Source organism: Tripterygium wilfordii, chromosome 21 (assembly GCF_013401445.1).
Source record: "Tripterygium wilfordii isolate XIE 37 chromosome 21, ASM1340144v1, whole genome shotgun sequence".
NCBI lineage: Eukaryota > Viridiplantae > Streptophyta > Magnoliopsida > Celastrales > Celastraceae > Tripterygium > Tripterygium wilfordii.
Genome location: NC_052252.1, coordinates 6,723,962 through 6,841,340, shown reverse-complemented (window position 1 = coordinate 6,841,340; position 117,379 = coordinate 6,723,962). Strand labels below are relative to the sequence as shown.

The window sequence follows — 117,379 nt, the reverse complement described above, 5'->3', positions numbered from 1 at the left end:
CTTGTGACATGGTGGACCAAAAAGTTAATTTTATGGTCGAGTGGCAACAATATTTTTTTTTACAATTGTACAAAGTGAGTGCACCATTATCATATCTTTAAATAAAATTAAATATTAATCCCCGATTACTTGTTTAAAAAAATAAGTCTCCAGTCCCTTCATAACCAATATTCCAATAGCGTGGAATATAAAAATCAAACTCGTTAATTATTTAGGTTGGACAATTTACAAATATGCTAAGCTCCATAATTTTACCTTTGAACTAACAATCTTAAACAATGATATCAATTTTTTTTCTTCTAAATTACAAATTTGATTAATATCACAAATACCGTTCACACGTGCATTATCGTAAGTATAATACGACAGGGAGCAATATTACAAACCGTTAAAAATTGTCTTCAATTTTAATCCCTAATCTATGTGGCATGTAGGATACTCATTGATTACAAATTTGGAAAAAATTTCACTCTTTTTAACCCTTAATTTATATGACATGTAGAATGTCGTTTTAAAAATGAAAAAACGGAAGAGAGATTCGAATCTTTGTCATTAAGGTAATGCATATTATCTTTGTCATTCCAATTATTGACTCAGGTGTATGTAGAATGGCTATTGATTACGAAGAAAGATAATCTTCTAACCCCCTAAATATGTGATACTACTTCGGATGGATATGGGATTAAAATGAGGATAAAAAGGAAATTATGGGTGTGTTTGGAAATGCAACCAAACAGGCCCTATGTATCTTATGCTTCTTCAAACTCCGTATTCCACTATTCCTCCAAAAAGAAAAAAGCCTTCCCATTCCTCCTTCAAAACCCTCGTTAAGTCGGTTCCTCCGTAGCCCGAACTGGTTATCGATCGAGACCGGCAAGCATGACAGCCGAGGTAGTTCCATATCAAAACGGCGTCCTATCAAATGGAGATCTAACCTCTAAAGCTGTGAAGAAGTCGCGGGAAAGTGAACGACGCCGTCGGAGACGGAAGCAGAAGAAGAACAATAAGGCGTCTCAAGTTTCAGAGGCGGCGGACTCTGCCAACGGCGACGGAAGCGACGCTGGTGAAGATGAGGCTAAAGAGAATGGTGATCCTCAACAACAGGTGGCGTCTATTTATACTTATTTCCTTTTCTTGCTGATTGGACATGTTTTTTGTTGTTAATTTGAATTTTGAAAATCATCAGTTCTTCCGCGGATGTAATTTGAGAGAGTAGACTGGTAGGTTGATGACATTAAGGTTTTGTGTTTCATTGTGTAAGCATGCGTAGTTTCTAGTTGTTTTCGATGCGTTCTTTGAATTTTGTTTAGATGCCTAGGAGGTGGAGTGGTTGGAAGGTGAAGACGAAATTTGAAGAGATCTGTAGTGTTTGGCTCGTTTCGGTGGAAGTATTTCTCAGAGTCTGGTGCATCATTGGGGAAGGAAAACCCCAAACTGGATACTTAAGGCAAGGCCTGGACGAAACTCTCACATATAAACAGTACTTTGAACTTTTAAGAAATTATATAGGGGAAATAGGAGGGAAGAGTATTAGTTGAAAGCTTGTGGTGTTTCTGCTCTCAATCTTAAGAGTATTTTTCAAATGTTTATTATATGGTTTTTACTTTTTATAGAAGCTTTTGTTCTCATAGTCTGAATGCACTTAGAGAGTACTTGACAACAGAAGCTGTTATTTAGACCTCAACATTTTGAGGCATGTCAAGCATCTTTAGAATGTGAGTGGCTTTTCTTCCGCTGTTTGGTTCTTTCTGGAAGGAAAGAATGAAAGAATATAAAGCAGAACAGAAAACCTAAGCTAGTAATTTTCATGCCTAAGCATTCTAATTTGTGGCAAAGTTGACACCCCATCAATGAAATGGTTGGATATTTCTGATAGTGTAGTCCAATGTCAAACTTATTATGCCAGTGAGTTTGATGTCCCTAAGATCCATTGCTTTTTCGGACAAACATCCTGGATAAGCAGGTGTTCTCCAATGACAATGTAGTGGATGAAAGATTGTTGATGGAGGATTGGGTGGTGATTAAGACTTTGTTGTTTTGTTTTCTTTCTCATAGCTTTAAAAGCATTCTTGTATTTTTCTTTTTGTCGTGGAATTATGTACTCTATGAATTTGTTCATTACTGCGGTAAGCTTAACTTTTAACAGTTTTTCTGATGTTGTGGTTGATATTATCTGTCTCATCATTTATGATTTTAATATTTTGATTTGTATGCAACACTTTTTTATTTTGTATCTAGTGTATATGTTTTTTTGTTTCTTACTTTCTTTATAGGAGTTTTATGAGGCAGTGTAACAAGGGGATTTTGTTTTTTTGTTTCTTTTTAAATTAAAAACCTATAGGTTGTGGAGAAAGTTGAAATTGAGTATGTACCAGAACATGCAGAGCTAGATGATGGTTTGGATGAAGAGTTTAGAAAGGTCTTTGAGAAATTCAGTTTCCGTGACACTGCTGGTGCTGAGGCAAGGAGTTTCTTTCCATTGACTTACTTGATACTGCTGTTTTTTTTTATTTATAATTATTATGTTATTATATTTCTTATTTTTGCTTACATTTTCCCGACTCTTATATGATGGTTACCAGGAGAATGATAAAAAGGATGAGTCTGCCCAAAATGCTGACACAAAGAAAAAGGCTGATTCAGACTCTGATGAGGAAGAAGAGGATAGTCAACAAAGAGAGAAAGGGTTCTCAAATAAGAAGAAAAAGGTTTACCTTTCTGTTAGCCATTAATTATTCTGCACTGTTATTGTTGTGGTTCTTCTCGTTGATAGTGTTTCATACTGATTGAAAATTGTATGATCTCTTTTTTCAGCTTCAACGACGGATGAAGATCGCTGAATTGAAACAAATATGCTCAAGGCCTGATGTTGTTGAGGTACTAATGACTGTTAATTCCTATTTTTTAATATCCTTATTTGAAATCCTTCTTTTTTGTATATAAGAATCCAAGAAGTGTCTTGCACATCTTATTTATCTGTGCACTTTTTTTTGGGGGTAAACATTAGGTGACTGTTGTAAAAAACTATAACCCAGTTGTGGTCTCACAAGTCGAAATTTGGTGGGGATACCATGATTACAATAGAAAACCTTGCTGCATGAAGCATCCTATATATGGGACTCAATTCTAGTGCTTGACGTAGACAACTTTCGTTAAGTTCAGATGCTACCAAATAGGTTTTTTATTCTTAATTTTGAATCCTTGTCTAGCCATGTTTGTTGTGAAAGCTGTCATAGAAACTGTTGTTGTTGTTATGATTATTGTAATATATTCATTGTTAGGATTTACGTTCTCTGAATATCTCGTGAAGAAAGGAAGTGGTAATACCTTAATAGTCCTAGTCTGGACATACTTTTTTATTGTGAATTCGATTGCTATTTTTCTTTTGTAATGCAAAATAGTTTTTATTCTGGGAGGTGAAACCCAGGTCCCAGAGGAGAAAGATACAGTAAAAAAAGCCTGATAAGAGAACATAGATTTAGTACCCACCAGGTCAATTGTGTCTAGAAAATTGTTGGAGACTTTAGAAAGCAAAAACTTGCTAATAGAGTGCAAGTTATCTATAAAGAGGTCTGCGCCAGTTTCCTTTCCCTTGAAGATTCTTTTGTTCCTTTCCAACCAAATTAGCCAACATGTGATCATTAGCAAACTTGAAGGACCTACCTTTTTGTTTTGCCTCTACAAACAATACTCCACGTGATAGAATTCTGAAGCTAAATCGTTTCTGACTGCCCATGTGATTATGACCATCTCTTGTGCTAGCATTATCTGTAGCTTATTGTCCTGGGTACTGTATATACCCAAGGTTGTCAAATCGAATTGTATGAATCGATTGATCTAATTGAATTGTGAAATGTAAGATTCACTTAATTTTTAATAATATATTGTAAAATATATGTATATTCATATAAAATAGATCTATGGTACTAAAAAAAATATATTTATAACAATGTGACATGAATTTCATGTTACTTGTCTTGATTTGATACAGTAAATTAGTCCTTGACAATGGATGCTGGATATGATGTGCTTGAATATGCCATGGTGAAACTCCAATACCGTAAAGAGGTATTTAAAATAAAAACTAAATAAACAACAACGGAGAATCAACTATTGTTTCACCTAGTATCCATTCTTAACAGAACTACGAAGTGGGGTATCATTATCTTACCAGATCATTCATAAACAAAAGCTGCCACCAGTTAAGAGTTGGAGATTGTGCTTCATATTCTTTTCAAGGGTTTTTTTTTTCCCTTGAACAGTGTAAGGGTTTTTCATGAGCAGTGGACTGAGAAAAAGGTTTTTATCTGTTTAGAAAAAAAAATTGTAATCAAAATGATGCCATTTTGATTTTTTTAATATAATCGTATATAATATACCTGCTTCAGATTTTTTTTAATTAGAAAAGGACTTATTGAAATGGTACCAAACATTTTGGTCTGTCTTCTTAGTTTGTTGTTGTTTATTAAAAGCTAGCCACTTATTTGTTTTTTGCGCATTATAGGTGTGGGATGCCACTTCTGCAGACCCAAAATTGCTGGTATTTCTGAAAGCATACCGGAACACAGTTCCTGTGCCGAGGCATTGGTGTCAGAAGAGGAAGTTCTTACAGGTTAGTGACTGTAACTAAAATGAAAACCATTTTTGAAAGAACTGCTTGCATGACTTGATGCCATGTCATCATGAGGGACTAGGGAGAAATGAGGGAAGATAACGTCGATGAGGTTTCTCTTATATGTATATATCTGGTTCTTGCAGGGGAGCGGCTGTGACAATCTTGGAGCCTGGACTTGTATGTGTTTGGCTATGGGGCCTACTATTTTTTTGTTCTTTTTAAATATGTTTGCTAGTGTGGGCGGGGATGCATAATGTATATAATTACGCTTTTATTTGGGGCAATTGTAGAGTTTATAATACCTTGTGACACTACATTTTAAGGATTTTTTCCATTGTTGGGATGCTAATTTATATACTTTGTTTCAGATGGCTTCACATTGTGCATAATGCCCGGGCTAGATTCATCTATGAAAGTTTACTTTTAAGTAGCATAAAGGGATGCAGACTTTTCCTAGTAATATATTTCAAAGTTACTGGTATCTCATCGAGCTTTGGATTTATTTTGCAGGGTAAGCGTGGTATTGAAAAGCAACCTTTTCAGCTCCCTGATTTTGTTGCTGCCACTGGAATTGAGAAAATTAGACAGGTAAATTTAATGTTATAGTCAGTTCATTTGACCGTCTTTTTTTCATTGACCTTTATGTAATATAGAAACCACCAACGCCTAGTCGAGCTTTTACCATTTGAAAACTAGATTCTTTAACAGTAGAATTTGTTCCCTGTAATGATTGAATGCCCTCTGGAGAATTTTCGTTCCACCTGTGTTGGCTGCGAATTATATAATGAATAAGCTGGTATTTTTAAATTTTGTGAACTGGAGATATACCATAATATTCTTAGCCTTGGAAATTATTTTTTTCAAGAGGTGAAATATAGGGAGCTCTGTAATCATCATGTTTTCCGTTGATTTTTTGTGTCGTGCATTAATTAACCAAAGATAAAATGTGAATACCCTTGAATGGTTCTCACTAAGGCCATGTCTAACGTGTTGCCTTCTTTGTTTTCAGGCGTATACAGAAAAGGAGGACGGTAAGAAGTTAAAACAGAAGCAGCGTGAGCGTATGCAGCCAAAGATGGGCAAAATGGATATTGACTATCAGGTTTTGTGCCTCTTTAATAAAATTCTGGCGGTTGGGGTGGGGAGGGATTTCTCCTGAGAATGCTTCAGCCGATCTGTCTTGATTTAGACATCTTACGTTTCTGATTCTTGTATCTGTTTATTAGGTCCTCCATGATGCCTTTTTTAAATACCAAACAAAGCCAAAGCTGACTACTCATGGTGATCTGTATCATGAAGGGAAAGAATTTGAGGTACTTTCTGTGCAGTTATATATGATTTTGCTTGTATTTTTATACCTTCTTTTTTGCAATGTGGTTCGATGATTCTATTACTGTTATCTTCCTTTCTATGGATTAATGCACCTCATCATGGCAGTGTGACTTAGTTGTTGTTTACTATTACGTGATAAAAGCACAGTATCTTTGGTATTAGACAGTGTAACATTCTCCTTTGTTTGGTGTAACAAAACACGAGAAGGGAAAATTTCTTGTTTTACCTAAATGAAGAGTATCTACTTTAAGAAAACTCTAAACGAAGAGCAATTATTTGTGCATTAAGCTAGTACCACACTACCACTTGGAAATGAAACAGCTTGCTTGTTGTGGGTTATGGATTTAGAAATTGTCCTGTTACTTATGTATTATGCTTAAGAGTTAAGGTATGCAACTTTTTTAAGAAGCTGCTGCAGTATATTATAATATTTTTTGCTATTTGTTTAAGACTCGAGCTATACATACACACACAAGTACATTTACTGGTTGAACATCTTTGTTGTAATTCCCTGAGCATATGATTGTCTTCTTTTTCCTATGACATTGCCTGCTTTTGACTAGCTGGTGGCTCAAATTTAATTCGCTGTGTTTTTTTTTTCCCTGCCAAATTAGAAAATTTTTACTGTATGACATGATTTCTTTGTTTTTTCCCCTCCCGATCTCAGAGTTTTTTTTTGCTGAAACCCAAGAAATTGCGCTAGTGAACATCTGATCTTGCTTAGGTCCCTTCATGGAAATCCAGTAAAATTGGAAAGATTTGCATTGCCCTGATCTTACATTTTGGGACTTAATGTGCATTGTTTTCTCGTGCTTGGCTTACAGGTAAAGCTTAGGGAGATGAAGCCAGGCACACTGTCGCAAGAACTAAAAGAAGCACTTGGTATGGCTGAGGGTGCTCCCCCACCATGGCTTATTAATATGCAGGTCAGATGGTGAACATGTTTTACTTTTTGTTGTTTTCCAGTGTATCTGTCAACTCTGTCTTTTCTGTCTTTTTCTCTGAAGATAATTATTTAACCCTGAGATCTAATCCAGAGATATGGGCCTCCACCATCTTACCCGCACCTGAAAATCCCTGGACTGAATGCTCCTATTCCTCTGGGGACTAGCTTTGGATATCATGCTGGTGGTTGGGGCAAGCCTCCTGTTGATGAAGTGAGTTATACAAGTATTTTCTGCGGTGTTCATCATAAGCTAGGAGTTTTAACAATTTTCTTTCGCTCACGTATTCTATACTCTTTCCTGTTAGATATATTTTTATTATACTCAGTGTATAACATTTCTTTTTGATTTTCCTTGAAATAGTTTGGACGTCCTCTGTATGGAGATGTCTTTGGTGTTCAGCAACAAGAACAGCCCAATTATGAGGTGCTTTATCTTATTAAATTTTCTGCATGATACTTGAATTATCAATTTCTATCCAGGCCACCCAGGCAAGGTACTAGAAATGATGGTAAAGCTTGAATATTTATGACCTTTTTAATCTGGGTGCGCCTGCTTGCATTGGAGCTTGTAATTCAATAATGTAGCTTCTCATATTTGTATCTATAAATACATTCAGGAAGAGCCAGTTGACAAGACCAAGCACTGGGGTGATTTGGAAGAGGAGGAAGAGGAAGAGGAGGAGGAGGAGGAAGAAGAAGAGATTGAAGAAGAGGAGCTTGAGGATGGCATTCAATCTGTAGATAGCCTTTCAAGGTATTCAATTGGATCTATTACTAATTATTTGGGTGTTTGTACATTGTTTCCTAGGTAAAGATTGCTGATAAGTTGCTTTTGTGCTGGCTGGTTGTATATTGCTTTACATGATGTCCGCAATAGAGTTTTCTGTTAGTGATGTACAGTTATGTGTGGCAATAATAGATGTCTGTTTCTTGTTATGCAGCACTCCGACTGGTGTTGAGACACCTGATGTTATTGATCTCCGCAAGCAACAAAGAAAGGAACCTGACAGGCCTCTTTACCAAGTGAGTTTTTGATGTCAAATTCTCTCTACGCTACCTTTGTTTTTCTTGTAAACTAGTACTATATTATATACTTATCTGTACTCTCTCTTTCTGCCTTCTGAAGGTACTTGAAGAGAAAGAAGAAAAGATTGCTCCAGGAACCTTACTTGGAACAACACACACGTATGCTATCTGCTATTAATTTCCATTTGGTTTCTCAATAAATTTTCCTGGTTAAATTTTCTGAAATATGTTTTGCTACTTGTTTATGCCTGTAGGTATGTGGTTGGCAGTGGCACCCAAGATAAGACATCTGCCAAGAGGGTAAGAAATAAATTTTTTCCCCATGTTGTCCACTTTCTGCATGGCTGATCATTCTACTTGTTTCTAAGATCTTGAACAAATTATAATTTGGAATCTTATCTACTTGTCTGAATTTATTGGGGGTCTTTTCAAGTCACATGGATAAGAGGGTATTGTCATATTGATTCATATTTAGACATATATAAATATACCATATTTTGACGTGGAGTTCTAGTTGCTTGAACTGAATTATAGAAATGGTAACTATGTATGGGGAGTGCTCTGGAACAATATCTCTTCAGATGTATTTCTTAACAAGCTGGACAATCAGGTTGATGACCATGAATTGAGAGATTTTTTAGGTGTCATGTATATAGGATATTTATTAAAGTACTGTAGAAGAGAATTCCCAGGCCTTGAAAAAAGGGTCATGGTGGCACTCCTAATAGATGGAAAAAAATTGCCTTGTTAAAGTGAAAATATGAAGAACCGGAAGACACCCGTGTTTGGGCAAAAGCATATATCTCTTTTGTTGATGATGGTGTTACACACTAACAGGTAAATTTTAAAATACTGCATATTTCCTTCACTTGTTGCTATGATGAAAAACGAATCATGTGAGTGATCTTTTGACATGGCAATACTTAGCAAGATATATGCTTTTGTGACTTGATGGGAAGCCTTTATTTAGGTGATCATGCTTTGCGCATACCTCTCTCCTGTGAAATATGATCTGTCACTTGCATTTGCTGTTTGGGGTTCTCATTCTTGTCAATCCGCTGCAGGTTGATTTGCTTAAAGGTCAAAAGTCGGATAGGGTGGATGTTACACTTGCACCTGAAGAACTGGAATCAATGGAAAACGTTTTGCCGGCTAAGTAAGATGAATTTTTTAAATATTGTTGGGTTGTTGCTTTTCTTGATGAGTTCGGCACCTCACTTGCATGAATTGCACAGGTACGAAGAAGCAAGGGAGGAGGAGAAGCTGCGTAGTCAGCGTGAGGATTTCAGTGACATGGTTGCTGAGGTGTGTATTTGTTATGTCTTTACTAATTAATGAAAGGGGATGGGCCTGCCTCTGCAGGCTCTTAGGTGCCTTCATTATTTTGCGATGAATTTCATGTCATCTTGAAACCTTAAAATATGATATGTTAATGGTGCAGAATGAGAAGAAAAGGAAACGGAAAATGCAAGAAAAAGAGGGGAAATCGAAGAAAAAGGATTTCAAATTCTAAGCTGGGTGAGAATTTGAAGCTGGTTTTTCCCATCTGGAAGTTCAATACCATGTTTGAGTTTGAGTTTGAGTTGGTGGAACTGGATTTCATATATAAATGAGCAGAATCAGGAGTTGGTTTACTTTTTGCTCGAAGAACTAACTATGGATTAGTTTCTAATCTCAGTTACGGACATTTGTAATATTGTATTAGTTATATTGAAACGCTTTAATATTATGGCTGTGGTTTCATGATTATCCGAGCCCGCAGTAACTGAACTTTTAACTTTTATTAGAAGTTCTATTTCAAGGAATGCGTAAGTTATATAAGTAATATTGTATTAGTTATATTGGACGTAGAGTGAGTTCTACATGTGTGTTTTTAATTAATAGTTATTTTAATGTCACATAGATATGAGGGTTTTTTGGAGTTATAAAATAAGGAATTTAACATTGTATTTAAATCAATTGAGAAATTGATGAAATTAATAATAATAATAACATCCGGAGTTTCCTGGACAAGATTTTCAATACAAATTGTGAAATCCAGTTTACTCTCTTCGGTGATATCCAACTATGATAAAGTTGGCAAATTTAATGTGTGGCCTTTTACAAAAGAAAAAGATTACGGTTATATTAGATGATTAATAATATTAATATAAAATTATTTAATATTTACGTTGTATATTAATCTAAAATAAAATAATTGAATTAATTTGATTACGTGGAACAATCATTATATATTATATATTGTGTCCGTTTGGGAGTGTTATGGGGTGTGGTGAGATGCTGTGAGGTAAAATACTGTGATGTTATGAAGTGAGATATATCTAAACGCAATGTAAACACACTATCAAACCAAACCGCACCATAAAGAAGGCTTTCAGGTGAAAAGAGGAGCCATCTTTGTGGACCTCACTTCAAAAAAGGCCGGATCCCAAGGCCCAATCAGCTGATTCGTTAGGATGACGTAAGAACGGGACTTTGTAGTTGCGAGCGGACTAAATACCACATCGCCTAGTTATGTTGAAACTAGAGGGTTTATATGAGAATACGTAGCCAGGAGCTATTGTCCCTTCGGGGACATCCGATAAAATTGGAACGATACAGAGAAGATTAGCATGGCCCCTGCGCAAGGATGACACGCACAAATCGAGAAATGGTCCAAATTTTTTTTCCTTCCCTTTTGTTTTTCAATCTCTCAGATTCATTCTGTGACACGCACAAATCGAGAAATGGTCCAAATTTTTTTTCCTTCCCTTTTGTTTTTCAATCTCTCAGATTCATTCTGTTACCTTTTAATGCTTTTGTTTTTCCATCTCTCAGCTTCATTCTGTTGCCTTTTAATGCAAATTTTTTTCCTTCCCTTTTGTTTTTCCATCTCTCAGCTTCATTCTGTTGCCTTTCAATGCAAATTTCATTGTTTGTGTGGTGGTTTTGTGTTTTCATCTCTCAGATTCATTCTGTTGCAGCCTGTGAGTTCTTTTTTCGCAAATTTCATTGATTCTGTGGTGGTTTTGTGTTTTCATTTCTCAGATTCATTCTGTTTTAGCCTCTGAGTTCTTTTATTGCAAATTTCATTGTTGTGTGGTGGTTCTGTATGATACTGAAGCTTGGTATTGCTGGGTATTTGAAAAGATTCCAACTTTATTTGCTGAATGAGCAATTGGGGATGCAAGAATCAAAACTGATTTGAATTTCGTGTTTGCAGTTTCGAGACCTGGACCCTTTTGGCTCTAATTGAAAATTCAGCAAACTGAGAGGAGTTGGCTTCGTATCTTTCTGGGTCGGAAATAGGGGAGTGAAGTAAGTTTCTTTAAAGCCGCTTGGTACATGGTTCAATGTCATTACTGGGTAATCACTGTTTATAAAATATATCCATGGCATGGAATTGGGTAGCAAAATTTTCTAATGTCTATCTTAATTAATGTTATTTCGTGTCATTGCATTTGCCCACGAAAGTGATTTAGCGATAGTAGGAATGTGCCATTCCAGTATTTTACAATGAAAAGCTCTTGAGAAACTAACATATTAGTGATAACTGCTTGATCCCGAAAGATAGTCTCATTGACAGTTTTCAATGGTGATAATTCATAATTCCATATTGGTGTGCAATTGATTACAGCCAACTTCATATTGCAATGTGTTACAAGGGTGAAAGCTCCCCTCATTAGAATGTTCCTTTCATGTTTTCATCGGTGACCTTGAATCTTTCTTCCGTTAGGTTTTTTTTTGTTTGTCTAAATGCCCCCCTTCCAACTTACCCTTGAGAGTGCGGTTCAAGCTACCCATTTGGCTTGATCTCTTCAATTTTGTAGTTGCCTTTTTTTGTAAGTAGAGAGTTCTTGCTGCATCCAATCAAGGAGGTCGTGGAGCAGCCCCATTTCCCATCAGCATGGGTGGTGGTGGTGGAGGAGCTGCCCCATTTCCAAGCGGCCTGGGGTGGGGGTGGTGGTGGTGGTGGTGGAGGAGCAACCCCATTTCTAAATGGCATTGGCAGTGGGCGAGGTGGAGGAGTAGCTCCATTTCCAAGTAGCAAGGCCGCAAGGGTGTTGGAGCATTTCCATTTCTGAGTGGCAGGGGAGGTGCAGGTGGTGGAGGAGCGGCTCCATTTCCAAGCAGCAAGGGTGTTGGTGACTTGGTAGTGGAGCATTTCCATTTCTGAATGGCAGGGGTGGTGTGCTCCCCAAGTGATATTGGTTGTGGACCTGGTGGGGGTTGCTTTGGAACTGTTGAAGGCGTCACTGGGGGTGGTGCAGCTGTTCCATTTGGCAGTGTGTTTGGTGGTGATGGTGGAGGAGGTGTTGGCACAACACCTTTAGACATCATAGGTGGTGATGGGGGTGGTGGTACTGCTGCTGTTACCATCATGCTTTGGGAAGATTTCGATGGCTGACTTGGGGACAAAAATGTAACCACATTTAAAGGTGGATGTGGTGGTGGCATCATCAACTCCTATGACTCCTGCTGAAGTCATAGGAGTTGTATCTTGGGGTTCACTTCTATTGCTTAATTCCTTTTTCACTAATTGCCGCAACCATTTCATCCAAATGAAACTGCAGAACCTCTGGTGAGTCTGCTTTTGCCACGTCGAAGTTGTTCTCCGCTTCAGTTTCAGTCATTGTTTCCTCGACTATATTCTTCTTTTGGCTCAAAGTTCTTGGTTCTTGTTCTCCTACATGCAGATCAATGGGACTCTGCTTCCCCAGTGCTTGAACTCAGAGACCATAGAAGAGGTGAAGTACTGTTTTTGGGAGAAGCCCAGAGTTCTGGCAGGACTGATGTTGGAGTGACTGATGAATGACAATTGGAGGAAAACTTACCAAAAAAAAGACAATAGGAGGAACCATTGTCCGAGATGGCGAGAAGGACTCCATTAATACTTTCCCAAATCTGAAGCCCATACTCTGTTTATCTTCATCCATGGTAATCAAACTTCTCCTTTGCTATTTTAATCATGCAATCGAGCGTTGCTAACACATATTGCACTACATAAAAATAAAATCATGATCAATTTCAATCAGAAACCGAAAGTATCAGTGAAGAATTTTTTTTTGGGAAGATATTAGACATCATGCTGTCTGTGCAATAGAATGGCTTGACGATATTTATTGGCAACTAATTCCGTACCCTGCATAAAGCATACCTAATTCCTCCATGTTGCCGTTCTCCTCCTAGCCTAGGCAGTAATTTTATATTTAGTTATTTTACATTTGTCCATTAACTCTTGATCCTTCAACCATGAGTATCTAATAGATTTCAAAATCTTGCAAAAGTAGGCCAGAATTTGCTTTTGAACATATCATTCACGTTATTAGCATTTCATTGCATATGATGAATGGTTTAAATTATCCTTGTTATAGCCAAATAGTTTATCTGGTCCACTGACGATGAATGGTTAAAATTATCCTTGTTCTAGCCAAATGGTTTACCTGGTCCACTGATGTTGCATTTATTTTCGATAACTGAGCACAGGATAAAGATTCAGTAATGCCTTCGTCCTCCCCATCATTAGCTGCAAAAGCAGGAAGTTCACTAAAACATGAAGAAAAGTGTTTCTGTTTATTCGATGAGTTGCAGATGCGTCACAAGGAGGCAGATCAATGATGTTTTTGAAGGTAAATATCTTCTTCCTGAGTTCCATTATCATGACCAAGTTACCTGAGCATCCATAACTACTCTCAATCCTAAAGTTTTTCCTTCTGATTCGTGATCTGCTGGGTGCCCTTCATTGTCTGCATAAATAGTTCATTTTCTTGCCATGATGGCAGGCAATACAGTGCAGTTAAGTTTTCTTGATTTGAAGTTGGATTTTGTGCTTGTGTTCACCTGTAATTTTTTGCAAACACGAATGATCCACAAAATGGTGAGGATGGTGATAACAATGGTAGTTTGAAGCAAGTGATCTAAAAACTTACATAATTTCTCATTTGTTGTAGTAAAATCAAAGTGAAAAATAGTATCATTGAATGTATAAAGACCATATATTTACAAGAAGTATAACCACCAACATTGAATCCATATTATGCATATGCAAAAAAATTTCATAAAGTATTAAACATAAAGTTTTATAATAAGGTTTAGTGCCGTGTTGCTTCTTTTCATAAACTCCATGTTTTCTAGGTTGGGAAAACAAATAGGAATCACATGACCAAACCACAAATAAAGATCAAACACATGATGATCATTGATTCAAGAAAACTTATTCTTAACAATTCTATCTTGTTACCCATTTCTAATCCTCCTAAATCAATGATTTAATATATTATACCTAAAAAAAATTAAAAAAATTCAGTGTGCCTCACATGGCTCCGCCCCTGGCTTCAAATGATCTCTCAACCTGTCAATTTGCAAGATTTCTCTTTCGAAACCGATAAACCTCTCGAGAGGGTTGGTGGAGAAATTTTGATGGAGTAACCACCCTTGTGAATTTGATCTCCGAGATATGGAGTAACCTAGAAATCGATTCTCTCATTATTCCCACCAAATAAAAGCGCACCAGATTACACCTTCACACAAAAATACACACTATCACTGTTGATACAGAGAAAAACAGGGCACTTAGAATTGAAAAGGACACATTGTCAGTTGAAACCGAGGTAGTCTAGGCGAGCTCTGTCAAGACTAAAAATCTCATATTAGTATGGTATAACTCAATTGAGTGGTTTATAAACAAAGTTCAACTCCTTTCATATGACGCATAAAAAAAACATTAAGGGTAAATCAATGTATCCACAAGGAACCAGAGGCCAAAGAGGTCAGTCATATTTTCATAAACCTAAGAACCAATGACGACGATCCATAGAAAACAAATCCGTACCAACTTGGTGCAGGCGAGCGCTTTAGTCCATTGACAATCATAGAGAATAATAATAAGAAGCGAGAGTCAAAATTGTGCGAGGTTTGGTGGATTCGCTTGCGCAATTGAAAGTGAAGGTTTTGGAGTGCGAGTGCGAGAGAGAGGGAGAGAGAGGGAGTCAATGTTGTCGAACGTGGCCATCGCATTCTCGCACTGCATAGGCTATAGTTCATGCAGAACCGTACGTGAATTAGTCGATCACTTCGCGCTTCAACAGTTGGGCCCCACCAATATAACGGTCACGATGAGGTTTCAATAAATGGGGCGAATAAAGCAAGGCCCGAAAGTTGAATCCGAAACCCCAAATCCAAGTCAGGGACAAAACAGTTTTTTATATATATGGTGATTAGCTGTAATCCTCCAATCCTGAATTTGGCACCTAGCCACTTTATTGTGGGGCAGAAACAGAAAAATTTGTCAAAGTATTGTTGTACAAGACCAGTCGGACCAATTCTTCAGTCAGTCATATGAAGTTATAAACATAAACATATATATATACACATACCGTTTTGTAAAAATCAATTGACCAGTCCAATATTAGTTATTTCATCATTCAAACACACACCTTATTATTATTATAATTTATCATAATTTTCTTCCAGCTAATTAACAATTGAGCTGTTAGCAGATCGAATCGGTGATATATTTTGCATGGAATTTAGGGTTTAATTTCTCCACTGTCTTCCCATGCAAAGTATAATTGAAATTCTTTTGATGAATTGAATTGGGGTATTTTATCGAAGATTAATTTGCTAAACCCATATCCTGGTTTAAAATGACCTTGAAAAAGTCCAATATTCAAGTTCAAAACAGATGACCACATGCTATATCTCTCTCTCTCTCTCTCTCAAGATCTTGAGAGAGAGAGAGAGAGAGACCTTTACATAGACTCTTAATAATGGCATGCACAAGTTTTAAATTTCGGTCGCAATTGAGCATGCTTGAACTTTTGGTCATACTCTTACCATTCTTTCTTGGACAAGAAACAAAGAACGATATATTTGTTATACGTTGCTCCTTTTTGTGGGGATCCTTTGGAGACAAAAAGTAGAAACGGCTGGGATGATGTTCCCTTTTGTCCCATGGATCACAGTGAAAATTTTGTCTTTATCAAACAATTTGATAGTGCATACAGTGATATGGGTAACTCCACTTGCACTTGTAGTCGGTCCCAAGCTCAGATAAAAGAGGAAGGTTGTTGTAGGTTGACAGCCAACATAAAATTTTGTCAAATATATGAATATGAGTCTAAATGAGAATATTGTTGGGGCATTCCCTACTTGCAACGAGTTGTATTGAAACTCGGGTGCATTGAAAAAATGAGCGAGGGCCGGCATGAGAGTGTCTCCATACTCCAGCTGCTCTATGATAGAAATGAGTGGAGAAAACGAATACACACGGTGAATTCCCATTGATATTCTCAAAAACTCACGTAACCGACCCTAAATTTTTGGGATAAAGACTTTGATGATGATGATACAGTATACATGGGTGTATGTCAAGGATTCCAACTGTCAAAAACATTAATCGGGTCGACAACCACGTTGTTAAATCCACGAGTCAGGGGATTCATACCAAGTGAGAAATTCTTTTGCTTTTCTTGGAAAGATGACATTGACACTTTGGCGATATTTTAGTGATGAATTTTTATGGACTAAATCTCATGGAATTAGGAAGATATTGAGTTCGATTCTAATCAAGAGTAATACCTTTGTAATCATATATAGAGTTTTGGGCCAACTTACAAGGACGAAGCTATGTATGCTAAAGGGGGCACGTTTCCCCGGATTTTTAAAAAAAGAAACCGTATATATGTGGCTCAAATAGAGCCTAAATGATATTTAGATGTCTAACTTGTTAGTTTTAGGTTCCATAGAATATCTCAAAAGAAAAAAAGGTTCTGTAGAATATTTCATACCAAAATGATATCAAAAAACTAAGTTTTGTTCAAAATTAGACAAAAAAGTAAAAAAGTTCGTCCACTGAGAGAGTTGAGCAATTTCGAATCATTAAAGGGAATCGTTATACTCTTTTTATTATTATTAAATGTCTAACTTGCTAGTTTGTACTCCGTAAAATGTTTTGTACAAAAATGTTACAAAAATACTAAATTTTGTTTAAAATTAGACAAGAAAGTAAAAAGTTCGAACATGAAGAGAGTTATATGAACAAAATCTATATATAAACAGCTTAAATAGAGCCTAAATTAAAGATTAAATGTATCCAATAGCCTTAACTAAATCCCCAATTTTATTTTTTTTTAACATTTGTTGAAAATTCAGTTCAAAGTTAAAGCCCCAAGCATTGGAGGGAGTCGAGGGACCATCTTTGCTTCATGGAGGACTGAGGAGCAATCCTAATAGCTAATCATGGAAGAACCTTATCTAATTGCAGCAAGATCAAGACGTGGAGGATAATACGTAACTAATTACATCGTTGTCATATTGAATTATTCTATATTGTGTTAGATAGAGAACTTAATTAAAGAGCTCAATTATCATTTCATTGGGACAACTAGTATCGAGTTGCTTATTTATGAAAACTACCCAATTATCTCAGTGGCTGACATGTCACTCTCTAGTTCAATCACCAGGTTTTGTGGGTCTTTACACTTACATCAATAAAGGGACAAGATAAATTACCTGGATGTCTGGGATCCCTAACATTTTTGTGTGTGTATATATATATATATATACTTACTTTAATTTAATTATACATCATATATATATATATACACATTTTTGTATATATATATATACACACACTTTAATTTAATTACACATCATATATATATATAATTGCAAATATTATCGTCTATCAAGACTATATCCCACATCAGATTGAAATAACTTAACTGAGTGATATATAAGTAAAGTCCTACCACCTCTGACATAATTGACTCGTTTTTTGGGCCTATGAATCAATGATGACGGACCGTGAAGAACAAATATGTGCGGCCCGGTGGCCTAAAGCAGACAATATTTTTAATGTGTTTGGTCGGGCTGTAAAAGTTTATCGACAAAACCGAACGATAAGTTTTCGATAATTTGTTTTTTTACATATTTCATTAAAGAACCGATTGAAAATCGAAGAAACCGACCAAATTCTTGGTCCATTTTGACGTGGTCTCTACAGTCTAATTATTGGGTCAGACATAACTCAGTTCACAAGTGAAGGCGAGTGTTAAGACTATATCTCACATTGGATTGACATAACCCAAACAAGTTGTATATAAGTAAAGTCATAGCGCCTTTCACACAAACAACACATTTTCTGGACCTAAGAACCAATGACGAGGATCCAAGAAAAACAAATTCGTGCGTACACGTGATTCAGAGCGAACAATATGTTTAATACGTTTGTGCTTGAATGTCAAACACAGTCAAAATACAGACGTGACAAAAATCCAAGAAAGTACTATCGAATAGGTCAGCATGAACCTTGATAGTGCCTCATCGAGTTAATTAAATGTCTGAAAATCAATATTGTATATATGTTTGATCGTGCATGTAACGATAATAAAGGTTCGTGTAGGGAGAGAGCATTGAAATGGTCTCTTAATTAGTGGTACGACCATTAAAAAAAACACATATACATACAACCGTGTTTGAAGGTTCATGTAGAGTTCGATATTCTACAGATCGAACCCCAGATCTGGTCTTGTTTTACTCTTTTTAGTTTCTTCTCTTCAAAACAAATACCACGTATTTTCTTCCAAGTCCAAAGTCATATTCAAACTCAAACTCAAACTCAAAACTCTTCCATTGATCATATCCCAGTCACCATATATATATATATATATAAATACCCCCATATGTCCCTATCTATCGTTCTCCTACACGCCAACGATAAAACAAAATAAAAATCAAAACCCCCCAAAAATTGTATTTACTCAGGCAGCTTTGATTTTGTGTTTTTGCCTTGAGCTTTTTCAAGGAGCCATGGAGCGATACATTTCATCGTCACCATCAGCAGCCAAGAAGTTATACAGCAAAATCCTGAAACCCCAACAGCAATTCATCGCAATCAGTCGACCACCACCGTGTGATGTCTTCATTAACCACCGCGGGATCGATACGAAGAGGACTATTTCTGGGTTGCTCTACGATCACTTGCGGCGGCTTAGGCTAAACCCCTTTTTGGACAGCAAGAATATGAAGCCAGGAGACAATATGCTCGGCAAAATCGAATCGGCTATCGGAAGATCTAAGGTTGGTGTTGCTGTGTTTTCGCCAAGATATTGTGACTCGTACTTTTGTCTCCATGAACTGGCCTTGATTATGGAGAGTAAGAAGAAAGTTATACCGATATTTTGTGATGTGAAGCCGTCGGAGTTGAGAGTTGTGGACAATGAAAGCTGCGAAGCTAAAGAGATTCAGAGATACAAACGGGCTCTTGAGGAGGCTAAGTACACGGTCGGACTCACATTTGACTCCCAAAGAGAGTATGTATATATTAAAAATCTATACATACATGTTTAATTTGCTTTTTGATTCTTTGATGAATTGACCTCAAGTTAATGTCATACAGTGACTGGTCGGAGTTCTTGACGAAGGCGACCGACGCAGTGATAAAGAACTTGTTGGAGGTGGAAGGACAAGGAGGAGGAAGAAGGAGGATTGGTAAATATGTTGTGGAAGGATTACTAAAATGAAAACCCAAAATCATGGTTTTTTTTTTCTCCATTACTAATTAACTCAATTCTTTTGGTATCTCTCATCAATTAATTTGTTAATTCGATTTTTGTTGTACAAAGAGGGATACTTAGCTAACACAAACAGTACTTTGTAATGGGATGATCAGGCTTCAAACTAAGTTGTTGATAGGGACCTGAGTTTAATTAGTTGTTGATTCAATAAGAATGCACAGATGGGATTGGGAATACATTTTGTAACTTCCATATTGAAAATTCAATGAAGTTTATAGTTTATTTCTTCTTAGTATTTAATATTTGTATCTTAGTCTCTCCATGCATATATGGTTTTTGTTTCGTGCGACGACCTTGCCCCTGAAAACATTTAAAAAAAAAACAAAATAGTTGTCGTCATCGTACATTGATATATATATATATATATATATTCTGATAGTTTCTTGGAAGTCAATGGAGGGCAAGAAATATATTTCGATGAAATGTTGGGGAAGCTGTTCTTTGACCCTAAATTTGCTGATCATCTTTCGGTCGATACACAGAGAAAAAAAAAATCCTTGCTATTATAGTTGCACCTTTTCGTCTGCACGTGTTGTTTCATTGGAAAGGGAAAGAAAATTTTATTGTGATGTTCAATATTTATCTGATCATCAACTTTTTAGAAAATTGATCTCACACTCTGAAATAATATTCTCCGTAGTGTGAAATAATATTCTCCGTTTTGGATCAAAGACCCGTACTGTTTTGTTTTTCTTGGACCGTCGTCATTGATTTTTAAGTCCAAAAGATGTTTTAGTTGTGTGTGAGAGGGACTGTACCTTTATTAATGATTGGGTTATCCCAATTCGATGTGAGATAAAATCTTAACACTTCCACGTACTTGTGGCATGAATTATGTCAGACTCAATAAGTGAACATATAGATGTCATGTTCAAATGGATCGAGTCTTTACTCTGATACCATGTTAGAAAATTCAGCTCAAACACTACAAAAATGTTGTCCGCTTTCACCCAAAAACTCGTACGATTTTGTTCTTTTTGGGCCGTCGTCATGGATTTTTAGGTTTAGAAAACGTGTTGGTTATGTAAGAGGGAATATAATTTTACTTATATGACACTCGATCGAGTTATGTCAATCCGATATATGATAAAGCGGTGACACAATTTTGTTTTTTTCTTTTTAGAACTTTATAGCCGCATAAATTTATTCACTTTCTTTTACATATGCATCTTCCATGCAAAAACTAAATATGGAGCTATCATGTACAAGAGCTTAGTTGGCGTGTTAAAAGTTTGAACCCAACAACTAAAATGTCAACGTAAAACCTATTCATATTCATCATTAGTACTCCACGACATTCGTGATGGTGATTGTGATGCATTGATAATAATTGGATAATTGACAGAAAACAAAACTTATTATTATTATTATTATTATTTTTTTCAAAGCGACTTATTATTATTATTATTTTTTTAAGTAATCGAGAAGACATTATTATTATTTTTTTTTATAAATCTGAATGAATTTCATTAAATAAGGAAGATAGTAAATCAAGAACACACTATATAACTTAACCCTTTAAATATTCAATATGCGCCTAACTCGAGACATTAGGCTCGCGTGCACAGAAGTTACACAGCCGACGACATGATAAGTTGAGTTAAAACCCAACGCGTGGTCACAAGGTTATTTCTACCTGTGAAAATTAAAATTTATGACCCAATAGCATATGCGGAAAAGAAAATTAGTGGAAGTATATATATGAATTAACTTGAGACTCACTCAACAATTTAACTAATTTAGCTATTGACCCACAGCATGAAAAAACTTTAAAAAAACTCGTAATTTGAAGAGAAAATTGTACAAGAACGAATTTGTGTGGATTGATTAATTTTTTTTTTAAAAAAAGAAATTTATGGACCCACCGTGACCGACAAGTTAAGCAGATGAAATTAGCGGCATCGAACACGTCATAAAAAGAAAAAAAGAAGTGATGAACGCGCATACAACTATACGATAGCGACTTGGGAGCAGCAATAAACTGCAAGGTGGGTTGACTTTATTTTGACTCTCCCATACACATCAATCTATGAAATCGAGATGTTTAACATTTTCTTCATGTTGGACTTTGTTAAGACCACATGTCCCACATTAGCTGGGTAAGTTTCAATCGATGGGTATATATGGGGAAAGTTCATTCTTTACAACTAACAAAGGCTTTTCCTCTTCTTAGTGAGCTGAGTTTTGACCCGTAATAGTTGAACTTACTCAGTGTATTGGGTTTTAGTCTGTAATAGTTAGGTTTAGGAGGAACAAAGTTGTGCGGGCCTGATGAATCCACAGAAACCAGATAACTTAAAATGAATAATATGGTTGCTGTCTATGAGAGTGAATTTCTGATAGAGAAATTAATTATTACGAAAACGTACGTGTGTTGACGTGGTTAGTAGCGTGATGTGTTGTTAACTTGTGAAAATGAGAATCTGTGGTTTGCTTGTACGTAATTACCATAGTTTGTTTCTTTTTGTTTATGTAGAGGGTAGAATCTACAATCAAATATTTATATCGTTGAGCCACCAACAACCTTTGATCTAGACAAAAGATACAGGGTAAGATTTGGGCACCGACTTGAGCTCATCTATAAGAAACAAAGAATCAGAAGACGAAACAATGATAATCTTGGTATGAGGGAAAGGCAATGTTGTCGTCGGCTTTGACATGGTCCTCGACGGTTGAAGACACGTGTCTTTGACAACGTTATTCAGACCGACTCTAACTTGAGCTCTTGCTGGGCTTTCGTTTCTGTTGGACCCATGCTATTTTTTGCCATTACAGTATATATCTATTTGTTTTGTCGGATCCTGTTGACCAGAAGCAACTAAGGTTTCTAAGTATATGGATTTGGCCTAAGTGGTAAGGGGCTCTGGTTGCTTAAGTAAGGTCTTGGGTTCGAGTCCTTGCGGATGCAGAAAACCTTCTTGGGAGAGATCCCCGCCTTTGGTGTCCGATCATACCTTGGAGGATTCGTCTTGGGCTTGTTGGGATACCTTGGGAAACAAAAAAAAAGTTAAGACTCTATACAGTGTGATGTAGTACGGGGTAGGCGATGGATTTATTTGGATCGACACTGAAACAAAGAGTCTTTGATCCATGCACACTAAAAAGGCCATAATTCGAGCTCAACACCGTGGTTTGACCGCTGTGCCATCACGAGCACGTTATGCAAATACTAGGAATTTTACTGTTTTTTTTGTCCTAATAATTCCAAATGTTTAGATGAACTCACATTATCCATATGAAATCATGTGCGTCCATATTGGTATTTGAGATAACTGGGAATAAAAACACTAAGATTCGTAAGGCCGTTGTTCCTCTTAAATGTTGCAGCAATGATAGAGATCCCAAAAATTAGTTTCGCAAATGTTCCAAATATGATTTGTCACACAATGAATGGTTTATTTTATTCAACTTAAATGTAAAGTGCCTACACAAATCCACTCATTATTTGACGTATTTGGGGGTTCTGTAATTTTTTAGAGTTTACAATTGCTTGACACATCATATTTGGGACATTTGAGACACCATAAACTTGAGATCCCTATCATTTTTGTTAATTTTCCTATTAAGAATAGTTTTTATTATTTCTATTTAAAGATTATAACATCGCAATTGTGAGAGTCTTAAAATTGATTATTGAGATAATTTTTGAGAAGAATATTCTAATTTTACCCTACTTGTTCGTCATTCTTTTTTTTTAAAATACCATAGAGAATTACGTTTGCGGTTGAAATCGAACTTTGGACACAAATGTGTCTAACCCAACCTATTGCCAACCAAGCCAACGAGTTAATTTGTGAGAAGAATATTCTAATTTTACACTGCTTTTTTGTCATTCTTAAAATCAAAGGCTATTGAATTTCGTGTTCGCCTATATCCAACCATCCACCACACTCGCTGCATCATTATTATAGGTTTACCATTAAATTTATGGGGTATATTATATATGTGAATATGGCCATATGGGTGTGTGATCCTATCAAGATAATATAATGTATATGTATATGTATATTTATTTTATTATTGTGAAATTCACCTATAAGTGACATGGCCCCTAGCACATCAGCCGTGGAGTATGTTTCAAGCATCATGACTCCTCTCTCATATTCAATCTCGGATGTGGACGATACCTTACAACCTCCTTCCCTTGACATGAATGGTCTCATTAAAATCAAGTTCTAACACCCAAACGATCACTCGCTCTCGAATTGGGGCTCACAAGCCAAACCCAAAAGTATGCTAATATTCACATTATTGTGACAAATATTCCAAGCGAACCGAAAATTGTCATTGTCATGAAGCAATGCATGATGAACTCCAGCCACTCAAAGAAAACCTTGTCCCATGAAAACCCGACATGAATGTTATCAGGTTGCAAGTGTGTTTCCAACACAAAAGTCGATGTTGATGGAACTCTTGAAAGACTATAAGTTCATCTTGTTTCCAAGGGGTTCAATTAACTTGATAGGGTTGATTACTATTGAAAATTGTTAAGATATTGTCCGCTTTGAATTTCATGTTATTATGAATACATCGGCATGCATGACTTTATTCTTCCTAAACCATCTCACTTAGAGCATTTGCAATGGTGCTATTTTGTTTGGGCCAACAAATATGTATGAGGTTTTGTGTTTTGCTGATGTGGTTGTATTGGGAGATATGTTTTGCTGGTGTGGTTGTATTGGAAAATTGTGTTTTGGTGTAGTTTTATTGTGGACAATATGGAGGGAATGAGAATTTGTTGGCCTCCATGTTGGGTGGGAAGGAAAAATGTATATGAATTTGTATTTTGCTGATGTGGCTATATTGAGAGATATGTTTTGTTGATGTGGTTGTATTGAGATACGTGTTTGACTTGACTTTTTATGTAATAGAGATGGGACCCAGTCTTGATTTTTGCTGGCCCAGCAAATTGTTCCCATTGCAATTGCTCTTAATGCTATTTAAGCCCAGGAAAAGACCTCTTAACAAGACAGAGTCACGGATTTTCTTATTGAAAATCGTATGGTTTTGAGCATCCCAAACCGATGTGGGATATTAACAATTACCATGAAACACTCTCACTAGTTATCAAGGCTATTGTCGTTTGAACAGTACATCATCTGTTTAAGCATAGATATTTCTACGGTTCAACAATTTATCGTGTGTTTAGAAAGTGCAGGTAAATCCTAAGTTACGGTTAGTTAACCACAGTAAAATATACACATCATCTACAATCAACACTATTATCTCTATGCTGCGTAAAACGCGCGTAAAGGTGGCTGCGATTTTGAAAACCGCACGTAGATATTAGTAATCAACTGGTTAATTATTTTGTACCCGTGATCACTAAAAGCGCAGGTATAGATCTTCCGACGCTTTCATAAGCAGCGGATTGGCAACCATGAGTAATGTCTTTATCCACGATTTTTTTTATACTTATTCCTGTGATTTCAACCGCGGATATAAGTGCATTCTATTGTAACGATTGCTCTCAATCGCTCTTTTAAAAAGTGGGATACTTGGCAACTTGATGACAAGAATAGTTATCTATATGGAGATCTTCAGGAATCCGTCTCTATCCTCACATGTATCATGAATGTAGATTTCACGAGTACGTTTAGTGATTTTCTTTATTTTCACTACTTGACAATATGTTAACGGTATAATGTTGTTTCTTTTAAGTTTTAAGAATATGTTAGATGCCAAAAATAAGTCTCGTCTCTTTATTTGACATAGACAATCTCTACTTGACCATTTATTACAAAACATACAAACATGTATATTGAATATGAATCCTACGTAGTTTGTACCTATTTCACAAGGTAGGCAAGACTCATGCTTGAATTTTCTAATTCAAACAATCAACATTAACATTAGAAATTTCTGCGTAGCAGTGTAGGGTACGAGCCACAAAAATGTTGAAATCAACTGGGAATGACTCTACAGGAAAAGGTCTTGCCTTTCTAACGTTTAATGGTTCAAACCATGTTGAAATCAACTGGGGATGACTCTACAGGAAAAGGTCTTGCCTTTCTAATGTTTAATGGTTCAAACCAATATATGTGTTGGTCTCTGCCTCAAAAAGTTGAGGACTCGCACATATTTCAGTTTGTTTCCAGAACATGAAATTCTGTTACCTTTTTACTAGGGAAACTGGGATTGTTTGGCTTATTCAACGTCCATTAACATTTGACGAAATAATAGTCATTATATGCATATAGGTGGATGACTATACATATAGGTGCAAGCATGACTTTTATATATGTTAGATTGTTAGTCCTCTGAATTTATACCAATTCAAATGGACTTCAAACCCTAGCTTTTCAGTCCAATCCTGTTCTTAAGGTCTAACTCTATTAACCTTCCTCCATATTTTCTTGCGAAACCCCATTAATTTTGTTAAAAAATGAAATTTTGAGTGACTATTATATCGTGGAAGTTGAATTATTGACCTAAAGCTGTATTTGTTTTACAATAATGGAATTACATTAACCCCGTTAAAAGAAGTGGGAGTTAAATGGATGTGGTACGATCCCACATCACTTACAGACAAACTATTGCTAGTGTGGAGGGACAGACTTATTCCTAGATGCTATACATGCTGACATGTAATATAACACGTTCCATAGAGAGACGTCATTGTAGTATTTATGGGCTGTGCAATTCTTAGAGTGTACAATTTTCATCTAATAGTTTAGGAGGTGTGTTATATCACACTACACTTTTGTATCAAATTTATTCTCCACCATTGGATGAAAATTGTACAAAGTTCCCTCATCGTTGTTAATTGTAAATCAAGCACGTATAATGAAAATCTAGCCTAAAGAATTTTACGATGGATGTAGGTCTCTCATGTGATTGAACCTATTTATCTCTTGTGATCTCTCAATCTTATTATTTATTATGGATTTATATCAATTATGTTTTCTATAATGGTATAAGAGTCTCAAGCCAACGCTAGGATCCTTTGTTGCTTCCGCCTTCAATATCAACATTCACCTTTTTTGTGAGATGGGTATGGAAACTTCTATCACCGATATAAAGTTTCTCCGATCAAACTTTTGTTCAAGCATTTACAATTCCAATAGTTGAAGAAAACCTCAGGCCAATTCCAAGATCCTTTGTCACTTCCGCCTTCAATATCAACTTTCACATTCTGTGAGATAGATACATAGGCGGTTGTGGGGTGGGGCGAGTTGGGCCGTCACCCAAGACCCCATGTTTTTCAAAAACTATTATTACTATATAGTAGTTAGCCAAGCAGCCCCATTTAGAAATTAGCCCAATAACAGTACAGCCCAGTCCATTTGAACTTAAAATCAATTAAGAAAAGAAAATTTAAAAATCAATAAAGAATTCATTTGTCTCTCCTCTCTTCTCAAATTTGAGGTTGATAAAATTATATCTTCGGTCTACCGGGTAATAAGAAATGTTATATGTTATCTTATTAGTTTATTAGAGATAGTATAACAATCAAACTTAAATTGTGTTTGATTCTCTTATCTCTAACATAAAAGACCATTTTTTTTTATTTCAAAAAAAAAAAGCATTGTTTTTTTAATTAATCTAAGGGGAAACTTAACGGTTCCCACTTAAATTTAGCAACGGAGAGAGAGTCCTGCAGTGAAACAGCCTCTCAAGTCTCATCTCTCTTGCATGACTTCTTAACATAGTGAAACTGTGTACCAGAATACGAAACTTTACAGCAATAACCAAACGTTGAGGGAAGCAATGGAAATTGAGGTGAAAATAATGGAAAACCAGAGTCACACAGAAGACCCAAAACCTCTAAACATCTTCAAGAGAGCAAGGGCACCTGTTACCTTGACGGTACATAACTTATCTTTCTGCTTGAATCTCTCTCCATTTTATCTCTTTACATTGATTTCAATGGTTAGTGAACTTATAATTGGTGCAGTTTGAGGATGTTAAGCACAGAATAAGCAAGAAGAGGAGAAGTTTCTTCTGTAATAGTACAAAATCTGAGGACAGATTGATCTTGAGCGGCGCGAGTGGTGCAGTATTACCAGGTGAAATGCTGGTTATATTAGGCCCGTCGGGCAGCGGAAAGACGACTCTGTTAACAGCTTTGGGAGGCAGACTTGGAGGAAAGACTAGTGGTAGAATAATCTACAATGGTAAACCCTTCTCTGCAGCTATAAAGCAGAACATGGGATTTGTAGCTCAAATAAATTATTTCTATCCCCATCTTACTGTCCACGAAACATTAGTCTTTGCGGCTCTTCTTCGATTGCCCGGTAATCTTGCTAAAGAAGAGAAACTCTTGCAAGTTGAAGCAATGATTAATCAGCTTGGCCTGAATCAATGCAAGAACACCATTGTAGGAGGGAAATTTGTTAGAGGCATTTCAGGTGGGGAGAGAAAGAGGCTTGGTATTGGAGAAGAAATGCTGAGAAACCCAAGTCTTTTGTTTCTTGATGAGCCAACATCTGGCCTTGACTCGACCATAGCTAGCCGGATTGTCTCGCTTTTATGGAGGCTAGCGAAAGGTGGGCGGACAATCGTGACGACTATCCATCAACCTTCGAGTAGGCTATTTTACATGTTTGATAAGATCTTGCTGTTATCAGACGGTAGAACTGTTTACCTTGGAAAGGGAGAACATGTCATGGATTATTTTGCCAGTATTGGTTATGCACCATCTGTAGTCATGAATCCCTCAGATTTCCTTCTAGACCTTGCAAATGGTAATTAAGTAAACTTTAGAGTTCATAACCATCTCAATTCAACTTTCGATTTCGAGCTCTAAGTAACTTAGAATTAAAAGTTAATTGTTCTGCAGGAGTTTTTTCTGGGGATTCAAAGGAGGACGTAAAATCCGCGAAACAAGCTTTAATATCAGCTTATGAGAGTAACCTTGTCAATAAGCTGAAAGTTGAGCTCCAGGGTATTGGCAATTTCAGTGATATTACTGCTTCAGAGGACGAGGAGATTGGTTTATGGAGCACAAGTTGGCAGCAGCAGTTCCTTGTGTTGCTTAAAAGAAGTCTGAAAGAAAGGAGACATCAGTCCTACAGTCGCCTCAAAATTGGTCAGGTGTTGGCTATTTCTTTCCTCACTGGCCTCCTATGGTGGCAATCAACTGACTTGCAAAACCAGGTAAGAACACATTAAACTTTCAATTTATGTTGTGAACGGTAAAATACTTGGTGTTTTAATGTATGACTAGTGAGAGTATTTACAATGAAAACCAACTAGTAGGATTGAAAAGTCGCATCGTCAGAATCACGTGAAATTTGCCTATCGACACGTTATTGACAAGACTAGTGACTTATCATCTTTAATCTTTAAATGGATCTTTTAATGTTTTAGGGACATTTCATAATTTTGTATTTTTGGCTCATCGTCTTTTATCGTTGAAGAAATATACCAAAACATGAGAGTGTTTTCTCTCTATTTAAAGGATTCCAGTGTTTGTTTTCTTCGTTAAACGTTGGTTTGATCGTATTCGGAGTTTCCATCTGCATCATGTTTGATAACCTTATGAAATGCAGGTTGGGCTTCTTTTCTTCTACATCAAATTTGGGGGATTCTTCTCACTCACTCGAAATGTCTTTACCTTTCCTCGAGAACGCCTTATGCTGACAAAGGAAAGGTCTTCTGGTATGTATAGGCTCTCATCCTACTTCATGGCAAGAATGGTTAGTGATTTACCTATGGATCTTGCTCTCCCAACACTATTCGTCTTCATTACTTATTGGATGGGAGGGCTCAAACACAATGCCACAAACTTCTTCCACACCTTAATTGTTCTTCTATACACTGTTCTGGTAGCACAAGGCCTTGGACTTGCTATTGGTGCAGTGGTGATGAAACAGAAGACGGCTATGACAGTTGCAGCTGTTGTTATACTCTCACTGCAATTGACTGGTGGATTTCTAGTCCAGAACGTGCCGGCTTTCATAGATTGGATTAAGTACTTGTCGCTCACCTATTACTCTTATAAGCTCCTATTGAGGTCACAATACAAGCCTGATGAAAGGTTTCAATGTGGGTCAAATGTGAGTTGCTTGGTGAAGGATTTTCATAGAATTAAGTCTGTCGGACTTGATGAGCAGGTTTTGTCTATTGTTGCATTGGCTTTGATGCTTGTAGGTTTTAGACTTGTTGCGTATGTTGCTCTCATGAAGGTGGGCGTGATACAACATAGAAAATACTAACCCAAGTGACTCAAATTGAACCGAATTGTATAAATCGATAGATCAAAATTTTGAATCGTGAATGTAAGATTTACTTAATTAGATCAAAATTTTGAATCGTGAATGTAAGATTTACTTAATTTTTAATAATATATTGTAAATTAGTTCTTGACAATGGATGTTGGATACAAACGTCGTTTTGATTTTTTTAAAATTCATAATTGAATTCTTCGTCTCCCTCAATCTCTGGAATCGTGCGTATCACTTGAATCGTTACGAAACGAATCACGAATCGATCGATTCATCAAACTTCATGATTCAAGCTACGATTCAAATCGTTTGACCTAAAAGTCTAAACAAATGGAATGGCAAATGGTACTATTCTAACAAGTATCAACCATGGATGAACCCAACTACAATGAGCTGAATTCAATTCATATTCAGAGGCCCAAAAAAGAAGGAGTAGAAGCCTTCTCCATTGATGGGCCAGACCAAGAAAACTTGAAAAACAGGAGTCATGTAGATGATAATGTTGTGTCCTTTGATTATGCATAACACAACATGTAATGTTCACGAGCATCCCAGCCTTCTTGTTTCTTACCAAAACGAAAGTGTTAAAAGTCCTCACTCTGATGTTGTTATAGCTACCTTCCCCTTCTCTTATTTTGGTTGATGTAGCCCATGATTATGGAAAGTTATGACATTATAAGATGAGACATATTAGGGTATGAATTACAGGCGGTCCAAAACATGTGCATGCCAGAGTCTAGACAAGCCTCAACTGTCAAGATTTGTTGAAGGAGACAGATTAGCCCAATTTCAAAGGGTTGGTTTGGACCAAGTACTGTATCTGTCCCTTAAAGTTGTGCTGTGTGTATTAGTTAGTTAGTCAAAAAGTTGAAGCCCAAACTAATTGGAGGCAGATCAATAAAGGAAAAGAAAACACAAATCACACCAAAGTTCGATGTAAAATAATACTAGAATCCACCAGGAGCTTGAGAAAAAACTCTCTAGGATTTTGATATTTTTGATATATAGAATGAAAAGATGAAGACTACTAGGGCTTACTACAACCTTAATAGGAGCTAAAACGTAAAATATAAAAATACCCCTATAAACAGGAAAAAGTCGATTTGAGGCCTGAAACGATGAAATTTAGCAAAACGAGGGTGGGACCTAGGCAAAAACCAAGTAAAACTCCATCCCGCTGGAAAATGATTCATACTAACTGATAAAGTGGTAATTTCCAGCAACTTTCTGTTTCTACCATTTTAGCTTCAAATCAACACAAATTTAACTCAAACCAACTCAAAAATCAACTCCTATATCACAAACACACTTTACTTTGAATCTCAACTGCTGATTTGCTTTGCAACAATTTCTCTTAAATCTCAATTGAGTTTCATGGACCGTCCATAAACGTCAAATAAGGGTTAGTCAAGACCAAAACATGTCATGGTATCTTTACTTTTCTTCTTCTTTTGTGTGTGGGGGAGGTTAATTGGCTTAACAACTATGACAAAGTTTGTTAGACCAAATCATCAATGGTCAGGGACGTCTAATTCAAATTATCATGTTATATGTCTTCAAGTAAGTTTGAATCTTGATGGATCAAATCTTTATACTTTTACCATATATACGTTTTCACTATAATCTAATTAACCACTTTGGTAATAATCTAGTGGTGAATCTCTCTGTGGTCAAATCATATGAACTCGAAAGAATTGAGTTCGATTCTCAATGGGAATAATATCTTTTGTCGCCATGCGCTAAGTTTTGGGCCAACTTACCGTGACGTAACTTATGTGCGTGCAAACCTAACGGCCTGAGTTTATACTCATATCGACTGTCTAAAGGGCGAACTTGTATGATATCGTTCTCGGTTACCCAAAAAAAGGCATTATAATCTTATGTGTTTTAAAAAGAAAAATCAATGGCCTAAAGTTTGGTGGTGTTTGCTATGTTATGATAACTAATTGAATCAAAGCACGAGCCCATCATATTGAGCCTCTTTGGATGATAGCCCCGATCTTATAACTATAGATTCAGAGAACACAATCTATGAACATAAAAAAAGGAGCAGCTTGTAGATATTATAAGAAGCCTCATAGACTCATAGTTTAAACTATGAATTCACAATATCGTACAGAGTGGTGCCTAACTAGCACAATTTAGGAATACAGGGACAAACCCATCAGCACACACAATCTACGCAATTAAACCCTCACTGAGATATGGAGAGGCACATGGATCATTTTTAATCCTACACAAGCAATTTTGGCATTTTTTACTGGTAAGTATATATCCCAAATCTGCTTTAAGGCCTTGTAGAGGAGCTTGATGTCATGATGTGGTTACTTTCATATTGTGCTTTTTTAGTTGTCATTTTGTTAACATGTGTACCAAAGAGTTAATAAAACCTCGAGGTCACATGTTCAGATTTAACCTCTGTATTTTATATTTTAGATAAAAATAATCCTTGAATTTTTAGGTTAAACAAGTTCTCGCACTTACCAGAATGGTCTTCTGTAATCAATCAAAAAAATACAGAATGGTCTTCTGTATTTTGTATTTTGGGCTCGATTCGTTAATGACAAAAAAATGCTATAAAACCTAGGGATGTGAAATGAAGCACGTGCACACGTGCCAAACCGTCTCTTTCTCTACCTCCAAATGTGTGAAAATCTGTTTTTTAAGAGAGAGAGGGATGGCTGGTACATATGAAAAGCATGACATGAGAAACGTACCGGACTACCCCAAACGTCCCGACCCTCAAAACCCCGACGGATCCTCCCCCATTTCCCTCCCCCACTGTGGTCCCCACCTAACATCCTCTCCCACGTGTCAGCAAACCCATCTCCGAAGAATTCCACGTGTCGAACGACTATTGGAACTTCATCAGTGGGCCTAACCATCTCTGTCAACATCCATAAGAGCAACTGCAGTAGTCTTAAGCTAACCTAGCAAAAATCTATATTGGGTCTCACTTATATTTCATAAAAAGTCAAAGCAAACACGTCTCTCAATACAACAATATCAACAAAACACATCTCCCAATATAACCACATCAACAAAACACAAATTCCTATACATTTTGCTTCCCACCAAACATGGTGGCCAACAAATTCTCATTCCCTCCATGTTGTCCCCAATAAAACTACACTACAACATAATCTTTCAATATAAAACACATCTTCTAATATAGCCACATCAGCAAAACACAAAACCCAATACAACCACATCAGCAAAACACAAAACCCCATACATATTTGTTGGCCCAGACAAAATAACACCATTGCAAATGCCCTAAGCCTCCATCAATACCTCCATAAAACCCCAAATTTACATTTTTATCATAAAAAAAAAAGAGTAATCAAAATCAAAAGCTTAATAGCATCAACAATGGAGAGCACCGATTCCTCCTCCGGGTCGCAACACCACCCGAACCTCCCACCGGGTTTCCGGTTCCACCCGACCGATGAAGAGCTTGCCGTTCACTACCTCAAAAAGAAAGCCGCCTCCGCTCCTCTACCCGTCAGCATCATTGCCGACGTTGATCTCTATAAATTCGATCCATGGGAGCTCCCAAGTATACGTCAATTTCATAGACAATCAATTTTGTTTTTATAATTCATAAGCTTAATCGTGAATTTTGTGATTTCTAATTCTGGTAGGTAAGGCCACCTTTGGGGAGCACGAGTGGTATTTTTTCAGTCCAAGAGACCGCAAGTACCCGAACGGTGCGAGACCGAATCGGGCTGCGACGTCCGGGTACTGGAAAGCAACTGGTACCGATAAGCCTATATTGACATCAAATGGTACACAGAAGGTCGGTGTGAAGAAGGCACTGGTTTTCTATGGTGGTAAACCCCCAAAAGGGATTAAAACCAATTGGATTATGCATGAATACCGCCTAGTCGACAAAAGTCCTAGCTCAAAACCTGCACCTCCTGATTTGGGCAACAACAAGAAAGGCTTATTGAGGGTATATATATGTGCACAAAATTGCACTTGATCTTGTTTAGATTAATGGTTTTTTTTTCTTTTTAATGATTTTGTTTGATGGGTTTGTGTAGCTTGATGATTGGGTTCTATGCCGGATTTACAAGAAGAACAACGCACAAAGACCAATGGATGGTGACAGAGATGATTCTGCGGAGTGTATGCTTGCAGCGCTGCCTACTTGTAGCACTGATAGACAGACAAAGAATAGTAGTCTTAGTACTGCAAGTTATGGTTCATTGTTTGATAATGAAGATAATATCTTTGGAGGAATGTTAACAGGAGGAGGAGATCAAGGAATTCAAAATAGCACCACTGTCTCACAATTAGCCTCTTCATCAGTGTCTAGGCCTAATATGTCCATGATTAATTCAGCCGCCGCGAATGTGGCTAAACGCTCAATTGCGTCACAGTACTGGAATGAAACTAAGCGATTCCATGGTGATCTTAACAATTGTGGTGGCACTACTGGGAATGAAGAGAATAACAGTTTTGTTTCTTTGCTTAATCAGATTCCACAGAGCAGTAATGGCTTTCATGCGAATACATTTCTTGGGTCTCTTGGTGATGGTGCGTTGACACCACAGTTTAACCTTACCACCATGAATTGGAACTCATAGTTTCACGGATAAGGGATTTGCTTACACAGGAAGTGTCTGTTCATATATAGGGTGAATACAGAAGCTTCAGACAAAGAATTCAAATTACAGGTGATCATTGTTGTATAAGTATATACATACAGTTTGATTCAAGCTTTTATATATGATATAATTTTATAAATATACTTCCAGGAGTTGAAATGTAATTTGAATAATGAATATATAGAACAAAACAATGGAATTTCAATAGATGTTTGTTCTGGTTTTCTCTTGGTTGTGTTAATATGTTGATTCATTAATTCTTTCTGTTTGTAATTACTCTTTTTCTTTTCCACATTTATTAATGACTGACAATACAAGGACTGGAAGGCCAAAAGACACTTGGGGCCCGTTTGGTTCAATGTATTTAGATAGTAATGTATTTAGATAGTAATTATAATCCATTTACAAGTAATCCAATTATGTTAATGTCATTACAAGGTAATCCTATGAAGGTGTTTGGTATATAAAATGAAAATGTATCCCATTTTTTAGTGTTTTTCAAAATTACCCTCATATACATTTACCTATATTAAAAACATTATTGAAAAAATCAAGAGCCCGGACCCAATTATAGACCCCGACATGACCTGGACTCGATCCCAGACCTCGGCATGACTTGGGCCCCAATCGATCCCAGCCTGACCTAGGTCTAATCCAGATCCTCAACCTGACTCGGTCTTGATCTTGGAGCCCGGCATGACCCAGACCCGATCCTGGACCCGGGCATGCCACAGACCTGATCCTAGCATAACTTTGACTCGACCCGATCGAGGCCTAATCCCTATCCTCAACCTGATCTCAGAGCTCGACATGACCCAAACTCAATCCCAGACCCCAACATGACTCGAACCCGACCCGATTCCTGCTTGACCCGGGCCTGATCCTAATCCTAAACCTAACCCGGGCTCGATCCCAAATCTCGAGCCTAACCATGGCCCTATCCAAGACCCCAGCCTGGAATTGGGCTTTTATCTCGAATCCCAGCATGAACCAGGTCTGATCCCAGACCCCAACCTGAACGGGACTCGGACCTGATCAAGCCTTACCTGGGCTCGACCCCAGATCCCAAACGCCATCCCGTATCCCGGGAATGATCAAGTATCCCGGGCATGATCCTTGATCTTGGCCCCCATCCAGGATCTCGTTCCCGATCCTGGCCCCTGGCCCCGATCCTGGACTCTCGACCAAAATCTAGGATCCTGGGTCTGATCTCGTTCATTCCTGGATCCCAACCCCGATCTTGAATCTCATATTCCCACCCGGATCTCGACCTCGATCTCGGATCCCGAGCCTGATCCTAGATCCCAGCCTCTATCCTGAATCTCAAGCTCGATCTGAGATCTCAGCCTCGATTTGGGATCCCAGCCCCTATCCTGGATCCCGGTCGGATCTCGAGCCTGATCTCGGATCCCGACCTCGACCAAGGATCCCGTATCCCGAGTCCAATGCCAATCTCGATCCCTTATCCCGGACACAACAAAACTCGATCCTAAAGCCCAGCCCAGCCCAGGCCTGACCTAGGGTCGACCCGGACTTTAATATGTAAGGATACAATTATAAATAATTTATAATCATTGGGGATATTTTTGTCCAATGAACAAATATTTGATTTTGTAATCACAATATCAAATTGTAGATGGTATTTGGATTACTTGTTTTTGTAAAGAATTTCATTTCCAAGTAATTGGATTACACTCCCTTTTAAATTAATAAATACCAAACATTATAATGTAATGTCAATTTAATTACCATTACATTACATGGGTAATCAAACGGGCTCTTAAAGTGGAGATTAGGATGTAATCCCACATTTTCAACTCATGAGGTATGCATAATGCGTTGTTGCAAGTCATAATCATCCATTGATGATTACTAGTCGATATTGGGTGTTTGATGTGAACATGGAGAACATGGACTTTTTTAATACACGGAAAGGAAAATTGAAAATGGTTTATCAGTGCCTGGCATCTTGTTCTAGAGCCTATGCAGAATTAATTAATTGGGTTTATTAAAATAAATATAATTTGCTTACCTTTTAATTGGTCTGATTGGAATGTTTTAGTTTCAAAATTTTGGGATGGTAAAATAACTAAGAGGGTCAATTTTTATCTTGCCGAAAAAAAGATGCATAAGTCCGTTTGAAAGTGTTTGTGTTTTGAGTCTTTTGACTTTTGACGGTGAAGTGAGGTGAGTTCTGAAACATTAGTGAGTTGGAGTGACAATTTTTTTTTGGCTGGTACTAAAAACACCATGGTGAGGTGATAGGAAAATTGAATTTTTTTTCTAATGATATCAATTAATTTTTGATAAATTAATTTTTGTAAGAATATAAATATAATAATGAAATTTATCGAGGGAAATTATTTTTTTAAAAAAATATATTTTACAGTTGAAAATATAGTCAATCGTATTGCGTGCGTCGCAAATGAAAATAGCTCTCTACAACTTGAGCGAGTGAAAACAGCTCCCTAGAATTTCAATTTCAAACTCACCACGGTTCGATGACCCGTAATAAACCCATACAATTTTTTGACCGAAAGCGGTGTCCTAAAGACAAACGCGCCCCATGGTAAAAGTGTTCACCTGTCACCAGGGTTTCCTTATCATGACAACAGAAGCTGCCTCAAAAAGTCAAGTATTTGGTTGGCAAATAGGACCATTTTGGTCACCAAGTAGTGATTCCATCTTAATATGACACTAATTAAGCCGTCTAATCACCCTCCTTTACTGAGAAAGATAACAAACCAACTTTTTAATGATACCAATAATCAGTGCTTAATTTTGGAATGCATATCTAACCCGTGACTTGCCCTATTCTAAAATCATATGCTAGTATAACGAATTTTAAAGCCGAAAAGCATAGCCAGCCCACATTAATGGACCATTTAATACAAGTTAATATTGGGCCCAATCACTGGGCTCTTAGTTCAGACCCCAGTTAACCCGGCCAGATACTTGGTGTTAGAGGCCCGTCTAAACAAAATAATGGAAAGCTCAAAAGACTAGCCAATCCCATCTTAATATCAGATTAATAAGCCATGACATCTGAGAAAGGTGATAGGTTTTTGTTTTTATTGGAGGAATTATGAGTTTTAAGTCATGACATCTAAGAAAGGTGATTGGTTATTATTATTATTATTATATATATATTAGGAATTTTGACTTGTGTAAACTCCGGATACTTGGATCTTCACACCCTTACTAGTTACTAAGTACCTGATAGATCGTATTTGTAGGGTATTAATGTGGAAACTTACTAAAAAAAAATGCTAATGTGCATAATTGAACTTAAATTTCTCAATTGGAAGCAATGGCGGATCCAGGATCCAAACTCACTGAGAGTACAATTAAGTAGCGGAGGACAGGGGTAGCAGCGCACACGAAATTTTTTTTGGAGTTATTTATCTAAGATGAATATAATGTAATAGTTTTAAGCAATAAAACAATACATCTTTATTTATCACAATTGTTTTTTACGAGTTTTCAAGTTATATTACAATATCATTATTAAGTGACAAAGGCAGAAAGTGCAAGCGGCAAAGCCATTTGAGAGTAGGTGTTGCTGTTAGGGAAGAGAAATTGGAAGAGGACGAGGGAAATCAAAAGATGGAAAGAGGAGATGCTATCGCAAAGGAATTGAAAGAAGAAGAGGAGCTATTTGCTCAAGCCACAAGCACTAACGAGAGAAATCAAAAGAGGAGAATTATCTACGTAAGCACGGAAAAATTTATACAAAGAATGGGCCTAATTATTTGTTACTGGGGGCCCGATTAACTCTCATTGGAGGCCTAATTAATTTTTGATTGAGCTGGTACATAAAGCTTATTCACTTGGGGCCCAACCCGCAGGGATTCTATACTAGCTCCGCCTCTAGTTGGAAGGATTCATCCCAATGAACTCGACCACCCTCGAGTGATTGATAAAGGTGATTGGCTTTTCTTTGCCAATCAAATTTCAAGTTTTCTAATCTCCCATTTCTCTGGTGTTTTTTTTTTTTTTCCTGTTCCTTCCTTTGGTAGACCAATTACTATTGATCTGAGTCGCATCATTCAGCCTTCAATCAATCTCTGGTACAGAAAATAATACTCCTCACTGGAATTCCTACTGAAGTTCTAGAAAGGCCTTATTCATGAAAAAAAATAATAGCCATGACATCTAATCTAACGTGGATCTAAAAAATAATAGCATGTGGTGCGTCGGTTGTAACTATGAGTGGATAATTACTTTGTGGGTCTATAGTCTGTACCAACGTTTTTGAACATGTTAAATATAATGAGACGCAAGGATCTGCTGTGTTAAGTTAAAATGTCCACATTAAAAAGTTCGAGAAAAAAAAGTAAAAGTGTTTTACAAGTTAAGATCGAATCCCTTAAAATTGTGGAGCGTTCTTTTAAAGACAAAATTGTATGGATCTTAGTTCATCTCCCACTCCATCAGCTCTTGTAAAACATTTCTAGATGGTTATAATGGTTCTCTATATTTGGAGGGTCACCGTACCTCTTGTAAATATATTATATAATTTATATTTTTGACGAAGGGAAAAAAAAGTATTATTATAATAAAAAATGAACTTGTACGTAGTTTCATACTCAATTGAAAAGAACTATATGTATATAAATATGGTGTGTAAAAACGAAGAAATGAGTGTTTTTTTTAGGATATTATATAAAATATTTATCAAAAATGATTTACATCCCGAACATTTTCATCCATAATCGGCTAAAATAGTATTACGTTATTTAATTACATTGAATTTTGTTATTACGTTGTCTAATTACATTAACTTTCGTTATTACATTGTCTAATTACATATTATAGGTAATTATAACTAAATTTATTAAAGATATATAGTGCTCCCGAATATTTATTTCTAGAGAAAATTAGATTTACAAGATGTTGCGTTGGAAAAGTCATAGCATGTTTGTTCCACGTTATGGGGTTACATAATAAAGGCTGCAATAGGACAAACACATACTGTATTGACTTAGACAGTAGCAAAGTAAACCATTACTTACTTAGTTAATGCAGCCGAAATAGTTAGGACCCAAACTTACCTGTACTTTTGGAACTTGTAGCCGTATGATATTTTTGCCACTAGTGATCATAGGCCCACCACAAAAATGTTAACAAAGAATTTGGTTAAATTATAATATTATATTATATAATTAGGCTTCAATATTCTTGAAGAAGGATCCAATCAATCAATTTGCCCCTCGAGCATGTTGTGGATCTAAAAAGTTGATATTTTCCCAAGAAAATCTCTATGCATGAATACATCATTCACACTTGTGCACATGAGAATGTTGAAATTTCTTGGCAACTTCCATGGACATTTCAATGACCACCACCACCAAAGCTACACCAATTTTATTTCTTCTGGTTTTTCTTTATCTAATACTAATAAATGCACCAACAACCAATTCAATTGAAATCGATTTTTGATTTGATTTCTACCCACAGCCGAAGCCCCTGTTAAAAGCTTAAAGGATCAAAATCAATAAGAACAGAATGACAAACAGCGTGGAGAATGAGGCTATAGCCTTTTCCAATATTGATGAAAGACTTAAATCTTTTATGTACAAGTGAGCAGTATTTATACAACATAAGCACCTCTACTGTAGCCCTAATTTATACAAGGAAAGAAATAAAAGTAAGTAATTACAAATATACTGTAATCAATCACAAATATATTGTAATCAATCACAAAGATACTATGAGGAATTGCCTAAAGGAACCGTGTCTTCCTTGGGCTCACTGGTGGAGCCAAGTACACGGTTTAACACGCCCCCGCAAGATGAACCGTAGGGATCCACAAGGTTCATCTTGGACACCAAATCATGGAAGATATAGGTGTCAAGAGGTTTGGTGAACACATCGCTGAGTTGATGAGACGAAGGAAGATAATGAAGCTTGAGAAAGTTTTTGTCAACATACTCGCGAACAAAATGACAATCCACCAATGAGCCCAAGTACACGGTTTAACAGCCCCGAAACCACACTTTTTTGTTTGGCAAAGGAGAGAAGAGGAACCACAAAGTACAAACCACCACTCCATGGGAGACCAAAACAAAGAGTGGGAACCCCACTGAAGGACACTCGCAGATAATTGGACCACAAAGTGGCTCTAGATGACTAGATGTTCACACACTGACAGTGGACTACAAACATATATAGTAATTTTTTTGAACCTATATACCAACATATAGTAATTGAGTACAACAAAACAAATAGATATGTAATAGTATTGGGTCTAAGCACTAAACATTTCTCTTTTTTACGCAAATTATAATTACAAAAATAGTCAAAATACTAAATGTCCCAAGTTATTTTAACCCAACTTCTCCCCAAGTCGACGTGATGCCTAGATGGATGGATTAGTCAGCTGCCAACATGAAACAAAGTGTTGACATGGCACACATTTTGAAAATTAAATTTCCCTCTTTTCTCTCCTACTTCTATGTTGTTTAAAATTTGAAAATCAAATACTCCCTCTTTTGTTTCCCACTTTCATTTTCTCATCCACTTTCATGATTTCATCCACTCTCATTTAACCACAAATAAACAAGTAAATCATTCATATTCACATATTACTTTGAAAATGAATGATATTACATTATTTTTTCGCAAAAAAAAAAAATTGATATTACACTATTTTTTTGCCATACAAACTTGTGATTACATTATTTTTTTATACACAGACATGCAATTAAATTGTTTTTTTGTCAAATTTTCAGAACAATGTAAATTATCAAATTTATCAAAACAATGTAAGTTCCAGAACATATGTAAATTGTCAAATTCACAGAACAATATAAATTGTCAAATTTACAGAACAATGTAAATTGTCAAATTTATCAAAACAATGTAATTTTCAGAACAAATATAAATTGTAAAATTTTCAGAACATTGTAAATTGTCAAATTTATCAAAACAATATAATTTCCAGTTTTTACCATACATAAGCTGCAGAAAAAATAGTTCATGAATAACAAGGTAAAATAAATTCTCTCAAACATATATTCATTCAAATGGGTGTCAAACACATTGTTACATTGTTTTCAATACAATGCAATTTTCAAAATATGCAAAAAAAAAAGAGAAAAAAATTATATTGTTGCTGGAGGTGGCCGAAGACGTTGCTGGAGGTGGTTGGACGCACGGATCGACGAATTACATTGTTTTTAAACAATGCAATTTACATTGGGTTGCAGGATTCCCACAGCTATTTGGCTGAAAAAGGGTGGGTAAGGTGCGGCTCGACCTGCAGAGTCCAAATATGTGGTTGGTTGTCAGAGATGTCGTCGGATCGACACGATTTGTGTCGTGATTACCTTCTCCTTTAGGTGCTTTTTTGCAACGATACAAGCAACGATGGAGTGGTGTGGAGGGTCAGAAAATGACTGTGGTGGTCGAGCGCTTTCGTTCGGTGGGTCGACAGCTCCGATCAGTGGCCGCACGAAAGAGCTCGGATGGACAATGGTGGTGCTCATGAGAGTGAGAGGGAGAAAATGAGAGAGGAGAGATAAAGGGGAAAAGATAAATGAAGAGAGAGAAAGAGAGACTTGTTATATAGAGACAAAAATGATTGTGTAATCCTGTGTGGCATGCCACATCAACTTGAGCACCATTTTACTTGGGACATTTAAGCAGCTCAGTTATAATTAAGATGGAGATGATTAAGTCAGTTAATTTCCTTATTAGCATTTTCTTTTTTCTTCGCCAAATATTTTATGATAAATGCGTGTATGGAATGCGGTGATCACGGTGAGGATCATGACGTTAGGAACATTATAAGTAGAACACCATAAAGACTTTTTTGGAAAATTACAAAAACCATATGAATTCATGCCAATGATACTGATATATATATATCATATCCGAACAAGATATGAAAATGAAATGAAATTCAATGTTAGGACTTTGGTGGTACTAAATATATACAAATTGTCTCACAATGACAAATTTTTTTTAAAAAAAATAGTGATGAAAATATACACGCGTTAAGTAACGTCATCATAATGATGCTTGCCAGGGTTTTCAGCCGAAATCATATCCGAAAAAGTTGAAAAACCTTCCAAACATCATTCATACCATGATGGTGACACATATGGTTGGAAGAACAAGAATCAACTATTCTTCTATTTTGAGAATATTTCTTTAAATAATTGATATGCCGATCCTGTCATCATCAGAACTTTGTTCGGTTCTCTTTTATCATTTTGGAGTGATTGACAGTTTCTTTTAATGGGACCCTTGACAATTGTAACATTCAACCTCTCTTTCTGGACTACGATCTATCCCTTCCAAATCACCATTTGAAGTCTTCTTTCTCCATTGATTGGAAACGATCGAGTTAATAACATAGTCCAATTCAATAACCTTTTTTAGTAGAGCAAATTAGTGACCGAAGAGAAGATAATGGTACTAGGGCTTCATCCTCATCTTTTATCTCCTTACAGATATTCAATAGTTCTAAAATTAATTTATTGAATTCATTAAGGTGATTATTCAGAGATATACCTTTCAACAATCTGTAACTTACAAAGTTGTCTCTTAAGATATAGGCGACTTGTCATGTGCAGGCCCTTTAGTTTCGCTCATATATAAGATGTTCTTTTTGCTAGGTACAGATAAATCGTGCTACACGCTTGAAGATCATACTCCCATTCTTTATCTGATATGTCCGTCAGCTTATCCTTAAACCCTTTTAACATTGCATAGCCCTTGCTTGATCAAGATACCCTGAATTTGAAACCGTCATATGTCAAAATTGATCTTTTCATCAACCTTCTCAAATCGAATCGAGCATTTGAAACCTTTGCAAACTTAGATGTCTTCTTTGATCGTATACACTAACCCTTGGCTCTGATGCCAATTTGTTATGTGGAAACAACAAAAGATGTCTATGATCAATACGACTAGCAAATAACTAATGCAAAAAAATCAGAAACCAAGATAAAATTACACACAAGATAAAAAGATTTTACATGGTTTGGACAATCTTGTCTATAACCACGGACGATAACAATAAATTGTATTGGTATAGTCTCTCTCACGAGTTATCTCTAAATACAATTTGTTCTCACCACTAAGATTTCACAGTGAGAATATTTATAGCGAGTTTGAATTGGAGTTCATGAACAACAACTAAATATCATGAGAAGAATTTTGGGTGCCATAATATGGGTCATGTACAACAAAATATTTCTTCTTTTTAGCAAATTATACTTTTCATCAAAGTTTTCTTATCTTGACCAACCATATAAGAGGGAGATGATTGAGTGCTGGGCTTTTTAAATCTGGGTGCTTGATACGTGCTTGCAACATTGATCGAGTGGCGAGCTTTGTCTAGGGAATTTAAATCCCTTTTGGTGGAATATTGTTTATGTTTGTCAATGGTTGAAACAATAAATCGTAAGATGTTTAGCTTCGAGAGTAACCAAACCTCCTAAGAACAAATGTTGCCTTCTTTATTCAACTCAACAAACATATATATATTGGATATGCCACCCTCTCTCATCTCATACATGAGATGTAATCTAACGGGACATTTGGTTGCTAATCCAATGAGTGTGAGGCGAGTGTGAGGTGAGTGTGAAGTGAATATTATCATGTTTGGTATGAAATGAAGAGTGAGCATGAGTGTTAGATTTTTAATTGTACAATTTCCATACTACCCAATTTTTTGTACATAAAAATAAGAATAAATTAATTTAATGGTTGTGATTACTTCTTAATAAGGGGTATAATAGTCTTTTGAGTATCAAACTCATTCTCCCTTGTGGAGATTAGCCAATCTCACCATTTTAGTGAGCTTGGCTAATCTCCATAAGGAGAGAATGAGGATGTGATGAATTTGAGATTTCACATTCTCAAACTCAACCAAACGAGGGAATAAGTGATTCCCACCCTCGGCTCGCCTCATTCCCCCCCTCAAAATGTCAACCAAATGACCCGTAAGTACCCACTTAACACACGCATGCTCATCAATTTGGTGGAACAACTACTATAAACCACCTTCATACCCATTATAAAATTACATGATAACTACCCCACTTGTACACTAATATAACTGTACATTAAAGCTAGTAGGCATAATACTATAACTGCAAGTTAGGCTGAGTTGGCGCATGGACTAGTAACCGCACCCTAACAGTGCTGGTTGTAAGAGTCCTTGCTTCTACACTTTGGTGTCCGTATGCGGTATGCTTGCAACTTTCTTTCTTTCCTAATAAATAAAATTCATAGATTTATCAAAAAAAAAAGGAAAAAAAAGAGCGAGATGATTGAGACAGCAAAGACACTAATTTCCGTATTAGCATTTTGGAATTGCCATAAAAAAAACCTAGTTTTTTTTTAAAAAAAAAAAAAAAACCTTTTTCTTTGCAAAATATCTTATGATAAATGGCTTGCACAACATCAAATAATTTTTTTACGGGACACTTGTCGTGGTAAAAAAATTCATGGTCGCGCTGAGCATCGTCGCAATAAGTCATGTCACAAAAAAAATTCACGGCGAAGCGAAAATGTTGTCAGTAATTTACGGCAACAGTTGTCGCTATAGTATTTGTTGATACAGAAGTGATAGAGATCCCAATAAAAAAAATCACAATCATCCTAATACTGGATGTGTCACTCTTTGGTTCAATCTCAAGGTTTTGTGAGCCCCTACACTTACATCAATCAAGGGACAATATCCACTACTGAGATAATTGAGATACTTTTTATTAGGATCCCTAACATTTTTATTGTTGATATTAACAACGATGTTTGTCGCCATATGAGTGTTATATTAAGTGGAGACACTGTTGCCGCCGTAGTACTAATTTTGAGCAAAGGAATTTAGTAAAAAAAAAATTCATTTTTAAACTTTTCTAACTAATACTCTTCTATCATTTGAAAATAGACTTTCATAGTCATATATATTTGACGGCGACAGTTTCGTCTTGCCTCTATTTTCTTACATATTTATGCCGACAGTTGTCGCTGATTGTGATATATATATTTTGCAAAAATTTAGCAGTGATCGATGTTTGTCGTCGTACACATAAAATAGTTAATCGATAGACTTCTGAAAAATTAAAACCATGTGAATCCATGCCATGATGTTGATATATCACTCACAAGTGGATATATATATACACACACATATGTGTGTGTGTCATTATCTAACATGCAAAACGTACACGCGTTTTGTGTACTAAATACATTTCTTCTCACAGGGGGATTTGATCAAATGTGAAAAACAAATGGTGATCCATTGACCCTTTTGCTTCAACTAACATTATGATGGTGATTTCTGTCTCCAAGAATTTCTATAAATGCTACATTGTTACTCAACACCATAGCTCAATCAAGCATCGAACTAATTTATATAACTTCAAGAGCTTCTCATATAATCAATTAGCATGGATTTTTCAGATTCCTCAATTATATCTTTAGTTGACAAGATTAAGGTGGAGATGTTTGTGGATATGGATGTGTATTCATTTGTTGCACCATCTGCTTATGATACTGCTTGGCTAGCCATGGTTCCAGATTCTCGCAGCCCGGTGCAACCCTTGTTCATGGATTGCCTGGATTGGGTTCTAAACAACCAGAGAGAAGAAGGGCATTGGGGAGATATTGATGGTCATGGCATGCCTGCCATTGAATCTCTCACTTCAACCCTTGCTTGCTTGATTGCACTCAAAAAATGGAATGTTGGGGAGTCATCAATTCAAAAAGGTAACAAATTAGAGTACTAATAGGTGTGTGTGTGTCTATACACACACACACACATGTTTGTATCATACTTTATTAATAGATTTTATGAATCTTCGCAGGATTGGACTTTGTTCGAGAAAATGCTGAGATGTACATTGAAGAAATAAAAGATTGCTGTCCTCGCCGGTTTGCCGTTATTTTCCCAGCAATGTTGGAACAGGCAAGCTCGTTAGGCCTCGACAATATCTTGCCTAACCATGTAAAAGACACTGTACATGTGATGGACATATTCATCGAGCACCGAAGAATTGTTGAGAAGTACTACATATCATCTTACTTTTCTTCTACTTCAAATAATTGCATGTTTGTTTATATTAGTCATGATCAAGTCACCGACTTCCTTGATTCTCCGGCACAGACAGACGTTAGCCCCCATACATGATCTTATAAATTTGCTCAGACATGTGTTTTCGATAAACAGTCTCCCGAACTTGGTCATTGCGACCCCCTTTGTGAGGAGGCACCCCTTCCCCCGAAATTACAGGACTATTTTGTCAAGTTTTTTAGAGAGAGTTGTCCCATGCCCCTAGATATTCTCCACCTAAACTAACTAATTAATTAACTAACTAACTTATATGCATGTGCAGGGAAGAACTTGTGGAGACATACCACTACCCTCCATTACTAGCATACCTTGAAGCACTTCCTCCCAACAAAATTGATAAAGACCAGATAGTAACTCACTTGAGTAGTGATGGCTCTCTATTTCAGTCTCCCTCTGCCACAGCAAGTGCTTTCATGATTACTGGAAATAAAGACTGTTTGGCTTACCTGAAAGCTATCATTCAAAGATGTCCCAATGGAGGTTAAATCATTAATTAATTTTTTCTTTAATTTACTGTTAATTAATCACTTAATTAGCTAATTAAGGCAAGGTTTGTACGTGTTAACATGCAGTTCCAGCTACGTATCCGATTGATGAAGACCTAATAAGGCTTTGCATGGTCAACCATTTACAGAGGCTTGGATTGGCTGAGCACTTCACAAAAGAAATCAAAAACATGTTGACAAGTGTGCACAGGAATTATTCTACTAACCATAGGTCAACGGTCAAAGATTCCAATTTACTTCACCTGTACAAGGATTCTTTGGCCTTTTGGCTTCTGAGGATGAATGGATATATAGTATCACCAGGTGGGTCCCACATGGACAACCCAAATTTGTATTTTACCTCGTACTTGGTGTTTCACTTTATATGTTTTCCCTTTTTTTTTTGGCAGGTAGCTTTTGTTGGTTTATGCAACGTGGAGATATTAAAGATCGAATTGAAAACAACTACTACTACGACGACTTTTCAAGTGTTATGCTTAATGTCTACAAAGCCACAGATCTCATGTTTCCTGGGGAAGAAGATCAACTTGAGGAGGCTAGATGTTTTGCAAGGAAGTTGCTTGAAAACGTCATATCGACCACAAGTGGAAACCAAAATCATTTGCATAAACTGGTACTATAATATTAATGATTTTAGTTAGAAAGTCTTACGGATCCCATTGTTTTAATTTGTTACAGATGTCCCAAATATTCAAATGGACGTACACAATTTCATATGTATCATATGAGGCTCACGATTTCACAGAGATCATGTGCATCCATTTCAACATTCGGAATGGCTAGAACAAAAAAACATTGGAATTTTTAGTATTTTTGAAATGATTGAAATCTTTAACGGTTGATATTTCACACTGATTAATTGTTACAGATTGGGCATGAATTGAAAACTCCGTGGCTAGCTCGACTAGATCACCTAGAACATAAGATGTGGATTACTCAAGAACATGACTCTACCCTTCTCTGGATGGGAAAATTCTCCTTTCACAGGTTGAGTTAATTTGAGGTTGCTTAATTATTTTGGATCTATTTAGGGTGGGTAAACAATTAACAAGCAACACAATATAATATAACCAATACTTGAACTAATTACAGGTTGTCATACCATGATAGTGAGCGACTAACACAGCTTGCGGTGCAAAATTACAAGTATCGACAATCAATCTACAGGAGAGAACTGGAGGAACTGAAAAGGTATGTGGATCGATCGATCGATCTTCTAGGGAAAATAATTTAGTATATATATGTATGTATATATGTATATATGGCCTGAATTATGTAATATATGTATATAGATGGTCAAGGAAATGGGGTTTAAGTGAGATGGGATTTGGTCGAGAGAAAACAACCTACTGTTACTTCTTTGCGGCTGCCAGTACTTCGTTGCCTAAACACAGCGATGTGCGATTAATAGCGGCAAAGATTGGGATATTCGTCACTGTCGCAGACGATTTCTTTGATGAGCATGCTTCTCTGGATGAATTACAGAACCTAACTCATGCAATTCAAAGGTACGTACACACTGCATGCATGTCAATTATACATGTACATCTAACATACAACATACCCAATTATCATTACAACGGATAACAAATGTATCTGCGGTTTAAACTGCCCGGGAGTACGTATAAAAAAACATCCGGTAAAACTTTTTTCGTGGTTGGATATCCGTTGATCATAAAAGCATCGCAACACTTTTATCCGCGGTTTATATATATGAGCACTAATACAAATATTTTGGCCGCAGGTTTAATGAAATCTTTAGCTGAGGTTTCAAAACATATATGTTATTTTTATGTTAATTTTGACAGGTGGGATGGTACAGGATTGAGTGGGCACAGTAAGACCATATTTGAAGTTCTGGATGATCTTGTGAGAGAAATTGCTACAAAATATAAGCAGCAACAAGAAGGAATTGATGTATCAGACAGCCTTAAAGATCTAGTGAGCTTAATTAAATAATTTCCAATCCTTTAAATACTTTTTAATTCATTCACCCATATTAAATTTTTAACTCTTTTTTTTTTCTTTTTTTGTGGTGTGTGGTGTAAACAATAAATGAAGTGGTATGAGACATTCCTTGCATGGCTTGTTGAGAGTCAATGGAGCAAAAATGGTCACATACCATCAATGCATGAGTACATTGAAACTGGCATGATTTCAATTGCTTCACATACTCTACTTCTTCCAGCTTCATGTTTCTTGAACCCAAGCTTAGCTCATCACCAACTCAAGCCTCTTGAGTATGAGAACATCACCAAACTCCTCATGTTAATCACTCGCTTGTTGAATGACACACAAAGCTATCAGGTATCTTTTTTCTTTTCTTGTCACTTTTATTTATTTATTTATTTTTAAACCGAGAATTCTCCATCCCAATGTGTCCATCGGACAATTGGGTCAGTTCTAAACTTGGATCGTCAGCCCAATTCATTCAACGCTAGTAACGGGTAATACCGGGTCGAAATCCGTGCAAGGAGAATGAAGCCCCTCATTTGCAAAGAGTTATCAGTCAATTTCACCATCCCAACCAAGCTTCTTTGTTTCGTCACTTTTAATATCATTTATAGTGTACTACATACTAATGCATACATACTATGTGTATGGAATATTCTCAGAAGGAACAAAAGTCGGGGAAAAAGAACTTTGTTTTACTCTACTTGAAGGAAAACACAGAAGCAGAAATTGAAGATGCAATTGCATATGTGAGAGAGATCATTGAGAAGAAGAAGAAAGAGTTCTTTGAGTATGCTTTGATGGATGGATTGAGTGAATTGCCCAAAGAATGCAGGCATCTTCATTTGGGTTGTCTCAAAGTGTATCAAATGCTGTTCAACTCCAGGAATAGATACGATTCCAACACAGAATTGATTCAAGATATTCAAGAGGCATTTTATCAGTTACCTGATCCAGAAATTGGAAAATCATCATCAATCAAGTCCACAAAGAAGCCCGTGTCTCTTCCGCAACCTCTATCTCTTCCGCAGCCTCCATCATTCAAAAAGCAGAGCCATCAAACAACCAGTTACTATCACAGCAGCTTTGACTACAAGGGAACTAATAATATTGCTGTGAAGTGGGCCTCTTGGCCTAAATGGGGAGTAGATGGGTACAACAAGTCCATGTTTGTGACCCCAAAATTCTCACCATGTTTCATTTGAATTAATCAGCATATAATTGTATAATATCAGTAGTGGATCCATATATGAATAATCCTCCACCTAGCTACTTATGTGTGTGTGTATGTATGTATATATATAGACTATTGACCTTATTGATATCCTCAAATTATGGAACCTTTGTTCCATAATTTGCTCCTCAAATTATGGAACAAATTATGGAACTTTTGTCCCATAATTTGCTCCTCAAACATTTGTCCCATAAATTGCTCCTCAAATTATGGAACATTTGTTTTAGGGTGTAATGTTTGATCCCTATATATATGAGATTGTAATTGTAATGTTTCATCAATATACATACACACCAAATATTGCCTCTATTCTCTACAATTGCTTCTATTTTTTTCTACATGGTATCGAAGCAGGTTTATTGTCTTGTTTAAGTTCTTGTTTGCTCAACAATTATGGCAAACGACGATTCTATCTTCTCTGGCGCAAAGTCGTATTCTACAGGTGCTTCAAGTGCTCCTGAGTTAGAGTCCAATCCAAATCAACGGTTGTGCTCTGTGCTTCTTAATGAGTTTAATTATCTTCCATGGTCCAGATCTATTACACTGGCTCTTGGTGGAAGATCTAAACTCGATTTTATTGATGAAAAGATTCATTCTCCTGATGAAAAATCTCCAGATTATGGAGCATGGTTATCAAAAGACCAATTGGTGCGGTCATGGATTCTTAATTCCATGGATTCTTCTCTTGCAGAGATCTTTAGTTACTCAGAGTCTGCTTCTATCTTGTGGTCGGCAATTCGTGATATGTATGGCCAACAAAATAATTCTGCCAGAATTTTTGAACTTCAGCGAGATATTGTGAATCTTCAACAAGCCGGAAAACCTTTTGTTCAATTGCTTAGCTGTCTTAAAAAGATGTGGAACGAACTTGAGTTGTATCGTCCTCACACAGTTGATGCCACGATTCTTCGCAATCGTGTAATGGAGGACAAAATATTTCAGTTGTTAGCAAGTCTTGGACCTGAATATGAAGATCTCCGCAGCCGAGTTCTCATGTCTCCAGAACTTCCATCGCTTGCTTCTGTCATCTCCATGATTCAGAGAGAAGAATTAAGAAGGAAAGTCATGAATGTGGAAGCAAGGCCTAACCTTTCTGAGTCTCGTGCTTATGCATCATACAAAGGCAAGCGACCGGATTTAAAATGCCAACATTGTCATCATCTGGGACATCTAGTTGAACGGTGTTGGGTTCTCCATCCAGAATTGAAACCAAAGTTTGCTAAGGATAAGGGACTTTCTAAACCAAGAGTCCATGTTGCAAAAACATTACATGGAGATATGATAAATTACACCTCAAATCCAATTTCTCTTATAAATGAATTTGCAACCTATCTTCAGGAGAAGGGAGGACATGGAGTTTCTGGTACAGAACACTCTAATTTCACAGCTCTTCTTGGTAAGTTTGCTGGGTTCTTAGCAGACTCGGGACATCAATTCAATGACAACTTTGAAGGTATTTTCAGTGCACTCTCTACTGCTATAGAATTTAATATTGTGCATGATTTTTGGATTGTTGATTCTGGTGCCACCCATCATATGACAAATAAATTAACAAATTTGTCTGACTTCAAAAAATTTTCTACTCCACCTCATGTGTCAATTGCCAATGGAAAAGGTGTTCCTGTTCTTGGTGAAGGTAAACTTAAATTGTTATCTAAAGATGTGACTTCAATAGCTTTATATGTTCCATCCTTTCCAGTCAAGTTACTTTCGGTTAGCAAACTCACTTTGGATTTAAATTGTTGTGCTATATTTCTTCCTCATTCGGTACTTTTTCAAGACCTTGTCACCAAGAAGATCATTGGTAGAGGTTTTTTTTTTCTGAAAGGCCTCTACTACATGTGCATGTGCTTGCTTCCACTAATAATCCTGAGGTTTCACAGTCATTGGTTCGACGGAATCCTACTCGAAACCGCGTTCCTCCAACAAAACTTCAAGATTACGTAACTTTTTCTGCTCGTCTTCCTCTCTCCAAGTATGTCACTTATCATCGTCTTTCCTCAGCTCATGTGGCATTTCTCACCGCTATTTCTACTGTTCATGAACCTAAGAATTTCAAGGAAGCAAATTCTCAGGAAATATGGCGACAAGCTATGGGTGAAGAGCTTCAAGCTCTTGCTGAAAATCAGACTTGGAGTGTTGTTAAACTTCCTCCTGGAAAACAACCAGTGGGGAGCCGCTGGGTATATAAAACTGAATTTCACTCGGATGGTACCATTGACAGGCATAAAGCTCGCCTTGTGGCCCAGGGATTTACTCAAACTTTTGGTGTGGATTACAAAGAGACGTTTGCTCCTGTTGCTAAGATGAATACAGTGCGTACTCTCCTCTCAGTTGCCGTAAATTGTGGATGGTCTATGAGTCAAATGGACGTCAAAAATGCTTTCCTTCATGGGGATCTTGAAGAAGAAGTCTATATGAAACTACCTCCAGGACATCCACAGAGTTCGGACTCTTCTTTGGTTTGTCACCTACACAAATCAATCTATGGGTTGAAACAATCTCCACGTGCTTGGCACGCCAAGTTAAGTACTGTTCTAAAAGAGTTTGGTTTCTCTTGCAGTACAGCTGATTTTTCTTTGTTCATTCGCCGTTCTTCCAATGCTATAGTGGTGATCCTAATTTATGTTGATGATCTTATAATTACTGGGAACAGTATTGAGGATATTTCTCAACTCAAAACCACTCTTCAATCTCGATTTCCTATTAAGGATCTTGGTTCCTTAAATTATTTTCTTGGCATTGAAATGGCAGTTTCGAGCAAAGGTTTATTTCTAAATCAAAGGAAGTATATTCTTGATTTGCTAGAGGAAACCGAAATGATGAATTCAAAGCCAGCATCTACTCCGCTGGATAGCAAATTAAATCTTGATACAGCCAGTGAACCTTTACAAGCAGTTAGTGATTACCAACGATTGGTTGGTAAGCTCATTTATCTCACTATTACTCGGCCTGACATTGCTTATGGCGTACGTCTTGTTAGCCAGTTCATGCATGCTCCTACTCTTTTTCATTTGGGCATTGTCAAACGAATCTTACGTTACCTCAAGGGCTCTATTGGTTGTGGCATAGTTCTAGCTAAGCACGGTCACCTACGGATTACAGGATATAGTGATTCTGATTGGGCTGGAAATGCTCTTGATCGAAAGTCCACTACTGGCTATTGTATGTTTGTTGGTGGAAATCTTGTTTCTTGGCGTAGCAAAAAACAACATGTGATTGCTCGTTCTAGTGCTGAAGCTGAATATCGTGCAATGGCCTCCGGTGCATGTGAACTCATATGGCTTAAGGGTTTGCTCGCAGATTTGGGTTTTCCAAGTAGTCTTCCTATGACTCTTTTTTGTGATAATCAAGCTGCTATGCATATTGCTGCTAATCCCGTGTTTCATGAACGCACAAAACATATTGAAGTTGACTGTCATTTTATTCGTCATCAAGTTCAGAATCACATTATTCAAACAGTTTACACTCGAAGTCATGATCAACTTGCTGATGTGTTTACAAAGGTTTTGTCTTCTGGTCATTTTCACCGATTATTGTCCAAGCTTGGCTCAATCAATCCCCTTGATCCAGCTTGAGGGGGAGTATTGACCTTATTGATATCCTCAAATTATGGAACCTTTGTTCCATAATTTGCTCCTCAAATTATGGAACAAATTATGGAACTTTTGTCCCATAATTTGCTCCTCAAATTATGGAACAAATTATGGAACCTTTGTCCCACAATTTGCTCCTCAAATTATGGAACATTTGTCCCATAAATTGCTCCTCAAATTATGGAACATTTGTCTTAGGGGTAATGTTTGATCCCTATATATATGAGATTGTAATTGTAATGTTTCATCAATATACATACACACCAAATATTGCCTCTATTCTCTACAATTGCTTCTATTTTTTTCTACATAGACATATTTCCATGTCTATATTCAAGGAAGAACATTCACGGGATCTGCGTGGATTTCTCATCTGTAGTTGCTGAATCGCCAATGCATACGGAGGTGTAAAGGCTGTAAATATCTATCTCCTTGTACTGCCTGAGTAATTCTTTCCACACCTTGATTGCAGTCATTGTTGCTTCATGTATCATTCCTGTTGAAATTGCAATTTTCACTGATTATCTTGTCGAGTTCATCGGATATTATAGCATGGCTCCATGCATAATCTACCAAGCCTCTCCAGTCCTCAAACATCGGAAGTTTCAGGATTACCCAACTGAAATAATGCATCAAACGAAGAGAGCAGCAATGTTTATATTAAGAAATATATGTATATTATAATAAAGGTCTCCCAGGAACTTTAATAAGCATAGAGCATCTTGTCACCTCACTAGAGAACATGTAACAGAAAGTGAGAGAGTTCATTTTAATGCAAACACTCTGGATGAGTTGGAAATATCCATCGACAAAGGTCCAGAAGAGATTACGATGTATGACAATTATAACATATAGACTTAAAGCTTTTTAAGACATTGTTCCTAAGTAAAATTTGGGTATGAGTACTATGACAATCTGTCCAAAGAACAAGCCGCAACAAAGATCTCCGAACCCTTCCACCCCAACACTGTGCTACACATAAATATAAATACATTTGCTAAGACATCTATATAGGTCAAAATTTTGGTCAAAAGATAAGCTTGAAATCATTAGCCTTGAAGCTAATTGGAAGAATACAAAAAGGATCACCACAAAATGGTATCCTGCATGTCTGATCCTAAACTCTGGATGACACCAAGTATTCCCACTAAAAACTCTAGTTAATTAGAGGCAAATATGGTGAAGAGCACATGACTAGGCAAGCTGAAATAGCTAACGAGAAATTTGGTTTATGTTTCTTATGTCCATTAGACTAAAGAAAAACTGGATTTCCACTTTAATAGTTGAATATGAGATGGAACTCATCTCCTGATTATTCAGTTTAATATAATACGTCCATCTTTGCATATTTTCCATTCAAAGATATACTTCTATCGGACACCCATCAACAGTTTGTACAATGGCTTTAAAAATACAAGCATCACTTCTTGAAAAACAAAAAATTCTACCCAAATTCCCTCTGCTACACAGTTAGAAAACCATACAAACACCCACCAAAAATTTCATAAGTAGTATAAATATTAAATAGTAAGAATTATAAAATTAAATAAACAACATAGAAGAAAAGTGTCGATTGGAGTCCAGGAACTTGCTTTGTTCTCAGTAGAATGATCACAACCAAGCTGAGATAGCATATGATGAATATTGAACAAACACTTAATCAACATCCAGCCACTCTAATTAGTAGAAAACACAGCTATCATAAAGCCTCCATTGGCTGCCTTTGCCTACTTACACCAACATTGTCACTGGCCAAGAGGGGTCATCATACTCTCAAGAGGTCTAGACTTGGATTTTGAGGATCTATAGATGTAAATGTATTTTACTCACATCTGCCCAAAATTTTCCACCCTAGTCTAATTCAAGCAACACAACAATAAACATAAATCTTCTTCGTATAACCTCTGTGGAACCATCATCTGATTTTTAAATATTTGAAAGAATGCGACAGAGTACAGTAGAAAGTAGGTTTATATAGTAAGTAGGGTGGGTTTATATAATAAATAGGGTGGTTGTTTTTAGAAAGTGCCAAAAGTGGGTGGAAAAATGAATGGCCGGTTTTTTTTTTCTTCCTTTGGTAGACCAATTACTATTGATCTGAGTCATATCATTCAGCCTTCAATCAATCTCTGATACAGAAAATAATACTCCTCACTGGAATTCCTACTGAAGTTCCAGAAAAGCCTTATTCATGAAAAAAATAATAACCGTGACATCTAATCTAACGTGGATCTAAAAAATAATACCATGTGGTGCATCGGTTGTAACTATGAGTGGATAATTACCTTGTGGGTCTATAGTCTGTACGAACGTTTTTGAACATGTTAAATATAATGAGACGCAAGGATCCGCTGTGTTAAGTTAAAATGTCCACATTAAAAAGTTCAGAAAAAAAGTAAAGTGTTTTACAAGTTAACATTATATCCCCTAAAATTGTAGAGTGTTCTTTTAAAGACAAAACTGTATGGATCTTAGATCATGTCGCACTCCATCAGCTCTTGTAAAGCATCTCTAGATGGCTAGAGCTCGGCATTGGGCCGGACCCGGGCCGGGCTTGGCTCTCAAAATGAGGCCCAGGCCTCCGGTCGGGCCTCTGGCTGAGCCCGAATTTTTAACTATATAATATTTATATATGTATTATTTGAGGAAAATGTATTATATATATGCACATGTGTAATATATACGTATTATGCATATATATACACATACATTGCAATAATATATATATATACACACAGACAGTGCACACTGCACTGTGTGTGTATCTATATATATATGTATGTATGTATATATATAATATATGTAAATATATGCATATTATATATATATAAATAAATAATGTCAGGCTTGGGTCTGGCTCGGGCTCGGGCTCGGGCTCGCGCTCGGGCCAGGCCAAAATTGGCCCGAGGTGTCGGGCTTTGGGCCGGGCCCGGTGTCACGACCCCACAATAAGGATACGTGACCGGCGCATGACCTTAATGAACCTAAGCACACTAAGGCCAAGCAAGCCTCTGAACAGGTGGTTTGGCACTAATATAATCAAATAAACAAAACATACGTGATATGAAAATACCTACAACACAGTCTGGCCCATAGCCTTACATATCATTATACCTTATCTGTAGTTAACGGAGCATCTAGAGTCGATAAAATACGGTGATACATGAGTCCAAAATAATACTTAATCACACCCGCACTATAAGTGCTGGGCTCACCAGAATAAGGAGGTTGAAAGTCTATCTGGCTGTAGGAAGATCTGGCTCTACTGGATCAACTATATCTGGAAAAAAAAATGCCAACAACGCAAGCGTGAGTCACAAGACTCAGTGAATGAATAGTAACTCAACCAATACAGACGGGGACAAGCATGCTAGAACAGGTACGGGATATCGATAACATTAAACATGTGCAACATGATCAATAAGCCAATAGATATAAAGGAATAGTGACCATACGGGAGGACTTCCATACAGAATAAATAGGCAGCACATACAATGCGGTAACAGGCAGCACAATCAGTGCCAAATCAGGCAGCACACTCAGTGCCGAAACAGGCAGCACATTCAGTGCCGTAACAGGCAGCACACTCAGTGCCGAATCATACTTGGTGCACCAAGGCTAACGAATACTGTCGTTAGCACACAGTATCCTGATCAAAGTCACTCCCAGAACAAACATATGAGCAAAAGTCGAACAGACTAGTACAGCGTCAGACTGGAATTAAGAAACATAATAAAGAGCCATAAAACATGCTTGTCCCATAACGTACGAGAGAACGATACCATCATATATCAAGCACGGTAACATAACCAAAAATGCTAGATTCATCAATAAAGTCATATTGGATCCAAATCTAGAAGAAAGCGCAGGGCCATAAGAGAAAAGAATCCAATGTATCGAACAAGTTGCCTATTCACTCACCTGGTATTAGCAATTAAAACACTATCTAATTCCTCCAGTAGTCGCGTAGTTCACCGGTCAACTAGTCACCTAAACAAAACATAATTTACCTACTTAGAATCTCCCAATGTGTCCCTATTATTACTGACATGTTTAAAAAAAATTTCGACAGCATAACGGCGCACCAATGCGAATCCCAAAAATTATATAACTCAACCAATTCAAGAAAAATCCAATACTTCAATAATTCCCAATCATGTCAAACTCATATCCACATCTCCAACATCCAAATTCAACACAATTATTTTTTTATAACTCAAAGGCTTATAAGATATGCTTGATCATAAATCACACTTACCCTTGAAAGCTTTATTACTTTCCTTGCCTCCTTGATGATGATTTTTTTTTTATTCACCTGATTCACTACAAAAGATTCACATATGACCTCATTAGGCTCCAATAAGTTCCATTTACCATTTTAAATAATAAAATCTCACATTTAGCACCACTTGGTGCTTACCCTGTGTATTTCCACCAAATTTCCAACTTCAACAAAAATTCCAGCAGCTCATATATCTGGGATAATCTCATATTAGCTCCCACATGAAATCTCAAATTCAGATGTACAGTGCTATTAAAGCCCTTACCTTCGTAAACGTAAGTCTTCAATTTCCCTTCAAGAACATTCTTGAGCATGGCCCTAGTCTCTATTCTTAGTAATCACAACATCACAAGCAAGGGACATCTCCATCAAGAACCATTTACTTCACCCAGAAATTTAAATCAAAAGATCAAAGTCTTACCTTAAAGAGTTTCTCACACCCTTGTACTACAAATCGTCCTTCCAACACTTCACAAGAGAAAACCCAGCTGTAGACACAACAATCATAAGCTTCAAACTATTTTGACCCAGCCGGACTCACTACCCAAGCCACCCATCATCCACCACTCACCGTCTCACTTGTTCTAGAAAACTCCCAAAGAAAAATGGTTCTTTGATGGCTTACACGGGAAGCGCAAGTCTGATTGTTAGTGGAATTTTTTTTTTTTCAAAAGACCTTTCCACCCTCAGCACTTATCAAAATTTACCACTCTCTATTTACGATTTTTGCCATTGTTCTAATTGACTATTTACGATTCATTTAAGTGGGTATTACACCCGGCTCCAAAAATGGAGCCCAGGCCAACCCAAGGGGTCGAGCCGGGCTGCCCAGGCTCAGTCTAATATCGGGCCAGGCTTGGGCCCGGCCTGGGTCCGCGGGTCAAATGGTAACCCCTATAGATTGCTATAATGGTTCTCTATATTTGGAGGGTCATCATATATATAGGAATATAAATATGTAGTGTGTAAAAACGAAGAAATAAGTGCTTTTTTAAATGTTATATAAAATATTTATCGAAAATGATTTACATCCCTAATATTTTCGTGATTAAAACAATATTATATTATCTAATTACATTGAATTTCATTATTACATTGTCTAATTATATATTATGATTAATTATGACTGAATTTATTACGGATACATAATGCTCCCAAATATTTATTTCTAGAGAAAAATGCATTTAGAAGATGTTGGGTTGGACAAATCATAGCATGTTTGTTCCACGTTGTAGGGTTACACGATAAAGGCTGCAACTTAAAGGCAAGAGGGACAAACACAAACTGTATTGACTTAGGCAGTAGCAAAGTAAACCATTACTTGGTTCATGCAGCCGAAATAGTTATCGTTAAGTATATACGTAACTTTAATTGATTGTTAGGACCCAAACGTACCTGTACTTTTGGAACTTGTAGCCGTATGATATTTTGCCACTAGTGATCATAGGCCCACCACAAAAATGTTAACAATGAATTTGTTTAACTTTAAATAGTTATCGCACTTTTCTCTATGCCACCTAATTATGATCCCCACATTTTCCTCATACCACCTAATTATGGACATATTATAAATGTATAAATTATGGACATGTAGTACTTCCGATCGATCAATCAATTAGGACAAAATTAGCTTTTCTAATGATTATTATAGTGTTAATTATGTTTCAATTAAAATATATAATTAAATGGAACACTCATTTCATGTTTGTGAAGTCGACAGTTTTTTATGATATTGAATTATGGATTAAGTACACTTGCATCAATATCGATAAACTATACGAAAAATGACATGTAGTCCATGTGTTTGGAAGCCCATGAGAGTCTAACAAGTTTAGTTCATTGATTTAATTAATGTAATAGTTTTATTTACACTCTTTTATCCCATTATTCATTATTCAAAATTTATTATTTTAATATAGATTTTATTGTTTTTTAAAAGCACAGTTTAAAATTCATTGTTTTAGTTCTGAATTAATTTGTTTTTGAAATTTCATTGAAAAAACAATGGAATTAAGAAATTCTATTTAAAAAAATAACGGAATTAAGATTTATCCGATAAAACTCATCGACAATGGATCATGTTAGAAAGAATTTTATGTGCTGATTTTGAATATGTAATTTTTTAAAAAAGTTTAACATGTATTTTGAGAGTTAAAACGTTTTAAAATTTCGTTTAAGAGATTTGGACTCCTATAAACCATCTAGCACTATTGTAAAGTGTAACTTCATTCACACTTGGGCACATGAGGATGTCGAAATTTCTTGACAATTTCTCCTCTGAAAGCATGCAATACGGATATATCCAAGTCGGTTCCCATCACTTCCATGGACATTTCAATGACCACCACCACCACCACGAAAGCTACACCAATTTTATTTCTTACGGTTTTTCTTTATCTAATACTAATAAATGCACCAACAACCAATTTCAAATTCAACATAAAAAAGATATATAATAATTCTGAACCGTTAGATATTAATTTAAAATTTTCTATGTTTTTTTTCTGATGAATTTAATTTTTGTTTCAAACAAAAAATATATAATTAGATTCGTTAAACAAAACACTATACATATATAATTTTTTTAACTTTTTTTAAAATTAATATAAATGTGCAAAATTACTATAACGAGAGCTGCTATAATTTGATATACAACAGCCCCCAATAACTTCGTTTAAGGACACACCAGATAATTGGACCACAAAGCCGCCATAGATGACTAGATGTTCACACACTGACAGTGAACTACAAACATATATAGTAATTTTTTTGAACCTATGTACAAACATATAGTAATTAAGTACCACAAAAAGATATATAATAGTATTGGGTCTAAACATTAAACATTTCTCTTTTTTACACAAATTATAATTACGAAAATACTAAATGTCCGAAGTTATTTTAATCCAACTTCTCCCCAAGTCAATGTGATGACTAGGTGGATGGATTAGTCAACTGCCAACATGGAACAAAGTGTTGATGTGACACATATTTTGAAAATCAAATTTCCATCTTCTCTCCGATTTCTATGTTGTTTAAAATTTAAAAATCAAATACTCTCTCTTTTGTTTTCCACTTTCATTTTCTCATCAACTTTCATGATTTCGTCCACTCTCATTTAATCACAAGTAGACAAGTAAATTATTCATATTCATAGATTACATTGAAAATGAATGATATTACATTGTTTTTTCTCAAAAAAAAAGAATGATATTACACTGTTTTTTTTTTGCCATTCAAACATGTGATTACATTGTTTTTTTTGCACACAAACATACGATTACATTGTTTTTTTGTCAAATTTTCAGAACAATGTAAACTGCCAAATTTATCAAAACAATATAATTTTCAGAACAAATGTAAATTGTCAAATTTACAGAACAATGTAAATTGTCAAATTTATCAAAACAATGTAATTTTTAGAACAAATATAAATTGTAAAATTTTCAGCGCAATGTAAATTGTCAAATTTATCAAAACAATATAATTTCCAGTTTTTGCCATACATAAGCTGGAGAAAAAATAGTTCAAGAATAACGAGAAAAGGAGAGAGGAGAGATAAAGGGGAAAAGAGAAATGAAGAGAGAGAGATAGTGACTTGCTATATAGAGACTGGAAAATTACAAAAAACCATATGAATTCATGCCAATGATATTGATATATATCATATCCGAACAAGATATGAAAATAAAATGAAATTCAATGTTTGGACTTTGGTGGTACTAAATATATACAAATTGTCTCACAATGAATTTGATCAAACTTGAAAAACAAATTAAAAAAATAGTGATGAAAATATACAAGCGATAAGTAACGTCATCATAATGATGCTTGCCAGGGTTTTCAGCCGATATCATATCCGAAAAAGTTGAAAAACCTTCCAAACATTATTCATACTATGATGGTGACACATATGGTGGGACGAACTAGAATCAAGTATTCATGTATTTTGAGAATATTTTTTAAAAATAATTATATTGATAAGTCGATCCCATCATCATCAGAACTTTGTTCGGTTATATTACCGTCATCTACATACGATTCTCTTGCATTTATCCTTTGTCCTGTCTCGTTTGTCATTTTGGAGTGATTGACCGTTTCTTTAATGTGACCCTTTTAATGACAACATTCAATCTCTCTTTCTGGACTGTGATCTATCCCTTCCAAATCACCATTTGAAGTCTTCTTTCTCCACTAATTGGAAACATTCGAGTTAATAACAGACTCCAATTCAATAAACTCTTTTAGTAGAGCAAAGTAGTGACCAGAGAGAAGATAATAGTACTAGGGCTTCATCCTCATCTTTTATTTCCTCGCAGATGTTTAATAGTTCTAAAATTAATTTATTGAATTCATTAAGGTGATTACTCAGAGATATACCTTCAACAATCTGCAATTTACAAAGTTGCCTCTTAAGATATAGGCGACTCGTCATGTGCAGGACCTTTAGTTTCGCCCATATATATGATGTTTTTTTTGCTGGATACAGATCTAAATCGTGCTACACGCTTGGAGATCATACTCTCATTCTTTATCGGACATGTCCGTAAGCTTATCCTTAAACCCTTTTAACATTGCATAACCCTTGCTTGATCAAGATACCCTGAATCTGAAATCATCATATATCGAAATTGATCTTTTCATCAACCTTCCCAAATCGAGTATTGGAAACCTTTGCAAACTTAGATGTCTTCTTTGATCGTATACACTAACCCTCGGCTCTGATGCCAATTTCTTATGCGGAAACAATCAAAGATGTCTATGATCAATACGACTAGCAAATAACTAATGCAAAAAAATGAAAAACCAAGATAAAATTACACACAAGATAAAAATAATTTTACATGGTTTGGACAATCTTGTCTATATCCATGGACGATAATGATAAATTGTATTGGTATACTCTCTCTCACGAGTTATCTCTGAATACTGTTCTCACCACTAAGGTTTCACAGTGAGAATATTTATAGTGAGTTTGAATTGGAGTATATGGACAATAACTAAATATCATGAGAAAATTTTTGGGTGCCACAATATGGGTCAAAGCCGAAACATTCCCAACCCACTATCCTAACATCAAACGTTAAGGTCATATACAACAAAATATCTCTTCTTTTTAGCAAATTATACTTTTCATCAAAGTTTTTTTATTATCTTGAACAACCATATAAGAGGGAGATGATCGAGTGCTGGGCTTTTCAAATCTGGGTGCTTGTTACATGCTTGCAACATTGATCGAGTGGCGAGTTTGTCTAGGGAATTTGAATCCCTTTTGGTGGAATATTGCTTATGTTTGTCAATGATTGAAACAATAAATGGTAAGATGGTTAGTTTCGAGAGTAACCAAACCTCCTAAGAACAAATGTTGCCTTCTTTATTCAACTCAACAAACATATATACATTGGATATGCCACCCTCCCTCATCTCATGCATGATGTTGTCAGTAATTTATGGCAACAGTTGTCGCCATATGATGTTTGTCGTCATATGAGTGTTTTTTTTTTGAAACAGAGATTTGGAGAGGGGGTAGAACCCACGCTAGATGATCTCTTAAAGGCAATGTGATTATCGTTCAACCAACGACTCACTTGTTGTCGCCGTATGAGTACTCTTCTATCATTTGAAAATAGACTTTCATAGTCATATATATTTGAGGGCGAAGTTTCGTCTTGCCTCTATTTTCTTACATATTTATGCCATGATGTTGATATATCACTCACAAGTGGACATATATAGATATATACACACACACACATATGTGTGTGTGTGTCAGTCATCATCTAAGATGCAAAACGTACACGGGTTTTGTGTACTAAATACATTTCTTCTCATTGGGGATTTGATCAAATGTGAAAAACAAATGGTGATTCATTGACCCTCTTGCTTCAACTAACATTAATTATTCACGTTATGATGGTGACTTCTGTCTCCAAGAATTTCTATAAATGCTACATTGTTACTCAACACTATAGCTCAATCAAGCATCGAACTAATTTATATAAGTTCAAGAGCTTCTCATATAATCAATTAGCATGGATTTTTCAGATTCCTCAATTATAACTTTAGTTGACAAGATTAAGGTGGAGATGTTTGTGGACATGGATGTGTATTCATTTGTTGCACCATCTGCTTATGATACTGCTTGGCTAGCCATGGTTCCGGATTCTCGCCGCCCGGTGCAACCCTTGTTTATGGATTGCCTAGATTGGGTTCTAAACAACCAGAGAGAAGAAGGGTTTTGGGGAGATATTGATGGTCATGGCATGCCTACCATTGAATCTCTCACTTCAACCCTTGCTTGCTTGATTGCACTCAAAAAATGGAATGTTGGGGAGTCATCAATTCAAAAAGGTAACAAATTAGAGTACTAATAGGTGTGTGTGTGTATATATACACACACACACATATGTTTGTATCATACTTTATTAATTGATTTTATGAATCTTCGCAGGATTGGATTTTGTTCATGAAAATGCTGAGATGTACATTGAAGAAATAAAAGATTGCTGTCCTCGCTGGTTTGCCATTATTTTCCCAGCAATGTTGGAGCAGGCACGCTCGTTAGGCCTCAACAATATCTTGTCTAACCATGTGATGGACATATTCATCGAGCACCGAAGAATTGTTGAGAAGTACTACATATAATCTTACTTTTCTTCTACTTCAAATTATTGCATGTTTGTTTATATTGGTCATGATCAAGTCACCAACTTCCTTGACCCTCCGGCACAGACAGACGTTAGCCCCCATACATGATCTTACGAAGTTGTTGAGACATGTGTTTTTGGTAAACAATCGCTCAAACTTGACCATTACGACCCCCTTTGGGAGGTGACACCCCTTCGCCCGAAATTACAGGACTATTTTATCGAGTTTCTTAGAGAGAGTTGTCCCATGCCCCTAGGTATTCTCCACCTAAACTAACTAATTAATTAACTAAGTTATGTGCATGTGCAGGGAAGAACTTGTCGAGACATGCCACTACCCTCCATTACTAGCATACCTCGAAGCACTTTCTCCCAACAAAATTGATAAAGACCAGATAGTAAATCACTTGAGTAGTGATGGCTCTCTATTTCAGTCTCCCTCTGCCACAGCAAGTGCTTTCATGATTACTGGAAATAAATACTGTATGGCTTACCTGAAAGCTATCATTCAAAGATGTCCCAATGGAGGTTAAATAATTAATTAATTTTTTCTTTAATTTAATGTTAATTAATCACTTAATTAGCTAATTAAGGTAAGGTTTGTACGTGTTAACATACAGTTCCAGCTACGTATCCGATTCATGAAGACCTAATAAGGCTTTGCATGGTCAACCAACTACAGAGACTTGGATTGGCTGAGCACTTCACAAAAGAAATCAAAAACATGTTGACACGTGTGCACAAGAATTATTCTACTAACCAAAGGTCAACGGTCAAAGATTTCAATTTACTTCACCTGTACAAGGATTCTTTGGCCTTTTGGCTTCTGAGGATAAATGGATATATAGTATCACCAGGTGGGTCCCACATGGACAAACCAAATTTGTATTTTACCTCGCCCTTGGTGTTTGACCATGTTTTTTTGGCAGGTAGCTTTTGTTGGTTTATGCAACGTGGAGATATTAAAGATCAAATTGAAAACAACTACGACGACTACTTTTCAAGTGTTATGCTTAATGTATACAAAGCCACAGATCTCATGTTTCCTGGGGAAGAAGATCAACTTGAGGAGGCTAGATGTTTAGCAAGGAAGTTGCTTGAAAACGCCATATCGACCACAAGTGGAAACCAAAATCATTTGCATAAACTGGTACTATGATTTTAATTAGAAAGTCTTACGGATCCCATTGTTTTCATTTGTCCCAGATATCCCAAAATGATGAGGTGGACATACACGATTTCATATGGATCATGTTGAGCCACGATTTTATAGAGATCATGTGTGTTCATTTCAACATTCGGAATGGCTGGAAAAAAAAACACTGGGATTCTTAGCATTTTCGAAATGATTGAAATCTTTCACGGTTTGATATTTCATACTGATTAATTGTCACAGATTGAGCATGAATTGAAAACGCCGTGGCTAGCTCGACTAGATCACCTAGAACACAAGATGTGGATTACTCAAGAACGTGACTCTACCCTTCTCTGGATGGGAAAATTCTCCTTTCACAGGTTGAGTTAATTTGAGGTTGCTTAATTATTTTGGATCTATTTAGGGTGGGTAAAAAATTAACAAGCAACACAATATAATATAACCAGTACTTGAACTAATTACAGGTTGTCATACCATAATAGTGAGCGACTAACACAGCTTGCGGTGCAAAATTACAAGTATCGACAATCAATTTACAGGAAAGAACTGGTGGAACTGAAAAGGTATGTGGATCGATCGATCGATCGTCTAGAGAAAATAATTAAGTATATATATATATATATATATGTATGTATATATGTATATATGGCCTGAATTATGTGATATATGTATATAGATGGTCAAGGGAATGGGGTTTAAGTGAGATGGGATTTGGTCGAGAGAAAACAACCTACTGTTACTTCGTTGTGGCTGCCAGTACTTCGTTGCCTAAACACAGCGATGTGCGATTAATAGCCGCAAAGATTGGGATATTCATCACTGTCGCAGACGATTTCTTTGATGAGCATGCTTCTTTGGATGAATTACAGAACCTAACTCATGCAATTCAAAGGTACGTACACACTGCATGCATGTCAATTATACATGTACATCTAACATATAACGTACCCAATTATCATTACAACGGATAACAAATGTATCCGCGGGAATACATATAAAAAAAACAGCCGCAAAAACTTTTCCCGCGATTGAATATTCGTTGGTCATAAAAACCTCGCAAAATTTTTAACCGCGGTTTATATATATGACCGCTAATACAAATATTTTGGCCGCAGTTTTAATGAAATCTTTAGCTACGGTTTCATAATATATATGTTATTTTTATGTTAATTTTGACAGGTGGGATGGTAAAGGATTGAGTGGGCACAGTAAGACCATATTTGAAGTTCTGGATGATCTTGTGAGAGAAATTGCTAAAAAATATAAGGAGCAACAAGAAGGAATCGATGTATCAGACAGTCTTAAAGATCTAGTGAGCTTAATTTCCAATCTTTTAAATACTTCTTAATTCATTCACCCATATTAAATTTTTAACTCTTTTTTTCTTTTTTTGTGGTGTGTGGTGTAAACAATAAATGAAGTGGTATGAGACATTCCTTGCATGGCTTACTGAGAGTCAATGGAGCAAAAATGGTCACATACCATCAATGGATGAGTACATTGAAACTGGCATGATTTCAATTGCTTCACATACTATACTTCTTCCAGCTTCATGTTTCTTGAACCCAAGCTTAGCTCATCACCAACTCAAGCCTCTTGAGTATGAGAACATCACCAAACTCCTCATGTTAATCACTCGCCTGTTGAATGACACACAAAGCTATCAGGTATCTCTTTTTCTTTTCTTGTCACTTTTTATTTATTTTTTTACTTTTAAATCGAGAATTTCTCAGCCCAACGTGCCTACCGAACAGTTGGGCCAACTCTAACCTCCGGTCGCCAACCCAGTTCGCTCCGACAAGTAAGACCGAGTCAAAATCCGTGCGGAGAAAACGTGGTCCCTCATTTATAAGGAATTACCACAATCAATTTCACCATCCCAACCAAACTTCTTTGTTTTGTCACTTATAATATTATTTATAGTGTACTACATACTAATGCATAAATACTATGTGTATGGAATATTCTCAGAAGGAACAAAAGTCAGGGAAAAAGAACTTTGTTTTACTCTACTTGAAGGAAAACCCAGAAGCAGAAATTGAAGATGCAATTGAATATGTGGGAGAGATCATTGAGAAGAAGAAGAAAGAGTTCTTTGAGTATGCTTTGATGGATGGATTGAGTGAAATGCCCAAAGAATGTAGGCATCTTCATTTGGGTTGTCTCAAAGTGTATCAAATGCTGTTCAACTCCAGCAATAGATACGATTCCAACACAGAATTGATTCAAGATATTCAAGAGGCATTTTATCAGTCACCTGATCCAGAAATTGGAGTATCATCATCAAAATCATCGTCAATCAAGTCCACAAAGAAGCCTGTGTCTCTTCCGCAGCCTCTATCATTCAAAAAGCAGAACAATCAAACAACCAGTTACTATCACAGCAGCTTTGACTACAAGGGAAGCAATAATATTGCTGTGAAGTGGGCCTCTTGGCCTAAATGGAGGGTAGATGGATACAACAAGTCCATGTTTGTGACCCCAAAATTCTCACCATGTTTCTTTTGAATTGATCGGCATATAATTGTGTACTATCAGTGGTGGATCCATATATGAATAATCCTCTACCTAGCTGCTTATATGTGTGTGTATGTGTGTATCTATGTGTATATATATAGACATATTTCCATGTCTATATTCAAGGAAGAACATTCACGGGATCTGCGTGGATTTCTCATCGATCTGTAGTTGCTGAATCGTCAATGCATACGGAGGTGTAAAGGCTGTACATATCTATCTCCTTGTACTGCCTGAGTAATTCTTTCCACACCTTGATTGCAGTCATTGTTGCTTCATGTATTCATTCCTGTTGAAATGGCAATTTTCACTGATTATCTTGTCGAGTTCATCGGATATTATAGCATGGCTCCATGCATAATCTACCAAGCCTCTCCAGTCCTCAAACATAGGAAGTTTCAGGATTACCCAACTGAAATAATGCATCAAACGAAGAGAGCAGCAATGTTTATTAAGAAATATATGTATATTATAATAAAGGTCTCCCAGGAACTTTAATAAGCACGGAGCATCTTTAATAAGAAAGTGAGAGAGTTCATTTAAATGCAAACACTCTGGATGAGTTGGAAATATCCATCAACAAAGGTCCAGAAGAGATAACGATGACAATTATAACATATACACTTAAAGCTCTTTAAGACATTGCTCCTGAGTAAAATTTAGGTATGAGTACTATGACAATCTGTCCAAAGAACAAGCCGCAACAAAGACCTCCGAACCCTAGCTTCCACCCCAACAGTGTGCACACATAAATATAAATGGATAATAGACCTTCAAAATTTGACCCCCAAAAATCCCCCAAATCTATGTGGCATTAAAATAACCATTGATTAAAAACACACGTATAGGGCCCACTTCACATTCAACACTCCACATTAAATGGAGGTCTTTTGGGGTCACTTTTTGGGGGTCTCAAGCATTATTCAATATAAATACATTTGCTAAGACATCTATGTAGGTCAAAATTTTGATCAAAAAATAAGCTTGGAATCATTAGCCTTGAAGCCAATTGGAAGAATACTAAAAGCATCACCACAAAATGGTATTCTGCAGATCTGATCCTAAACTCTGGATGACACCAAGTCCAATCTTATCTGGCCAGTATTCCCACTAAAACTCTAGTTAGAGGCAAATATGGCGGGGAGCACATGACTAGGCAAGCTGAAATAGCTAGCTAAAGAGAAATTCGTGTTGGCATTAACTCCCAATTTGGAGTGATGTCAAAATAGTATGTCGGCAAGCTAAATCAAACTTGGTTTGCTACATTAAATGAGAAGAGGAAATGACGTGTGGCAAGGAAATTGGAAATCAAATGCTAAAGAGATAAGATTGTCTCATAGCATTTATGGTAAGCATGCATGGCTATTAAATGTAAAAAGAGAGTGAACCAATTTGTGAGGTATATCCACAAATTGAAATTATACAATCGTTGTATTGTGTGAGTGATCCACTTAAGGGTGAAGTTTGTAATCCCATTTTATATAGTGGAAGTTTTAAGTGGTTAAAGGGTCTCGTGGTTTTTACCTCTTTGAGAGTTTTCTACGCTAAAAATTTGGTGGTGTTGTTTCTCGTTCTCATCCATTGTGCTATTTTTCTTAACAATTTGGCTTATGTTTCTTATGTCCATTAGACTAAAGAAAAACTGGATTTCCACTTTAATAGTTGAATATTAGATGGCACTCATCTCCTGATTATTCAGTTAATATAATACGTCCATCTTTCCATATTTTCCATTCAAAGATATACTTCTATCGAACACCCATCAACAGTTTGTACAATGGCTTTAAAAATACAAGCATCACTTCTTGAAAAACACAAAATTCTACCCAAATTCCCTCTGCCACACAGTTAGAAAATCATACAAACACCCACCAAAAATTTCATAAGTAGTACAAATATTAAATAGTGAGAATTATAAAATTAAATAAACACCATAGAAGAAAAGTGTCGATTGGAGTCAAGGAACTTGCTTTGTTCTCAGTAGAATGATTACAACCAAACTGAGATAGCATATGATGAATATTGAACAAACACTTAATCAACATCCAGCCGCTCTAATTAGTAGAAAACACAGCTATCATAAAGCCTACATTGGCTGCCTTTGCCTACTTACACCAACATTGTCACTGGCCAAGGGGGTTATCATACTCTCCAGAGGTCTAGACTTGGATTTTGGGGATCTATAGATGTCAATTTATTTTACTTCACATCTGCCCAAAATTTTCATTCACCCTAGTCTAATTCAATCAACACAAAAATAAACAGAAATAATCTTCTTCATATAACCTCTGTGGAACCATCATCTGATTTTTAAATATTTGAAAGAATGTGACAGAGGACAGTAGAATCCGTTCCTAGGATTCAAGGAGATTATCCATTCATGTATTCCTAAAGGCTAGTCTTAACGTGGTAACATGTTGATGCAGGAGCTAAAGAGGTATCGTAAGAGCAAATTCAAAGATCTATGCAATGTAGATTCATGGCCTATCCACAAGCTTATAAATCTTAATCTAGCTAGGATTAAGTCTTATTTCTATGTTTTTTCAAAATTAGTTTACTATTAGGTCAGTTTTTAATAAGGTTCATTTAATTAATTTTCATTCTAGGGATGTTATTGGAATTTCTACGGGTGCTAGGATTTCGAATTTCGTATTAGTAATTTGTTTTATGAGTCTTTTTATGTTTTTTAAAGCCAATCAACTCATTGTTAGAATAAGAATCACATCAGTTTACTTTTAGGAGTTCTAGTATTAGTTGAAGGAAGCTTTTATAGAATTAGCGTTAGTAAGATTCGATAATATGGATGTAATCTCTCAAGAATGATGATGACGAATGAATAATATTGAGAGTACTTTCAAGCATGTGACTTGCTGTCACCAACCCAATTGGTTGATGGGCTGAGTTTTACTTGGGTCTCACTTGGTAGGCTTGGGCCTAGTCTAGTGGGATGGACTGATGTTTGAGCATGTCTAATTAGGCCTTCCGTACAAGGTCTAGTTGTCGAATGATATTGTTGTTGTTGTTTCTGGTTGAATTGGAGAGTTGCCTCTCTCGAATAGGCATATTTGTGCTTCCTTGTGAAGCTTATCTCTGTATTATTATCAATATATTTGGTTATTGTCACTGGTTATCAGTTGTAGCAGTTGTACTGTTCTTGTGGATTGGCTAAGCTACATTGGTTGTGTAACAATTGGTATCGAAGATCACAATTCCAGCATAGATCTATGGCATATTTAGCTTTCAACGCCTTGTTTCTAGATTGTTATGCTTGTCTTAGGTCGAATTCCATCTCTCAAGTTCAATTGGAGTTGCCTAAATTCAATAGACCAGATCCCCTGGCCTGGCCTTGCATTGCCGAGTTATTCTTTGAAGAACAACGCGTGCCCTTGAATGATAGACCAATTGCGGCATGACGAGTCTTCGAGGGTGAAGCCTTAGAATGGTTCAAAGTGCTGGAAAAATATCATTGCCACTGTGTCTTTAATGACTGGGCACTCTTCAAAGAAGCCATTCATTGTTGCTTTGTATGCAGGCCATTATTTGAAGAATCGATAGTAATGAATGAAGATGAAGGGTTAGTGACGAGCGAACTGTTGGTACCGAATGGAGATGAAGGGTTAATGAGAGCATGTCCAATGGACACTTGAAACATAGCTTTCAAGTGTCCAAAAGTGAACTTTATGGAAAATTTAGAATGCTAGAGTTCTACAATGGATGAAAATGAACACTTGAAAACACATTTTCTTGATAATGACACTTGTTTTATAGGTTGTTGTGGAAAATGACACTTGAAATATGAAGTATGGATATAGTTGATGAATAGTGAAGAGAGATGATGAAAAGAAAGATAGAGGTGATGAAAATGAAGATAGAGGTGATGAAAAGTAAGAGAGAGATGATGGAAAGAAAGAGAGAGAAAATAGAGAAATGAGTTTGAAGTGTTGGAAAGTATAAAGTGTTGATGAATAATGTATATTATGGGACCCATTCATCCAATTAAATTATGCCACTCAGGATAGAGAAGAAGAGAGAGAATGGTTTTGAAGTGCTTGATATTTGGTTTACCACTGGAGTTGCTCTGAACGGTGGAGTTGGCGACCCAACCACCGTGGTTGATGTTGGGCAGCCGATTGCGGCCAAGAGCCGTAGAGCTAATGTTGTACGCGATTGTTCTCTCCTTGGCATTAAGCAACAAGTAATTGAAACTTTTGATTTACATTTGACTTTGCGCTTGGTTGCTGGATTGCAGGATATTAGTGCCACACATGGATTATTGGCTTGTGCACACGAACTGTATGTGAAAATGCTTCAACAAGAACTGTGCTCTTGGACTCTTGTGCTAGATTCAGTTTTAAGAAGGGGGTTTTCTGAAGAGCGACTTCGATTGAAAATTGTGATGGGAAGGGTTTATGATCCGGGTGGTCATAATTCTATAATTGTAGTGTTGAATAAGCTTGACAAAATGAAAGATGTGACAGAGATTGATAATGGAAAGGAAATATTGGCCATAATTTTGGAACTACAAGAGGAGAATTGGAATGCTTATAAGGTGTTTGATCCATTGCTTCCAAAAGGAACCAGTAGAGAAAGGAATTTAGAACAGAAGTATTTGAAGGGGGAACATGTGTTCATCATGGCTGATTGCAACATTAATGGTTATCAAGTATTGGGGAGATTGTTTGACGGTTGGAAAGAAGAGACTGAGTTGGTGAAAGGTGACATGGGTTTCTTGCATTTGGATACTCAATCAATCACACAAGGTGCGCTCTTAGTGGAACAATCTAATTTAAACATTCCTAGGAAAAAATTTAGTATTTCAATGGGTGGCACAACTTCTATAGCTACAGCTATTCTTGATAAGTTCATGAACTGGAGTACAATAGAAATTCCAATGGAGGCTGAGAATGAAGGAAATGGTTCAAGAATTTCGCAAACACCACTAGATGCACTAGTGTGCATTGCTATTGATGCCAATCATTTTCCATTTGATCCTGGTCTCAGTATGTGGGATTCTCACCTTGTGGACAAGGTGTTTTTGAGGGGGGAGGAATTGTCACCAACCCAATTGGTTGATGGGCTGAGTTTTACTTGGGTCTCACTTGATAGGCTTGGGCCTAGTCTAGTGGGATGGACTGATGTTTGAGCATGTTTAATTAGGCCCACCATATAAGGTCTGGTTGTCGAATGATATTGTTGTTGTTGTTTCTGGTTGAATTGGAGAGTTGCCTCTCTCGAATAGACATATTTATGCTTCCTTGTGAAGCTTATCTCTGTATTATTATCAATATATTTGGTTATTGTCACTGGTTATCAGTTGTAGCAGTTTTACTGTTCTTGTGGATTGGCTAAGTTACATTGGTTGTGTAACACTTGCTTCTCGATTGTGTGATGCAATCATCCTTTGGCATGATGCCGAGGAACTCTAAGTGTGATGCTTAGGTTATCTATCTTTCCTCTACTTAGTTTCTTCTATTTTCCCTATGATTTCAGGTCTGATTCTACCATTTAAAATTCATGCTGAAAAGTCTTGGTAGTACAGTTTGAACAATTTTGCTACAATAGGTCACCTAGCATCTATAAGCCAGATCATTCAGTATTCCCCTGTTTTAAGTAGTTTAGTTTTTTTTTAGAATTCTTAATGAGGCTTCTGATAACCTAGCACACTTACCTCTCACTATTGGAAAAGATAAGCCGTTAAGGCAGGGAGAAACCATCTATGCTAGTAACTTCTCTATCTACACTACACCTTAGTTCTCAAGACTCAACAGTATCATTGTTGAGACAAGAAGTCAATCACATCGAATATTACGTTTCTTAAACTTTAAGTCAGGTTTTGTCCTAAAAGAAGGGAAATTTTCGGAGTTACCTTTTATTATTATCTAACGTAAGTTGTTCCTACATTTGCTCAAGAACGAATACTGACCTGACTTTGGAAGACAAGTCAAAAGAAATCGCTAAGCTTTTTGAGTCCGGCCCAACGCAAGAGTCAAAGCACTATCCAAGCCGACAAAGCCTCAATCAGGATCAGAAAAGCACAAATTTCCCAAAACAGAGCTGACCCCAGAGAACCCAATCCGCTCCAAAGAATGCAGGAAGAGAAAGAAAATCCAAACCTTCACTACTGGGGGAACGCATCTGAAGAAGACCACTACAAATCCCATGGAGTCAAAGGCTCAACTTCATTCTACACTTCACCAAGGGGCCTTTCCCTCTTCACCAGATCCTGGCTCCCTCTGTCGAACCCTCCTCCTCATCGTGGCATAATCTTTATGATCCATGGCTATGGCAACGACATCAGCTGGACTTTCCAGTCAACCCCAATTTTCCTTGCCCAGATGGGTTTTGCCTGTTTTGCCCTTGACCTTGAAGGCCATGGAAGATCTGAGGGTCTGAGGGCCTTTGTCCCGAACGTCGATGCTGTTGTTCAAGACTGTCTATCTTTCTTTAATTCCATCAAACAAGACCCTCAGTATCATGGGTTACCTTGTTTTCTGTTTGGTGAATCAATGGGTGGTGCGATTTGTCTCCTGATCCATTTTGCAGATCCAAAAGGGTTTGATGGTGCCATCCTTGTAGCACCCATGTGTAAGATCTCTGATAATGTGAAACCCAGATGGCCAATCCCTCAAGTTCTCATGTTTGTGGCTAACTTCATGCCCACTTTGCCTATTGTACCAACTGCAGATCTAGTCGCTAAGTCAGTCAAGGTTGAAGAGAAGGTGATAATAGCAGAGAAGAATCCGATGAGATATAGAGGAAAACCAAGATTGGGGACTGTTTTAGAGCTATTGAGGGTCACTGACCAATTGAGTCAACAATTATCCAAAGTGAGCATACCATTTATTGTTTTACATGGCAGTGCAGATGTTGTAACAGATCCGAATGTAAGCAAGGCTTTGTATGAAGAGGCCAAGAGTGAAGACAAGACCATCAAAATTTATGATGGAATGATGCATTCTTTGCTGTTTGGGGAGACGGATGAAAATATTGAGATTGTTTGTAAGGATATCCTGTCTTGGTTGGAAGAGAGGTGCAAGGGATGATCAGAACCATCGTACCATCGAGAATGGTACGATTATTGAGAATTTTATGTTGAAATTGTACTTTAGAATGCTATGATTTGATTCTTGTTGATTCTGTGTCCAGTTTCTCTATAGATTAATCTAATTCCCAGAGTTTATTCAGAATCCCAAGCTAACAAATCCTAAAGGTTATTATAAAACCAAAATGGGTTACTGGATTCAGAGTCCAATGTCCTGAATCCAGTAAAGCCATAAATCTGCAAGGTAGGTGTCTCATATGATGCAAGAGGATGATCTGCAACATTGTTCATGAATACTGATAAAACAATTCGCACAATCAAATCAGCAACGGGATAGTCCCAAACAAAAATCACAAGCAATAAATATAGACATTGAAACAATAAGGCTATACATCATCTCTTGAATAGAGTCATCAATTATTACCCCTGCTCAATCTAAACCAAGCTCAAATAGGAAGGCCCGTATCCGGGAGTGATCGACCACTAAATCAGATATGTGATTTAGTGATCTCAAGAGTTTAGCCGCACTGAGGAGATGAACATTCAAATCATTCATTATAAAAGGGCGAGAGGAATTTGAGGTAAAGGGAAAACACTATTTCGAATCACTTCTTTCATCGAGAGATTGACTTGAGTGTCGGAACATCTTCGGCCGACCACTTGTTGTTAGACTCACTGACCATTGTCATTTTCAAACAAGGACGGCGAATATCCAAAGGAGTCATCGACCTAACATCCCCAAGGATGATATTGGAGTGTTCGGGCCGCGTGTACTCACTACCCTAATCTTGGAACCAGATACCAGAAGAACTTGTTGCATCTGAAAAAATAACACAAGAAAGAACAGAAGATAACTACTTACTATCATTTACAATCGGGGGTAAAAAAATATATTCAACTCTGTATTTTTCCCTGCTCTGAACCACTAACCTCTGCATCCTATACAACGTAATTGGTGGATGAAAATTAAAAAAAAAAAAGGATTAATGGTGAAAACTGACACCTAAAACGTTAAAAGAATACCTAAAGACCATCAATATAAATTACAATAAGTACACGCCCGTACTAGCTCCGCTGGTTATCATTTGTGTATATATGTCTGGCGTGCGAGGTTCGACCCCTAGTGTGAGTATATGTAATGTGAGAGTTACATGTGTGAGTGAGTTTGAGGGATACTTGTGTATTACAGATGTGTGTTTCTGTTGCCATATAAAAAAAATATAGATTACAATAGGTAGGTGTGAAGGCCGGACCTGAACCATACAGGTTTCATTCAGAGAGGCCTAGGCCCATCGACAAAACTACCCGGGAAGGCCTAGTCACTGTTCTGAATCCGAAGTCTGTAGAACATATGAAAGTGCAATCATTGCCCATTTTTTCAGAGGAAGGGATCTCGCTTGAAATTCAATTGACTAGCAACACCAAGCTTGTGTTCTTCTATCCGTCTCTTTAAGGTACTTCACTTTCTCGAGATGTTTTTTGTTCACTGCAGAGCGAAAATATTAAATATTTGTAGGTAATAGTTTTCTTTTTTTCGTTTTTGTTTCATCGTGATTAAGGATTTGGTGTGTGTTCGCTGTATTATAGGACGATTCTTGTTACAATCGGTTTTCTGATTCGGAATCAATGGAATTGATGGTGGTGAGGCACTAATGTCACTGTTCTGGATTGTAATTCGCCAGCTTGCGGAGACAGAGGCAATGGTAAATTTTGTTAGTTATAGCTTGATCAGTGAGATTTTATGGTTTCATGTATAATTGGATTTGATTTCCTATGTTAAGTTGTTATTATTTGTCTAGTTCTTACTCAGTAGTATAGGTTATCTTTGGTTGTTGAGAAAATGCAGTTGTAGAAATGATGTAAAATATATTTGATATAAAGAGCCTCTTTTGACTGAGGCAAGCCAATGACTGTTGCGGACGGGCTTTAGTTTAGGGTTTTGCTTACTGGATGCCAAAGAATGGTCATTTTAAGGTTTAGTTTACTTCTTTTCTTATCTTCCTGTGCCTTTGCCTTTGTTAAGCAAACAAGGGCACGATTTGATTCCTTTTCCCTTTTGGTAAGGATTCGATTTGTAGAATGCTTTCACATTATACATGGTTTGACTATTACATTGGATTGTAATTTCCTCGTGTTTGCGCTTGCTTGTGGGCAGGCTACAACTAAGAATGTCATAACGTGGGAAGAGTGGGAAAAGAAGCTCAACGATGTAAAGATTAGGAAAGAAGATATGAACAAACTGGTGATGAATTTTCTCGTTACTGAGGGTCATGTTGACGCTGCTGAGAAATTTAGGAAGGAATCTGGAACAGAACGTATCCATCATAACAGACTTTTTCTGATAATTTCTGGCCTTGGTGACATGATTCACTTGAAAAGTGTCTGTTTATTCCTTATTAACAAATAGCAGATATAGATCTTGCAACAATCACAGATCGCATGGCTGTTAAGAAAGCGTTGCAGTGTGGAAATGTTGAGGATGCCATAGAGAAAGTTAATGATTTAAATCCTGAGGTATAATTTTTCCCCCTCTGTTGAGATGATTGAGGAGCATCCATTATGTGATATGATGCTTTATAACTTTGAGATAATCTCTCTGAGGTATTTTTTTAATTAACTATTCTATGAGTCATTGGCATGATTCATGAAGTAGCATAATGTTTCATTTTAATATCGATGTGGATAAAGTTACTGTCAAAATATTTTGTCTTCTAATTTTAAAGGCCATGGCAGTTCTTTTTTTTCCTTGCTTTCTTTGACAAGTTGGATGTTGACTTGTGGACGCTTATGTTCTATGTACAGGATCTTCGTACCTAAAGATGTCTTGTTTTGGGTGTGTCTGCCTAATATGTGTCATTTGATTCACACTGGTCGTTGAAATCGATCATTAGGATCTTCATTTGTACCATTTGCATTGTGAATAAATTTGACAATTAGGAATTCAATTATTCTTCAATATATGGTTATTTGGATCTTGATTGATTTGGGCCACATATGAAGATTTTTGTAAACTTATTAAGGAAACTAGAATCATAGAAAGCTCGTATCTTGTGTTAGTTATATCGATGTCAAACGTAGAGATAATGGTGTGGCGATGGGGACACACGAGAGAATTTGTATAGAAGAGAGTAGGAAGCGAAGATGAAAAACTAAAAAGACATGGCTTGAAGTAGTAATAAAGGATTATGAATTCAATAAAAGTTGATGAAAGTATGATCCTTGATAGAAATGAATATACGTAGTGGATTCCTGTTATTTTCTCATAGATTCATGTAGCAGATCCCAAACTTTTGGGACAAAGGCTAAGATGATTATGTTGTGTAGACATCAATTACTCTACTTTGTTATTGTGTTGTTTTGTCATTATGGGCTGTATGGGTCTTCAGTCATCTATTCTCCTCTAGGTTTTTCTCATTTTCGAATCTTGTGTGTAGATACTGGACACAAACCCGCAACTGTATTTTCATCTTCAGCAACAAAGGTTGATAGAACTAATACGAAATGGTATAGTTGAAGAGGCTCTGGAATTCGCTCAAGAGGAACTTGCGCCGAGAGGAGAAGAAAATGTATTTTTCGGTTACCAAAACTTTGTTACAACCATTTAAATTGCAAATTAAGTTTTGTTAAACGTAATATAAGCATTGTATTATTCAACAGATATGCTTGAACAAAACTGGGTATTATATATTGAGCTGTTGAAATCAGTGATAATATATGATGATTAAAGGATGAAGTTTGCTGCAGCAAGGCTTTTTGGAAGAGTTGGAGAGAACTGTTGCTCTGTTGGCATTTGAGGATGTCTCCACTTGCCCTGTTGGAGAACTGCTTGATATGTCACAGCGCCTGAAGACAGCGAGTGAGGTGAATGCGGCCATCCTCACAAGCCAGAGTCATGAAAAAGGTTTGTGGGTGGTTGTGTATGATATCTTCGACGTCCTACGTGTTTAAATTGGTGTCTTTTCGCATCCTTTTTTTTCCTAAGCCCCTTCTTATCTTCAATAGAGCTTCAGTTCACTTTTTTTTTTTTTTTTCCTTTTAGAAGTTGGACCATTCCCAATTCACCAACATGGACCTAGCAAAACAGATCTGTTATTAAAATGGTTATAGTAATATCCTCACTTCTGCAACTTTCACCTGAGTGATCGGTACTCAAATCATCAAAATAAGATCGAAAAATAACAGAATTAAGAAACTGAGCACTTAGGTGAGCTTATTGATGTTGTGGCTTTTGTTTTGGAGATGAATAGGTGATGAATCTTTTGGGTATATCCTAAAAACTCTTGCATTCTAATGATTATTTGCACTAATACGTTAATATTTGTTTTCCTGATCTCAAGAGCTGATCAGTTGAACATTGCGCCAATTGCAGACCCAAAGCTTCCGAGCTTGTTAAAAATGCTGATATGGGCCCAGAATCAGCTTGATGAGAAAGCTGCTTATCCTCGGATAAATGATTTATCTACTGCTGTACTTGAAGACCCTCCAGTTTGAAACGCTTGAAGCTTCAAATGGATGATTCTTATTGCTTGCGCTGAACAGATGAAGCAGAATGGACTTATCAAACGTATGTCTGTAGCTCTAGGACACAATAGCTGTAAGTTGTTATTTGTCAATGGTTTCACTCGTTTAATAACTGTAGGTTTGGTTAGTTTTATTTGGCGAATGTGAATACTTATTCCTCAGCTTGAACGTTTTATTCAAACCCTTCTAGACTCTATTTTGCTCTGGCGCATTTGTTTCTCCGCCAACCATCCTCCCGTTATAATCATTGTCAAAGACATGATTATTGCTATTAGTTCGCAATTACAGATAAATAACAAATGATGTGAATCATGTGACCTGTTCGCGACTAGTTTTACTTCAGCCATATGACTATATCTATGCTGTTTATTTGTGACAATAGCTCAGTTAGTTATATCTTAGGGTGGATGCTAAGGTTGAGAGTTCGAACCAGCTTCCATGGATTTTCCTGGTTACATGAGCTTTCAACCCACTTTTGGGGAGGGGTTAGAAATCTCATTTTCACCTGCATGGGTTTCGATCAACTATTACGACTATTACTTGTTGCTAGCTAATGTGGCTCAAAATTTACACTCACTCAGCTGTTCAAATGACATGTTGAGTAAAAAAAGAGACTAAATTTTCAAGACCCAAAAATGACAGAACAGAGTAGAAAGAGAGCAAACCCAGATAGTGGATGACATACAATTTACAAAAGTAGATCTTTGCTTCTACAACGACATACTAGAAAAGTAAATAAATGTTTTGTGGAGTCACTTGGATCCTACCCAGATCACATAAACCCATATGTTGGCATCACAACTCTTCTTGTTTGAATGTGGGACTGGATTTGTACCATTCGGATGGCATGAACCATCATCAAAATTGAGAGCATAACTTGAGGGATCATATTGGAACTGGAGCTTCTGCTTGTCCCCATTCTTCAAGGCCTTCTTTACTGTAGCTCTCGCTCTCCAGAAGAGACTTTTGCACTGCTTCTTGCCATAACTACTCGCCCACTCCAAGCTTCCCACAAAACCCATACTCAACATGTAGTCTAGAGTTGAAAATGCTGAAGATAAGAGACACTGGTGTTCTCTCTGGCTATATAAAATATGGAGATGGAAGCAAGGTTAATTGCATTGCAGTCTTGTCTATATATGGTGCAAATGGAGAGGATAAAGAGCACCCAAAAAGGCCTCAACTTTTGAAGATGAAGTACTCACGAAATGAATATGCACAAGAAAACAAGCAGAGTATGCAAGATCTTTTGGTATTCCAAAGAAGCTGTACAGCTTCAGTGGCAGTTTGCTTTTTTGGACATCACTTTGGGATGCTAAAATTCTATCATCTAATGGTGAAAGATAGAGCTTAGGGCAAATGCAATAAGAAACAATTTACTGGGCCAACATTTTTGTTGGCCCGGTCCCACCTCTATTACACAAAAAATCAAGTCAAACACGTATTCTAATACAGCCACATCAGCAAAACACAAATTTCTATACACTTTTTCTTCCCACACACTTTCTCTTTCCACCCAACCCAACAACATTTCATTCCTCCATATTATCCACAACAAAACTACACCAAAACATTAAATATCAATACATCCACATCAGCAAAACACTTATCCCAATACAGCCACATAAGCAAAACACATTTTACAATACAGCCACATCAGCAAAAGACAACATCTTTGTTGGCCCAATACCACTTCACCATTGCATTTTCCCTTATATATAAAAATGGTGAAAGAGAGAGAGAGTGTGTGCGCTGTGGCAGTCTGCCAATGGCAGGGGGCCTCTCTCTCTATGGTCGTATCACAATCATATGTCCTTGATTCTGACAATCTAACATGAATTTCTTTGTATTCCTCATCCCATCATATGTTGTTTTTTTATATGATTCACTGTTGCAATATGCTGTTTAGTATGTCTAATTGAACATAATCAATAGACTCGTTCAACATGCAAAAGAGCGCCCCTGAAGTTATTGCAGTGGTTATCACAGACGTCCGGTCTATTTATCAAATTCAAAAATTGATTGGACGCCTGTGATTAAAATTACAAGAAAATTATAGTGACTTGTACTGCAATGACCTTTCATCGTGGTGATAAAAATTCCATTCCGATGAGAAAAAAGTATGTTAAGACAAAGGAATCTAAACAGTGATCAGTCAAATCAATTTTCTCTTTTTTTGCTCCAACTGCTTTGTCCACGACATAATTCAGAAGGCAACTTTGCTTTCTCATATTCCCAATTCTAATTTCACTTGTCTCACTCTCTGGCCTCCCCAGCCCTCCTATTTGATTCTTTTTATCAAATTATTGTTGGTGCCCCCAGTTATTCCCCAGAGTACACTGCCATGACTGTTGCCTAATCTGAAATCTGTGGACCTATGAAAGATGAAATGTCATTCTGTGCAACAATGCCATGCATGGCACTTGCCTAGAGTCCTAATTTCATATTCTGTGACTTATATTTATTTTTTTGGCCGAGTCAGGTTGTGAAAAGTGAAGTATCTTGAACTGGTCCCTCTGAAGAAGAATTAAATTGGCTTGTCTTGTAAACAAATAGTAACAAACTGACAAGTTTTTAACTATTTGTTTCTGCAGGTCCAAGTTTATGTATGCCAGATAAGAATTCACATGTCAAATCCAACCAAACCCATCTCAAAACTAGCTACAATTTTGCAGCTATCAATTGCTCTGTTGTGCTTGAAATGTTCTCTTGAAAGAGTTCAATTCAGTTATGGCTGATGGGTTTTGTGGTTCAAGGCGTCTAGCATATATAGCCCACAAGATTGTCAATCTCACAAAATAAAATGGTCAATCTCTTCTTTTTTTTGTTTTGCTGTGAAACCACCTATCTCAGCATTTCATTCGAACAGTTGAGAGAGTGTAAATCTCATGTCGCCATAACAGTCCGCACCACAATAACGACAAGTAAGGTTAGGCCGAAGCCCATACGGGAGAAATAAGGCTCCTGACCCCTCTACGGAAGTGGGCAAACCCACAAAACCAAAAATAACCCCACAGAGATACTCTCAGCTAGTTCAATCTCCCGACCTTAGTGTCATCCACCTTAATCCCTAAGATATATAACCAAGTCATACAATTACAAACAATAAGTCAAGCAGCAGCACAAGTACATTAACGACTGGGCGGTTCCATTTAGATTGATAAAATTGCACTCGTCTAAGGATGATATGTTTATCTTTGTCACATGCCTATGTTTGCTACTTGTTCCCCTAGACACAATAAACAAAATCCAATTTTATTGCCTCAAATCTGCAAATTTATTCTATAGGTAAAGATGCAAGATCCAATAATAAGCTAATATATATTAGACGACTGTGTACTTTCTGCATACATAGGAAACCAAAAAAGAGCACAACATTCTTGATAACCAAACCTAGCTATTGCCTAAACCCTAACTTCTGTTGGCATACTGAGACCAAAAGTGCAGGGTTCGAGATATTATGTGTCTCATGCTAGTATCTCATATGGATTTGCTCCCCCGTCTTTTTCTTGCCTTTTTCAGCGTGGTTATATTTTTTCTTATTGCACATATAACTCCCACTCAATAACACACACTCCCCGTATACACAAATATGCTGTCCACGGCATACCTGTTTCGCACTCTAAACAAAAATACACGAATGGTTAGTCAAGTCAACTGAGTTGAGCATCGGCGTGTTTCAAGTGTGGTTATATGCTACTTTGGTGTGTATGTAACACACATTCACACACATGCAACATCACTTACTCACAATATCCACAAATATGGTGCCCGCATGATTCATACCCTGTGTAGATGCCAAAAATGGTATGGCCCTACATGATCATATAACAACAAAGTTAATTGGACTACTTTGGTCCATGGGTCTAAACATCTTAGCTAGACCCAAGACCTAAGGCCCATATTGCGGCCCACATACTATTCGTACGTCATTACTGAAGTAAGCATAACAGCTACCTACCATCAAGACCCCTACGTTCCCTGACATCTGTTTGCAGGGATTGTACAGTCCGTCTAATCTCTTATATTTACTGTAACTACCACCTAATAAAGTGATATCAAGGTTCAATACATCCATGTGTTGGCGACCGTGTGTAGACGCCAATACTGTACTGGCGCTGGCTCGGACAAACGCCTCCTCGTGAGCTGATCTAGCTGTAAAGCAGCTCCTATCACATCTAGGCTACGACTAATATTTACAGTATGACAGGCTCACATGCCTAGGTAAGGTTTCCTTTTATGTATGTATTTGTTCATTAAGTACCGCCTACAATTCTATCCATACTTTCGTCAACACCTGTTTTCATCATTCCATATTGCTACTGTATCTTCCTTCCTGACATCTGTCAGACCCTGACACAGCCGTAATATTGGACCTTTCATATATTTCCTTTTGTACAACTTGGTCCAATGAAACAAGTGGAATGTACACACAAATCTCGAGGTTGATCTTCGTCCTTCTATTAATACCCCTCCCTTTTTCCATTGAAGGGGAGAGAACATTTTTCCTACCAAAGGAGCCAAAGAACGATTTAACCAACCCTTCACAAAAAAACCACACTCAGACAAAACACAAAAATCACAGCTGGTCTTCCATCTCCGACAAGTACTAACTTGATCGTCGGAGCCTCCGCGACGGTACCCCCCAAGCCGTTAAGGAGCTTTCACGGTTTGCCTTGTTGTGAAATTGCAGGATTCAAAACTGTTAACGGACCCCACAAGAAGAGAAGTTGACCTTTCAACGATTGTAGAAATCTGCTCCTACACCCTGCACCGTGGACAAAAATACACGAATGGTTAGCCAGCTGAGGTGAGCACCGGTGTGTTTATATGCTACTATGGTGTGTATGCGAGTTTCGAGATATTTATTATCTTTTTCAAAATGATCTGAGTTGGGTTTCACGCAAAAGATTGAAGAACGTTTTGAAGCTGAAAAATGAGGTGTGTTTTTGTCCTTATTGTTTTTGAGGAAGAGACAGTAGAACACTAAGTGGACTCTTGACGATTCAAACGTAGAAGCTTTGGCAATTGGCTTTGATGTCCTTGGTCCCCAAGCGATGAATGCAAACGACAATGAGACAACAAACAATTGTTACCTTCCAGAAAATGTATCAAATAGTTAATAATGATTCCTCTTGGCCTCGGATTGTCCGGAGATCTACCTTCTACTAAGAAAAATGACATTGCAAGGGACAACAATTCACCAAAGATTGAACAAGAAAGCCTTTGTTTTTCAATTCCTAGCCGATGTCCACAACACTTCCATTGTTTTCTCAGCCACCTTCATCTATATCTTCCGCACACTTGTTACAGCACAACTCCCCATTTGGACATTAATACAAACAGTTGATAGACACTTCCCTCGAACCACGACTTCAATGGGTTCTCTCCCTTCTCCACCTAGACCCACAACACCACCACCGTCACCCGAACTCGCTCCATCGCGCTATCGGGTCTATGCCTCTTTTTGCCTTAGAGAACCCTCGCCGAACATGAACATCTGCAACTGGATCGAATTTTACAATCCAAGCAATAACACATGGACTTCCGTCACTTCGATTCCAGGTTTGATTGATAACCACGTCTTGAAGGACTTCGTCATGGTTTCTCTAGGAACCTCAATCTACATAATCGGTGGTCGGCTATGCCGGAAACAGAAATTACACCACTCCGATTATTCCAATGACTTCATCGACGAAGAAATTGAGGTCTTGTCGTCGGTCAGGCGCTACGACGTCTTGTCAAACCAATGGTCCATGTGTACGCCACTAGGCGTGCCACGTTACAACTTCGCTTGCGCCGTTTGTGAGAACAAAATCTACGTGGCAGGTGGGAAATCCGAGCTGGCAAGCGCGAGAGGTATATGTTATGCTGAGGTGTACGATCCAACTCTCGATGTGTGGACTCCTTTGCCTAACATGAGCACCTTGAGGTACAAATGTGTCGGTGTGACGTGGCAAGGCAAGATCCACGTGGTTGGTGGGTTTGTGGAGAGAGGAGATTCGGGTTGGATGTCGTCTATGATTGAACGGAGCTCCGCTGAGGTGTACGACACGCAAGCGGGAAGGTGGGACCTCATAGCGGGGATGTGGCAGTTGGATGTGCCACCTAATCAAATCGTGGCCGTTGGTGATAGGCTTTTCAGTTCAGGTGATTGTCTCAAGGCATGGAAAGGCCATATAGAAGCCTATGATGACAAAGTCAACATATGGAATGTAGTGGATGGTTCGCACCTTCAAACACTAAACTCGCCTATTTCAACCAACGATCAGAATTGGACCCCCATCGAACGGTTGTATTTAACCATGGTCCCAATTGGGGCCCACCTATTTTTCTTGGCTGGTTATAGGATGGCTAGGGAGTCATCAAGAACAATGTCAAGGGTACAGATTTTTGATACGTCGGCATCTAGTGATGCGTGGAGACACTTCGAACCAATGGAGGAAGAGGGGGAGAAGGAGCTTTGTAGCCATTGTTGTGTTGTTCTAGTATCATAAACATATATAAAAGGTTAAATGTACTATTTCATTAAGTGCATTATTGTCGTAGCTCTCTAAGCTAGATACATGATGCTTTGTCACCTCACAACTTGAGAAGCATCAACTCTTTCATGTGTATCAAAGACATATATTTTATTTTGAAGGTTTTTTTACTGAGAACGTCACCATACAAATTTGTCGTTTGAATATCTTATACGAGACTAAATTGTGGTCATTAAGCCTCCAACCAATGCTTCATCTAGCTTCAAAAAATCCAGAAAATTCTCCCTTTACTTGTAAGGTATATTTCTATGTTCTGTTTGCACATACCATCTTAATTATTATTAGTAATCTTGTTAGTTGTCCAGAATTCTAGAACTTTGATATCCCAACGTGGGTGTTATTTGGTGCAGTTAGGGTTTTTTTTTTTTGTCTCTTTTTGATGGACAAGGACTCATGGAATGCCTGTTTTCTGTGTGGCCTGTTGATTAACGAATTTAAATAGTTCAAAAAACCGTAACTTTCAGCCATTCATTGTACCATATATGTTAAATGAAAATTTGAACTTCCTTGAGAATTACAGGTGAGCATGTGGCTCCGCTCCGTGATAGAGTTACAGAGGTACAACCTAAGACACGAGTTCAATTCTCTCTCTGGATAAGGAATGTGGTATTGGCATGAAAATGCCATGTGTCAAGACATGATAGTACGTTTTCAAAATTATTATTGTTTATCCAGAAAGAAATATCGCACACGTGTCACAAACATGTTTTACATTCTCCGCCCTTAATATAAAGTTGTCCTAATAATCTTTTTTGATAAGCGACGGGATATATTATGAAAGCAAAAGCAAGAAAAACAACAAGGCATCAAATAAGATGGCCTACATAGCATACAGAGCTGTCCTAATAATCTTGAAACAGAGTTCTGGGATTGTTGCCAGTAGAAAAGATGGGGAAAAGTTTCCACGCATTATCTAACAAGAGAAGAGACAAAAGGCACAATTAGAAGAATTTTTTTTGTGACTGATGTTGCTCGGTACTTTTCCGATCCTTAGAATGTTTGGTTTTTGGTCCATTTTGGAGGAACGCAAGGTATAATTAATAGTAAACTGTTAATTGGGATGATTAATTAATGATTAATTATATACCCTTTTGTGAATCTGTGATCGAAAGGGAATCCTGAATTATTGAAGAGAGGACGAATCACACTGTATTCCTTGATTTCTAAGGGATGAAACTTTGAGACCTATACGAGCAAATTTGCACTGAATCATTAAAAGCAGCCCGGTTGGAGGCTTGGAGCAAATTCTTTTTTCCCGGTGGGAACTCGTAAGTATTATTTCTCGGGTGCAATAACCCATAAACCACACTTCAAATAAAATCATGAAAAAATTATGTGAGTTTATGCCTCCGAAAATAATTAAACCATAATGAAAAACGGTCCCGCTAACTGTACATAGAATCTAAGTACATAATGGTACATAGTACATGTGGCATGCCAGATGACAAAGCAAATTCAAATTTCAAAAAAAATTAAAATTAAAAATGGATATGTATTTTCCTCTCACTTGCTTTACTTTTTCTTTATTTAACCGAACTTCAAACCGTTTTATCTCTCAAAATATATGTTCGATTTCCATAAAAATTACATATTCGTAATCATCATGTAAAACTCTTTTCAACAAGATCCATTGTCGATATGTTTCGTTTGATCGTTCTTAATTACACTTTTCTCGTGAACAATGTAATAAGATCTGAAACAATTAAATCACGAACATTTATTACATTGTTTCAGTTTCTTATTATATTTTTCAAACATTTTTTTACATTTTTTAAGTCTTTTATTACATTATTTTCTCATTGAACCATGCTTATATCACATTGTTTTTATAGGAACGTCCAAATTGTCCGTGGGAAGCTTAACTCATCGAAATCGAGCTCATGTTAGTGAGACAAGTCGGAATTTGCTCTCCTTCTTTAAACAAAATTAAAATTAATAAAACTTCCTCATTTCACCCATAACACACTATTACATTGTTTAAGCCTCTTATTACATTGTTTCAGCATATTATAACATTGTTTAAGCCCATTGTTACGTTGTGTTAGCCTCTTATTACATTATTTCAGCATCTTATTACATTGTTTTCAATCAACCCAGACCTTGATTACATTGGTTTAGCCTCTTATTATTATTTTTATCAACACATACATTTATTACATTGTTATAACCTCTTATTACATTGTTTCAACCTCTTATTATATTGTTTCAACCTTTTATTATTGGATAATTGTGGGTTTACAAAACTTTTGTCCTATTTTTTACTCACGACCATTGAAACACATGACAACGACTAAAACGTCATTAATGACTTGAATATGGCATGACAAAGTCGGCATGTAAAGGAAAAGAGCATTGTTTCATCTTATCATTACGTTGTTTAAACCTCTTATTACATTGTTTCACTCACCAAAGACAAACAAAGTTCACATGGAGAAATTTCACTCACTAAAGACAAACAAAGTTCCCATACTGACTTAAAAAAATTGTCAGGATTGAAAAATGCAAAGATCCGAACTCTAATGAGCAATGGGTATAAAAGAAAAATAAAAAGTGAACATATTCAGAGAAACCTAAATAAGCAACCTCATGTCCCAAAAGGATGTGATGGAGAAGTCATTGAACATCACAACCTGTTGGATGGACAAGTTCACTTGAAGTAGATGTGCAATTGCATAGCGCGATGAACAAGAACATGACCGACATCGATATTGCTCATGAGATGCTAAAGATGAAAAATAAGAAGTTAAAGGAGGAGGAAGAAAAGGATGTGGACAGAATTGTGTGGCCGGAATAGTTGTTGGCAGGGGACAAGAGGTTGTTGCAGTCATCATTGGTGACGCCGGATGTGGTGGTGGCAGCAGATGGGAGCATAAATAATAGGACTGTGGCAGCCACCAGTAGAGGAGAGAGTTTGAAATGGAATCTAAAGGGATGGGGGAGCTGGAATTGGGCTCGGGTGAAATTGTTAGAATTTTTTAAATCTCAGTTGTTGGTTTAATCGGATGGTCATGAGTGGATAGATCAACAAGACAAAATTACTCCTTTGTCCATTGTTTTCCCCTTATTTTTATCTCTTGCACCTCTCTCTTCTGCAACACACCAGTTTCTTTACTTCTCTTGGCTGTTCAAAATCTAAACAAAAACAACTCATTTAACGATTTTTTAACTTATCTTTCATTTGTTTCTTCCTCTTTAATCAGAATCAAAAAAGGATACCCATTTAACAATTTTTGAACTACCTTCATCTGTTTCTTCCTCTCAGTTTTTGAGGGTAGAAGCTAAATGGATCCAAAAGCAGTTTTGTTATTTTACTTGGATGAGGAAATAAACGAAATAGGTGCTTTTTTCATATAGTTTTCTCAACACCATTAGTTTCATTTGATTTTTTTCTAGTTTTCTCAACAACGTCAATTTCGTCTGGTTTTACTGATTGGATTAGGAATGAAAGGGCCGAAGATCTGAGAGTCATGAAGAGAATCCGATTTGAAAAGAGAAGAAGCAGATTTGAGAAGAAAATGATGTAATGGAGAAGAGAGAGTACGATAGAGGCTATGGAATGTGTTTATTAATTTTGTAAATAGTGATTAAATACCATCCATTTGATCAGATGGATGGTCATGATTTAAAACATTTCATTTAATTTCACCAAACCAATTCCAACCCCCCCCCCCCCCAATCCGAATCTAAAAGCCCTAGATCTGATTTTATTAATTGGGGAGGGTAAGGAGAGAGAAGTGGGAACTTGAAAGTTATTCAAATTGCTTTTTTCAAAATAATCTATGTGGCATGTTGAGTTGGCATGCCACATAGACTATGGACACTTATGTATAAAATCTCTATGTATGAATATCATTTTCCGATGAAAAAATATGACTAGCATGCTTCTCACCACCAGACCAACACCTTTGTTCAATAACGAGAGCGGATTTGAACCTTGGACCTTATCATGAGGTCAATGCCTTAGCATGGGATAGGCCTTATTTTCTTATTTGGAGGATAGGCATGTTATTTCACAAAAATGATCTGAAATCGAAGAGATATACATATGTATATAACCGCAAAATGCTATAGAGCCCAACACTTTAATAGCTCAATCCATCCCAAATCTATGTGACATGTCTATGCCAGCAATCTTAGCTGGACAAATTTTGAATTTTGAAAATTTACACAAATACTCAAAGAACCCCGCCACTCCCCTCCCCTCCCCTCCACCCTCACACACACACTCTCTCTCTATCTCTCTCATAATCCCTCTCTCGTCCCTTCACTGCCGAAACCAAGGTCAACCATCCTACAAATGATCAGGGCCGCTGACCCACCAAACTAAAGCGTCAGAGTGCAATAACTCATCTCCAACCTTCGTTTGTAGCCTACTTCGCCAAAATCTCGCATTGAAGCCTTGGCCAACCGAAACTTTCAGACCCCGATCAGGCCTTGACGAGCTCTGCAGGTTTCAGGCCTTTGACGTTCGGAATAGTCTCCCTCATCGAAAAGTGAAAACCTATTTGTGACTCGGTTGTAACCCAGTTTTGAACCCATTAACCAGATATATTTTTTATTTTGCCTATATGTTCTAAATGTATAGAGGATTCTATTCCAGAATCCATTTATTTTTGTGCCATTCCACTATTTTTAATCTCAAACAGATGGTTATTCCACTGTTTTTAATCTCAGACAAATCATTATAGGGGTGTCCACTATCATTTTTTGACATAAATTTAACATTCAAGGCCGACACAAGCTCTCTCCACACATAGACCTGATCGTTCGGTCAATTATTGGTTGTTTGGTCATTTTTCAGTCGGTCTTCACTAACATACATCTGACAATAACCAACCAAATAATCGGTTTGGCGGCTGGTTCGGTTTGGTACGGTTTTTTGGATAGCCCTAGATCGCTATTCCATTGAATTTTGTTGTCATTCCACTGTTTTTAATCTCATATAGATCGTTATTCTATTATTTTAAACAATGATTTAGTTATTTCTTTTTTTTAATTTCATTCCATTGATTTTGAGTGTTGATATATGATTTTTTTCATGGATTTCAGTTACGATATGTTTGTTAATAATCAAAACATTACATTGGAGGATGAATGAGATCATTCATGGCTTGAATAACAACATCACCAAGGTGGTTGAACGAATAAACAATGTAATTCAAATAAATCTCAATGGATTTCAAATAAAAAAATAATAATTTAGTTATTCCAATATTGTAATTCAGTGAAATAACCATTGGTCTAAAATTAGTTATTCCATTGTTTTAACTTAATGACATAACCATAGATCTTAGACGAACTTCAATGAAATAAGTCATTTCACTGTTTTAATTCAATGGAATAGCCATAGGTCTGAGACGAAATTCAAAAAAACTTAGTTATTCCACTATTTTAATTTAATGGAATAAACATAGGTCTGAGACGAAATTCAATAGAATTAGTTATTAAACTGTTTTAATTCAATAGACCATAAGTTTGAGACGAAATTCAATAGAATTCGGTTAAAAAACAATGAATCTTAGTTTATGAAGCAATGTTTTGAAAACTATGTAACGCTTTGAAAACTGTTTATTTTCAAATTTGTCAAGTCATTTATGCTTTGAAACCGTTCTTCATAAATTTGCCTAGTTATTTGATGTCACGTACATGTAACATGGACTTAGGATGAATTGAGCTACCAATAGTTGGGCTCCCTGACATTATCCCTATATAACCCGACAATAATGCCCAAAAGAAAGATTGGAACAACAAAGAACAAAAGCCAACCCATTTTCATATTAAAAATGACCAAAATCCAAGCCCTCTCTCTCCAAAAACCCTTCCATATTTTCCTCGTTTGATTTCCATTTTCGTTGTATATATCTCCTCCTATACGCACCCCATGCCTTCTTATTTCTTCTTATTTCCTTAAAAAATAGAATTTCTTCAATGCCGTCTCAAGAAATTGCCGTTACCACAATTTTTTCACAATTTATAATTTTTTGCGAGAGGAGAGAGGGCGAAAAAACAATACCACCCGGGAAACCACTTTAACCACCCAAAACCGGCATTTCTCTCTTACAAACCCGGTTTTGCATCGCCAATTGCGGATTTCTCTTTCATGTGGTTTTCACTTTTTACCCAGGAAGGGCAAAGCGTGAGCTAGGAAGAGGCGGTGCTGTTGGTGGTGGAGGATTGTTGGTAAACGTGAAGGGTGGAGATGGGGGCGGAGGTGATAAAGAGGTGGGGCACGTGGGAGGAGTTGTTGTTGGGTGGGGCTGTTATCCGGCACGGGACCCGAGACTGGGAGGTTGTGGCCGCCGAGGTCCGTGCCCGAACCGTCTGTCCGTACACTTTCACACCGGAGGTTTTTTTTTCCCTTATTACTTCTTTAATAATCCAAAATTTATCGATTTCTTCACCTAAATTATTTGTTGAAATTTCTTTGTTAATTACGTGTCCATTGATCATGTTTTCACTGGAAACAAACAATCAATTGATTAAAAAAAAAACCCATTAAGCTGTGCGAAAATAACAATTTCATGGCTTGGGTGGGGGGTCCAGAAACGGGAAAGGTACGAATAATCAACTGATTATAGGGAATAACATTATAGTGATGCAACACACGTTGTTGACCTTGACTGGATTGGTTTTGAATGGGAATGCATTAACAAACTGGAACATATATACTACTTGTCAATGAAGTATTTTTCCTATGTAATGTATTCGCCAAGACTTGAGACAAATAACTGGTCTAGTCTACAGCAGCATTCAGTGTTGAAAAACATGTACTTACATGCTGAAATTTAATTTTGTTGGCATGGGAAAGATTTTCTTTAAGTTTTGTGCTGTTGTGATTTTTGGTCATTGTGGTGTTAGAAATCCAAGCCCAAGCATATCTACAAACATTGTAACGCATTTGTTGTGTGAGAGGTGCTTGAACTTTATTTTTATATGGCACTTGGTTGGGTTATGCCAATCCGATGTGGGATTATAAGTCTTGACACTCCTCCGCACTAGTGCAATCGGTTATGCGAGACCCAACAAGTGGACATGGGCAGAAGTCATGTCCAAATGGGCATTTGTGCAATCGGTTATGCGAGACCTAACAAGTGCACATGAGTCGTGTCCAAATGGACTGAATCTTTGCTTAGATACAATGTTTGAACTCTAAGTCCAAACACATTAACAAATATTGTTTAGCTTTGGGCCATAGGGCCTCACGGATTTGTTTTCCTGGGCCGTCTCCCTAGTACTTGGGTCTAAAAAATGCATTTGTTGTGTGAGAGGTGCTTGAACTTTGCTTATACATCACTCGGTTGGATTAGTCAATCCGATATGGGATGTACAAGTCTTGACATGAGGAAAATATATGAACTGGAACAGCTACTTAATTACCTGCTCAAAAGAGAAGGTTACTCAGTCACTGGCTTCAATTATTAACTCTCCTTTCGTTTTCTTTATGGAAATGATTATCCTTGAGAACTAAACTTCTGAAATGTGATTTAACGAGGAATGAAGTGAATATGTGTTTATTTGTATCTGCTTTAAGATCATAAATTAATTACTTCCTGCATTTTCTTTTGTAATTCGGAATCTATTTCCCTCTTCTTTTCCTTATAATCATAATTTCATGATGCCGAACCTTCCTCTGTTGTTAATCATTCTTTCCTTTCCTTTGAAGTTGATTTGACAGATTTACTTCATTCTTAACAAATTTTTAATGGACAATGATAATGCAGGTATGTAAAGCCAAGTATGAAGCCTTGCAGCGGCGCTTTTCTGGGCGCAAGTAAGTAGACCTCTTGTTTTGACTTGGAATGATAAGGGAATTTTCAATTAATCAAGTAATAGAATGATAGGTTTTGCTTTTCGTATCCAATGAATAGCAAGAACCAAACTCCAGCCCACTAATCTTCAGTAAATTTTCATTTTTTTTTTAATTTTTTGTGTATGTTTTCCGCAAAATCTAATGACATTCCATTTGTTTATGATATGTTTGCCTCCTTAGATCCTGGTTTGAGGAGTTACGGAAGCAACGAATGGCAGAGTTGAGAGAAGCTTTGGAACAATCTGATGACTCAATTGGGTAAGTATATTTCTTTATTTCTTGCCACCTTAGGATAACCGGTTTGTTGTTTCCTCATCTATATTAAGACGAAATTGTTTTAGTTCTCTTCTTACAATATGCCTCAAGTAGCTTGTGTTAAAGTTCATGTTGTTATTAATGAGAAAATGATCCTTCCAATTTTTACCGGTTCCTGATTTTAATAGAGAAATCAGTTTTGCAATTGAATATCATGCAGGTGTCTTTTGTTTTTACTCGATAAATTAATTTCCAGGTCATTGGAGACAAAGCTTAAATCCCTGAAGGCTGAAAAGGGATACAATCATAATGTCGATATTGATTCTAGCGAGACAATATCACTGGTACCATTTCAGAAATCTGATGGAGTTGAATCTACAAGTAGAGAACCTTCTAGGGATGAGCTATCTGTTGGTAGTTTCACTCATGATATGCGGACAAATCTGTCACATGAATGTCAGATTCCAGCAGCGGTGTCACCCGAAGAGTCAGAGACTAATCAAAGTTCTCAGTTTTTCAAGAAAGGGAAAGTTTCAAGCATTGGAACATTAGTAGAGAATGTAGGTGGCATACAGGTAGGAGGGAGTGTAAGAAAGAAAAGAGGGAGAAGGAAGAGGAAAGACTGCAGTAAGGAAGGGAGTGTTGGAGAAAATGAACATTTAGTATTGGCTGATGTTGCTTCCGTGTCCAGGTGTCAACAAGATTCAACCGGTCAGGTTGGCCTGAATGCAGGATCATCTAGTGCTCAAAATGCCGGATCATCTAGCATCAATCAAAAACTAGATTCGGGCAAGGATAGTTTCCATGATCTTGTGGGGCTCTTTAATTCCATTGCAGAAAGTGAAGGTGCTTCCACCTTTCATCATAGGCTTGATGGGCAGGTATGTTGTTTCTTAGAATGAATTTATTAGCAAAACAAGAACACTTTACCATAATACAAGGATTCGGCTCACATTTTGTGTTGTTGGATTTGTTTTCCTTTACCCTAACAGAAGAGAGGAAGATACAAGAAAATGATTCGACGTCACATGGATCTGGACACCATAAAATCAAGAATTGTCAGTCGGTTAATCTTGTCTCGCAAGGAACTCTTCAGAGATCTGCTGCTTATAACCAACAATGCCTTGGTCTTTTACTCCAAGAACACGCGAGGTTACAAATCTGCGTCGCTCCTCAGAGAACTTGTAAGCAAAACTATGCGACAGCAACTTGGGAACTACTGCTGCAAGACTGCTGCTATTGTCCCACTCTCATTTGGACCTTCCATGCTTAATCCTCCGGTGAAACCCCGAAGTTCTCGCCCCGCTAAGAGCATGACGATGCCACGGAAGTTGTCCAATGCCAACAATGTAGTTGCTAAAGCTTCAAATGCTGGTAAGAGACTGACTTTAGCTAACTCCCTCCCATCGGAGCACACAGTGACAAAAAAGAAAGTACACGGCCGGCCAAGAAAAGCTGGACGTAAAAGTGCTAGCCAACAACCGCCTGATAGTCAAAACCCAACAACAAAGAGGAGAAAGAAAACTGATACTATCGTTGGTAAGTTGTAATGTTGTATATTCTCATTCTCGTTTTCCATTGTAAATCTCAACCTCAGTCTCAGGTCAGACGTTTATAAGATGTGAAAGATAAGTTGTCAAGTGTTTAGTGGAGTTTATAGCCGACACTTGTTTATAAGCTGTGAGAAATAATCTATTTAAATTTAGTTTACACCCTTATTTTTTATACCCTCGTAAGATAATTTCTGCGTGTACATATGTGTGTGTGATGTTGGCAAAGCCAGAATTTTAAAGAAAGGGGCAAAAAGTTTGATGTTTATATTAAAATGAATTATAAGTTTGATGTTGACCATCCTACTACAAAACTAAAACAAAAAACAAAATAAAAGTCAGTTGCCTACAATTTGGAAACTTCTTTGGAAGTTTCTTAAGAAAAAGTGAACTATAACGGTTAATTCGTCCTAAAATTTGAAAATTATTTCTCTGGTAGTTCTCAGCAGTTCACACCATGACACTATTTCACAAATACAACATAGAAATATAAAATGGATTGATTGCCTTAACCTATCTAATTATCCTTCAAAGTTCATAAACAAAAACAAAAAAAAGTTGAGTAAGCATAATTTGATGGACGGACGGACTTGTCAAAATCCAAAAGAGACAACCTGTATACCATTTTTGCTTCCACGTCATTTCAAAAATTACAATCATTGTTTTTTTGGATGAAAAATTACAATCATTCTTAAATAATACTATTAATGCTGGCCGAGCAACCACAATAGTCCTCTTTTGTTGGGGTATGAATGAGCATAAAATGTGTTTTAATTGGGTCAATATAAGAATGAATTTGCACAATGATACAAATTTGTTGTCTTTATTTTGTTGAGTCAAGCATGGAGACATGAGAAATTGTTGACTTTCATGTTAACTCCAACACAACGGCCCCACTTAACTCACACTAATAACTATGTCAAAAATTAACGGATTCCAATACTATTATACAAAAAAATCAAGCTAGAAATTTATATCATTGTACCAATACATTTAGTTGACCCAACCACATAAACAAAACACATCTCCAACACATTTTGTTGACTCCAACAAACATAAACCAATGTGGTAAAAACTTGATCAAATACATGTGTATTGTTTTTTTTTTTTATTTTCATTTAATCTATCCAAATTTATTCTATGATAGGGTTATTTGGAAACATCTTGGTGTTATCCACTTGTCCGATGTTAGTCTGACCATTGTTCTTCCACTTTGTAATTATCATGGAAGGAAGTGTGATTTAAACTCTTTTTAAAAAAAAAAGAATACTATTTGCTTAATAGTATAGAGTATTAATTCCCTTTCTCTCTAGACTTACAATTCCCTTTCCTTCGCTTTCAGTTGTTGGGAAGGCCCCTCAAATTTCATTTTATTTTGCTCTTCAAACTCCGTCCCCGACAAGCGTTCTCTCTTTCTACGCACCGTTGAAATCTCAAATTCGTCCAGCTGATTCTGCTCTCTAGCTTTGCTTCTAATGGCTGGGCGCTACGACAAGAACCCCTTTGACGAAGAAGAAGAAGTTAACCCTTTCTCTGCTGTGAGTTTTTGTCTACCTTTGCTCTCTTTCGAAGTTCAATTTCAATTCCATGAGATTTTGGTTTGGTGGTAGCTTGGTTTATCTAGTTCTGTTTGTAACTTTGAGGTGAATTTGTGGATAATTCGTCGAATTAGTAGATCCAGTAGTTGTGCTTCGCTTCTGTATGTGTGGAAGGAGGTTGATGCTGACCGTAGAGCAATAAGCATCGCTTGGATGCTTCAGCGCCTAAGGTTCTCAGATCTATTGAGGAGTTGTGTGAATTAAGCGTTTCGGGAAGTAATTAACAATTGATGTCTTACATAGAATGCTAAAATCCTCCAGTTGATTGTGTTTAATTTCTCTTCACTATAATTTTAGGCAATTGTTTTTTTGGTAGTTTTTCAGTCGGAATTTCTTTGGATTTGGAAGAAGCTACTTGAATTGCTGAAGAACTGCCTCTTAATTGTGCTTGTGGTTCTCTATGATTACGCTAAGCATAACTGTAACCATTAGTGAGGTTTTAGGTATTCCTTACTTGCTGATTCGGATTCCTTTTAGGCATTTAGTTAGAATTAGTTCCTTTTCAACTCTGGAGAGAATTTTTTTTGTGATTTCATTTAGGTTCTATGCTGAGCAAAGCATTGTTCTGCTTGCCATGGTTTTTAGTACTTCAAAATTTACAAAGTCATGACAGCTGGGCTTTTCTGAGGCATATGGCATCTGTTTTGAACATTTATTGGAGGAATCACTTACGGATTTATATGTATTTTTTTTTTTGAAGTGTCAAGGAACTATTCAGACCGTAGATACATTTGCCTACCCCAAAAATGGTTGCTATTATATGTGGTCACCACATACATTGCCATAATAAGTTTCTGGCCTGGGCTCTGTTTTATATGATTTTAGCATGCAAAATCTGACTGGTTTATTATCCATCTCATTTCTTGGAGACTTTTCTATTTTGGTACCTGGGCACCGCAGTTAAGGCGAAAGCATCAGGTCAATCAAAGTATGGTAGGGTGGATTTTTTACAGGAACTACATTTTCCCTTTTGTCGGGATTTTTAGTTTTGCATCCTGGACTTCTTCCTGTCTTTTTGGAGGAATATGCAATTTTACACTCACATGTGTACTTACAGTTGTGGGGTAATGCTAACCGAGACAACAAAAAGAAAAAAAGTAACGCTAACCAAGTGCTAAGTGTTTCAAACCTTTTTAATAGGTTTGAGACTGAGATTTTGGGTTTAGGAAAAATGATAGAATTGTTTTGGCAAATATGTTTTTTGGAATATTTAAATGATATTGAAATACTACTAAGAAAAAGGAGTAAAGAAGCACATTAACTACTGTTGTTATTTTTTTTTTCCTTTCCCTTCAGCTACTCCACTTATATTACTGGCTTCTTGAGCTCTTACATGTGGTTTATGGCCAATGTATTTTAGAATCCGGGACGTACTGTTCCTGCTGCAAATTCAAGGCTTTCACCACTTCCACCAGAACCCGTTGATTTCTATGATCGTGGTGCCACGGTTGACATTCCTCTTGACACGGAAGGACCAAAATCGCAGGTTGGTTAAAAATCCGAGTCATTTTTTTTTTCCTTTCCATTTGTACTATTATGTTTTTATCTCAATCCTTCTAATTTTAATCTGTTCTGAATTTTGTGTTTAGGATTTAAAGAAGAAAGAAAAGGAGCTCCAAGCGAAGGAAGCAGAATTGCGTAGGAGAGAACAGGTATGTGATGTTGGAAAGGTTAAGGTTTGAATTTGTGAACATTATGCTGACAACACACCTCCATAGCTGCATTGTCATGCATACAAACCAATTCGATGTTTAAATTGGTGGAAAGACATGTCAGTTAGGCATCATTATGTTACTTATGATGTGCTAGTTGTTGATCATTTTATTGATTGTTTGGATTTGACCATAGTTGATTTCCGTTGTGTAATTTGTCCTTTATTGCTTCAAAGTATAATGTATAATAAAATATTTCTTGGGTATGACTCTCTGGCTCTCTGCTCAGACATGGCATACTCGGTATGGCTGTCTGTCACATTTACTCCTTTCTGCTCCACGGAAAAAACTGCAATCACCTCCTTATGGTGGTGTATGATTGTGTAATCTATATATGATCCTGTCCGAACTTCTGTGAATGGTGGGAAAATACGTGTTATTGTTGTAGCTTGTATGAATGGAAATTCCTATTTTCATAAGGTGATATTTGCTTAATTGTGCCATTTAACAAGTAGCGTTGTTGTGACTTTGTAGGAGGTAAAGCGAAAAGAAGATGCTGCTGCGAGAGGTAAGTTGCTGTGTTCGAATTACAAAGTTTCCTCCCTTTCCCTGATCAGGAAAATGACTTGTTTTATAAATGAGTCATTCTCTCTGTCTCTCCCCTTTTTTTGGTTGTGAATAAAGATCCACATGTCATTATATGGTCTCATTGTCTCTTTTTTACTTCAAATGGTGAACTTTTTGCAGCCCCTTTTTATTGGATGCCAATCTCTTCATCTCTTCTTCTTGCCACTTGCCCCCCTCTATGCTATGCATTTAATTTTATTTTCCTGTTCTGTTTCAGCTGGAATTGTTCTGGAGGAGAAAAATTGGCCCCCATTTTTCCCAATTATCCATCATGATATTGCAAATGAGATACCAATTCATCTACAGAGGGTGCAGTATGTTGCATTTTCTACATTTTTAGGTACATCAGCCTTTGCTTCGAGCCTTCAATGCATGAATATATCCTGCTATCTTTGAAAGTATGAAATGCATGTATAGATCCTTGGTCATTCTAATAAAATTGCTTAATTGCAGTTGTGTCATTATACTAGTTCTATCAGTTTTGATTTGGAGATAATGCACATGGTGATGGTGTATCACGTAGTTTAACTGATTTGGCTGATATATTTGCGCACGGTAGTTTATCTATTTTAGCCTTGGTGGGGAGTTAGGCAATGGTGATGGACTTCTTGTGCAGTGTGCTTTAGTACAGTAATCATTTGTGTAATGTAATCACATGTTAATTCTTTTAGATCATTGTTTTAAACTTTTGGTGTAAACTTTGGAAAATAGCTTACTGCTACTAGTGGATGGTGATTTTATGTAGGATTGACTTTGTGCCTTTTTTGGAATATCATTGCCGTCACAACGGCATGGATTAAAGGAGAAGGTTGGTATTTGTTTCTTAAAAAATACTGTATCTCTCTTTCGCCATGATTATTGGCTCTTTTGTTAAGGGTCACTTCAAAATTCTGTGAATCTTGATCTTACTCAATGTTGTAGCTGTGAGAATCTGGTTCCTTGCAATCATCTACTTCATAGCAGGGGTTCCCGGAGGATATGTGTTGTGGTATCGGCCACTTTATCGTGCTTTCAGGTATGCCCTATGCTTTCTTTTCGTTGGTTATGTAAGAGTTTCCATTCAGCTTAACAATACCCTATAATCCTGAATAATTGTGTGCTCAGGCAAAAAGTGCAATTGTAAAAGGAAATGGAATGAGAGAATTAGGAGAGAGAATTGAAAACCATGAAACATTGAGGGCCTATTCAAAAGCAGCAAACTGAACTTTTTTAGAGATTACTTAACAAATGGTGTCAGTCTTGGAATATGGCTATAAATATAGAAAAAATTGCTTATGAGAATGCAACATATCTGATTTTTATCAGTTTTAAAAGTAAATGAAGAGATATTGATAGTTGATCAAGTGAATACTCTTTTTTCAGGACTGAAAGTGCTTTGAGGTTTAGTTGGTTTTTCCTGTTTTATTTGGTAAGTCTTTTTTACATTTCTTGTTTTACCTTTACAATAAGAAACAGAGTGTACCTGATTCTTTCATTTTTACTATTTTTTCCACAGCTCCATATTGGTTTCTGCATTTTTGCTGCAGTTGCTCCTCCTATAGTTTTCAGAGGAAAATCTCTCACGTACGTTCTTCAATGATCCCAACTTAACTGTGTGTACTCTATATAGTTTTACGTGACCTCATACTTTTGGTTTTACTTGCTGATAATGTGGCTTTATGCCTAACCATTTAAATCTAGTGCTTTGTTTCCTATTCTCTCCGTGCCTCTTGCGCACACCCACCACAGTATAATAGGTTGGGTATATGCTTGTGTCCATGACTGTAAAGTAATGTCATGCGTTGGTGTGATTTCTTCAGTTAATGATGAGGTTTTCTCAAAAATATTTCTCCATTTTGCTGCTAATTTTGTTTCACTGGCCTTTTGGAACAGAGGCATCCTTCCTGCTATCGATCTCCTCGGTGACCATGCCTTGGTTGGGGTACGTTACATCTATATTAAATACGTTGATACCAACAATATATTGCTTGAGCTGACGTTATTGTCACCCCTTGTAGATTTTCTACTTTGTTGGATTTGGATTATTTTGTGTTGAATCGGTGCTCAGTATGTGGGTTATGCAGGTAATTGTTCAGGTTCATGGTTTAGTCGAGATTCTAATAAATCAAATGTTCAAGGTGATTATCTTTTAGGAAGTTGTATATTTCAATTAATATGTTTCTGTTTGTACTGCAGCAAGTATACATGTACTTCCGTGGCAGTGGGAAAGCTGCCGAGGTAAAGCGTGAGGCTGCAAGAGGTGCGATGAGGGCAGCAATATGAAGAACTCTGTGTTACTGGAGAGGAACATGAGACGACAAGCTCCTGTGTGCATTTGTATTTGTATGTGCTCTAAGCAACAAATTGACACTAGAAATATTGATTGATTAAGTCCAGCTTTTGTTACACCTTTCTCATTTCTTGTTTGGTGCTTTGCTTTTTTTTTTTTTGTGTTTTGACAAACAGAGGCCTTGTAAGGTTTTTGCATTTATTTTATCATATAGTGTTTATTTCGCAATATGAAGCTCCGTAAAGATGGACCTTAGGCCAGGAAGCAGTAACATCATAGCATGCGGAGCTGGAGTGTTTTTGATGTGTTTGTTGTTTTGAGTCCACAACCATTGTTAAGTGCATGGATATGGTGGTCAAAAGAAGGGACGGCAAGTTGTGCAACTATTACCGACTAATTGCTGTCCGCGCAAAGCAGGGTTTAACACTCTGTTATTAAAACGGACTCGCGCATCAGCCCGTCAAAATCAACCCGTATTTTGATGGTCGCAGCGTGACCAGGCCAAAAAGAAGTTGTGACGGCCGGATTTAATAACACACGATGAGGATTATTTGCATCCTTCACTTAATTAAGTGTATCACATTTTAAGTAAATTTTAGTCAAAAACATAAAACTTATGAATGCACCCTAATTTCTATTTTTTCTAAAAAATGCAATCTACACCCCTTAACCCTAATTCTTAATTCCTTCTCTACACCATCATGAAGAACCTAACTGCCAAATTAGTGTGTTGTGTAAGCCAATCTTGAACAAGTTGTGTTGTGTGAGCCAATCGAACATGGCAGAATATGGAATCTGGCATGGTAGGGCAAAAAGGGAGGAGTGGAGGCGGAGGGACGAAGCAATCGGACATCTCTTCACAACCATTCTTAACCCAAAATGAGTTTTGATTTCATCACAGACTTAGACTAGAGAGCGGTACTCAAGAATTGTTAGGTCCTTGTGATGGCACGTTTTCTTGTACTAAAATTTGTGCTTAGCATATGGTGCGGAGACCAGTTGTGTTAGATCCTTGTGTAGGTGTTGATAAATTTTATGATATTTCATGTATTGCGGAAGTATGTTAGATCAAAGAAGGGAAGGAAGAAGAAGAAGATGAGAGGAGAAGAAGAAGTTCAGAAGAAATGTATATCTCATTCATATGAAAAGTGAAGTCTTACAAAATGTTTTACTCTGTTAAGTAGACAAAGCAATAATAGCCAAACGGCTACAATGATGTAGACATAAAATAATATAATATACAATTGATTCAAATATATAACACAATTGGGCCTTAGTAAGGCTTGGGCTAAGAAGTAGCAACCAAGCTTATGTAGAGACCAAGAACAGAAGCCCAATGTGAGCCATAATGAAAAGACGTCTTCAAGGAGAAGACTCGAGGTTTGGGGCACAGAGAGTAAACTGCCATGAAAAACCTACACGATCAGAAGATCCTTTCACCCCCTACAAGTTGAAGGTGTTGGTCAAGTAGATTCAACTTGGAGAAAAGATATTGAAGACGATTTGCAGACAAAGCCTTTGTCAGAAGATTGCCTGGTTGATCCTCAGTTCTGAGGTGAGTCAATATGATTTTTCCTTGATCAATCTTCTCTCGAATGAAATGAAGATCTATTTCAATGTGTTTTGTACGTTCGTGAAAAACTGGGTTAGTTGCTATGTAGATTGTTGCTTGGTTGTCGCAATGTAGAATCATAGGGTATTTGTGAACAATCTTGATTTCTCTGAGTAGATTTGAAATCCAGGTTAATTCGTTGGTTGCAAAGGCAATAGCCCTGTACTCAGCTTCTGCTGAAGATCTTGAGACAGTCACTTGGAATTTTTTGTCTAGAACTCTACTAGGCAATCTATTTATAAGATAAATAGTTGTGTGAATGCAAAAGGACCAAAGACTGTCTGGTAGACCACTGTGCAATTTCAGTGTTCTGGTAGTGTTAAGTATGTGTTGATGTTTCCTCTCCACAACTCCATTTTGTTGTGGAGTGTAGGGACAACTTGTTTGATGTTGAATTCCTTCATTGATGAAGAATTATGTCATGTTAAACTCAAGGTCATTATCCGATCTTATAGTTTTAATGCCTTCGTGAAAATGTGTTTTGACATATTGGAAAAATGCTTTAATATAGTCTCTTGTTTGTCCCTTATTATTCATTAAATAAACCCATGTCATCCTAGAATAATCATCAACAATTGTTAAAAAATATTTAAATCCATCTAGAGAAATTGAGGCATTAGGACCCCATATGTCAACATGGATAAGATCAAAAGCATGTTCTAAAACTGTGTCACTAGTATTAAAAGCTTTTCTTTTCATTTTTCCCAAAATGCAATCCTTACAATCATCAGTTTTGATATTTGGCACATTACATATCATACGATGGACATTCCTAGAAGGATGTCCTAGTCTTTTGTGCCAAACATCTGAATTTACAGAATTTATACTAGATTGTTGTCCTAGTTGAACAAAATGACCTTTGTTGAGTAGATATAAGTCCCTAAGCCTCAATCCCATGTCAATCTTCTCCAAAGTGGCTATGTCCTGCATTTCACAATGTTCTTTTGTGAAAATCACAGAATATTGTTTATCCTCAGTTAGTCTACTAACTGAAATGAGATTAAAACTAAATTTTGGTACACACAAAACATTTTTTAGAGTAATCTGATTTGTCATTTGGACTGTGCCTATGTGTGTAACTTCTAGCTTCCGCCCATTTGGTAAGTGAACATATGTGTGCTTGACATTATGACATGATGAGTATAGTGATGCATGACAAATTAGGTGATCTATGGCACCGCTATCAATTAACCATTTATGTAAAAATTTATGAGCAGAATAATAATTGTTACCTGAAACAAAAGCTGCTTGAGTTTGTTTACCATTAGTCTCATCAGAATGTGAGACTTTTCCTTGGAAGAAATTGATTATCTGGTTGTACTGGTCCTCTGAAAACTCAATGGCAGCTTTGTGTTCAGTGTCTGCTGAGGCTTGATTGACTGATGGCCTTCCATTGTTGTAATTGTTGTTTCTAGGCTTCTTGGAAGGCTGATTAGGAAATCTATTGAGCTTAAAAAAATTGTCTATTGTATGGTTTGTAAGCTTGCAATAGTTGTAGAATAAGGATTCCTTGTTTCTCTGTGGAAACTTGTTGTTGCCATTGGTATCCCTTTTGTTTTGATTACCCTTGTAAAAATTCTTTGGCCTTCCATTGTTGTTTTGCTGAGTTGTTTTTGACTCTCCATTGTTGTTGGTGTTTGAATGGACAAATTTATTGACTGCCATGATCATGGCTTCTTGAGAAATAGAAGGCCCTTTTTCAGTCAGTTTCTGCTTTCTTTCTTCTTGTGAAACAATATTGAATGCCTCCTTGATGTCTAGAAAAGGTCCTTGAGGAGAATCTGACTCATAATGCCATTGTAGTTTTCATTGAGACCCATTAAAAATTGCATCACTCTCGCTTGATTTCTTTTGACTGAAAAAGGCTTGAACACATCACATTTACAAGTGCCACACTTGGATTTAGGTATTTCCTCATAATCTTGTAGCTTCTCCCAGAAGCTTTTTAACTTTGCATAGTATTCATTGACTGTGAGTGTCAGCTGCTTTATCATTGAAATTTCTCTTGATACTTCAAAAACTCTGATTTTGTTTACAACAGAATATCTGTGCTTGAGATCTGCCCAGATTTCTTCTGTTGTCTGCCAAGTAGATATGCTTTTTAGAACTTCAGTACCAATTGAATTGTTGATCCATGTTTTGATTAGGCCATTGCACTGCTTCCAAAGCTGTAAATTAGGGTCACCTTCAGTTGGCATTGGGAAGGTTCCATCCATAAAACCTACCTTATTTCTTGCCTCTAAGGCACTCAAAAAATTCAAACTCCAAAGATGATAGTTTGCTTCAATCAACTCCAGTGATATAAGTTTTTTAATAGAAAAATCATTTGGCAAGACATGAAAAGGGTTTTGAAAAGGATTATATTGGTTCACTGGCATTGATAAAAGTAAGCTATGCAAATTTGGGTGTGATACAGGGGTAGGTAGGATAGGTTGTGATCTAGTGAAAGAAGAAAGAGTTAATGTAGTGTAGTTAATTCCTGAACTCAAGCCTGAAACAAGATTACCTTGAATCCCTGCATATGTTGAAGATGACCTGATTGTTTCTGTTTGGTTTAATGCAGGTGACTAAGTTGTAGGAAATGAACCCGTACCAGCCCCTGAAAGTGAATTTGCAGCACCAGTAACTTCTGTGGATGATGAGATGCTAGATGAGAGTAACTGAGCCCTCTTCAAAAATTCTGACAACTGGGCCAGAGTTTTTGTAGTAAGTGGAACAACCCTTGCAGAAGTTCCTTCTGTGATTGTGGAACCATATGGTCCATAATTTGGTTGATGCAATGAAGGTGGATTCTGAGACCCCCTTATAAAATCTACTGCCTTAGTTATAGCAGCAGCTGAAATCACTGTGGTGATTGATGGATCAACACCCATGGTGTCCTGCTCCGATACCATATTATATTTCGTGTATTGCAGAAGTATGTTAGATCAAAGAAGGGAAGGAAGAAGAAGAAGATGAGAGGAGAAGAAAAAGTTCAGAAGAAATGTATATCTCATTCATATGAAAAGTGAAGTCTTACAAAATGTTTCACTCTGTTAAGTAGACAAAGCAATAATAGCCAAACGGCTACAATGATGTAGACATAAAATAATTTAATATACAATTGATTTAAATATATAACACAATTGGGCCTTAGTAAGGCTTGGGCTAAAAAGTAGCAACCAAGTTTATGTAGAGACCAAGAACAGAAGCCCAATGTGAGCCCATAATGAAAAGATGTCTTCAAGGAGAAGCTCGAGGTTTGGGGCACAGAGAGTAAACTGCCATGAAAAACCTGCACGATCAGAATATCCTTTCAAATTTGGAATGATGTCTCCACTCAAGAAATTTTGGAGACTACAAATTTTAGGTCGGGTGGTTTTGTTTTAGGGTTTCAGGGAGGAAGAAGAAAGAGATAGGAAGTGGGAGTAAAATAATAGGGTCAAGTGGAGTGTTATTAAATAAAAGGTTTTTTTTTTTTTTGGTTTTTGGGTGCACTTGATTAAGTCGGGGGGCGTAAATAGTCTTCATCCTCTTGGTTTTACTAAGTCATGGGTGCAAATAGTCTTCCTCTTGGTTTTACGTACTCTTACCAACATCAAGCCTATATGAAATTGATCCCCATGGTTCCTTGATTCTTAGGAAGCCCATGGTTCTCTTGGCACTGCTACATAAGTTGCTTGCAAGCACCCACTCATATTAGCATTAAAACTTAGAAACCATGTTTAGTTTGTTGATCAACTAGACCCCATGGAATTGGTTGTTGATTGTATACGAAAACCCCCCTTCATAAGCCAGAGTTGTGTTTTCCTAGACAAGATTCAAGAAGCCAAAGCTCATTTTTTCTGCGACTTCTCTTTTTTTTAAGGAAAATTGAACATTTTGATTCAAGCAAAAGAAAGAGTGATAAAGAAAAATCTGTATTTATACACGCATATATAGTCATCACAAAATATAAAAAGCTCCAGAGTCTAAAAACTCCTGGACTTGACACCATTTTTTATATGTAATATAAGATAATATTATAAGGTTACTAATCATGAATAGTGCTAGAAACTATCACCGGCTACTGGTTACTCAAACTCCCACTATTCTCTGTCTAACAATAAGCAGTGCATCTCTTCTTGCAGTCAACGGTGCAACCACCGCCTCCACCACCGCCTCCGTACCCTTTCCCTGACCTGCTATAGGAGGTGAAACACTTAGCCGGACAGATCAGCTTCTTCTTGTAACACGGACCCTTCTCCCTACAAACAATACTAGGCCTTATAAGGGCAAATGCAATGGGAATTAATTTGCTGGGCCAACATTTTTGTTGGCCCGGTCCCACCTCTATTACACAAAAAGTCAAGTCAAACACGTATTCTAATACAGCCACATCAGCAAAACACAAATTTCTATACACTTTTTCTTCCCACACACTTTCTCTTTCCACCCAACCCAACAACATTCCATTCCTCCATATTATCCACAACAAAACTACACCAAAACATCAAATATCAATACATCCACATCAGCAAAACACTTATCCCAATACAGCCACATAAGCAAAACACATTTTACAATACAGCCACGTCAGCAAAAGACAACATCTTTGTTGGCCCAATACCACTTCACCATTGCATTTGCCCTAACACCACTTCCAGAGGAACCTCCACTCGGACCTCCGAACCCGCCTCCATACCCGCCGCCTATAATACCACTTCCACTTCCAAACCCAGGTATGCTAAACCCGGATCCGGGTCCAAAGAACCCGCCAAACCCACCTCCATTTCCACCACCTTTGTTCTTTTGGTTACTGGGTTTGCTGCCTTTGGGTGATTGCTCGATCTGGGCAGTGAAGTCAGGTCGGATTGCAAAGGAAAGTGAAGCTGCAATCAGCAAGAAGGCAAAGAGAAAGAAACTGGTTTTAGGGTTCATTTTTGTGGGTTTCTTGAGAGCGTGTGAATTGTGATGAGGATAGAGGAGTGTCTGAATGAGGGAATATTTAAATGATTGTGGTGGTAGTAATGGTGCACGAAAAGCATTTATGGAGGCAGAGTTGGAGGACAGTTGGAAGAGGAGGAAGGGGGAAGGGTATCATGAATGGTAAAGTAGGTTGAATGCATATGATGTTTCCATTTGGGATTTGAATATCTCTTATGGGGTGTTTGGATACGTATTTTAGCATTCAAAAATTTTTTGTTTCGGGGTACGGTGTGATTTTCTTACCCTTCCCTCAAAGTTTTGTCTTAAAAATATTCTTATTTTCCCGCATCTCCCACTAATGGAACTCATAATCTCTTTAGTTATGAAGATTAAACACACATCTTTATCATATTGGGCAGCGTAACGTGATACATAAAAAAATTAGAAAGAAAACAAAAAAAGAAGAAGAAATAGAAGAGAGTGTATTTTTTAAGAGAAGAGGCTGAAGAAGAAAGAGGATAATGATGAAGAATGTTGAATTCACACAAGAATCTAAAGAAAATGAAGTTTAGATTGAGCTCGATAAGATCCAAGACAAGGAATAACTTCAGCCTTCACTCCCCTTTCTAAGAAAGAAAGAGATTAAGTAACGGGTGGGGGTATTTGTGGATGGGTAAAAATCCTATACTGAGTCAACATAGCACGTGGTAAGAGAAGAGTTGCAGAAAAGTTTCCACATGTGAGGATAACTAAAGAAGCTTCCTCACGTCAATCCATGAAGATCTCAATTCAAAAGGATTGAAATTCAAACCACGAGATTAAGAAGAATTGTTAAACTCAAATCAAGAGGAATTGTTGAACTCAAATTTCAAAAGACAATTCAAATCAATTCGGGATAAGAAAATCCCAACAGAAGCACTTCACAGCAACTATAAAAAAAAACTCATGGCTTATGAATGAGATACGCAAAAAGAATTATATACTTTGATCACTTTGATTTCTGAAATATTGACTCGAGTTTTGGAGTGTCCCCAGGTCACGAAGGGTCGCCCATTCTCATTATTGTAGGTTGGAGATTCACCATCCGCGTCACATCTTGACATCAGGTGATGATGTCTAAAGTCGTGCAGAAATGCGTATCGACAGATCCCATGGCCATGGCTTAGATTTCTTTTCTTTTCTTTTCTTTTCTTCTTGGAATTTGGATATGGATTGAAAATCAGAGGATGAAGGGAAGAATGATGGATTTGAGTGGGGAAGGAGAGAAAAAAAAAAGAAAAAAGAAGAAGGTAGGAGCAGCAAACAATAGGTTGTGGTGGGATTGGGGTTCATAATCTTTGACATTAATGCGGCGAATCCTCCTAGTCTACCAGTTACATTGAAAGAGGAATGTGATACCAAGATTTTCTTTGGCATAATTAAATCCAAGATTTTCTGGTAGATGGGATCACATGATGTGCACCTGCCTATGCTTGCATGCTCCTCGTGACATACATGCTATATGCTATGCATGTGTATATATACACACAATGGGGCCATCATCTTTGTGCTTTTGGATTCAGTGCACTAGTAGCAAGCCACTAAGTGTTTGACAGAGAAGCATTGGGGATGCAAGAGGGAGGGAGGTATTAGTGACTACCACTTGACCTTTTGGACATGAATTAATTCTTACACCGTTGTCTAAAGAGTTTGTCATGAAAATGACCTAGCCTTCCATTAATTAGTAGTGCAACGCAATTAAAGGCTAACTTTGACTCGTGGCTTCATTTTCCTCCATGTGTTGTCTGCTGTTTTATAAAAAATGTCTGTACAAGTTGTGTCGACTTTGAAAGTTTCGGACATGTGTCCCACCAAACACTTGGATGAGTTAATTGGAGGCGGTTTTGAGTTCGATTTTCATTGTGAGTAATATCTTTGTGTCTATATTCTAAGTTTTAATTTAATTTATCATGTCATCATGTGAGAAACTTTTGTGCATATGAGTTTGAAGGCTTAAGTTTAGATCTATACCGAATATATAAAAAACATGCCTGTATGACGTCGTTCTGGATTACCTAAAAAAACCAAAAGTCGTGTCCCATATCTCACACTGTGCTTCAAGTAGCACTAATTTTCAGAGATTGGTTTGGCGTGTTCATAAGTCAAAAAGGCAGGCTTGGTTTTCAGCAGAAGAGCAATGCTACAGTAGTATCATTGATTACGAACACTGAAGTATGACTCCCTAAACCTCGAACACTTCATATGGATGAGAATAAGAAATTGGGTACCAAACATTTTTCTTCCAGCAATCACGGGAATTACTTGCGTTGCTAACCACTAGTGTAAATCATTTATATTGCACTTGATTTCCCACTGGATTTGTACATTATGAGTGAATTGTTATTGTTATTATTTCTGATAAAAATTGGGGGATGAAATAAGTGTGGCCTTAAAGCTGGTGTTTTCTTAGCAGCATGCATGGCAATTGACTTGGATTTGGCCAAAACTACTGTTACAGACTGCCCCAGCTACCTTGATAGCTCAATGTCCTCTTATTAACTACTACAATAAAGCAAGTTCCAACAGAGCAATTCAGTCAACATTTTGCCATATTACAGGTTGAGGCTTGACTCTCTCTTCCTTTCTGGGTTCATAGGACCATACTTCTAAGACCAAGCCCACATTGTATCCTTACCCAGGAACTAAAACTGTGATCCGTTTGAGAGTAGTTACCTTGACATCCATAGCTACCATTCTCAAAACACAAACAAAATAACTTTATCACCACATCAAAGTTTTTTGCCCTTTCAGAGGGATGATTCTCACTTCACAAAATATCCGCGATGAGTTCGATGCAATCCAAATATGACATTTTAATTAGAATTTTTGATATACAACATGAGAAAGAGCAGAGGGGAATCCTAAACACAGTAAAAAAGTTATTCAGCCACTAAATATGTATATGGTGTCCAGACATTCTTAGGAGAAGAAGAAGCTGGACGATAATGACCATGTAAATAAGAAGCCCAATCAACAATTTACAGAAGACTGAAAGCAATATACAACTAAACTCCATTTCTCGTTGCCCGTCATGTCCTATGAGCAAATGTTGAAAAAGAAACAAATCCACTTTCTCAAGAGCATGTAGCGATGCAGTAGTTGTATTATTATTACTTCATCATAACAAAATACGGAAATACCTTATAAACAAGAGGAACCCCAGCTAGCATCTACAGCCTTGATAATCTTGTCATGTAATTTGGCTCCAGCAGAAGCAATTATACCTCGATCAAGACCTTCTATGTATATACCTTTCGAGAAGTCTAGTGGACGCCCTCCAGCGTCGGTTACTACACCGCCAGCTTCTTGTATGATAACAACACCAGCTGCATGATCCCATATTTTTTCCTTGTAGCCAGACCTAGCAAACTTCATAAAGATTTCAGCGTCCCCACGGGCTATGGCTGCATACTTCACCATGCTGTACAGCCGTAACGGTTGCTTCCTACAACCAAAAAACTATATGTGAGCTGTTTTATGCAGCTGACTTATGTATGGTCATTCCAAAAACTTGTTTATCCTATATTTGGATCCTAAAGATGGATAAATAAGAAATATAACAAACAAATTCATCACTATTGTCATTGTGTCCTTGTATTGTTTCCCTTTTCAACTGTTCTTACACGGCCAGAGCTAATGTTTGCTATCCCTTGTTCTGAATATGAGTGAACTAGATATACCGTCAGACCAGAAAACTTTTTTAAAGAAACAGAGCTGAAGTACACGTACCTAACCCCAACACTGTGAGCTAGTCCTGCTGTGAAGGAGTGACTTGAATTTGCCTTCTCAACGGGCTCACAAAAGGTTGCCAAAGCCGGATTATCAATGGAGGAAACTTGGACAGGCCTTGCAGCATTCGGCCATACCAGCACTTCACTTTTATGCAATAAAGGCTGCATCCAAGCCTCTCCACTACCTTTCTTCGCATAAATCACACAACCTTTGTCCCAAGACTCAGATGTTGGTGGCATTAACTTAGAGATAATTCTATGGTAGCGATGATGGTAGCTTAGCCATTCCTTCCTCAGTGGGTAATTAGGGCAACCAAGAACTCCAATCACAGGCTCTCCATCTTCTATTAATGCTAAAGCAACAGCATATTGGTCTCCACGTACAAAACCCAAAGTACCATCAACAGGGTCAAGAGCCCAAAATCTTCCATTTGGCCCCCCATTTGAGTTGCAGCGGCTGATGGCCTCAAGAACCTCTGAGGTCCCAAGGACTGATGATGGACCTTTAAGTCCAAAACGTGGTGCTTCGGCGAGACACTCATTCACAGTTCGAACTACAGCTTCTAACAGGCCTGCTGAATTAGCCTTAGAAAGAGTTTGAACGTCTTCCTCAGCAACAATGGATACATTTATACTCCCTAAGGCCTCAGACAGTATCCAACTGACAGTTGCCTGGACTCCCCAATCTATTGACAGGTTGTAACCAAGAGAATTAGCCAGCTCCATGGAACAAGATATGTCAATAACAAGTAGATATTGCATAAAACTGGTGTTCATTTGAAAATCCCACATTTCAGCAGATGCCTAAAACATTTAAGAAAATATGAAACTATGCTACAAATAGAGAATACATGTGTTGTATGAAGTAGTTTTTTCTTTCTTTTTTTTCCCCCTTTCTTACTCATTAGCAGTAGTGCAGTACAGCATATTTCAATGCCCAAAACATGTGTCCAATAGCAGATGGTAAGACGTGATAATTGTACAGTTCAGGTGGTTTAATACCACAGAGAGGACAATTTCTCAGTGAGAACTTCAGTAAGAACCTCAGTAAGATATGCTTGAAACAAAAAATGCTGTCATGCTGATCAGTGAACTACCAAGAACAAAGAACTGTCTTGAAAACATAATTCTAGAGAAGGGCACCAAATGACGATACCCAACAAGGCAAGAACATTTGGCGGGTCATAAGTCTAGCTGGCGAAGGCAGGCTTCACAAACCACTCGTGTAGTCTTCTTCCTGCCTCCCAGATAGGAAACCCTTTAGAGTTCACTAATACAACCTTGACATTAATATTTGATGAGTTGAATCAACAAGAGAAATTGAGTCCTGATCCATATTTTCCTAGGCAAGCAATATTAATACCTTAGCTGGAAGAAGGATAATTCCTAGTCGTCATTGCCCCTAGAAACAAGAACACCCCTAAAGCAACAAGCATCCTTTTGTTTAAACTGAGCTCGTTTCAGTGAATTGAGATTATATCTACTAACTTCCTTCTCTTCCATGAACAAATTCAGTCCAGAGCCACTACAATTTGGCTTGAGCATGGACTTTGGCTTCCTAATACAATGCCTTTGATATTCTTAATTAGAAGTTTGATTTACCTTCATGCATTTCATCTAGGACACAATGCGTTATGTCCGGAGATGGATGAAGAAGTCCAATTCATTTTATCATTTAAAGAGACTGAACATTTTATTCTTTGCTTACAATATCTCTAAGATGTTTTATTCCTTCCACAAAAGGGAATAGCATGGCACTTATGCTTGGAGCATTGTCATACCAACCTCACAAGTTAGCTTTGTTCAGAATCCATTATTCAAAGAATCACAACATGATGAGAAATATCAAGAAATAAGCTAAATCAACACTGCCAGAGAATAACACTGAATAATCAACAATATATTAGTCCCCAATCAGATATTCAAAACAGAATACTCGAATTCATTTCAAATCCAAATTGATATTAGAATTTGAATTGCCCCGATACTAAAATCAAAACCAACCAAAATAACCAGTACCCAATTCAAGAAATTTAAAACATAAAAAAAATAGAGATTCGATTATTCGTATACCTGCAATGGTGACAGGGGAATTGTCAGTCTTGGACTGAACCTGACTCTGGGTCTTGGAAATCAAACCGTCTTGAACTTTCTGGCAAAGAGAGCATGCCATCTGAACTGCCCTGACAGCAATATCCAATTCTTTGGAGTACTTGTCTGAGTCTAATGAAGCGGAAAGACCTATACTTTTCTGCTCTTCCATTATTGAGGAAACCCAATTTTGGTTCAACTTGGATACAGAAACAATGTGGTGGGAATTTTTAAGGGTTTTACTAGCAAGAAAGAAGCATGAGAAATTACTCTCTACATGGTTGCCTGTGTATCTCCTTCTTCCCCCAAGAATGTGTGGGATTTTGGTGCCCACACTTGAGCAATATAAAGGCATCAGAGAGTCGTGGATGGGTCTCTCAGTGTATTTGTCATGGTCTTGCACGATTAGATTTTTTTATAGGCTTGTTGACGTTCACAAGAGAAAGTGACAAACTCTCTGTATTTACAAGATGAGCTAAAAGAAAATTGACTGCCTTACGTTTTGTTGCGTGTTGTTTGGTTGGCGGAATCCAATTTTTTTTTTTTTTTATGTTTACTAACTATTATTATATATGGTTGGTGGAATTATCGGAATCTAAAATTTCAAAAAAATTTGGATTCCCTAAAGGAGGAATTCTCATTTCCTCCTAAAAGGAGAGAAATTCCTCTTATGGATCGAGAATCCTCACTTATTTTAATTAAATATTTATACAGTTCAAAGAATATATTTTTTAATCATTTTTTCACTTTTCACTTTTTATTTAATTTAGATATTCAAATTAAAGTATAATTTTTAAATTTAAATATCTCATATAGTATGAAATAATTGTTTGATATATTATTTTAAACTATATATAATAATAATGATATTTCACTAATTTAAGCATTATTCCATTATAATTTTTACTCTAACCAAATATGACGAGGGTAACCAATAATGTCAAAAAAGTAGTATGATCCAAATATTAATAAGGAATGAGGATGCCAGGAAAAATAACTTTCCTAGCATCATATTTCCTTTTTCATTTCCAAATTCGCGATCAAACAACACCTTAATTTCTTTTTTTAGGTGGGTGTGGGCTTAAGCCATATCCTTGTGTTACACGATGAGATTAGATCCAATTTACTAAGGATCCATTTGATAGACAATTTTGACAGTAGTATATTTTATAGATAAAATATATTGATAAAAAATGGTAGCAGATACGACTCTGATATACTGATAGGTGTTTGGTTGTACTTTTGTTTGTAACATATATATAGTTAAAATTATTGTGTAAATTACTTTGCAGGGGTATTATGCATTAAAGTTATAACAGATGCAAATAAATAGTAAAATAAATATAAAATAATTAATAAAATAAATATATTACTAGCAATTACTTTTCAAATAATTGTATTTAAAGAATTATTAAAGAGTTAAATTATTAACTAATCCAAACTAAAAAGGTGGGGTAAAAAAGATGAAGAGAAAATGAGTGTATTATAGTTACTCCAATGCAAATTGTCTCCTAGTTCTCCAATATTGGACAATTTGAAAATGGACAATATATTGTCCAAAAAGTGTCTCGATTTTTGGAATACAAAATGGTTGTTTGGTTGCAATCACAATATATCATTGTTGAACAATATATATTGTTGATTAGAATGGTGTGCCAAACGGGACCAAGTCAGATGAGACAATTTTATACGCACGGACTGGACAACCTAAGTTTAGCTCCATATTAGTACGCTGGGCTTTGATCAAATTAACCATTTCGTGAGGTGAAACCTCTATAGGCACGAGTTTGATGACTTGAATTTAGTCTCATATGAGATGCTCAAATAACAAGTTTGCATAATGTTTTGCCCTAATTTGTTCAATTTGGGAATTTTAACTGAAACCCAGTTTTTGTGTTTACACCGGTTACCATTACTCTCACATATATATAAAAAAAACAAATATTGTTTTCTTGTGCCTTTACTTAATAATTTAAACTGTTAGGAAGAAATCGAGATTTTAATATTCTATTAGCAATTGTCCTAATTTTAATGCCCTAACAATGTTTTTACTTGTCGAAGATAAATCATTCCAATTACGAGATACTTTTTTGCTTTGCCTAGCCATCTTGCAATATACATAGTTGAAGGCACGTGATTAGACTAACTCTACAAAAAAAAAATTAGAGTAATGATGAGCTCATGAATACGCTTCATTGAGATCATACAAAAATTACAAGTCATATCAACTTTTTTTAACATATATATAAAAAAAATGAGTAGGGGCCACCAACGTATTCAGCCACTATAAAATATTCAGTTTAAATCATAACTAATGTCCAAATGACGAGTCCGTCACCACAACCTCAATAGGGTACCAACTGACAATGAATTATTTTCCATAAGCGCATGTGAGGTGCAAAGTTTCCCAATCCATACAGATAAAATATGAGCAAATCATGCATTTCATAAGTTCTGAACCTGCAGTCCCATTGGTTGTATAATGGGATGCTCAGAGGCGAAGCCTCACTTATGTGAGCTGACGCCCCCCTCAAATTTTTTTAATTAATACTAAGTATATAGTAATTATAAAACAGACCCCCTTGAATTTTCAATTTAACCCTCCTCTTGTAAAGAATTATGCTCAAATGGTTGAAACAAGAAGACATGTGACAAATATTAGTCTTTCATATATTATAAAATTTTGATCTTTAGTGTTATTTTTTGTATTTTCGAATGTATAACTAATAAATAACTCAAAAAAAAAAACTTTCGCTTAACTTTGCCTACCTTGACATATATAAAATTATTGTCCGCCACTGCGACCCCCCTCATGTTAAGTCCTAGCTTCGTCATTTGGGGATGCTAATCATGTTGGTGAAGTATTATTACGTAAATAATAGAATATACGGTCCATGTCAAATTATCAATCA

The 117,379-nt window shown here is 36.9% G+C and overlaps 13 protein-coding genes, 1 long non-coding RNA gene and 1 other non-coding gene across 21 annotated transcripts; 12 read left to right on the top strand and 3 right to left on the bottom strand.

Annotated features, from left to right (window-relative positions):
• The first annotated feature begins 738 nt into the window (after window positions 1-738).
• LOC119990160 (splicing factor 3B subunit 2-like) lies at window positions 739-9,783 on the top strand. Its single transcript, XM_038836010.1, has 18 exons — window positions 739-1,104; window positions 2,342-2,461; window positions 2,583-2,708; window positions 2,815-2,877; window positions 4,505-4,612; window positions 5,126-5,203; window positions 5,625-5,717; window positions 5,842-5,928; window positions 6,772-6,873; window positions 6,985-7,104; window positions 7,255-7,317; window positions 7,511-7,647; window positions 7,835-7,916; window positions 8,020-8,078; window positions 8,174-8,219; window positions 8,984-9,075; window positions 9,155-9,224; window positions 9,361-9,783. Exons 1-18 carry the CDS (start codon window positions 880-882, stop codon window positions 9,430-9,432), a joined length of 1,743 nt encoding a protein of 580 aa, XP_038691938.1. The 5' UTR covers window positions 739-879; the 3' UTR covers window positions 9,433-9,783.
• Window positions 9,784-10,481: 698 nt separating this feature from the next.
• Window positions 10,482-10,584, top strand: LOC119990246. Its single transcript, XR_005465981.1, has one exon. It is a non-coding gene; the product is annotated as a U6 spliceosomal RNA (small nuclear RNA).
• An 8,042-nt stretch (window positions 10,585-18,626) lies between these two features.
• LOC119987648 (TIR-only protein-like) lies at window positions 18,627-19,676 on the top strand. Its single transcript, XM_038832563.1, has 2 exons — window positions 18,627-19,213; window positions 19,300-19,676. Exons 1-2 carry the CDS (start codon window positions 18,711-18,713, stop codon window positions 19,421-19,423), a joined length of 627 nt encoding a protein of 208 aa, XP_038688491.1. The 5' UTR covers window positions 18,627-18,710; the 3' UTR covers window positions 19,424-19,676.
• A 6,615-nt stretch (window positions 19,677-26,291) lies between these two features.
• On the top strand, window positions 26,292-29,637 carry LOC119987821 (ABC transporter G family member 9-like). The gene is made up of 6 exons (XM_038832730.1): window positions 26,292-26,297; window positions 26,399-26,499; window positions 27,130-27,286; window positions 27,375-28,164; window positions 28,260-28,576; window positions 28,972-29,637. Exons 1-6 carry the CDS (start codon window positions 26,292-26,294, stop codon window positions 29,635-29,637), a joined length of 2,037 nt encoding a protein of 678 aa, XP_038688658.1.
• A 3,351-nt stretch (window positions 29,638-32,988) lies between these two features.
• On the top strand, window positions 32,989-34,464 carry LOC119989795 (NAC transcription factor 25-like). Its single transcript, XM_038835497.1, has 3 exons — window positions 32,989-33,205; window positions 33,291-33,601; window positions 33,693-34,464. Exons 1-3 carry the CDS (start codon window positions 33,019-33,021, stop codon window positions 34,236-34,238), a joined length of 1,044 nt encoding a protein of 347 aa, XP_038691425.1. The 5' UTR covers window positions 32,989-33,018; the 3' UTR covers window positions 34,239-34,464.
• Window positions 34,465-45,611: 11,147 nt separating this feature from the next.
• On the top strand, window positions 45,612-50,109 carry LOC119989959 ((E,E)-geranyllinalool synthase-like). Its single transcript, XM_038835741.1, has 11 exons — window positions 45,612-45,986; window positions 46,085-46,283; window positions 46,613-46,830; window positions 46,923-47,159; window positions 47,246-47,469; window positions 47,725-47,843; window positions 47,949-48,047; window positions 48,149-48,364; window positions 48,665-48,797; window positions 48,918-49,163; window positions 49,472-50,109. Exons 1-11 carry the CDS (start codon window positions 45,668-45,670, stop codon window positions 50,012-50,014), a joined length of 2,553 nt encoding a protein of 850 aa, XP_038691669.1. The 5' UTR covers window positions 45,612-45,667; the 3' UTR covers window positions 50,015-50,109.
• Window positions 50,110-56,645: 6,536 nt separating this feature from the next.
• Window positions 56,646-58,691, bottom strand: LOC119989671. Of its 3 annotated transcripts, none has more exons than XR_005465877.1 (6): window positions 58,343-58,691; window positions 58,187-58,251; window positions 58,060-58,115; window positions 57,898-57,962; window positions 57,561-57,629; window positions 56,646-56,919 (listed from the first exon to the last, which is right to left on the bottom strand). It is a non-coding gene; the product is annotated as an uncharacterized LOC119989671 (long non-coding RNA). The 3 variants fall into 3 exon arrangements; XR_005465878.1 differs by having other exon boundaries at window positions 58,187-58,246; XR_005465876.1 differs by having other exon boundaries at window positions 58,187-58,690.
• Window positions 58,692-63,953: 5,262 nt separating this feature from the next.
• On the top strand, window positions 63,954-68,675 carry LOC119987749 ((E,E)-geranyllinalool synthase-like). Its single transcript, XM_038832669.1, has 11 exons — window positions 63,954-64,272; window positions 64,373-64,553; window positions 64,879-65,096; window positions 65,189-65,425; window positions 65,498-65,718; window positions 65,965-66,083; window positions 66,189-66,287; window positions 66,401-66,616; window positions 66,904-67,036; window positions 67,146-67,391; window positions 67,696-68,675. Exons 1-11 carry the CDS (start codon window positions 63,954-63,956, stop codon window positions 68,230-68,232), a joined length of 2,526 nt encoding a protein of 841 aa, XP_038688597.1. The 3' UTR covers window positions 68,233-68,675.
• A 5,538-nt stretch (window positions 68,676-74,213) lies between these two features.
• LOC119988276 (caffeoylshikimate esterase) lies at window positions 74,214-75,428 on the top strand. The gene has a single exon (XM_038833250.1). It carries the CDS (start codon window positions 74,328-74,330, stop codon window positions 75,282-75,284), a length of 957 nt encoding a protein of 318 aa, XP_038689178.1. The 5' UTR covers window positions 74,214-74,327; the 3' UTR covers window positions 75,285-75,428.
• A 1,094-nt stretch (window positions 75,429-76,522) lies between these two features.
• LOC119988597 (protein GID8 homolog) lies at window positions 76,523-80,031 on the top strand. 4 transcript variants are annotated; one of them, XM_038833688.1, is made up of 7 exons: window positions 76,523-76,737; window positions 76,871-76,986; window positions 77,439-77,598; window positions 77,694-77,797; window positions 78,718-78,849; window positions 79,028-79,184; window positions 79,653-80,031. In XM_038833688.1, exons 2-7 carry the CDS (start codon window positions 76,936-76,938, stop codon window positions 79,772-79,774), a joined length of 726 nt encoding a protein of 241 aa, XP_038689616.1. In that variant the 5' UTR covers window positions 76,523-76,737; window positions 76,871-76,935; the 3' UTR covers window positions 79,775-80,031. The 4 variants fall into 4 exon arrangements, with proteins under 4 accessions (XP_038689616.1, XP_038689614.1, XP_038689613.1 ...); XM_038833686.1 differs by having other exon boundaries at window positions 76,533-76,737; window positions 76,905-76,986; window positions 77,691-77,797; XM_038833685.1 differs by having other exon boundaries at window positions 76,537-76,737; window positions 76,843-76,986; window positions 77,691-77,797.
• Window positions 80,032-84,904: 4,873 nt separating this feature from the next.
• Window positions 84,905-86,301, top strand: LOC119990243 (kelch-like protein 1). The gene has a single exon (XM_038836140.1). The coding sequence runs from the start codon at window positions 84,982-84,984 to the stop codon at window positions 86,299-86,301; it is 1,320 nt and encodes a 439-aa protein (XP_038692068.1). The 5' UTR covers window positions 84,905-84,981.
• A 5,788-nt stretch (window positions 86,302-92,089) lies between these two features.
• LOC119988410 lies at window positions 92,090-96,136 on the top strand. The gene is made up of 5 exons (XM_038833439.1): window positions 92,090-92,692; window positions 94,068-94,117; window positions 94,337-94,414; window positions 94,668-95,292; window positions 95,404-96,136. The coding sequence occupies exons 1-5, from the start codon at window positions 92,546-92,548 to the stop codon at window positions 95,959-95,961; spliced, it is 1,458 nt and encodes a 485-aa protein (XP_038689367.1). The 5' UTR covers window positions 92,090-92,545; the 3' UTR covers window positions 95,962-96,136.
• A 1,155-nt stretch (window positions 96,137-97,291) lies between these two features.
• Window positions 97,292-102,263, top strand: LOC119988119 (secretory carrier-associated membrane protein 3-like). The gene is made up of 12 exons (XM_038833052.1): window positions 97,292-97,496; window positions 98,920-99,045; window positions 99,149-99,211; window positions 99,746-99,779; window positions 100,056-100,178; window positions 100,584-100,646; window positions 100,760-100,853; window positions 101,201-101,246; window positions 101,334-101,401; window positions 101,711-101,759; window positions 101,836-101,901; window positions 102,014-102,263. The coding sequence occupies exons 1-12, from the start codon at window positions 97,437-97,439 to the stop codon at window positions 102,098-102,100; spliced, it is 879 nt and encodes a 292-aa protein (XP_038688980.1). The 5' UTR covers window positions 97,292-97,436; the 3' UTR covers window positions 102,101-102,263.
• Window positions 102,264-107,599: 5,336 nt separating this feature from the next.
• LOC119989503 (cold shock domain-containing protein 4-like) lies at window positions 107,600-108,830 on the bottom strand. Of its 2 annotated transcripts, none has more exons than XM_038835082.1 (2): window positions 108,333-108,830; window positions 107,600-107,970 (listed from the first exon to the last, which is right to left on the bottom strand). In XM_038835082.1, the coding sequence occupies exons 1-2, from the start codon at window positions 108,616-108,618 to the stop codon at window positions 107,798-107,800; spliced, it is 459 nt and encodes a 152-aa protein (XP_038691010.1). In that variant the 5' UTR covers window positions 108,619-108,830; the 3' UTR covers window positions 107,600-107,797. The 2 variants fall into 2 exon arrangements, with proteins under 2 accessions (XP_038691010.1, XP_038691009.1); XM_038835081.1 differs by having other exon boundaries at window positions 107,600-107,967; window positions 108,330-108,828.
• Window positions 108,831-111,433: 2,603 nt separating this feature from the next.
• LOC119989829 (PAP-specific phosphatase HAL2-like) lies at window positions 111,434-114,841 on the bottom strand. Its single transcript, XM_038835561.1, has 3 exons — window positions 114,450-114,841; window positions 112,375-113,062; window positions 111,434-112,090 (listed from the first exon to the last, which is right to left on the bottom strand). The coding sequence occupies exons 1-3, from the start codon at window positions 114,820-114,822 to the stop codon at window positions 111,787-111,789; spliced, it is 1,365 nt and encodes a 454-aa protein (XP_038691489.1). The 5' UTR covers window positions 114,823-114,841; the 3' UTR covers window positions 111,434-111,786.
• Between the last annotated feature and the right edge of the window lie 2,538 nt (window positions 114,842-117,379).

Bases quoted from the DNA above. Each gene is read 5' to 3' on its own strand.
- LOC119990160 (XM_038836010.1), top strand. From the start codon at position 880: ATGACAGCCGAGGTAGTTCCATATCAAAACGGCGTCCTATCAAATGGA. The intron at 6,874-6,984 runs GTCAGATGGTGA...GATCTAATCCAG, and splicing joins CATGGCTTATTAATATGCAG to AGATATGGGCCTCCACCATC. The intron at 7,105-7,254 runs GTGAGTTATACA...TCCTTGAAATAG, and splicing joins GCAAGCCTCCTGTTGATGAA to TTTGGACGTCCTCTGTATGG.
- LOC119987648 (XM_038832563.1), top strand. From the start codon at position 18,711: ATGGAGCGATACATTTCATCGTCACCATCAGCAGCCAAGAAGTTATAC. The intron at 19,214-19,299 runs GTATGTATATAT...AATGTCATACAG, and splicing joins ACATTTGACTCCCAAAGAGA to TGACTGGTCGGAGTTCTTGA.
- LOC119987821 (XM_038832730.1), top strand. The intron at 28,165-28,259 runs GTAATTAAGTAA...ATTGTTCTGCAG, and splicing joins CCTTCTAGACCTTGCAAATG to GAGTTTTTTCTGGGGATTCA. The intron at 28,577-28,971 runs GTAAGAACACAT...TATGAAATGCAG, and splicing joins CAACTGACTTGCAAAACCAG to GTTGGGCTTCTTTTCTTCTA.
- LOC119989795 (XM_038835497.1), top strand. From the start codon at position 33,019: ATGGAGAGCACCGATTCCTCCTCCGGGTCGCAACACCACCCGAACCTC. The intron at 33,206-33,290 runs GTATACGTCAAT...TAATTCTGGTAG, and splicing joins CGATCCATGGGAGCTCCCAA to GTAAGGCCACCTTTGGGGAG. The intron at 33,602-33,692 runs GTATATATATGT...GGGTTTGTGTAG, and splicing joins ACAAGAAAGGCTTATTGAGG to CTTGATGATTGGGTTCTATG.
- LOC119989959 (XM_038835741.1), top strand. From the start codon at position 45,668: ATGGATTTTTCAGATTCCTCAATTATATCTTTAGTTGACAAGATTAAG. The intron at 46,831-46,922 runs GTTAAATCATTA...GTTAACATGCAG, and splicing joins TCAAAGATGTCCCAATGGAG to TTCCAGCTACGTATCCGATT. The intron at 47,844-47,948 runs GTTGAGTTAATT...AACTAATTACAG, and splicing joins GGAAAATTCTCCTTTCACAG to GTTGTCATACCATGATAGTG.
- LOC119987749 (XM_038832669.1), top strand. From the start codon at position 63,954: ATGGATTTTTCAGATTCCTCAATTATAACTTTAGTTGACAAGATTAAG. The intron at 65,719-65,964 runs GTACTATGATTT...TAATTGTCACAG, and splicing joins AAAATCATTTGCATAAACTG to ATTGAGCATGAATTGAAAAC. The intron at 67,392-67,695 runs GTATCTCTTTTT...GAATATTCTCAG, and splicing joins ATGACACACAAAGCTATCAG to AAGGAACAAAAGTCAGGGAA.
- LOC119988276 (XM_038833250.1), top strand. From the start codon at position 74,328: ATGCAGGAAGAGAAAGAAAATCCAAACCTTCACTACTGGGGGAACGCA.
- LOC119988597 (XM_038833686.1), top strand. From the start codon at position 76,936: ATGTCACTGTTCTGGATTGTAATTCGCCAGCTTGCGGAGACAGAGGCA. The intron at 78,850-79,027 runs GTATTTTTCGGT...AGTTTGCTGCAG, and splicing joins CGCCGAGAGGAGAAGAAAAT to CAAGGCTTTTTGGAAGAGTT. The intron at 79,185-79,652 runs GTTTGTGGGTGG...CGCCAATTGCAG, and splicing joins AAGCCAGAGTCATGAAAAAG to ACCCAAAGCTTCCGAGCTTG.
- LOC119990243 (XM_038836140.1), top strand. From the start codon at position 84,982: ATGACATTGCAAGGGACAACAATTCACCAAAGATTGAACAAGAAAGCC.
- LOC119988410 (XM_038833439.1), top strand. From the start codon at position 92,546: ATGGGGGCGGAGGTGATAAAGAGGTGGGGCACGTGGGAGGAGTTGTTG. The intron at 92,693-94,067 runs GTTTTTTTTTCC...ATGATAATGCAG, and splicing joins CGTACACTTTCACACCGGAG to GTATGTAAAGCCAAGTATGA. The intron at 95,293-95,403 runs GTATGTTGTTTC...TTACCCTAACAG, and splicing joins ATCATAGGCTTGATGGGCAG to AAGAGAGGAAGATACAAGAA.
- LOC119988119 (XM_038833052.1), top strand. From the start codon at position 97,437: ATGGCTGGGCGCTACGACAAGAACCCCTTTGACGAAGAAGAAGAAGTT. The intron at 99,212-99,745 runs GTATGTGATGTT...GTGACTTTGTAG, and splicing joins AATTGCGTAGGAGAGAACAG to GAGGTAAAGCGAAAAGAAGA. The intron at 100,647-100,759 runs GTTGGTATTTGT...TCAATGTTGTAG, and splicing joins GGCATGGATTAAAGGAGAAG to CTGTGAGAATCTGGTTCCTT.
- LOC119989503 (XM_038835082.1), bottom strand. From the start codon at position 108,618: ATGAACCCTAAAACCAGTTTCTTTCTCTTTGCCTTCTTGCTGATTGCA. The intron at 107,971-108,332 runs TTAGGGCAAATG...TTGCATTTGCCC, and splicing joins AGGTTCCTCTGGAAGTGGTG to TTATAAGGCCTAGTATTGTT.
- LOC119989829 (XM_038835561.1), bottom strand. From the start codon at position 114,822: ATGCCTTTATATTGCTCAAGTGTGGGCACCAAAATCCCACACATTCTT. The intron at 113,063-114,449 runs GTATACGAATAA...ACCTGTCAATAG, and splicing joins TTCCCCTGTCACCATTGCAG to ATTGGGGAGTCCAGGCAACT. The intron at 112,091-112,374 runs GTACGTGTACTT...TTTTGGTTGTAG, and splicing joins GCTCACAGTGTTGGGGTTAG to GAAGCAACCGTTACGGCTGT.